The 141,268-nt window shown below is 38.7% G+C and overlaps 15 protein-coding genes across 17 annotated transcripts in view; 7 read left to right on the forward strand and 8 right to left on the reverse strand.

Annotated features, from left to right (window-relative positions):
• eps8l2 (EPS8 signaling adaptor L2) overlaps window positions 1-2,198 on the reverse strand; it is a gene marked incomplete at both ends in the record, with an annotated part of 20,794 nt that extends 18,596 nt beyond the window's left edge. Inside the window, 2 exons of the mRNA XM_079257402.1 lie at window positions 1,619-1,665; window positions 2,152-2,198. Of these exons, the coding sequence (XP_079113528.1) occupies window positions 1,619-1,665; window positions 2,152-2,198 (94 nt within the window). The remainder of the gene's footprint in view (window positions 1-1,618; window positions 1,666-2,151) is intronic.
• Window positions 2,199-8,794: 6,596 nt separating this feature from the next.
• On the reverse strand, window positions 8,795-15,809 carry LOC306768932 (transmembrane protein 80-like; the record flags this gene model as incomplete). The annotated part of the gene is made up of 7 exons (XM_079257411.1): window positions 8,795-8,902; window positions 9,922-10,123; window positions 11,815-11,907; window positions 11,996-12,093; window positions 12,203-12,219; window positions 15,535-15,604; window positions 15,805-15,809. 7 exons carry the CDS (start codon window positions 15,807-15,809, stop codon window positions 8,890-8,892), a joined length of 498 nt encoding a protein of 165 aa, XP_079113537.1. The 3' UTR covers window positions 8,795-8,889.
• Window positions 15,810-16,093: 284 nt separating this feature from the next.
• Window positions 16,094-34,026, forward strand: myrf (myelin regulatory factor; the record flags this gene model as incomplete). The annotated part of the gene is made up of 27 exons (XM_079246876.1): window positions 16,094-16,148; window positions 24,048-24,138; window positions 24,274-24,552; window positions 24,949-25,010; window positions 25,515-25,737; window positions 25,851-25,951; window positions 26,109-26,223; window positions 26,925-27,120; window positions 28,118-28,194; window positions 28,290-28,400; window positions 28,499-28,604; window positions 29,578-29,778; window positions 30,362-30,470; window positions 30,659-30,768; window positions 30,862-31,022; window positions 31,142-31,214; window positions 31,306-31,388; window positions 31,496-31,564; window positions 31,659-31,742; window positions 31,912-31,988; window positions 32,092-32,166; window positions 32,274-32,504; window positions 32,596-32,689; window positions 32,837-32,899; window positions 33,521-33,626; window positions 33,722-33,796; window positions 33,946-34,026. The coding sequence occupies exons 1-27, from the start codon at window positions 16,103-16,105 to the stop codon at window positions 34,024-34,026; spliced, it is 3,099 nt and encodes a 1,032-aa protein (XP_079103002.1). The 5' UTR covers window positions 16,094-16,102.
• A 2,212-nt stretch (window positions 34,027-36,238) lies between these two features.
• Window positions 36,239-39,240, forward strand: tmem258 (transmembrane protein 258). Its single transcript, XM_079248942.1, has 4 exons — window positions 36,239-36,312; window positions 36,644-36,753; window positions 38,859-38,987; window positions 39,086-39,240. Exons 1-3 carry the CDS (start codon window positions 36,310-36,312, stop codon window positions 38,983-38,985), a joined length of 240 nt encoding a protein of 79 aa, XP_079105068.1. The 5' UTR covers window positions 36,239-36,309; the 3' UTR covers window positions 38,986-38,987; window positions 39,086-39,240.
• Window positions 39,241-40,191: 951 nt separating this feature from the next.
• Window positions 40,192-41,788, reverse strand: tmem138 (transmembrane protein 138; the record flags this gene model as incomplete). Its single annotated transcript, XM_079254400.1, has 4 exons — window positions 40,192-40,304; window positions 40,405-40,480; window positions 40,619-40,790; window positions 41,661-41,788. The coding sequence occupies 4 exons, from the start codon at window positions 41,786-41,788 to the stop codon at window positions 40,192-40,194; spliced, it is 489 nt and encodes a 162-aa protein (XP_079110526.1).
• A 3,360-nt stretch (window positions 41,789-45,148) lies between these two features.
• cracr2b (calcium release activated channel regulator 2B) lies at window positions 45,149-53,241 on the forward strand (the record flags this gene model as incomplete). Its single annotated transcript, XM_079257425.1, has 16 exons — window positions 45,149-45,403; window positions 45,483-45,817; window positions 46,031-46,177; window positions 46,273-46,363; window positions 46,465-46,560; window positions 46,629-46,816; window positions 47,160-47,231; window positions 49,341-49,395; window positions 50,253-50,332; window positions 50,428-50,548; window positions 50,733-50,859; window positions 52,197-52,278; window positions 52,358-52,472; window positions 52,714-52,821; window positions 52,976-53,052; window positions 53,127-53,241. 16 exons carry the CDS (start codon window positions 45,149-45,151, stop codon window positions 53,239-53,241), a joined length of 2,064 nt encoding a protein of 687 aa, XP_079113551.1.
• Window positions 53,242-54,997: 1,756 nt separating this feature from the next.
• Window positions 54,998-62,137, forward strand: gatd1 (glutamine amidotransferase class 1 domain containing 1). 2 transcript variants are annotated; one of them, XM_079260915.1, is made up of 11 exons: window positions 54,998-55,161; window positions 56,089-56,173; window positions 56,691-56,882; window positions 58,481-58,555; window positions 58,872-58,892; window positions 59,208-59,312; window positions 59,481-59,636; window positions 59,708-59,794; window positions 59,924-60,516; window positions 60,677-60,753; window positions 61,148-61,205. In XM_079260915.1, the coding sequence occupies exons 2-9, from the start codon at window positions 56,090-56,092 to the stop codon at window positions 59,981-59,983; spliced, it is 780 nt and encodes a 259-aa protein (XP_079117041.1). In that variant the 5' UTR covers window positions 54,998-55,161; window position 56,089; the 3' UTR covers window positions 59,984-60,516; window positions 60,677-60,753; window positions 61,148-61,205. The 2 variants fall into 2 exon arrangements, with proteins under 2 accessions (XP_079117041.1, XP_079117040.1); XM_079260914.1 differs by lacking the exons at window positions 54,998-55,161; window positions 56,089-56,173; window positions 56,691-56,882; ... (3 more) ...; window positions 59,481-59,636; window positions 59,708-59,794 and adding exons at window positions 61,349-61,456; window positions 61,546-61,637; window positions 61,727-61,820; window positions 61,906-62,137 and having other exon boundaries at window positions 59,996-60,516; window positions 61,148-61,253.
• A 264-nt stretch (window positions 62,138-62,401) lies between these two features.
• On the reverse strand, window positions 62,402-67,042 carry chid1 (chitinase domain containing 1). 2 transcript variants are annotated; one of them, XM_079249507.1, is made up of 12 exons: window positions 66,700-67,042; window positions 66,447-66,590; window positions 64,888-65,020; window positions 64,769-64,813; window positions 64,580-64,686; window positions 64,433-64,494; window positions 64,250-64,339; window positions 64,031-64,132; window positions 63,736-63,885; window positions 62,909-62,989; window positions 62,784-62,826; window positions 62,402-62,689 (listed from the first exon to the last, which is right to left on the reverse strand). In XM_079249507.1, the coding sequence occupies exons 1-12, from the start codon at window positions 66,802-66,804 to the stop codon at window positions 62,591-62,593; spliced, it is 1,161 nt and encodes a 386-aa protein (XP_079105633.1). In that variant the 5' UTR covers window positions 66,805-67,042; the 3' UTR covers window positions 62,402-62,590. The 2 variants fall into 2 exon arrangements, with proteins under 2 accessions (XP_079105633.1, XP_079105634.1); XM_079249508.1 differs by lacking the exon at window positions 64,031-64,132.
• Window positions 67,043-67,227: 185 nt separating this feature from the next.
• Window positions 67,228-75,618, forward strand: ighmbp2 (immunoglobulin mu DNA binding protein 2; the record flags this gene model as incomplete). The annotated part of the gene is made up of 16 exons (XM_079249323.1): window positions 67,228-67,333; window positions 67,827-67,905; window positions 69,018-69,187; window positions 69,273-69,468; window positions 69,558-69,655; window positions 69,777-69,940; window positions 70,042-70,242; window positions 70,322-70,469; window positions 70,551-70,725; window positions 70,951-71,133; window positions 71,216-71,334; window positions 71,445-71,539; window positions 73,997-74,120; window positions 74,214-75,026; window positions 75,109-75,308; window positions 75,421-75,618. The coding sequence occupies exons 2-16, from the start codon at window positions 67,829-67,831 to the stop codon at window positions 75,616-75,618; spliced, it is 2,961 nt and encodes a 986-aa protein (XP_079105449.1). The 5' UTR covers window positions 67,228-67,333; window positions 67,827-67,828.
• A 188-nt stretch (window positions 75,619-75,806) lies between these two features.
• Window positions 75,807-78,992, reverse strand: LOC306768950 (zinc-binding protein A33-like; the record flags this gene model as incomplete). The annotated part of the gene is made up of 6 exons (XM_079257437.1): window positions 75,807-76,357; window positions 76,434-76,552; window positions 76,627-76,649; window positions 77,943-78,173; window positions 78,284-78,379; window positions 78,609-78,992. The coding sequence occupies 6 exons, from the start codon at window positions 78,990-78,992 to the stop codon at window positions 75,807-75,809; spliced, it is 1,404 nt and encodes a 467-aa protein (XP_079113563.1).
• A 204-nt stretch (window positions 78,993-79,196) lies between these two features.
• On the reverse strand, window positions 79,197-85,071 carry rapsn (receptor-associated protein of the synapse, 43kD). Its single transcript, XM_079259733.1, has 8 exons — window positions 84,458-85,071; window positions 83,449-83,787; window positions 82,729-82,887; window positions 82,020-82,118; window positions 81,739-81,861; window positions 81,565-81,618; window positions 81,248-81,447; window positions 79,197-81,098 (listed from the first exon to the last, which is right to left on the reverse strand). The coding sequence occupies exons 1-8, from the start codon at window positions 84,680-84,682 to the stop codon at window positions 81,026-81,028; spliced, it is 1,272 nt and encodes a 423-aa protein (XP_079115859.1). The 5' UTR covers window positions 84,683-85,071; the 3' UTR covers window positions 79,197-81,025.
• Window positions 85,072-86,057: 986 nt separating this feature from the next.
• On the reverse strand, window positions 86,058-89,461 carry kbtbd4 (kelch repeat and BTB (POZ) domain containing 4). Its single transcript, XM_079259931.1, has 5 exons — window positions 89,421-89,461; window positions 88,224-88,698; window positions 87,996-88,137; window positions 87,588-87,694; window positions 86,058-87,219 (listed from the first exon to the last, which is right to left on the reverse strand). The coding sequence occupies exons 2-5, from the start codon at window positions 88,683-88,685 to the stop codon at window positions 86,359-86,361; spliced, it is 1,572 nt and encodes a 523-aa protein (XP_079116057.1). The 5' UTR covers window positions 88,686-88,698; window positions 89,421-89,461; the 3' UTR covers window positions 86,058-86,358.
• A 793-nt stretch (window positions 89,462-90,254) lies between these two features.
• LOC306763136 (protein FAM180A) lies at window positions 90,255-91,344 on the forward strand. The gene is made up of 3 exons (XM_079249853.1): window positions 90,255-90,379; window positions 90,548-90,609; window positions 90,707-91,344. The coding sequence occupies exons 1-3, from the start codon at window positions 90,313-90,315 to the stop codon at window positions 91,052-91,054; spliced, it is 477 nt and encodes a 158-aa protein (XP_079105979.1). The 5' UTR covers window positions 90,255-90,312; the 3' UTR covers window positions 91,055-91,344.
• Window positions 91,345-91,668: 324 nt separating this feature from the next.
• On the reverse strand, window positions 91,669-96,413 carry ddb2 (damage-specific DNA binding protein 2; the record flags this gene model as incomplete). Its single annotated transcript, XM_079258676.1, is given in 12 exon segments — window positions 91,669-91,706; window positions 91,709-91,912; window positions 91,999-92,044; window positions 92,155-92,310; window positions 92,776-92,921; window positions 93,264-93,441; window positions 94,451-94,550; window positions 94,848-95,014; window positions 95,463-95,654; window positions 95,900-96,009; window positions 96,103-96,243; window positions 96,343-96,413. Coding segments are annotated over 11 exon segments (1,470 nt in total). The 5' UTR covers window positions 96,236-96,243; window positions 96,343-96,413.
• A 1,156-nt stretch (window positions 96,414-97,569) lies between these two features.
• Window positions 97,570-108,656, forward strand: kif23 (kinesin family member 23; the record flags this gene model as incomplete). Its single annotated transcript, XM_079257448.1, has 23 exons — window positions 97,570-97,583; window positions 97,825-97,891; window positions 98,078-98,206; window positions 98,561-98,666; window positions 98,858-98,994; window positions 99,089-99,201; window positions 99,663-99,833; window positions 100,032-100,076; window positions 100,951-101,063; window positions 102,663-102,784; window positions 102,896-102,998; window positions 103,077-103,156; window positions 103,240-103,359; window positions 103,445-103,604; window positions 103,922-104,083; window positions 104,182-104,348; window positions 104,444-104,617; window positions 104,826-105,065; window positions 105,408-105,806; window positions 105,978-106,211; window positions 107,524-107,612; window positions 107,754-107,832; window positions 108,582-108,656. 23 exons carry the CDS (start codon window positions 97,570-97,572, stop codon window positions 108,654-108,656), a joined length of 3,099 nt encoding a protein of 1,032 aa, XP_079113574.1.
• Between the last annotated feature and the right edge of the window lie 32,612 nt (window positions 108,657-141,268).

The following is a 141,268-nucleotide window of genomic DNA, read 5'->3' on the forward strand; positions in this document are numbered from 1 at the left end:
TATATCTGAGATGATATGTTGGAAAATGTTTCTGTAAGATGGCTGCATGGAAGGAGGAGCTGGCAGGAACCAGTGAGCTCATGTCTGAGGCAATGAGACCAGAAGTGAGTGAGCTCGTGGCAGAGCCTGCCCTTTCCTCTCCACTTTTCAATGTGTCTTTTATTCACCTGCAAGACCTGGGTATCCCCACCCTGTACCAACCACACTTTAAAAACAGGCACACCCTGCACTCCAGCAAAGTCTATTTCACTCACATACAAACACACACTATCTCTCTCTCTCTCTCTCTCTCTCTCTGAGACACACACACACACCCTCACTCAAGTATGCCAACAGCTAGAATAAAATGCCACATTATACCTCTACAAAATTATGCAGATATAAATAGAGCACTATGATAACACAAGCACATCCCTCAATTCAAAGTATTCACAAAAGAGCAAAAGTCAGATACTAATGCATCTGCTCACATGAGAATGCGAAACACACACGCAAAGGTTTTTCCATCTGACAGCTAATCCTAGCATGCAGCGCACACACGAAGAGCTGGAAAGTCAAGTTCCCATCAGGAGGCCTGTTTCCCTTTCATGACCCTCAGTGTGTGACAGAGGTGTCACCACACTGAGCATGATAAGGCCCCTCAATAGGACCTTGGCCTCTTCTTATCGCTGTCCCTGTGTGAGCGTGTGTGCTTATGTGTGTGTGAATGTTCACAGGAGAGGATTGTCCAATGAGGCCACAGAGGGAGCAGTGTTTCCCGATAATGTCATTTGCATAGCAAATTAAACTGTGTTATGATTTGATCCCATAACTGTGCTGATAGTGCTGCACCACACAACTTGACTATTAAAAGGTGTCAAATGATAAAACCAGGGTTATCGTTTCTGAACATGACAATTTTTTTATAGGAAGATGGAAAATTCCTGAAGAACTATCAGAAATATATTACTTCATTTCTAAAAAGCCAGTACAAGAAACTCATTTGAACTGAAATCAAATGGGGAATACTATCTGTCATGGGGTCTTCTTTCAGACACACATTCATGTATCAGGAAAGAGGACTTGTGTGTACCTATTAATACAGATCGGTATTAGAATGAATAACCCTGTCACTCAGAGTGACAGTAGAGTCGTATGTTTCTTATATAGTTCATGGCCAATAATTATATTTTACAGATGTTTGTTGTGCTACTTCTACTTTCACTTCAAGATAACAAGATTTGAAAGAAAAAAAAAAGAAAGATGTTATGGCCATCCATCCATCCATTTTCTTAACCACTTAGTCCAGTGAAGAGTCGTGGGGAAGCTAGAGTCAATCCCAGCATTTATTGGGCGAGAGGCTGTGTACACCCTGGCACCCAGGACAGGTCGCTAGTCCATCACAGGAAATAATGGTTAATTTAAAATAAAATAAAAACAGTAAGTTCATTTTTAGAAAACTATTCATTGAAAAAGATTATCTAAAACCTCCCAAGTTTTTAAGTTGTGAGCACTAAATAGGGTACAGTGACTCGAAATGAAAGTAAAGTTATTTTATAAATATGTGCAAAAGCTCCTTAAAAAAGAGCCAACAATAAGATGCTTCAAAACTTCTTTAAATGTCCAAGAAGCAGCTTACCATAGAGAGCCTTGGCGCTGATCTTGCTGTCCGATCTGGCCACTCCACTGCAATGACAAGAGGAGCAGGAGGAGGAGGAGGAGGAGACGGGGTTACGCTGGATGCCCTTCATCTTTTGCCCCACACCCTTAGATATTAGTGCCACAAACCCTCCCACACTGCCACTTCTCATGAATTCAAAATTCCCACAAAAATACAGGAGTAGTATACAGAGAGCAAACCGGCTAGCACTGGAGGAGATTAGCTTGAGATTCTGAGCATATGGATCAGGGAGAGAAAGAGAGGGAGAGTGTAAAACATAGAGAGGGAGGAGGGGAGAGTAGGGAAAGGGGGAGGCAGGAGCCAGACAGAACAAACAACTCTTAACAGAGCTGCTCTGTGCCCAAAGTCCCTGACCCACACCACCTTCCACATACTAGGTTAGTGATTGGTTAGTCATTCTCTTGTGCCTGTGCAAAAGTAACTCGAACTTATCCAACACACAGAAAGGTAAATATCTAGAAGGAAACCACAGGAATGTCTGTGAAACTCACTTGGCTGGCTTCGAAAGAGCTTCTGGGGCATTCATGATTTCAGGCATCCACCTGAATGAAGAAAGGAGAAGAATCAGAGACAGAAAATGTGTGTTGGAGGAGGAAAAGCCTTTTCTCAAGATGTCTTTTATTTGTTATTTTAAAGGAGTTTGGATAATTGATGCATGTACTTCTTGATTTTCTCTCATTTGACTTTGATAAGCACCAGTGTGTGCAAGTTTAAGTCCTTGGCAAATTTTCTTTCCTTTCAACTTAAAAACTTTCCAAATTCAGCCAGCAACAAATACACAACTGTATTAAAACAACTTTGTTAAGTATGGATAACCGATGCAGAAAAATTCTGGAATTCACCAAGTCTCTTTTATCACTGCCCCAAAGTGAAAAAATTCCAGCAAAATTTGCCATATTTGCCATAGTTATCTAATCGTAACTGTGGAGAACAAGTGGCTACTTAGAACAATGAGCCAGTGATACTGATGTTATTGAACCTGTTCAACAACTTTTCAGCTGCAGGTCTTTTAAATTCATTGCAACAGGGGTAAAACACAACAGTGATTTTTAGTCATGTCAACTCATGACTGAGTTGCTTTGGTCACTGTGACACTGTTGGAAACCTTTAAGGAATGGTGTTAGTTTCATTTTTAACAGTTTTTCATTTGCAACTAATAAGACAAACCCACAGTGTAAAGCTTTCCACTAAATGCTGGCACAAAAGGCACCCATATTTATTCCTATTGCTAATGCAGTCATAAGTATTTTGTAATTGTACATTAGTATACAGTATATGACAATATAACAACTGTGCATCATCTGCTCAGTATTATAACTGTTTATCAATAGAAAATGATAAAATCTGTTTCTTTGGAATCTTAATAATTGAAGAAAAAACACAGTTTTATATCAGATAGTAATCAAAGTAATTAAATGTTCACACTTAATAACACTGCTTCATCCTCTTAAGTGTATTAACGTGCTTCTTACATTGAAGCAGCCTTGTTCAGCAAAGCAGTTGCTGCTTTCCAACCTTGTTTCCCTCAGGCGCTACATCACCTTATATTTACTTATCTGTAATGATGTGAGGGTTATCAACAATTTGTCAGCTTATTGTATTCACGGTGTCAAAATTTCACAGATCTATAGTGAATGTTTGACAGAAAATAAAGAAGCTGTAGAGGCTTTGTGAAAGTTTGCAAAAGAGGATGCTAAGCTGAAGCGTTTCTATGTCACAGTCTGTCCCTCTACTATGCAGAGCCAGGTGTCGGGCCTGCTCTGTGGGCAGTAATGGGACCGGTCCAGGACAAAAGCAGACAGCAGGCTGATATGTGCTCTGAAATTAGATCCTCTCTGTTGATGACAATATATGCATACCTGAAACTACTTATTTAGTTGGGGTTTTTTCACACCCAGACACACTAACTTTCTGATAATAAGCGTGGCCTCCAAGAAGACAAAGCCATGTGTAACGGAGCACTGTATCTAAATCTGAGACATTAAAGGGAACAGAATATGCAAGAACAAAACCCTCCCACACCTTTCCCTCTGTGACTTGAGACTGACTTGTCTGTCAAGGCATGCGCTGACAAGTTATGCAATATATGTGAGGTCCACAGTTCTCACTGTGACTGCACACACCCTAATATCCCCCAAATGAGAATATTCGACACAACACATTGGTGTTTTTTTTTTTTAATTTGTTTTACAGCTATTTTATCATTGCATTTAATGCTGATGAGTGTTTATCTGTTAATGGTTAGAATTAGCTGCAAATAATGCTGGATAACAATCACCTTATGTAACGTTTAGACTCAAAGGAGCCACGTAAAACTGTAAAGTACTGACTCAGTTTGTATTATTAATTGGTGGTTAAAGGTGAGGATCTTGTTTCAACAGCAAACATTTGAAGTTTTCAGCAACACTACAAACTGCTGGAAACCAACCTTATGTCCCTTCATGACAATGTGTGTGCTTCATGCAACTGGTATAAATTATTCCTGTTTTGGCTTGACACACCCTTCGGCTCACATTATACTTCTTTCATACTCAACAACACATACTGACAAGATATATTGTGTGTGATAGTTACAGATGCATTCACACATGCTTAGCTCACTGCAGATCATAAAAATAACCAGCTTAAACAGATAATCTTTTCAAATCCTCTGAAACAAAGAAAGGGCAAATCACAACAGCTCTTACAGATTGAAGCACTGTAATGCTGACTACCAAGACAAAGTGTATTTACTTAAAGTCAAATCTGCACAAACGATAGTCTTCCTTTTTCTGCTCTTATCTCTCCGGTCATCTCCCCTCCATGCTATTGTTCACAGCTCAGACCGACTGCCAGGTTAGAGGAGGTAGATGAGGACAGGCTGGGTGTCATGTGTTGTTAACCTCACAGCACGAGGCCCTCTGCACACCTCCATTCAGCTCACTGCAGGGTGCTTATTGCTGAATAATGACGACTCCTTTTTTCTGAGGTAATTACACACTATGAGAACAGTCGCTCACACAAAAAAGAAGCAGAGGTTGCTTGTATTCAATTCTACCTGAATTAGTGACACTCGATTTCAGATTGATCCTAATTAGTTTAGATGCTTGCAGCAATCATAATGTAAAATGTGAAATCAGTCATCTGTTGCTGAAGTCATGTGTAGCTGTCAAACTGTCATGTTAAACACCCACAAGAAAAAGTCAAATCCTAAAACAGCTATTCATCTTTCTATCAGACATGTCTGATCTTTGATGTATTGCAAACACAACTTTGGAATCTGTCATCTTTTTAAAAGCCCAACCTTACACTAATGGATTCAAGGTGGATTGTATAAACACAGGCAATTAAAGCAAACATGAGCAATACAATAGGTAGACACACACACACTTTGTAGATTATAGGAAGGAAAAGGCTTCAGACTAACAATATATTTCGCATCAACTTAAAGCAACATAAGGTTGAAACATAATTCCCACTCCAATAGTTAGCTTAAAGGTGGAGTATGTAAGATTTTCAATATTTTCAAAATAAATTAACTAAAAGAATAACTACAATCATAAATAGATAGTTTTTTTTTAAAACATGTAGGTTCAATCTGTCCATAATTTGATGCGTTATTAAATTACAAGTTTAATTAATGACAAAGATCCTTCCTAAATGTTTGCCTACCAGTAAAAAAAGTGCTTTTTGTCATTTGTCATTAATTAAACTTGTAATTTAATAATGCATCAAATATGGACAGACTGGAACCTACATGTTCAAAAAACTATCTAATTATGATTGTAGTTATTTTATTAGTTAATTTATTTTTAAAATATTGAAAATCTTACATACTCCACCTTTAATGAAAAAAAAAAGATTATTGGTAGCTTTTACACAATATTCCCAAATTGCCAGTCATGGATCAGTGCTGATTGACTTACAGTATAGTGATAAAATAATCTCTATATTTAGAAAATGTGCTTATTTAGCCGCCTCTGCATGAACACTTGGCATACTACTGAACTAGAAAATACTGGCAGTGATAACTGGTCGAATATCTGTAAAAGTATCTGATGTTGGTCTTACATGAGCAATCTAGACTTTAACCTGTGCACTCTGATTAATCACTTAGTAAGAGATAACACATATCTGATTTTATGCTTTTCAAGCCATGAAGCCATTGGACTGGATCACTTTCCACAGCAGTGAAACCATATGCTCATGTTGTGGTGAAAGCCCACTATGATCCACACAGTAGCAGTCACTCTTTCTCATTTGGCTGGTAATGTGTAGCTTGTTTAGAGGTTACTCACACACACACACACACACACACACACTAAAACCAAATGACACTACATTCCTCGGACCACAGAGCTAAATATTGTAAACAAAGATGAGTGTGATGTGACAAGATGCTGTAGCAAAGCAAAAGACTGTGAGAACCTCAAACAATCTCTGCATCATACAGTTTTGATAAGTTTTGATCATTAAGATACCAATCAAATTTCTTTGGAAAACTTTTTTTTTTTACTTTTAAAAGATACCCAGTTTGTCCTGATAATCTTTTAATATTTTTCAGGCTTTATGTGGGTAAACTATGATGTATATGTGAACAGCCCTCATTGTCATGCTGCATTTTCTGTAACTACAAAGTCATTACCAATTATTGACATTGTTTATAGCTCAAACTATTAGTGTACAACAGAAAACTTGTCAGAAAGCTAGATATGCTGAGACCTTTTTCTGAATTGATTACATAGGCTACAGCATGATTCATGGTGCATCTGTTTCTACAATCAGATGCAGGTTACTTAATTATCTTTTTCTCCCCTTTGTGCAAACACAGATTGTCTCAACAAACAAATGTTGAGTCTAAAAGGTTCAGCACACAAAGTTATTAATAGTGTGTACAAATACTGTGACCATAACCTTTTTTAACCACATATACACTGCAGTGCCTGCTTTCTTTCTATCTAAACTACCCCATTTTCAGATTAGAGAGCCTAAATATGACTCATGTGTCATCCAACTCTGATGGATGTGAAATGCAAACTGATCAATATCTATTTTGCACATATTTACAAGGTAAGCTAATCACTTTATATGATCATATCAAGATAAACTTTAGTTTACCTGCGCATAATAGTTAAAAAAATAATAATTTAGAGAAGCACTGGGAACTTTTCATACTGATCTCTAGAAAGCTCCACACCTTATCCCCGGGTGGACGTGAAACCCAAGTTTTTCTTCACTCTGTAGCCACGTGATATACCCATTTATCTAACTTAAATAAAAGCAACTAAACTGCAAGTGTGATGGCTTACAAATCAACGCACAATCAGTGTCTTTTTTTCTCTGCCTGGAAACTTAGAGGCGTTTTCCGGACTGGATGCTCAGATGAAAAAACGTGTGTGAGACGATGCCTGAAACCTCAGCCTGCCATCTCTACCTGTCTGCAGTCTGTAAGAAGGAATAACTTCCTGGTCAAAATTCTCGGTGACCTTTGGTTGAGTAGAAGACATGTCCGAGACAGCAAACCACACACCTACCGTGCGTTGTCACTTCGCAGAAATCCAACAACTGAGGCGACGCTGGCGCAGGTGATGGTGACTGACTGTACAGGTAACTCAACCTGACAGAGGGGGAGGAGCTACCCTTCACTTCTTCAAGGGTCGTTGATTGTAAACTTTTCTCTAAATTTATAACAGTGTCTTAGAACATATAGAGATCACGTGACTCACTAATACCTCACTAAATCGTTGTTGCTTTTGTGGGTGGACGTGAGTTGAGGTTGGCACCATCCTGTTCCTTGCCCTCTAAGGTTCATTTCAGGGATTGCTTTTTATTGGATTAAGACGTTGCCTTCTTTATTTTTGCAGAAAATGTAGACAATTTATAAAGACGCATCAGTCTGAATATTTGTCTGAGAGAACTTATTCCTAAATCGTTCTGCATTATCTCCTGATCTTTTGATCAAAAGAAGGGAATCACTGCTTTAAACAACGTCAGGGCCACATATGATCAGCTCTGGATGAAATTCTCAACTTTTTTTTTTTTTTTTCAAAAAACAAAAATGTTGGGAAGCTGGCACCCTCAGCTTCCTCTTTGTGCAGCAAAACAGAGACTGGTCAGAACCAGTTGGATTCCTCAGACTGACTGACTGAAAGAGGAGCAACAGTGTGGAACACTGCCCAGGTTTCAGTGTTACTGCCTGGTAAGAATGACCACTCTTAGTTTGATTGTAGCTCCTGCAAAGAATGTCTGTAACCTAAAGCAGCTCTTACTTTAGGCAGAACACATACAGAAATAGAATCACCAGATTTGCAACAAAAAATGATGTGGGACAGAATTAAAAGGGCATAAATGGAAATGTTCATACACTGTGGCTGACCCACAGTCAGTGTTTGTGCTTGGCTATTGCTCAAGCACGGTCCTTCTGAAATGTGATTTGTTTTCAACATGGTTACTTTGGGAACCTTGTCAGTGGGTTTGATCATTAACTTAAGCTATCAGTACTGAGAAATCACCTGTTTGAGAAAAGTGGAGTCAGAAATGACCAGAAGACCAAAACAAAACCAAATTAAAAAACTGCTCGGCCTGCAGGTCAGTACCAACATTACATATCAAGTAAACACTAATGGATCTAAGATACTTGAATGAATTTCTGTTTTGTTAATAAATTACTTGTTTTGTGGTGTGGAAGTGCCAAATGGGGCTATAATGAGATTTTTTTTTTTATGGACAAAAATGTGACTATTCACTGGTTTTAAGTTAAAGCATTTTAACTCAAACAAACATGACACCTCATTATTTTCAAATGTGTATAAGCAAAACAAATACAGAAAAAAAAAGTTCCTGTTGTTTTGCTGTTGTTTTCAGTAAAACAAATCTGCCATCTACTGGACAAAAATGGTAAAAACAAAACAAAACAAAACAAAAAAAACTACCATAATAAAAAAAATATTCATATATTTTATTTGGATTTTATCTTTATTATATAAAAATCACAATGGATAAAAAATATTTGTTATTGTACACTTAACCACAGTCTCAGATTAATTTAGCCATGATGCAGTCATAATGAGAATCTCTACACTTAATCATATTTCTGTAACGACAACAACATAAAAGTTCATTCAACATTATTTTTATAATAAACAATAAAAGACACCAGTTGATAGGCAGACCTCTTGTACAGTTGCAGCAAAGTGTAGACCAGCTGTGACTTTAGATGCAGCATACAAAACAATGAAGATGACACTTCATCATGTATAAACACTGAAAGACACAAAGAAAATCACATAAAAATCCATTATTGCATTACAATATAACAAAAACAAAACGATTAAACAAACAAGCCAACATTCAGACATGCAAACAGCTTGACTGTCAGCTCATACATAATCCACTGTGATTTATATTTGGATCGCCTCTTCAGTAACAACAGAAGAAGAGTCAGGATAATTGTCTTGGAATCCATCTTGGAAAGAAAATTTGAGGATGTGACGACATTCTACAAGGTCTACAGTATCAGTCGAATGAATGCAATCCGTATCAATAATTTAGACAAGTCCTAAAGGGAACCAGGCCTCATTTACTTCATGAACAATAGCATGAACAAAAGAAAGCTAACAGCTGTCAGGGCATTCAAAACAAACATACAAGATGCGAACTGCATCAACATATCTTGTCAATCAAAATAAATGGAGCATAAACTGTGGGTCAGTTTCCTCATGTAATAAAGAAGTGTTTTGTCTATGTTTGACTTTAATGTTTCAGCCTGTCAATCATTTATGCTTATATGCATCCTATAGAAATAAAAGTATGACCTTGCACAGTGAAAAAAAAACCTTGATCTGTCAGGATTTTTAGGTTTAAATTGTAAAAAGCTGTGCTGTTTTTTTGGCATAGTGTGGGCAGGAAATAACATCTTGGTTCCATCTTTAAGAAGAAACAAAACAGATAAATAACTGCTGGATGATGAAAAATGCACCACAAACTATGTGTGTCTTACTGATGGGAACATTGGCGCTCATAATGTGTTAAATACAAAGATGTTCACTGCAGCAACTTTAAGATACGCTATTGGAGCTGAAGTCTGGGCTTCCCTGCTTAGGCTGCTGCCCTCGCGACCCGACCCCGGATAAGCGGCATGAAGATGAAGACAAAGGTGTTCAAATACTCAGTCATCTCTGTGTTTCCTCATTTTTATTACAGTAACCTACTAAGTGCCAACTTTCAGTCATTGAGATTTTATATGAAATATTTACTCTAAAATATATGGAAAGGTTACCAACCTGGCAAATCGGGCCAGTGTGCTAAAAGAAAGCACTGCATCTAAGCCATAGACAGTCAGTAATATACTGCTGATGATTACGTCTGCTCGCATTACGTAGGTCTGCCACACCAAGAAGTAAACCGTCAACAAAGCAGTTGTTGCTGTTATGATGAGGTGACCCAGAATATAACCTTCACTCTCCGTCAGGTTGCCCTTCACACCTGCAAACGTGAGCAGATGGTAGCTTCATTTAAACAGCTGAAAAAGTTATTTTAAAGATATTACGCAGTTTTTAATACATTTTTAAGAGAAAAATATATTTCTAACATTTCTAATATGTGATCCCAATATTTACGAAACAAAAGAAAAAAAAAAAAGGAACATTTTCCCCCAATGTAAGAGACAAAATTGCTACATATGTTGTACAGAAAATGCTTGTATTTTACTGGTGTCCTGACTCGACTCTGAATTCTGCTGCTTGTATTTTAACCATGTTCGTGTGCCTATGCACCTTGTTTTATGTTTGTACTTAGTGACACACCGAGAAATGGCGGCCGCTGGTTTTCTCATGCCGCTGGATAACCATGTTCGTGTGCCTATGCAGCTTGTTTTATGTTTATACTTAGTGACACACTGGGAAGAGTGAGCTGCTGGCTTTCTCATGCCGCTGAATTTCAGGTTTTTCACCGGCATGGGAAAGGAGCATGTTTTTCGAAACCGGCGTGGGAAGGGAGCGGCTGTTGCCTGAGAAGCTCTCTTTTCTCCCACGAACCGAGTTTAAAAAGGAGAAGTTTTCTCCCCCCAGCAGAGTCAGCTGCGGGTTATGTACGGACGCCCAGCCGAGTTGGAGCTGCTCTGACCTCGGACTGTCAGCTCTCCAGTCCAAGTGTCATCGGTAAGAGACTGCACTATTGTAACTGCATGCTTAAGCTCAACTCTGAACTGATGTATTTTGCTATGCGTGCGGGGAGCTCTGTGGGGAATAATAACAATAAAAGATACATTTATTCTAGCATCGTAGCAGTGTGTGTGTGTGTGTTTTCTGTGTGCCGACCTCCAGCGAACCTAAACCTTTCCACAAAACATATGTCAACAACTTCTCAGAGTGAAACCACAGAGTTTGGTGATTTCATCGTTGACACTTTATGATATCAGTAAAACATTTAGAAAATCTGGAAAAATGTCTTCATACAAGTGGCATGGTGGCCTAAATCCAATATTTATTGGTCGTATCTATGGGTTGGGTGGTCTTTCTGTGTGGAGTTTGCATGTTCTCTCGTGTATGCGTGGGTTCTCCCCGGGTACTCTGGCTTCCTCCCACTGTCCAAAAACATGTATGTTAGGTTAACTGGTTTATCTAAATTGCCCATAGGAGTAAGTGTGAGTGTGAGTGGTTGTTTGTCTGTTTGTGTCAGCCCTGCGATGGACTGGCAACCTATCCAGGGTGTACCCTGCCTCTCGCCCAAAGGCTGCTGGGATAGGCTCCAGCTCCCCCGCGACCTTTCCTCAGATTAAGCAGTTTCGAAAAATGACTGAGTGAATCTATGAGTTTTCTGGCAATAATGAATAAAATGAACAGAAGTTTGGGGTGAAAATCACAAGATGGACTTAAAAATTCTTCTGGAAACTGTCATCAGTGAAAATAGTCATCACTGCATCCATCTATGCAATAACTCTGCAGTGTTAAAATTAAAACACAGAAGATCCAGAAATGCTTTTAGTAGGCCTGAGGTCATGTAAATGGGATTTGGTCATATGAAAAACTGTGCTGTGGCCTACAAGGAAAAAGAAGTAGATGATGGAAAAGAAGAAAGCGTTTACTTTCATATCACATTCAAGATGCAATTAAGCTAATATCCTGAAAGCAAGTTTGAGGTCCATCATTATGCAGCACGTGTCTGTGTTTTCTTACCACAGAAGACATGGGGAAACTCCAGAGCAGCCAGGAGGAACAGTAGACCAACATCACAGACCAGAGCATCTGCAGGATATGACAGCTCCAGGCCTGACAACGGCAGGCACATTTACAGCCAACATTTACACCAAACACTTGGGATAAAACTTCTGAAAGGATCAAACATGGCATCACTCACTCTTTTTGACAATTAGGCCAAGAGTGAACAGGAAATAGAAGAGGAAGTAAACACCGGTGAGGTGGAGAAGCAGCTGCAGAGTAACAGATGACAGCTGGCTGCAGAGTTAAGCATCAGAACAATCGTCACACAGTTTTGTTAAAACTTAAGTTTTATAGCTTCTGCATAAAAATAAAAAAGTTTACTAGAATGAGATGAAAAGGATACCACACCCGCGGACCTTCCTGTAGACAAACAGCAACAAATAAATACACCACACTTAACCAGAACAATTATATATATGTCTTTAAAGTTTATGTAGTGCAAATAATCGATAATGGCTTTGAAAATTTTATTTGCATCTCTATAACCATAGCAACGCGTTCACCTACCTGGTCCGGGGATCGCCATTTTGATCTTGTTACTGAACATTTAAACGTGAACGTCTCCACCTGCTGGTTGGAAGATTAACCACATCCTAAAATGGTGTTCAGTTATGCTTACTGGTGCATTACTGGTTTTCTGACCTTGACACTGACTCTTTTCTGATGACATAGCCGCTCAAACACAGATGTGGGCCAAATCTTCCTTTTAATAAACATACATGCTCTGATTTTAGTCATTGGATTTTCTAAGCATTAAAGTTGCTTTAAAATTTCAGCAAACTTTTTTTTCTGTCACACACAAAAATACTATCAGGCATATATTTTGAGTTAGAAGCTCAAATTGGAAAAATAATCCCAGGCTTCCTGTAATGAAGAACTTTTAAAAACCAAAATAATCTGTGGATCCAAGCAATGATCCAGATCACCCACAGTTCCAATTCCACCCTTGATTCCCTTTCTGAGATTTTGTAATAATTTTATCAAAATCCATCTATAAACTGTTTGACTTATGTTGTAGCTGACAGACCGACAGACCGACAAACAAATCAGAACTGCCAAATACATGACCTCACCCTTGGTACAGTCGATTAACAAAATGTAAATCCATTATATTGCAAAATAAAAGAAAACAGTCCATTTAAACAGACTTCAGCCCAACTCAGGCCTGTACAGTGTTTCACTGCCTTTCTGACCCACAGCTTCATTTGTTTCCTGCTGCTGAGGGCTACAAAAAAGCTTTGATTAGCCAAGTTATTGTTACCTGTCCAGCACTAATTATTAGACAAAGTGTTCAACTAAGTAAGCTGGCAAGCACAGAGAAGGATATCACTAAAAAGCCAGATGTATTACATTCTCTAAAAGCTAATGAAGACAAAAGTAAACTTAAATAGAGCGTAAATATGTCTTCGACCGATTTGACAAGAGAATCCCCTTTACTGAACTCCAACCTTTAAAATAGCCAAAATCTAGACTATAGAAGATCTGTTTATTTAAGGAAAGTGTTCATATGATTTGATTAGTGCCGTTTACATCCACACAGCGTGCATGTCTCACTTATACATGCGTATATAGAAATACAGAATAGCAAAATGAACTGCTTTAACACAGCCAGCTGTTTCATTGTCCTCTGCAGCATCTATCTGTTTCTCTTTCTTGCTTGTCCTCTGAAACAATCTGCATAGTGTGGCTGAAAGAACGGAGGCGTTGTTTGGGTTGAATGGAGGAAAAGCAGAGGAGGTGGAGGGGTGGAGAGCGAGATGCTCCAGCTGTGGGGAAACAAGACAACACAACAGCATCTCACATGTGGGTGAAGGGTGGGGGGGGGTGGACATCCAGGCCGCAGGGGCTGCACACAGTGGCATTGTTTTAAAGGGGGGGTTGATGCAGCTGATAAGGTTGAGAGAAATGGATGATTCCCTCAAACCCTCCCTTTGGGAAGCCTGGACACATAGCACTTCTTTTGCCCTATGGGGCTCTAAGTTATAGGAATTCGAAATGTCACATTTATCTGTTTGTCACAGTTTCGTAAATGTTTTTATTAAATCATTCATGGGGGAGTTATATCTGGAAAGTTTGAATATAATTGACTTTGAAATCTAAACTTATAACTGGGGCTGATTAATAATTAGAAAGTTTTACTTTTTATTTAGGGAATTTACCAGCTAACATAAAGAAACAGGACAGATACGTTATATAAATTTTATTAGTCAGTTTAAAAAAAGCAATAACCAGAAAATGGTTCAGTAAAGAGCCTCCATCTATTTTAAAATGGGAAGAGATCATAGAGAAGATCTATGTGATGAAGAATCTGATCTACTCTCTGAGAAATGCAAGTAAGTTTGGGAGATATCTGGAACCCTGTCCAGCCTATATGAATTCAAAGTAGTGTGAGTGCTTATATCCCGGCCATGCAGATACAATTTGAGAAGTGAAATCTTCCTTCTGCTCCTGCCAAGAACCGTGCTAAATACAATGTACAAATTAGTGTCTCAATGGCTCAGCTTTTGATTTGTAACTGAAGAAAATTCATGACTTAATGTATACCAAACCTGGACTAACCCTGTCTGCTATTGTTGCTGTTATGTTTGTTTTACGCCTGTTCCATGTAAAAAAAAAATATATTAAAACAATAAAAATATTTTTTTCAAAAACGTTTGCCAGTTATTCCCTTTTTCAGTGTTGTGCTGATTTAATTATTTAAGAGTTGCCGTAAATAGTTTTTAATCCTAAAATTTGAATTGTATAGTTGTTTCAAAGAACATTTGAAGTTTTCCAAGAAAATGGTAGAAGAAAATGGGATCAAAGATCTGCAGACATAAAGACTCGCTATGTATTGTCATTTTGATGAATGAAACAGGCTGCAGTGTGGAGATGTGCAAAAGGCTCCAGCTCCCGCTCAAAGGTACAGAGCATTTTGACAGAAAGAGCCATAAAACAACCACAAAAGATGAAGATATAACTTTTGCTTTCTTTATAAAAAAAAAAAAAAACTCCTGTTTTTCATTTTGAAGACTTTTATTGTGCATTGTTCTAAGTTTCATTATGATCATACAGTGTATTGTGACCAGGTTTGATTCTTTTCTTTTTGTTTGTTTGTTTCATTTTCTGTAGGCATAACTAAATTGTTGTAATAATTGTAATTGTCATTATTATTATTGTCGATGTTATTAACAACAACAATGATAATAATAGTAATAATACATAGATTTTTATACTTTGCATGTGTTTTGTGTCAAAATGTGTTCATTTTTCGCTGCTGGTATAAGGATTGCTTTCATTCTGCAGTCATACTGTCTCTCCTGCTCTTTTCTGTTTCTATTGGAATTTATGTCTGATATTCTCTTTACACTCCTGCATCTCATTGTGTTTGTTATTTTCTCTTTCTGGAATTATTATTTCTGTAATAAGAAACCCCCCTCCCCTTGCTTTGTTGAATAGGGGGATAAACTGGCCAGTATCTTAGACTTTGATCAGTCAAAAGTCCAGTATATATTCTGTAATGGCTCATAAAATAAACACAACAGTAAGTAACACATGCACAAATGTCAAAATTTGGTGACATTTTATATTTGCTTGAGTAACACAAATGCACATTGCAAACATGCTAATGACAGATTATTTTAGAAGGTTAAAGGTGCTGCTAAATGATAAATCTCCATGTGCATTGCGTCCCACGAGGAACTTGAGCACATCCTTCACCTGCCTCTGCTCCTCTCCTCCGACTCTGCAGCTCCACACAGCATGTCTGGGAGGGAGAGGCAACACAGGGACATAATCCACTGGACGGACTCCCGAAATCGACCTATTCAATGCAGTTTTTTCGTTTGATTTAACCATTTCACCTGCCAGAAAACACGTTTTAATAAACAAAACTTAGTTTAAAGTTTGTTTCATGTTTGTGGGGTTTGAATTGAATCCGAAGCTGATTGGACATTTTGCTTATACCGCATTCTTATATGGACTTTTGTTAACATTAGTTTGAAAAAGAGAATTTGGTATTAAATTTGCAGCTTTAACCTACAGAGGAGTTTGTGGAGATACTTTAATTCGGAAGGTCAAACAAGTTGTTGTCGAACAAGAGAAACAACTTCATCGCCAGCGTTGGATTTATATGAAGGGTAACAAAACCAAACCGATTGCAAACTGGATTTCGTGATGTTTATGTGAAAGTTTCCCCCATCCGAATTGATTTCGTTCGGACAAGGGGAGACTTTAATGGATTTTTTATGTGGGACCCGCTAGGATGGACGTGGTAGATGAAACAGAAGCGTTACAGAGATTTTTTGAAGGTAAGAATGTGATGATGATTTCTGCCTTTTACCTGAGCTACAAACTTCCTGTGGTATATGTTTGTGTTTTTTTAACTAAACGCAGAGAGATCTCTTTATTTTGTTCCTTTACAGCCTTAAAATGATAAATACCTTGATTAAAAAAAAGGAAAATGTGATGTCAGCTTGTGCTGCTTGATGTTGTCAATTAAAAAACCTCATAAAATTGTAAAAGTTGAGACAGATGATTCATATAAGATTTTTTTCGTTTGTTTGTTTGTTTATGTTTTTATTTGTTTGTTTTTCCTCTTCTTTTTTTCCCAATTGTTTGTTTGTGTCACAATTTTATTGGATCTTGTGAAAAACTCTCCCAAACATAAATTTATTTTTTTTTAAAACAAACAAACAAAAAACCTTTCTTTTTTACTTTTTCCTTACGAACTAAATTGCAGGAATTTAGAGGTTAATGGGTGCGGGGAGCAAAAGTGCTGGTGATGGGTAACAGATCTGGTTAAAGTGGGAATCCTCAGGAAAAAAAAATGGAGGAGGGTGGGTCTGAAAGGGTGTAGGAATTCAGTTTGAGATAAATGGTGTGTTTTGCAAGTGTACTGTGGCACAAAGTGTAATATTTTTAAGCAGTGATGTTATGCTGATGATCATGCTAATAGTTTCATGCTTCTAATTTATCATGTATAATTGGAGCGAATGGATTTATATTTGGATTTTTTTAATCAGAGTGATTATATCTGGTTCATTAAATCAGTTTAGTTAATGTAATTTAGGTATATTACTTAAAAGCAAGTAGTCAGGTGCACATAAAAACAAACCAAAAAACAAACTACATAAGAAGCAATCTCAGAGGAGACTTGGTACTTTGTAATAGTATATACTGAGCGCTGACTAGAATATACAAAGCCATCCATGACTGTCAGGGGTTCCTCGCCATTCTGACAGGAATTTAGTGTGTTTACATTCTTGCTTTGGGAGTAAGAGAAATGTTCTTACTTTGGCTTTATTTCAGCCACTCTTGCTTGGAATAAAATGTCAACTTGTCCATGAAAGGTACACAGTAGGTGCTTATTATTACATTTCATTTTTACTTTATCTGATTTAACCCTCTAGTTACATCTTTTGTCCAGTAATGAACTCATTAGCGTTCACTTTAGGGCTCCTTAGAGACTTATGATTTCAGAGCTCTACCCTAAATCGTAAAAGGTGACAAAAACATCCCTATAAATGAGGTTATGAATAATAAGTGAGAAATGTGGCTGTTCATCTTCAACTCACAGCATTCAGCATCATAATGGATTTTAGCACAGGTAAACTGTGTTTTAATGGGATTAGTGAAATATGCATAAGTTCACATTAATGTACATTCCTGGCATAGCGTTGGTGGCTGTTAAAACACAATGAGGTGAGATTGGTGTTTCTCTTGCAGTCTTTGGCCCCTTACTTTGGCTCTCCTTGACTCCATTAGGGTGACAGTGAGCAGACACGGTGAGGAGGTGAGATAGTGCAGACTCAGGGTGAAGCGAGACCAGCCTGCAGAGAGAAGTGAACCACCAACCCCCTCAAAACTTGACCTTCTCCTCTCTGACTCACTTAGCAAACAGTCACTCATACAGAGACCAAGTGTTCACAGGACTGTAGCATCTGTCTTTGTGTTGCAAGCAATCATAAATCAACCAAACACTTAATGAAATTATTAGAAATGATTTTTTGCGTTACTTCTTCGAGCCTCATAAGATTTAGTCTAAACACTATGTAGATCCAGCAGTTTGCAGCTCTTAGTGACCCGTGATGCTGCACTAACTTATCAGAGTGTTGACTACAAGCATTTTCATTGTCGCTTAGTTTTTCAGTTATGTTTATGATTGATTGCCTGGTCTATCAAATGTAAAGAATAATCTAAAAGACATCTGGTTTACAGACACACAAGACAAAGGAAAATATAATCCACACAACTGAGAGGAGATGACAGTTTTTCTTTTTGTTTTGCCACAAAAACTGATTATTAAAGTTGTTGTGAACTTTTTTTTTAAATCTGTCATGCTGTTAACAATTTCACCAGTTTGGGAGACGTTTGGTGAGAAAACTATGAACTGTATATAAAAAGAATAAGTATAAAAAATATAAAAATCTTTCATACACGGTCTATGCAGAAAACCAAAGAATGCGAAGACTGAATGTCAGCGCAACAAAAACATTTGCAATATGAATTTATCAGCAAAGTCATTTGGATTGCTATCAGTTTTACTGCAGTCCATGTAATAGTTTAGAGTTTAAATCTGAGCTGAAAGCGATGAACAGTTGTAAATATGTTCCTGATGAATTATGGAACAGTGTGATTGTTATCACCTCAGTTGGTCACTATATTAAAATTCCTGCTACTGCACTCCCACAGTCGTTGCAAATAATGAATGGGAATTCCATTATGAAAAACCTATGTAAAAACAGATAAAGTTCGGCTGGCTGGTCTGATTTATAGTTTGAACAGAGAATTGCTCTCAGAGGAATGAATTGTTTTTGAGCAAGCAGGCTTGCTGTGCGAACAGGTGAGCATTGTTGTGCCTCATTCCTCTCTGGCAGCTGAGTAATCTTCTGCCAGTTAGTGATGATTGTGATTAAACTAAACTTCAAGAGACTGATTCATCTTTTGTTTTTAGTGTATTGTACTTCAAATATTGATTAAAGAAGAAAAACTCTAGGAAAAATGGAGAATAGAGAATCAGATAGGATGTTTATTTTGTGTCTTGAATATATATTTTAAGTAAGGAATTATCTGTGATAATCCAGCTATTTCATACTGCACTTTGTCTAAAATGTGTTTGCTAAAACAAAGTGTCCTTTACTTGCAGTGTGTAGTGCTGGCCCTAAAACTTTGCCTCACATTTGTGCCATTTCTCTTTGCGTCGCTGTCCCAGCCTTGTTTTGCCGGTAATCTCCCTGAGCCAGGTCCACCGGTGCGACCAGTGCTTGTATGCGACAAGGGCTGTGTGTGGCAGCCTGGTACAGCCCTTTCTCATGACTCGGGAATAATCCTCATTATAACACTCTCTTACACACTCACTCACATACGCAGTATCTTTAACACATAGGAATGCATGCAAAGACACACATACACACACTTCTTACCCTGATCTGTGACTTGGGTCTGCAGAACAAAGTCTTTGAGCCCGAGTTGGGAAACATGTGAAAAATAAGACAGGAATTGTTCATCTCATCTTCTGTTTCAGGTGTTGACATCACAAGAACTTCAACATGCTTTGGCTACGTGCAGGTACCCTGTGCCACTCTGTCTGCTCTGTTTCTGGTTAGCTGTGATTTCTTTGCGTCTAGTATGTGCTGATGGGCTTTCTGTTCATTTTATGTGTCAGTTTATGTGTCATAGTGATGAGCTCCATTCTTTCAGTTCAATTTCAATTCTCTCATGAAAACAAATAGAGAAGATCAGTAGCTCTCAGGCTTTGTCTAAAGGCTCTTTCTAACACTTAAGTGGTTGTGATGTGATAGAGTCTCCTTTCTTTACTTTTTTAAGGTATTGTGTACAACCAGCATGTTTTTAGACCAAGTTTTGTTTTCAAAATTTGTTGAAATCTTTGCTTGTAGTGATTGTCCGATTGTATTAATGTAACAGAGACCCAACAGTTCATTCTTAGGTGTTTTCGCCTGCATGGGAAGAATGTTAGAGGAGTAATCAAGCTTGTATAAAAAGTAAATCAAAATGCTTGGAGATAACATAGATTCCTTTCATTAGAGCTGTAAACTGTCTATATGCATCACACAATAATCAGCTCCACTGATTGCTGGTAGATTTTTTAAATGGATTCTGTTTATGTTATTTTATTTATTAATTTTTTCACAAAACTGTTTCTACTTTCTGTGTACAGTATGCATCTTTGAGGTTTTCTTCATATTAGATACTTTCTTCTCTCTCAGTTTACTCCCTTAAAAGAAGGAAAAAATAGAGTTTATAGCAAGAATACTTCTTACAGACTTTCTATTGGAATACAATTAGTTATAGTTTTAAAGAAGGTAATTTAGTTACTTCTGTTTATTTAGACCAAATTCAAAACTTGCATCAGCAGTCTGCAAAGTGTCCAACACATGACACTTCCTAGACTCGTAGCTTGGGTGTATAAAAAGACAAGAATAATAGGAAGATCTAACTGAGAAAGATGTTCTCCTTCAGAACAAGGAGGCGTTGAATCATCTCTGAACTGAAAAGCAACATGGTAGATTTACAGTAGGGACAAATCTTTGTATTGTATGGAGATTAACATCCAGACTCATTTGACCCAAACCACATGATGGAAAGAGACAAAAACATTATTATCAAAGGTAAAGCCGTGTATTTTCCTGTATAATATTAGTCAAATCATGTTGATGGGCATTCACACACTCGCTCCTCTATATCACAACCAAGCTATTGAAATGGTGGCATTACACACACAATCAAACAAGTGCATGTTGGCATGGGCACGCGTATACGCACACACACACACACAGACACACTCAAACTCCCCTCACAGCCCCTAATCTTTCCAAAGGCGAGTCTGTATCGAAGTCGGACTGACAATCATTTCACTGTTCCTCACCGAGCACAGCTGGACAGAGAAAAACATAGAGGACAGGGAAATTTACACATTCGGTTCACAGCGAGTTAAGATGATTCAGTGATTGGAAGGATACAGTTGCTTGATTTATGTTTGTGTTCATCTTCACGGGAACACAAATGACACTAGCACAACCTGCCTTCTGTTTTCAAGTTACACTAAACTACGGTGTAAAGTTACATGTGTGCTCAAGTTCCTGAAAAGTGAGCACAAAGATATATACTTTTTATAACATAAGTTAATAACTTAGAAGGGAAGCTGCACAATCTTTTATTGTGCTCATAGTCCTGATAGGATTTTAGACTAAAGTCTCAGTCTTGTGGCCATGGACTTGCAATTAAATAAAATCCTGATATAATTTCCTTATAGTTTCATCCCTACTTTTTTGTTTTAGGTTTACAATTAATACTTATAATCTAGTATTTACTTGCAGTACATCTAATATGTATTATATGTCGGTATGTTTTTACTCTTGCAATGGTCTCTGTTCAGTAATCAGTGTCCACAACTGTTGTTTTTTCATTTATGAATATTTAATCATATAACTTAAAAATACAATATGTAAGTTAGAAGCAGATCCACATGAAGTAAGATTATCTTCAACTGTTTGGGTAACATAGCCAACTTCCTTTGGCTGTGATAAAAAAAGATCCTTTTATAAAACATATTGACAGTATTGAAGCTACGGAAAGTCTGTTTATATTTCTGCTTCTCAGCTACAAAGTCATTTGGAAAAATTGTTATGGTGTTGTGGTGTCTCTAACGTTGTAAGTTTACCTTAAACTGGCTTTTCCTGTTTGGCACAAAATAGCGTACAGGCACACTCTGAAGATAAATGTTCAACACTGAAGCAGTTACAGATGAACAGCTAGATGTTTCCTTCACAGGTTTGACTAATTAAAATAAGACTAAAAACTAAGTAATTGTCAAGTGGCTGGAAAAAAATAATTGCTGATGTGTAAGCAGTTGTTTGCTGCAGGTTTGCTGCATGAATGGTAATGGTAATGATAATGATTACTATATATCTTTATGGGGTTTATAGGTTTCTGTCACCTACAAACGATCAAGAGCAGCAGTTGGGTTTAATGTCATCTCTGGTGAAATAGTTTTTACCATATTTTCCAGAATCCAAACCTTAGTTGCATACTTTATTTTATTAACATAATTAAGTTGCTTTGCTTTGTATGCAAACCAGATATGAAAAAAAGAAAATATAAATAATGTCAGCAACATGATTCACCACAAGTCAAAATGGTGATACTGAAGAGAAAACAAGAGAAGTAATATTTTTCTGCTGCACCTGGCAACATGTGGGATGCTGGAAGAGCATAATTGTCTTTAAATTTTGTACTGACTGTGTTTTCTTAGGTAGTTCTTTTAAATGTTGCTAATTTCCTCTTGCATACTGCAGTCTCAATATTCATAAGGCTTGCATTGCAAATTTGTCATAAAGGGCTCAGTTTATCAACAGGCACATCTCTATCAGAGCTGCTTTTTTTGCATTCACTGCTACAGTTTTATGCGTTATTCTCATAGTTAATCTTTTTTACAAAGTCTAGATCTTGAACTTGTTCCAGTCTTGACATGAACATAATTTAGGCGACTTCTTGCTTGCAGACAAAGGTTTTCTACTAAACTTGCTCTGTTTTGTATTTTATGCTCATTCATTGGTTGGTTTGTTCTTTTATCATTCTTTTCAAGGATCTCATGCTTCTATTCTGCTTTTTTTTGCCCCAGTTCTCCTCATTTCCCCATCTGTCTTCGCTCTCCTTTCCCCATATCTCTCTATTTTCTGTTATCAGGCCTGCCAGCTTAAATTTACTGCCTTATTGGGTGGGGTGCACATCTGGATTTTATTTAAGAGAAACCATCCTGCTTTTTTACCCTGTACTGGCATGCATCAGGAGACATTAACCAGCTGTTTCTGTCCAGTGAGGGATGACGGTTTTGCCATAAAAATGGTGGCACAAGGATTTATTATGTGTAACTGTAAATATAAATGAATTAGTTGAAGACAAGTGGTTTAGTTTGTGGGTTTGATGATTGAAAGTTACAAGATGTTAATGTTTACTCTGCTGTAGGCTATCAACTTTCTGTGACAAGGTATATATTGTTTGCTACGTAATATACTCTATTGGTGGCATTTCTGGTGAACAGTAGAAAATAAGGTAATGCAGCGCGATGTGAACATTTGTGTCAGGTTTCTGGTGGAACTTTGTGGCAGGTTTAAAAGAAAAGAAAGGGAAAAGGTGAAAGTTTTCTAATGCTAACACAAAAATTCCTCACATTCCCAACTGAGTAGCTGCTTAATCTGTCAGAGGAAGACTGAGTGTGTGCGAGAGAGAGCAAAAAGGAGAAAGACTGGGGTTGCCTGCCCACCCACTATATGGCCGGTCCTTGCCCTCTCTACTTTACCCCCCTTTGTCCATTTCCCCACTTCTCTGTCACAACACTTACTATATGCAGTGAGTGGCGTGACAGAGAAATCACAACCCTAATGTTAAAAATATAAGTAATGTTCTGTGTGCTGTGGTGATGTGTTCTTTCCAAATATATGTATAAACAGGTGCTGATTCTACATGTCTGTATTTTAAAGATTAAGTGGGGTCATGTGTTGGGGATTTGTGGGGCTTTGTCTGTCAAAGGCTAAAATGACCCAGGGGTGAAGAAAGAGGAGGATTTGGAAATTATTAAATGACTTCTTTATGAATGCCAAATCATCACACACAAGTCTTTTCCAACTCTGACACACATAAAGAAATGGAACAACTTCTAATAATGTTTATATTAAATAAAATGTAGTGAACCATGGAAACAGGGGAAACACAAATAAGTAATTATAATACTGTCTACTTTTTTCTTAAACAGGGATCTGTGATACAAACTAGTTACTATAATTTCTTCGGTTTATGCAGTTAGAGGCACTGAATCATCACCTCAAACAAATCCTTAAATTTAACATCACTCCTGAAAGCACCATCTTTAAATTCTCTTTAAGGCAATCACAGTTCTTCTCATTATATCATCTTCATTAGAATAGCAACAAAGAAAGTCACCTTACGGTGTATTGATACATTGGTATACTGTGATCAAATCCATTGAATACATTAATATACTGTTAAAAACAGCTGTGCTTTAATGGTAACATGTAAGAAAATAAGTCTTCTTGGGGATTGTTACGACACCGGCTTGTGTTGAAGTCAGAGCCGCTGTGGCATTGTGTGGATCTGCTGAAAGATTCCTGTTGCTAATCTCCAGATGCTCTCCATCTTCCATCGTGTTCCCAACCCTCCCTTTCCCACAGGTCATGATATTACCAGTTCTCTGGAACCAGCCAACATCGACACCAGTATCCTGGAAGAGTACATCAGCAAGGAGGACGATAGCACTGACATGTCAGTAGGGACTCGAAACGAAGCCAGCAACGTCAAAACAACACAAACTGACCCAACCAGATCATGTTGTTACAAAGGAATTTGTTTTTCCTGATAAGGGTAATCCTTTTTTCTTTTCCCTTTTTTCCCTCACAGCTGTTTTTCAGAGGTCCACAGCACCCCGGGACCAAACTATTCATCTCCTCAGGCAGGAGTATCCTCCTCTGGAGGATTGGTGTGTGGTGTAAGCCCCCCTATTCCACTACGCCAAGGAGCCCCTCCACCTGGGCCCCCTAGCTGTCAGAACCCCTACCCCCAAGGTCCATCTCTGGGCCTCCGACACAGCTACCCCTGCCTGGGACCGCAGCAGCAACATCAGCAGCAACAGCAACAGGGTCACGTCAAGCCTGAGCATAGGGGCCATTACGCTCCAGGGTGAGAACATTTAAAGTCCACAGACAGCTGTCTAAGAAGAAGAAAATATAAAATGTGATGTTACTTAAGACTGACATGAACAAGATGCTCAACTATTAGATCTTTTTACAGGTCTATTATGCAATCAAAATGCAGTCAAGCTTAATTTATTTAAGTTTGTGCTATCATGAGGGGGGTGGACACTGATAACAAGCAAAGACAAAGAGTCAAATTACATCCAGAAAAAACACTCTGACAAACACATTCTTGTGAAATGATCATCTGAACTCTTAATGGAGTCTCCTTAAAAATGATGTCATGTTAGAAAACAAGAACGTCATGTAAAAGAGTTTGAAGAATGGGATGAATTCAAAGATATTTACTTTTTAAAAAAAATGTTTTAATCACTCATTTTAGGACTCTACCCGAGTCGCCCCCAGACTCCAGCTCAGAACCATACTCTCCTCAGCAGGTGAATGGTAAGTAACCCATTCTTATAAAAGGAATGAAAAAAAGAAAGAATGTGAGTGTAAATACTAAACAAAGTGTGGTTTAATATGTGAAAAGTACTCAGACACTGAGTCAACGAAAGCCAGTGAAGTAGGATGTGAATCACAACATCACAACTTAGGATGTCTGACTAAAGTATAAAGACAAGAGACAAAGACAACAAAGAAACTCATTTTTCACTACATGATTCAAAACTTAATAATCTAAAAATGTATTTCCTGAAAAAATAAAATGCACATTTAGGATTTTTCAATAGACAAAATGCCCCATACACACATGCGCTTGTGTTGGTCTTGCCCAGTAGCACAAAAGTGTAGAACAATGTTATCTGATGGACATTTCTATTCTTTAGTTAAAATGTGTAATACTTTTGACCAGTGTTGAAGGAAAGAAGTGAAAACTGCAGCTTTAAACACAAAACTAAGATTCCTGCAAAAACAACCATGTGAAACCATGTCATCATCCTGTTGCAGATCCTCACATGATCAGGACCATGACACCAGAGAACATGTGTCACATGACTCCTACGCCACCTCTGCCACCACATGGCCACTATCCCAGCATGCATCGGGACATGTACCTGAAGCCCGAACCCATGATATCACAGTATCCTATTGGAGCAGCCGCAAGTGGAAGTGGGGACATGCAACAAACACAAATGCTGCATCAGTTACTGCAACATCCGCAGGGGCAAGAGTGAGTCATGAAGATGTGCTAGAAGGGAGGGGGGTGGGCTGTGTTGTCCACTTTGAATAATAACAACGTTAAGTACAATAGTAATCAATAGTAATGCCTTTCATCTCTCACAGTGGCATCCCTGTTCATCAGGCTAAGAAGAGGAAGCACTCTGACTCTCCCAACAGCACACTGAATTCCCAAATCCTCACAGGTATCATCAAACAAGAACCAGGTAGGCAGGCATCTTTCCTCTCTTCCTCACCTCCTCTACCTCACCCTCACCTGTTCTTACTAACCCTTAACACAGAAAAAGACTGTCAGAGAGCAGAACAATCTTTACGTTCAGTGGTCACACTGTAATAGCAGATATTTAAAACTGTTTGTCACAGGTTTAATGCAGGATGCAGACAACGCCTACCTGGACCCAAACTATCAGTGCATTAAGTGGCAACCGCACCAGCAGAACAAGTGGACACCACTGTTTGATGCCAACTGCAAAGAGCTGTGGGTGGAACTAATTTTGGCTTATCTGTACATGTTTTGGAACAAAACGAGCTGAAAGTGCTCCACAGAGAGACTAATATGAAAGGAGTTTTAATTGGTTAAATGTATAATTCAACAAAGCATACAGTGGGAGTGGATAAGAAATAGATGGGTTGCAGAGGTCTACAAATTCCTCAGCGGTGAGCTGTGCGGGGGAGTGTGAACGAGTGCAGGGTTTCGACTTAGAAAGACGACATGAGGAGGGGGTAAAGGGAAAAAAAAATCTGTGCACACTTATTTGTGCTTTTGCAGTGCCAAAATAGATAGGGAGGAAGGTTAAAGTGAACTCACAGGACCTTTCAGATATGTTATCAAAACCACCTGGTTGATCATCACAACCCTAAGAACACCACACCTAAGAAAGAGAGAGGGTTTTCATCATCATACCCTATCACAAGAGCTTCTAGCTCTAAGGTGCCCTTGTAGTTGAGTTAAAGTTAAGAATGTAGAAAAGCAGATGAAACAAAAGTCCTTCCATTTTAAAGCTAACTCCCAGTGAAACAGCATAGATTATTAGTCATTCCTCGGAGGCTGTTAACTTTTTTTAATAGATTTTAAAGACTCTTGCTGGGTAAACTTTTGTAAATAATTTGCTGAGAATAAATTTGAGGCAATTTATTTCCCTTCTCACATTACATCATAACCTCTCTCCCTGTCCTTAGTCCAATGCCAACCTACCGAGTTGATGCTGACAAAGGCTTCAATTTCTCCTTGGCTGATGATGCATTTGTTTGCCAGAAGAAGAACCATTTCCAGGTCACTGTGTACATCGGAATGCTTGGAGATCCCAAATACATCAAGACAAATGAAGGCCTGCAGCCCATTGACTGCTTCTACCTCAAACTCAATGGAGTAAAGGTGAGGGGATGGGAGTGGGCATGCACCGTTACCGTAACAACTTGAAAAACTGCATTTATTTATTCTACCCTTGAACAGACACAATAATCTCAGTCAGTTCTGAAAGAACCCGAAACACGAATAGTTTATGGTTTGATACAATATTTTATTAAAGATTTGGTTTCACTCTTGGTTTGTCTGTTTGCTTTGCTCTGACATTTTGTTGCTCTATCATGACACCCACTGGTTATCTAAAGTCATGCGTTCAACTTTTAATAAAGAGTTTTTGTTATTCTCAGGGAACTAAAGTGTCTGCATTATAGACAAATAATAATTTTCACAACATAAATAGATTCCAAAAATATTTTACAAGATCATTTTAGTCTGATGATCACTTTATTGTCATTTAGACCTTTGCTGACTGCTAAAAGTAGAACTACTTAGATGCATGCATTGAAGCCATGCTTAAAGATCTCATCACTCTGCAACACAGTAGGTTTTTTTCTATGCCAAAGTTTGTGGAAAGTTCATTTAAGAAACTGGCAATACTTTTGGGATCGATTTTCATTTAGTCTTTAACCTAAAAGTGTCCAATTAGCTTGTTTTAGTGGCAGAAATCCATACTACTATAACCTTCCTCCATCCTTCTGGCACTTGAATCAATATGTGCTCTGAGTCAATTAACAAGCCATCACAAGCCTTTCTGTGTGCCGCATCAGTGAGTGAATTTCACTTGAGCTGAAGGAGGTGCATAACAATTATACACCTCATATTGTGAGGTCTTTTAGTTTGATGGACAAACTGTCCATCATTACACAAACACAAATCACTTGAAAATGTTACACTCCACTCAACTTTATTTGTAAAGCACTTTAACGACAACAGCTGAGACAAAGTACTGAAAAAAAATGCATGATATGGTCAGATAACCATGCATATGTGTGACAGATGTGGTAGTGACTGGGTGTGGCGATCATTAGCTCTGTTGTCTATCTGTTTATTTCATACTTAATTGCAGGTGGAAGCTATGAATCAGTCCATCAGCGTGGAGCAGTCGCAATCTGATCGTAGCAAGAGACCCTTCAAGCCAGTGCTGTAAGTCTGAGCTCCTTAAATGCAACAGAAACCATATAAAGCTTTAGCTGAAAAACATCTTACATCGTATCATCATATTTTGTTACCCTTCTTAGCGTCACATTGCCCCCAGAGCAAGTAACAAAAGTCACAGTGGGGCGGCTCCACTTTAGTGAGACCACAGCAAATAATATGAGGAAAAAGGGAAAACCAAATCCCGATCAGAGGTCAGGAACATGCTCCAACATTTAAATTTATCACACTGCTGGGTCACTTTAATAAGATCCAATACTCACATCCTCTACTGATTCATCTGACTTTGCAGGTATTTCATGCTGGTTGTGGCGTTGCACGCGCAGTCCCACAGTCAGAGCTACACTGTGGCTGCTCATGTATCTGAGAGGATCATCGTCAGGGTAACGTCTGGCCATGTCTGTTTCCTTCCTACAGCAATCATATCCTGTGTGAATGGGACACCTCTTTGTCTAATGCACACCCCTTTCTAATATTTTCCTCTCAGCTCTCTAACCCTGTATGACTGGGAACATCATTACACTTTAAAGTATTTTGGTCAGGAGAGTTGAAATGAGAAAACAAAGAATGTTGTTGCTGTCCCATGAAAACTACATATCTTCTTTGTATCAGCATGTCAAATTTGAGAAAAAAGATGGTTTAAGCCCTAAAGCAATGTACTTTTCAGAAAATAATGCTAGTTTTAGATTTATTTTATTGTGTTGAAAATTAGCAAAATAGTCTTTATAAAGAAACCTTCAGTCTTTATAAGGACAGAAGAATATGTCAACAAAGACAACATTTGTCTTTTAATATGTGCAATTTGAAATATGGGATTTTGTTGGATGGTGAAAGATATGTAGTTGTAAAAGATGTGTAAAACATGGGATAACAACATTTTTAACTGTAAAAGCATGAGAAACATTACAAAAAAATTATACATACAAAATCAATTGTTTGTTTTTAATGACAGCTTACCTCACAATTTTGTTTTTTTGTTAGAAACTGACTAAACCAGATTCCTTTTCTGCAGAAAGTGAAATGAGAATAATGACAATGCAGCATTAAGACAACAAAAAAGCCACCTTTGTGCAGCTTGGCAGCAAGATAGTCTATAATCAAAATCTAAAATGGATATAAGCACCTTTAAAGAGCCACAATTGGAAAAAAGTCTTTTATATGATGTGTTATGTGACTATTTCAGAAATTAACTGTGTAGTTGTGTTGTGTACCATTGCTAATGGCACATTTCCTTAAATGGAAAAGCATATCAATATCCAGTACAATTGCCAAGCAAGAAAATAGTATGTTTCAAGTGTGACACTTTTATCTAAACATCTAATATCTAAATCAGATTCTCTGTGTACTTTTCTATTTGTATTTTTGTGACAGGCATCTAACCCAGGTCAATTTGAAAGTGACAACGAGGTGCTATGGCAACGTGGCCAGCTTCCAGACTCAGTGTACCACCATGGCAGAGTCGGTATCAATACTGACCGCCCGGATGAAGCACTTGTTGTCCATGGCAACCTAAAGGTCATGGGTTCCTTGGTCCATCCATCTGATATCAGAGCCAAAGAAAATGTCCAGGAGGTCAGGATGTGTGTGTGTGTGTGTGTGTGTGTGTGTGTGTGTGTGTGTGTGTGTGTGTGTGTATGTGTGGTTTTCCAAACTGTCAACGTGTGTGTGAATCATTTTCATTTTGAGTCATCATTCAATGCACACACACTGTTTTTGGGTGTCCACACACCTACATTACTTTTGTCAATGCTTCCTGAAAAGTTTCTATCTTAAATGTCAGAACTAATTAACAAGTCATTTAAAATGGAAAAGTACAACAAAATCATATCATGTCTTAAAAAAAAAAAAACACTTTTATGCATTGACAAAGGTTATAATTTTCAACTCATTGTTTAGCATATTACAAGTTTTCACAACCTCATCTTTTTAAAGGTATTTGTGGCATCAAATTCAAAGTGAAAGCCTCACTTTAAATCTTATATATGTTGTTTTGTTGTTTTTTCAATATTCACAATTCAACACAGAGTTTAGACTATTTGCAATTATTATTTACATAATTTTGGAAAAGTGGTTGTACTTTATGCAACATTTTCATCTCCATCATGCACTGTGATTTCATGCCATCTGCACAATGTCATTGTCATTCTGTTGATAGGTTGACACCACAGACAATTTAAAACGGATTTCTCAGATGAGACTGGTCCATTACCAATATAAGCCTGAGTTTGCTGCCACTGTGGGCATAGAGAACACTGCAGAGACTGGTAACAGCTTCAAATTCAGATTCAAACATCCCATTTCTTTATACTCTGTAATCATGGTATTGCATTAATATCTTAACAATCTGTGTTATTTGCTACATGTGTGTTGTTAAGCAAACTGTGTCTTTGCATTCATTGTTGCCGTCATTATTGTGAGACTCTATAATTTCTACACTTCTTTTGTCTTGCAGGAGTAATTGCCCAAGAGGTTCAGCAAATTTTGCCTGAAGCAGTGAAGGAGGGAGGTGATGTGGTTTGTGCCAATGGTGAAACTATTCCCAACCTGCTGGTTGTCAATAAGGTAATGAACCAGTCCACATATGGTATGTGCTGCACAGTGCGCACAGAACACAGTGTGCACTTATCATTTCTATCGCTTCTCATAACTTCAAAGGAGCGCATCTTCATGGAGAATGTTGGAGCTGTGAAGGAACTTTGCAAACTGACAGATAACTTGGAGACTCGTATAGATGAACTAGAACGATGGAGCCGCAAACTGGCCAAGCTGCGTCGCCTTGACAGCATGAAGAGTACCGTGAGCGGAGGTACAGTAAGGTAAGAGAAATAAGAAATCCCCCTTAATTTTAGCTCCAGATCACATGTAACGTGCCTGCAGCACTTTGCACAGAGAAAATAAATTTTATAAATTAGTTTTGTTTTTCTTGCCTCCTAAGCCAAGCTGGAAGTTATTTTAGCAGAACAGGAAGCGGCCCACTTAAGAAGAAGACAGTTAAATCTGACAGCAAGGTATGTGGGAATGCTATTTTTTTAGTTATTGTAATAAACTAGCCAGTTTTAGGATATACTAATGTCATTGAATGTAAATTTCCCATTACAGAACCCAGCTCCAGATCAGGGTTGCATCAGTCAGAAGTTCATGCAGGGGAGCATCCTGGCTCTGGTCATTGTCATGGCCTTCAGGTAGGTACATGTGTTTTAGGGGAGAGTGATGGCACAACAATAAACCTGCTATATCCGAGCACAATTGAGACATGATGATAATGTATTGGGTCTTTATGTGTCCACAGTGTGATTTCCATGTCAATCCTTTATGTGCTCACACTTCACCATAGAGGAGACATCACAGAGAAAGATGGGTATGGAGCAGACCCTGAAGCTTGAAGCAAAATTAATGGATTTCCACCTCTCCAATAATGTCTCTCTATAAAAAATCTGCCCTGCTTCTTGTAGCTATGTTCCCTCCTGTGTTCTCTACATCTCTTGGATGCCCATCTTCACTGCCACTGTAACTGTCTGTCCACCTATCTGCACATGGTACATTGTCAACTCCAGTCTTTTCTTGTGACTTATTCCGTTCCAATCTGCTCTTTCAGTCTTATCTTAGACAAATTAGTTATGTTTTTTCTCCGTTCCTTCCGAATGGGAATCACAGTCATATCTGAAAGTACAATGACTTCTGTGATGTGTCGTGTGATTGGTGTAGGTCAAAAGCTGCACTGGGAGACTCCCACAAGACTCCATACACTCCGCTGTCCCCCACACCTACTACGACTGCACCAGGCGAGTCAAGTTTTTAAGTGACTTGTAGAGTCTAACTTCTTTATTTGTTAGTCAGTCAGTCCATTGGAGGAAAAGTGAATATAAATATATGTAACTCTTCCAGCTTGCTGTTCAACCACAACTGCAAACAACCAATCATCGACCATTCTGACACAGAGTAACAACCAATCCACACCAGGTATGCAAAAACTGTTCATTTATATGTTTTTTTTTAAAGCGTTTTTTAAATATGTTTTTTTTTATAAATTATCCCTCTTTGAAGATTAAATTTTCTGTCTGCCCCAGGTTTAAGTAGCCTGATTCCAACACCAGGCACTATCAATAAGAAAGCCAAATCCAGGCAAATGGACAAGGATGGCCACAACAGAAACCGCCTGAGTCATACCTCAGCACCCATGTACTTTGCCAAGTCAAAGAGGCCCGTCTCCACAGATCTGGATGGAGGGGGAGCCACCAACCGTCTGCCTGGGGGGCAGCAGCCTGTGCCACGAAGACAACGTAGCCTACATTCAAAAGGTGCCACAAAGCTCACTTGTGGCACTTTGACCACACACATAACATGCAGATGCAAAATAAGCATTCATTCATTCATTTTTTCCTTTTGTAGATGAAAGAGAACCTCCCTCTTTTACCAGTGTCCATATTGTAGAGACAAACCAGGAAATCACTGCACACAGTTGTACAACAGCTGAGAGCTGCAGGTATAAATCAGAGTTACTCTAATTCTGAGTTAAGATTTATTTGCTTCAGAGCTTTTTGATCTTCCTTTTTATTAATTATTTGTGTTCATAGTCATTTGACGATTATAGTGTTCATGCTGATACATGTTTTCTCTGTGTGCTTCACAGCTACACAGTATCTCTTCGTGGACAGAGAAATTCCTCCATCTCACAAATTACTTTGCACATGATGTGAGTACAAATAGTCTATACTGTCAGCACAAATATTTTCTCTACTTTCAGTAACTTAGATGATACTTGCATAGTGGTGTGTTAGTATTTTTCACATAATAAGTTGGACAGTCATTGTGTCCATTTTGAGTCAGCCAATCTGCGGTGAATTTAGTGTTTTGCTACATATTTTTTTAATTTGATTTAGCCTTCTTTAACAAGTGTTAAATACAATAATTATAAATTTAGGTAATGTCCATATGTTTAGCAAACTATCATAAGTTCAATTGGTTCCTAGTTTTTAGACTACTGACCACACTATGTTTAACTAGGTTTGGAACAAACTACACTTAAAAAAAGACGGAAGTTGTAATAGTTCTGATTTAGTTTATTTCCAATTGACTACTATAGTTAACAGTTGGCACATATTTTTTATTTGGATTCAAACTAAGCTATTTTTAAAGGAAATAAAGACTACAAATTGTGAATTATTTTTTAGTAATTACTGTCCATATGCCAGTACTGTCATAGACATTTTTTTCATTTTCCATATAAAAAGTTACAAATCCCTCAACCAAAGCGTAAAGAAATTTTAGGAAACATTAAAGGAACACTCTGATAAAATAAAGCAATTTATTATAGGTCCACAAAGAGTGTGTGGGTACAACAGTGTGGAGCTACCAAAGGACGACTTTGTCTCAACCATACAGAGACAGAGCTCTTTAGAGGACAGAGTACCTCCACAAAGGTACAGATGAACAACATAGACAACAGTTTAATCATTTGATCCATATATGACTTACTTACCTTCTAAAATGTAATATTTTATACTTTCTTTATAAGGGGACTCATCATTTGTGGTCACTGCCGGTGTTGTCTTTCCAAGAGCTCACCTATCACTTCCGTGTCTCTCTTTCTGTAAGTAAACTTGTCCCCTTTAAGATTCTGTAGATGCTACTTGATAACTCAGTCTTATTTGATCCAGAGTCTGCAGTTTTTAGACAAATTAAATTACAGTACTGATGGTCAAATGTTTTTAAATCTTTTTATTTACTTTTCATTGACAGGGTGAGGTGAATTGTGGCACCGAAGAAAAAATGTTACCATACTCTGATTACCATTTTGTCATTCGAAGCAGCTGTGTGTGAGGAGGAAGACAATGTGTTCAATGTGCCTTCAATGTGCCTTTAAACTTCATGATATATGTCTCCTTTGTAGTTCCAGTTGTATGCTGTTGTGATTGGATAAGTTTTTGTCTCTACACTGTACATTATTTTAAAGATATTCATAAATAACAGATTATATACTGTGCCACAGTCCCCACTGTAACCCCTCCCATGTGTATATGCATTAAGGCATCTCTTCTTCCTGTGATTACTGGAGTATGACACACTGAAAATGTTTTTGATGACTATGATTGACACTGTTAAATGCCATTTTTAAAACAAAGCTCGTAGATTTATCATTAATTACTCTGTCTTCCATTCTTAATATAAGTCATGATTACTGTTTGGCAGGCCAGGATGCTGTAAGGACACTGTTCACGTTTTATTTTGATTTATATTCCATGGATCTGTGTGTACACTGAAACTAGTTTTTACAGCAGAACTTTTCATTTGTTTTATACACTGAAGAGATCTGTGGGTTCTGCTGAAAGCCTCATTTATTGAATATACCTCAGTAGTGCACACTGGCAAAGTCTGGGTTTTTCTACAGTAGAGCTTTGTGTTGAAGCTGCTGCAGGAAACTATAGTCTATTGTATTCTCATACAGAATCTGATTGAACACTGTACAGTTATGACACTGAATGAAACATGTGAAATGTCTATGCACATGTCTACATAGAGATAACTCATAATGTGATGGCATACAGTAAATTTGACGACCCCTGAATCAAACTCATTTTTGTAGAATCACTGGAAGACACATGTGACTGGATGATCAAACAAATCACAAGAAATGAACATGTTTTTACACTGACACCTATGAGCATCTGATAGTTGAAATACAAGTTCTACACTGAGAATATTAGAAGAAAAAAAAACACTGGAATAGCTTACATTGTATTTTGATAAGTGGACAATGCTGGTAAGGTAATAAATGATATCACTTCAGGTGCACACCCAATCATTTGAAAATGATGCACTGCCACCTTGAGGGAAGTGCATTGATCATACAGTTGACAGGGACCTTATTTACCCCATGAGCATAGATACACTGGATACTCTTTCATATTTCTGCAGATGTTGTTTTTTCCCCTTTGTATGTAAAACTAAGACTATGCAATGATAACATTTTAAAATAAGTGACTTATAATCTCTTTTTGTTTTACCTTTTGTTGGTTTTCCTTCATGTCACACACAATGCTTTGGTTTAAAGTTGCTATTAAATTTATATTATTCGTGTGTCTATGATCCGAAATAAAAATATGCAACAGCATAACTCAGATGTAACATAAACAATAAATAGGAAGAACAGCCATCAAACAGCCACAAGACAAAGATTATGAAGACCCACTACAATGCTTTCGCATGTACCTTTGTAGGTGATGTGTACTTTTAAAGCTTATTTATAATGCACAAGCTAGTATAATGAAGCCACTGTAGCATTTACACTGTATATATGAACTGCTTTTACTGTACCCAATGCACCAGACTGGTGTCACATACTCTGGTAAAAGTGTATTAACTGTATTGCTTCATTGTATTACTACCAATGCTCTTTTTTTCTTATATGTTTTATTGTATTTTGTTCTTTTTTTTTTTTTTATCAATAATATATTAATTTCTAGTTTTTTAAGCTGGAAAATGATTGATAAGCATGAAAACACAGACACATATTAGGAATTCTAGCATTATTTGTTAAAAAAAAAAACATTTGGTTAAAATTGATGACTACATTAATATCACTATTTTATTGCCCATTTATCGTTATATTTTGAGTTGTGGTTTGTTTTTTTGTTTTTTTTCAGAAAAATATGCTGTAATACTATGATTGCCTGCAGTAAATAAATTGGCGATTGCATTGTCGGACTTTTTTTTCCTGTACGATCCAATAGTAAAACAGTCATACCACCAGGTGGCAGTAAAGTGTTTATGAAGCTTTAAATGCTTTGTAGTAAACCCTGGCTTAGTTCTTCAGGTGGTAAGTCACTAAACAATGCGCTAAAGTATAATCCATAATAAACTTTTGATTGTGACGTGATGGAAAAAAACTGTCAAAGAATTATGTACATTATATAATTTAATATGATCTGCAATCCAAAAGAGCAAGGTTAAGAACGCACACCCGATGAAAAGATATGCCTGAAAGTCTATCCTGAGGGGGAAATCTCTCACTACGTCAACCGTACGTCAAAACCAGGAAGGAATAGTCAGTACGTGGCCTTTTCCTCCGAGACGATAGCTGCAGAAGCCTCACTTCATTACAGAATGGTAGAGAATTGCTTACTTTTACTGTGTTTATATATTCAGCTTTAATTTATATTGGTAGGCTTAACAATTACCTGTTTTTATTTAATGAATGAAGCAATACTGCATCTTTATAAAAACAGCGGTAGCAGGCAAAATAACGTAGCGTCTCGTGCCAGTTTTGCTAACCGCTGTATAAATGGGATGGAATTAAAACATACAAGCCATCTGCTACACAATAGTAAAACAAAAAATAATATAAATGACAAAACGGTGCACTCAGTGTGTGATGACTAGAGGATAAAATAAGGTATCTAAACGCTTTGTGTTTGGGCTTTGTTTGCTGTGGTTGCAGGAACTCGAGGCCATGACCAGATACACCAGCCCGGTGAACCCGGCTGTGTTTCCCCACCTCACTGTGGTTCTGCTGGCCATCGGCACATTTTTCACCGCCTGGTTCTTCGTGTATCCTTTCTCTACTTCTCCCGCATCCTGCGTTTATGTCCTTGTTGGCAAGAATGAGGGTGGCTTCAGAATAACCACTAAGTTGTCGCAGAATCAACCAACTATTAAACTACATAAGGTTAAGCATAATGTGATTATCTTTGCAGAAGTCATCCAATGTCCTATAAGTGAATCTATGATGACATAACCATGGTGTTGTATTGTATAAGTGTACAATATATACCAAACTGGTTGCTAAGATTAAAGAAACTGCTTGATTGTCAGTGCCACAAAGCTTCAGTCAGATACCTATACAGGTATGTCTCCAGAATTCCCCTTCTACTGTTGTTATACTACTGTTGTTATAGGGTTTATTGTTTCAGAATTTTAACAATACTTATAAACTTAAAAAAAAAAAAAAAAAAAAAAAAAAAAAAAAATGGGACACAAGGGTGCACATGATGGATAAACTAATTCATGGGAACAAAAGTAAATGTAGATATTTAAGTCAATGTGTTCATATATTTATTTGACCTTAAGGCAAAGTTTAAAATAAATGTGATTTAAAAAGAATGCAGACCATTTTAAAATAATTAATTGAAATATCATCACTTAAAACTTCTGTAGTAGGTCTGACAATTAGGGAAAAACACCCTCATGAACCCTCATACCTGGCATGTTTTCTCGTTTAACTATTTTACAGAAAAAATTCAGAATGCTGACTTGTGAGAAAAACAAGGTATAAATTTACTGCTTGTATAAAAATTAAGGTAAATTGCTGAAAAATGCTGATCAGATTTTGATTAATTTATCTTCACCCCATGTAAGTGTCTCCATGAAAACAGATATTTTGGGAATTTCCTGGTTCAAGTTTGTGTGTTAATACAATGCCAAGGAGGGAAGACATGAACAATATTTAAAAAGATACCAATTCTGGGATCAGTCTTGGAAAGGTTTTAAGGAGTGGTTGTTTTTGTTTTGTTTTTTTTATTATCATTTTCAGAGACAAAAAAAAACAACAATATGCTACTTCTCTGACTCTGTAGGCCTAAGACATTTAATTACAGCATAATTAGATTAAGATAACAAAGCTGCAACAGAATTGCTGAAAAGGGGATTGGGGTGTTTCAATGGTTCTGTCAGAGACCCAACTTCAAACTCAACACAACTTAAAATAAATTTCAGCAAAAGTCAAGGCACTGTACATAAAACAAACAAGGTTAAAATTACACCACAACAATGGGAGAGACTGAAAATATCAAAGAAAAGGATTTTCCCATTGATTATTATTGCTCCAAAAGGTGTTTCTACACACTGTAGGATCATTGAAGGTTCTTAGCTTTTCCACAGACATTTTGGGTTGTTTTTTTTCCCATAATGGTAAATTTTGGTAATAGTTTTATTCAAATGTGTCTCCTCCGATCCAGATTGTTTTAAGAGAGCACACTGTACTCATAACAATCTAGACACCCAGTGAAAGAAAAATTTACTTAAGAGAACTTAAACTAGACTACCCGATAGCCTCACAGAAATTATTTGGGGAAAACATAACAAAACACGAATAAACCTCTACGCAACTCTACCCAAAACCACAGTGGAAATGCTGCAAGTACTATGTAGTTCTGTGAAAAGAGGTTCTCAGGAACAAAAGCATGCAGAGAATTTGTTTGAAGATAGTCTGCTTCTCAGCCTGTGCACAAGCTCAGAAATTAAACAATACTATATTTCAAACTACTAATGGCTAATGAACCATTTCATCTCTTAACTTACAAATTGTTTTAAACCCTCTTGTAACCTAATATGAATTGGGACCATGAATTTGGACCAAAAATAAGTAAAGTTGAATTACAGCAACTTAAAGCACAAAGAAATAAATTGAGAACATGCAACATCATCTAGAATTATTCTGTGTCAATCAGGTCCTGGCAAGGCATCTGCATCACCATGCTGAAAATAATTTTATATTTAAGTCATTAAAAATAATTAAAGGAAGCCAGTGAGGACCAGTCTGACTCATTAATAGAGGGTAAGTTTAATACATGAACATCTAAGGGACCAATGAGACTCCAGAAATCTTGAGTACCGTATTTGTTTTTTTGCCTGAATTTCCCTCAACTTTTCATCAGTTATGAGGTGACGTCGACAAAATACACAAGAGACATCTACAAAGAGCTGCTGATATCCCTGGTGGCATCACTTTTCATGGGCTTTGGTGTGTTGTTCTTACTACTGTGGGTTGGCATCTATGTATGAAGGTACATTTAAAATCCTGTCTTCTAAAACTAACGTACATTTCACGTTGTTACCGAATCAGAGCTGAAGTTAACTGCGTTTCCTCTTTTTCCTGGATCAGGTGACTGGATTGAAAGAATCTGACACATTCCAGCAGAACACAGGACATCATCGACAACATGCAGGATTTTGGATTTAATTAGATGGCACTGGCAATGTTTTGGAATCATATGGACTCTGGATTTCATTTCACTAGTAAAGGGGATTTGTACAACTTTTGGTGTCTTTGGTTGTTTTCACTCTTTAGGTGCAGTAATCCACAGATTTCATAATATTCCAGATTAACAGTTTTGTAAAGTGTTGGCACTAGGCCATAAATGCACTGCCTCTTAAACTGTCTGAGAATAACCAGGTATTTTGTGACACTAAAAGCTATTTGTGGTGTGTTTCACTACTGGCCCCTAAAACCTCAATCCCTGTGTAATCTTTGTGATAAAAATAGAGCCGCCTGTTTCACCTTGTCTCCAGTGTAATACTGACTACCGTAGTGATGAAGGATTATGCCGGAATTAGAGAAGGATTATTTAATAAAAACAGTGAACACAATTTAAAGATTCTTGCTCGAAATCCAACTGAGTTTACAGAAAAATCAACATAACATGTAAGCAACAATACTAAAATGACATAAGGCAAACAAAAAAAAATGGTCTTTTCCTTTGAGAGGAAGAACAGAATTGTCTAACAGGACTATCGCAACACACCCTTTGCTCATGGGTACAGGACCAAAAGAAACGCACGCCAAGGCAAGTCAAACCCTGTTCAACAGTTTTCACTTAGAAGTCCTTGCTTATAAAAGTATTTGCATTCAGCTTGCAGTCCAAATAGTTTGATAAGGCCACATAGATTAATGGCTCATCCTGATTAATACGATACTACAGGTGCCATCCTTGGCTTACCCGTCAGTGTAAACCCTTTAACTGCCCGTCTGCATGTAGATAGTAAACAGTGTTTTGAGACTTAACGTCCTTTGCTATTTGGGTGCAAGTTCCATCAGTTCTCAATGTCAGGTTTTTTTGTTGGAGATATTTGTAACGATGCATTTGTTTCAGAGTGTAAAATCTCAGGAAATGATCCAAAGTTCAGAGTAGATGAAGATGCTGCCGAGTCTTGTAGTGTGAGACAGGCCTGTCTTCATCCCTTGACATTCATCTCAAAACTGTCCCATCTTCACTGACGAGCTCTGGCAAAAGCATCTCGAAGCCACAGAGAGTCTTCGTAAAGCCGGGGGTCCCCCATGTACTCCGCTGTGCGTTTGTACAAGTAGTAGTACAACACGGCCGCTGTGAACAGACCGAAGTAGTCATTGACAGGACTAACTGCAGTGGTGTGTATTATGGGCAGAGTACTTTTTAATTTAACCCATTCTCTGGAATAAATTACCTGTTCTCTGGAAAACAAAAAGAGCCTCAAGACCATCTGTCCAAACAAAACGGTTTGAGTCTAGCCATCTGAGGTTCTACAACAAAGGAAAGACATTTAAAATGGGAAGCAGTTTCACGTTAACACCTTGCAGCTCTACTGATTTCTTTCATTCTGACTAACACTGATATCCATTTGAGTTTGCACACAACTATAAAGATGTGACGGAGCATACCAGCACCCAACAGTGGAAACAGATGCTGAGGGTCAGGTAGACGGCAGAGAAGATGAGCAGGGCCCTGAATCTCTCCAGCAGCAGAGACACAAGGCCAACTTGGAACACATAGGTGTTGAACATCATCAAAAGGATGATGATGACGTTGAACAAGATGGCGATATCCTGGATGCTGCAAACACAATTTTAAGTAGTTTATTTGTGATACTAATTTCTGATGCATTGAGTGACGATGGTAAAAAGAATTAACGGGTTGCTTGTAGGACAGTAATATGGGAGCTTAGTTAAGAGAATAAAAACACTAACAAAGGTGAATGAGGCTGTTTGTAACAAGATCTTTTTCATCTTAGAAAATAAGTTGGTAACATGGTAAATAATGCTAAACTTCATAGAGAAAATGTGAAATGTTCCCTCTGATAAAGGCCAGATTATTTTAACTTTTGCCAAATAGGTGAATAGAGACACACTTGGCATTCTTTCATAATCTTCTTCATATAAAGAATATAAATGTCATCCATGTCTTTCTGTTTTTTGGATTTGCTGGTCTGGAGTTCTTTGGCTTAATATGCTTAGAAATATCAAAACTATATGTACAAGTTGAGACAAGAAGTACTATTTGATATACTACCTGCTACTATGTATTTAAATATTGATTTTCAGTTTGAATCAAAGTGTAATTAAAACAAATACTGGTGCCATGAATAAATTATTTCAGATACCCTTCAAAATTATAAAACAATATTGATTTAAAAAAAAAAAAAAAGTATAGAATTCAGCGATAAAGGTCCAAGTCCATCTTCTCACAAACTATCAGCAATTACATTTGCATGTAAGTCAAATGGTAGTTTTAAATAAAGTTAGAGAAGAAAATGTTAAGTCATTTATGTGTCAAACTAAAATCTAAAAGATTTCAACTAAATTTTTCATCCATACTCAACTGTGACATACATACTTGGTATTTTACACTTGACTAATATCTATCATTAAATGGAGCCATTAGATCAATCTTTGTCATGCTATATATATATTTTTTTAAACTCACATGAAAAGTACAAGCTGGATGACAGGTGCTCCCCTTAGAAGTTCACTGAAGGAGTTGACAAAAAGGTCATATGCCAACAGTGTCAGCTGGATCAGCAGCACCAGGGAGTAGTTCCCAGTCTGCAGCATCTTCTGGAGTTGATCCTGTGTCGCAGTCCTCTTTTCTTTATACTGGTTTTCTTTACAGATCCAGGTATTCAGTGGTGGCTACTTCATCAGCCTACAGTGCTTACATGATTAAGAACAAAAACATGAGCCTAGAAATAGTCAAAAAGTTTTTTGGCACAGTCAAACCTGCAGAACCTTTTCCATAAACCTTGTTACAGCTTTATGTAACCTTCTCTGCAGTTTGTTCCTCTGTCATAAAACATGTTGGCCGTCCAAGATGAAAAATATGTGATGACTGCAGCCTCTCCAAGTGATGAATTCAGATGAATAGCGTCTGAGCATATCAAATGCTGCATGTTGGCATATCTGAGGCTGCACCACCTCTGAAGAAGAACAGAAACAAGGACACTTAAGCAATCCAAAACGTCCACCTCCAAGTTACAACCACATACCATCCCTACTGCCGCTGTAGATCGTTGATCTGACTTGCTGTCTGCATAATACAGTTAAATTAGAAGCAAACCCATGCATGTAAGGTAAACATGCTGTAACACAGGGAGGCGTGTAAAGGTCAAGGCACGGATTATAGATTTGACCCAACTCAAACTAAAACGGACATCACAATCTCTTGTCTGGTTACTGTCTACCGCACTCCCTTTTCCTCCATCTGGTCGTAAATCATGTTTAGTCCGGATTGTGGTTAAACTTGGGGACTTAACCTTACAATTTCTATTGGCTTATTCCACAACAAATCGCGCTGCTGGCATCGAACTCCAGGGCACGTTTACAACCGCTACACAATTGTTCAACTCGATTTATACTCACCAGAAAAAACGTGTGAAAGAAAAAAAGCTAGTCCGAGCAAGGAACAGAAACAAACTCAATTTCCCAAATGTCTACATATTTTCTCTCTAAACACTGCTGCCCGCTCGGAGCGTCCACCGTTTTTCAGCAGTAACGTATGTATTTCCGTAATTCCATGGTAACGCTGCTCCCTACCGTAAGAACGGGCTTAAATCTCTCTGAATATTCCCAGATTTAGCTCGAGCACAGACAAGAGAGGCAAATTTGGTCCCGAAAAGACAAAGTCCTGTAAGGTTTTACACGTTTTCATGCTGTAACACATCCGGTTCAGCTTTTCAAGTTCTGCTCAGTATCTGATTTATTTGAATTAGGCGTGTTGAAAAAATACTGATGTATGGATATATTTAGGCTTTTATTTTTAGTTTATTAGTAGCAATATAGATATGTAGCTATATGTTTCTTTGTGCTCAAAGTAATTTGTCTTTTTTTTAATTATTATTATTTATCTTTTTTTCCCTTTTTGTTTCTAAACCGCCTTATGTCTGCTGTTCAAACCTTCAGGTGGTTTTGTTTAAAGTAATGTAAGCGTTTATCTTTTGTATTACTTCCGTTTTTATGCTGTATTTTGTTTATTTAAAAAAAAGTGTTGAAACAGGGATATCTCAAACTAGTAAGACTGTTGCTGTCAAAACCTGAACTTTCCCACCCCTACAGCTCTTGTGTGGATTTATTTATTTATTATTTTTTTTTTTTTTTTTTTTTAATAAAAATAAAAATTCAATTCTAAGAAATTGTATTCAAATGTTGTTTTTTATTACAATGAAGACATTTCGTGTGGGCAATTTCCGCTACAATCTATATTACGGTAACAGTAAAAAGAATTGATCGCCCCCTAGCGGTTAAAGTGCGTACTTGTTGGAATAACTATGAGGTGCGGTGATCAAAGGTAGCTGCTACCAGTACGCTGCAGATGAGTGGTCAAACTTTGTTCAACTCCACCGAACTAATATACAACAAGGTAAATCGGAGCAGTTTAGATGTACCTACGTTTACCTTATTTTTCCTATTACAATTTGCGGTGTTTGTGTAAGGTTAATTTTTTCCCCTTAATTATCAATATCAAACGTTGTGTTTTGGTGTGTTGCAATAAACACACCAAAAACGTTTAAACACTTTAAACGTTGCAATAAAATTGGGCATAATTTTTAATTGTATATGGCGAGGCTGCGTTTAAAATCAATGACTGGTACACCTGTAAACGCACATTTGCTCTTCACCACGATGCTCATGTTTAACTTGTTTTTATCTGTCATGGTATTTTCGAGCACCATATTGTGTTCACCCACGGAGTTATACAGCATGTTAAGATCCTTTCGAGTTTGATGGTTCATTTTGACCGCCGTCTTTGTGTTGCCCACGGTATCACTTTCACTTAATGCGTGGGCATCTTGCATTAGCCCCACACGTCAACCTGGTTAAATAGAGGAGCTAATTGTATTGAAGTTTATTTGACCTTTGGCGTGGCTGTTGGCTCACGGCGGATTTTGACAGATACACAAAATCCTATATGTACGCAAGTTTCTTATCTTAAGTTCTGCTCTGTCACTTAGTTTGGAAGTTTTCCCAGATGGATTATTTGCTATGATTACCTTTTTTTTTTTTTTTTTTAAAAAAAAAGCTTTTATGCAGTCATAGATTGCAGGATTAGAGAGACAATCGGAAAACCAGGCAATGAGTTCTCCTAACCCTAGTTCATTGTGTGCAATCACTTTGTTGATGACTTATATTAACAATTTATGATTTATAATATTATGGACCTACTAAAATGACAGCCACCGGTAAAACTAATTACTTAGATTGACCACAAATCACTGTTGTATAAATGTACATCTGAAAAGAGGAATGATTTCTCTGTAGCTCTAAGAGCACAATTTGTTTGCAATCGTGGCAGCTCTGACAATGCAAACAACAGCAAATGTTTAATTTGCATCTCCTCTCCCACAGCTATCCACCCTCCCTTTTAGGAACGTATAATTCCTCTCATATGACACCATCCTGTTTTTTACACTCTACACATCCTGGTGCACAATAATGGACTAATTATTTCCTCAACTAAGTAAACAATAGCTGCAGCTGGTTGTGCTGCATGAAGCCATATGTTACACCTTGTATTAATTACATAGTTGAAAATGATTTCCTTCATAACATCCGGTCATATTAGTTCGCTTAAGCAATTTTGCAGAGGGATCTAGCAGCTGATCATGACAGCTGTTGATAGTGTGTGTAGTCACAGTAGTTAGTTTGTTCTGCACATAATGTTTGAGAAGGGAGGAGCTGCACAGCCGGCTTCTCACAATTTAGTCTAGGATTTGGGAGAAAAGATCCAGAAAGATTTTATATTCATTCTGTCTTATCAGAAATGTAAATCAATTAAACGGATTTTCTTGTAACCAGTTAAATAATTAAACAAGTCATGTTTTCAAAACCAGATGTCAATCCAGAAGGTTAATATGTACATTAAGCCCATCCATAATGATTGACTAATTCATCCCATCTCATTTTTTTTTCTTTACAGGAATGTCTAAGTGGCTGACTGATGATGAAGTTTTGGTTGGTCAAGGCAGTGGTGAGGCTGTACCAGTGAGCCCCAGACTACGGAGCCTATCAGCTGGGAGTCCCAGGCTGGGCTGGGGACGTAGTCCCCTGGCCTCACCTCGCACCAAGGAGACAGCATCTTTAAGCCTGCAGGAGGAGACAATGGGCAAGGCTAAAGAGCTGTTTGTCTTGTGTGACAAAGAAGGGAAAGGATTCATCACAAAACAAGACATGCAGGTATGCTGCAAGTACAGGACAGCTACATTAAAAACATCTTTGTCCTGAATTCATTTTCTACTTGTTTTCTTTTTTTCAGAGGCTTCAGGAGGAGCTGCCGCTCTCCCCTGAACAGCTTGAGACAGTGTTTGAAAGTCTGGACCGAGAGAGCAATGGATTTCTCACTCCTGCTGAGTTCAACACAGGGCTTGGTGAGTGTGCTGTGTTGACAAATCACAATAATACAGATGATTACCAAACATGCCATCTATCTTTCTGTTGTACAGGTGACCTGATGGGGCTGGAGGAGATGACCGAGCGGAGTCTGGATGAAGAGGAGCAGGATGGAGACCAGATAGACTGGTCAAAGGACCCAACTGCAATCAGATTTTTCAACATACTAACAGAGCTTGGGGCTGACAAACTTTTCAAAGAGTAAGATTTTGCTGAGAATTTTACAACTGTTAACTTTTATCACAACCACTGACTTCTCCAAATATGTAGCTCAAAGCTCATCTACATAGTGATCCTTTAAAATTCACATATTTGTCTTAAGTTTGTCATTTATACCTTTCATGTAAAACCTAAGGTTGTATGATTATGGTTAGATTTGTTGAGTTAACAGTTGTGTGTTGCACTGTGTGACAGTCAGGAGGAGCTCTGCTCTCTGTGGTGTGAGCTTCAGACAGACAGACCAGAGCTGCTGAGTGCCCTGGAGGGCATCTTGAGCCACATCGTGTCCCATCTACAGGACACCCTCAGAGAAAGAGACAGCCTGGAACAAGCTCTTCGCAGGTCTCTGCTTTACCATATTACCTTAAATCTCTCCTCTTTAACTGAGAATTTTTGGACTGTGTGAATTTATTCCTCTGCTATTTGTTTTGTTTTAGACGGGAGAGTGAACACGACCAGATTGTCCGCTCCATTTATGAAGAAATGGAAAACCAAATGAGAGAGGAGAGGGAGAAACTGCTGGCTCAGGTACAGATGTGTACTTTATAGTTAAAGCCATTTAGTTATCTAATAAAAACAATTATTGTATTTATTAGAATTTATTGAATTTGTTTCCTTGTAAAATGAAGGAAAGTCTTAAAGAGAAGCAGAGAGGGCAGCAACTTGAAGAAGAGTTGAGGATGCGAGAGCAAGAGTTGGAGAATACGCTGATAAAACAGAAAGAGGTGGGTACGCCCCGAATACGGACATCATTTCTGAGAAGTGTTCAATATTGACAGGTCCTTGTTTTTAGCTGGAGACCAGAGTCAGACAGCTGAGCCGTGAGCGAGTGAACATGAACGAGCAGAACCAGCAGCTGCGGAGTCTCAACACACAGTTACAGGAGCAGGTGGAGAGCAGCAGAGAGCAGCTGCAGGCCGCTCTGAGCCAAGTCAGCATGCTGCACAACAACGCTGCTCAGGAACAAGTGGCCAGACAAAGGTGAGCGCCATTTTTTTTTTCTTTTTTTTTTTTTCTTCTTTTTTTTAAAAAATTTAATTAATATAAAGGCAAAAAAAATGGTTTAAGACCATTTCTCTTAAAACATATCCAGCTATATACTTTATTTGCAGCAATCCTCACCCTCATTGATTTCTCAAGACACTTAAAAGCACCTTGTTTTATATTTTACCTGTTTATTATGATAAAGGAACATGCTACATTAAAAAACCCTGACTTTACACACAGCTTAGGTACAAAAACAGCTTTTAGCTTATTAATTAAAATTTGGCAAATTCATACGTAGATGTGAATGGTCTTTTCTTTTTTTTTTTTTTTACTTTAGAAACGTGATGAAGGTGTCAAGAAACATGAAGAAAGAGAAGGACAGCCTGTTGAAACAACTGGAGATTTTAAGGTATTTTCTAACTGGTGCTGTTCGTCCATATAAGTCATGTTTTGTTTTCAAAGACAGTTTTTGGATTGAGTAGGAAGAAACTGTACATCTAAGTTAAAGTTTCTCCCACTTGAGCCACAGTACATCAGTGGCAGTGGTTTGTACAATAGACTGGATATTGGTAGTTTGTTTCTCACTTCCCCACTCACTATGTCTATATATTCTTGGGCAAGATACGTCACGCTACTTGCTTCACATGTTTACATTGCTGCTGTATGACTGTTTGGTGGTGGTCAGAGAGCCTGTTGGTATAGATTTACTGCCGTGTTTCCATCAGGGCAGCTGTGGCTACATGTGTGGCTTACGGAATGAATAATGTCCATTATTTTACATTGTTTTACAAAGTGCTTTACATTGAATCATGATTCAATGTAAAGCGCTTTGAGTGCCTTAAAAAGTACTATGTAAATAAAATCTGTATTTATATTCTAAAGAATGGACTGAAATAGAAACGGTGATTGTGACTGGTAACATTTTTATTGAATATAGCATTTTAATTAGTATTTAATAAGTCAAGATTTAGTTGCCAAGCAACACAAAAACAGGTTTTAAATCAAGTGTAAAAATGTCTGATTTAAATGAAATCTTTTTACCTATGACCAGTAAATGTAAATGGCTCTTCTGAAAATGTGAACATATTTAGGTTTTATGATAGTGGGAAGAAATAAGAAGAAGAAGAAAAAAATGATTAAATCACTTTTTTTTTTTTTTGTTTTTTTGGTAAAAATCAACCCTCAAATAGAAATGTCTGATTATGACAAGAAAATATCTCAATTGGTAAGGCATACAACTGAGGCCCAAGTTTGATTCCACAATGGTGCATAATACAATGGGGGCAAATATTAACACCTTATAGTGGGGCCCTTAGGCAAGACCCTCCTGTCTGCCCAGCGCAGAGGGAGCAGAATTATATGGTGAGAAATGGGCTACTGAAGAAATAGATGGCACTGGAGATGAGATGCTAACAAGGCACTGTTGGAATTATACGACACTTCGTAATCTTTGAGAGGGGGGCTACATGAAGAGGATGAGCGATATATGGATACTTCAGTATCCAGATTTGACAATGACATCAAAACAACTTGTAGCTCAGTGTTCCAAAATCCACAAATGGCAACTGTTATCACAGTTAGAGATTGAGGAGATCCAGCACTTTAAACATACTGACGGATTAGAAGAGACCCAAAGATTTGATACCAACAACTGACCGGTAAGACAGCTAAGATGAGAACCTGTCAACCTTGACACCAACGAGCAAGAATGAGTGACGTACCACCAGAAAGTCTTCTGGCTGATGTGAATGCATTCCCTGCTGCGACCATCACTGAAACCAATGAGCTGATATCCAGTACAGCAGCAGTGATCCTGGCGATGCCTGGTCAACAGATGAAGGTTGGAGGCCTACATGGAGGTTTCTGGTTAGTCAAATGTCAGAACTCCATAAACGTACAACCACAAAAGGGTTATCCAAGAGATACAGCCAGATGAACACACCTGAGGCTTTGGAATCTGCCAAAGGCTCCAAGCATTAGCTGTACGACTCAGGAGATACACAAAAGGCCAGGCTGTTCTAACCTAACCCTAAATCATAGTGGCAGGGTAATACCATACAACGCTGGAAACTGAACAATACAGGAAAAACATAGAGGAGAAGGAAGCATCACATATCAGTAAAGTACAGTGATTAAGATAAGACATGAACTTGAAATGAAAAGTCGCCCCCCACTTACGGCAGGTAGGAGGGTGAATGAGAGAAGATCATTTTATTTATTATTTTTATTTATTTATTTGTGTATCCATCCATAGACATACATGTTAGATTAACTGATCACTATAAGTTGTCCCTAGGAGTGAGTGTGAATAGTTGTTTGTCTTTGTGTTGGCCCTGCAATGGGCTGGCGACCTGTCCAGGGTGTACCCTCTGTCTCTCTCGCCTGATGATTGCTGGGATAGGCTCCAGCTTCCCTGTGACCCTGAATTGGGTTGAGCAGTTTAGAAAATGGATGAATGAATGAAATTGGATCTTGAATAAAAATGACAAAAAAAAAAAAAATGTTCATTTTGCAACAGGGATATGAACAGACTGCTGCGAGACGAGAGAGATGCCAAGCAATCACAGCAGAGGGTTAGTCACAGACACGCTGTTGTTCCACCTTCACCATTAACTCATTACTTCAGAGAGGACCTTCGTACCCTGTGGACACAGCAGGTCTACCCAACCTAAGCTAAGTTTCAGAAAGCTTTGAGCTTTCCTTCATCCTCTGGACGATTATTATTTATATGGACAGCTGCTGCTATTTAGTTCTTGATTTTTCTCAGTTGCACTGTTATTTTCCTGTGGATGTGGTCAGTAAAATGATGAATTGTGCTGAACAGACATTTATTGCCTCCTGTGTAAGCTTAAAAGTAAATGTGTAATTTATGTTTATTAGTTAAATTGAACAAGGCAGCATTTATCCCAGTGAACTAAAATGGGTCAATACTTAACAAACTAATGACTTCCTGCTAATTTTGCACCGTTCTGTTGTTTTTTTGCATGTCTTATCCACTTTCCTTGATAGAATTTATAAAAGAAAAATGTTGTTAAAATGTTTGCTGTAAATATTTTTCAGAATTTTTTGCCCTTTATTGATTTTTTTTCTACATAAAAACACCAATGACTGAATTCTGTTTTATTGAAAAATCTGTCTTTAGAACAACATTGAAAATACTAATTGGTTATATTTTGTTTTGCTTTTGTCTTCCATTCATAAACAAATAAATGTATTGTTGTAAAATAATGTGATGTTAAGCTTCTTTACATCAGAGTAAATCTCACATTTGGGTTTCAGTCCCACTTTGTAGATAGAAAAACTTCACTAATGCTCTGAAACGTAGCATCATTGTAGCCCAGTTAGTAAAACTAAAGGTTTATATACAGCTGAAAAATTGTAATTCTACTCATAAATATCTTTTGCTTCACTTTTCACACACATCTTGTAGAATCCAAACGTCATAAAGCCTTTGCTGAAGAAAGGTTCAATCATAGGTAACTACTTACTGCAGGACAAGCCAGTGAAGAGGTTTGTATGATCCAGTGCATTTGTCATATTTGCAGCGATGAGGCAGATGGCTGCAGGAAGCCATTAATTTTCTTTTGTATTCACTGATTCTAAAGACAGTTGAGCTCCTCCGATGAGTTGAAGCTGGAGAAAAAGAAAGCGGTGACATTTTCATCCAAGAGACATCAACCGTCATGTAGAGTCAGGGGTGAAAATGTTCACCAGAAACAAACTCAGGTAGGGGAAATATTTAATCTCAGTTTTACCATCAAACTATCAATTTAATGACACGCTGCACCAAAAGAAAGTATTCATTATAGCAGCTTACAGACTCACCCTTTTCTTGAATTTGTATAAATAATATTGAAATATAAGATTTTTATTGTTCTGTCCTGCTTGATCCCTTTTGCCTGAAATGTAGATTAGATTTCTCAGTCCTGAACAAGTGTTCAAGGTGGTATTTCTGGGTAACTCTGGAGTAGGTAAGAGCTCCTTCATCCAGCACTGCTGCACAGGACAATTCAACAATCAAATAAGTTCTACTATTGGTAAGTATTTCTCTTACTATGCTGTATACATTTGACTGACTTTGTGTGTATATATATATATATATATGTATGTATGTGTGTATATATATATATATATATATATATATATATATATACATACGCACACAAAGTGCCTTCCAAAAGTTTGAATACACTCAAAAATTTCAAAACTTTTCCAGTGTAGTTTGGTGTTATTTTATCTGCATACATCAGTGCTAATGAATACTAAAATACCAATTTGAACCATTTCAGGACAATGTGAGGTTCAGAAGCTTCGTCTATAACCCCATCTTCTGTAAGCGCCCTGGTTTTTGGGCTTCAAGCATCTTTTCAATTTTCAAACGGGTCAAAGTCAAGAGACAATGCTACTTGTAACCATATTTCTACAGTTTCCTTTAGAAAAAATGTCATGTAAAAGTATCCATGCCAGATTTTCACTCTTGAAAAATGAATAAAGAGGAAAAAAAGAAAACTTTTGCAACTATATTATAGTCTTGAGATAAGAAGAGGGTAGCCTGTAAAGCAATCCTCCAAAAACACGTAACATCAGTAAGTGGAGTTCAGAAGGTACTCACTCTGTGTCACCTCAGTGAGGCACATTCTGACCTGCCCCACAGCGGGAGGCCCCGGGTATACTTCCCCTGGGGAGGATAAGCTTCTCTATGTGTCTACTCTGTCTGACAGATGCTTAAAGTTACTGTTCCTCTACTGACGACTCAATTTAATGACACACGACCAACTGCAGTGTGTATTTATGGCCCAGACATGCGTGCAGGTTGCAAGCTTACGTGACCGCTAGAATGAAAGAAGAAGAAACTGAAGCGAACCAAAGAACATGCACATTGCACTGAGGTTAAACTAGAATGGAGATTTAGGAACGAATGTATCAAGGTTTAAGACCGTTTTTGGTTTAAAGTGTTATTTGTGTTTTTCAGCAGTTGGATGAAAGCATAATTTTTCAGCGTTTTATCCCCACTTTTAAGCACTGGGGAACATTGGCTATGATTTGGATGTGTTTTGTTGCAGGAAAGGTTGGTGATACAAGACTTATGGTTTTGTATTCTCAGATGAAATGAAATGAAAAATACTTTATTAATCCCCAAAGGGAAATTCAATATTACAGTATATAATAATAATTAATTTGAGGAGGTCTTGTTCCGGAGGCTGATGGCTGCTGGCAGGAATGATCTTCTGTATCTTTCAGTCTTGCATTGGACCTGAAGATAGTGTCATATGTACTAAAAACAAACTATGCTGCAAAACAAAACATTTCTTGGGTGTATTCTTACTTTCGGAGGGTGAGATTTATAAACTTTGAAGCTTTGTCATTTTTTTAGGGATAGATTTCCAGATGAAGACTTTAACACTAAGCTCCACCACTATCACCCTGCAGCTCTGGGACACTGCAGGGCAGGAGAGGTCAGATGTTTTTTTTTGCTCATAAAAATGTAAAATGTTGAATCAATTTAAAATCGTACTTCTCTTATTTCATTATCAGGTATCGCAGCATCACTGAGCAATACTATCGAAAGGCTGATGGCATCCTCACCATGTATGACATAACTGACTCCGCCTCCTTCACCGCAGTGAGAGGATGGATGGACTCTGTTAAGGTGAGCCAGTGGAGTTATTGTGGATGGTTGGATGTAAAAATATGCAAAACAGTCATTTGAATGCACATACGAGTTATCAAGGAAAAGGAGCTGTAAGAATCTCAGTACACAAGTGACATCTCTTAATGACGTTTTAAAGACTGTTTTGTTTCATTTTATGGTATTTGATAACATTTGTCCCTATCACTGTTTGTGATGTTAAGTGCTTACTGTAATACTGTATGTCGCATATCTGTTCCAGGACAAGATGTGTGAAGGTACTGTGCTGATGCTGCTAGGGAATAAACTGGATTTGGAAAACAGTCACAGCAGAAAAGTGACAACAACAGAGGGTCAGAAGCTGGCAGAGGTCAGACACAATAATACTTATCCAACCTTCTGCAATGATTCAGCCAAACCTTCTGCTCTTGGAAAAATATCATATGAAAATTGGCAAAATATGTGTTTGAGTGTGTAAAATACGCCAATTATGTGTTTCTATTTCCTCATTTTGATTCATACAGCAGTATCAGGCTTTGTTTCATGAGTGCAGTGCTAAGACTGGACATAACATGGATCAGCTGATGACTGACCTGGCTGGGTATGACGATGCATTTCTTCACTCTATATGTATTTTTATGTACTTTTTATGTACTTTTTTTCTTTTCTTTTAAGTTCCTCCAGACTGTTTGGATCTACCCTGTTTTGTCTCTCCACTTCCTCTGGACTCTGTGCTGTTCATCATGGCCATGCCCTGTTTAAATATAACCAAATGACAGTCCTGCAATAAATCCTGCTTTCACTAAAGTTATAATTGTTTTATGGCAACTTTAAAGAAATGTTGGCTTTAATATGTGGTGATTTTAGAAGCTACAGTTTGAGAATTTTTTTGAAAATATAGTTAATTATTTGTAATTGTCCATAATTTTAAATGCAATGATTGTTTCTAGCTTAATTCAATTAGGCTTTATTTAAATAGTACCAATTCACAACAGTGTCATCTTAGAGCCCTTTACAGACACATCTGTTCAAGTCAATTCATATTAAATAGCTAAGTTAAGAGAAACCAACAGGTTGCATCAAATCTTGACATCAATCCAGTCCCTCATCCTGCATGAGGCGGCAGCGGAAAGGAAATTCCCTTTTAACAGGAAGGCAAAACCTCCAGCAGAACCCGGCTCAGGGAGGGCACCCACCTGCCTTGATTGGCTGGGATGAAGAAAAGATCAAAAAAACAAAAAGGCAATAGAAAAGCACAATTCCACAGTTTCATACTATACTTTATACGTTGCATGATGAATTACTGTGGTCCATCACTAATAATGAAAATCATTCTGCGCGAGTTTACTGTCAGTTAACCAATAATCTTCTCTGATGATTTAAATTAAATAATAATTTAGAATTATTTTTCATATTTTTCCCTTTATTGGATGAAGAACCATAGCTGTACACTTCATTGGACATAAAAATGCATCTGCATGCCAGTACATGAAATCATAGAACCACACTGTGTTGTCCTCACTAATCATGAAAGATCAGACTCCATTCTAGCTACTTTCACCATAACAATTTGGGAAAACTGTAAGTACTGATCAGTTACAGCTGCATCACTTTTGTTTTTTCCAAAAAAAAGTATAGAAGTTTTAAAGCAGGGGTGTCCAAAGTTGGTCCTCGAGAGCTGCTGTTCTGCAGGTTTTTAGTGTTTCCCTGCTTCAACACACCTGACTCAAATGAAATGGATCCAACCGCCTATCTGCACAATGACTCATTAATGTAAATCAGGTGGGGATACATTGAAACACCTGCAACACTGTGACCTGAGGACTGGAGCTGGACACTCCTGTTTTCAAGTCTTATATCGTCCAATATTATAGGAATTCTTTCTGGAATAAATACGAGGAAAACAAAACATACATATTTGCTTAGATCCATACATATACTTAAATCCAGGTGGTGACTTCTTTTTTGTGTGGGACAGTGTATGTGTGTGTTCTGCAGGGGTTGTCAGGCATAGATACGAACTGAATGGGTATACTTAACATTATTTATTCATTTACATTCCTCCATTTTAGGATGTTGGTTACCAGACATAACCGACGACTTGAAGATGCTGTTTTATTGACTGAAGATGCTCCGCGACGAGGTTGCTGTGCCTACAATAAAAAGTAAAAAATAGGCTGTTGATGATGAAAGCTCCTAGTGGTCCAGTGACATCCCACTCAAACAATGACTTATCCTGTCCCAAAGTTACATGTTCTGACATTAAAATGAGACATTTATATCCGAACAAATTTACTGAATAACATCTGTAAAGTTTGTGTATTTTATATATTTTTGCATTTATAATATTTACAATAAAATATGGTATTGATGGATTCTTTTTTCCATGTCTTTTTTTTTTTTTTAGATTACTGGGTTAAAATATTGTAGAGAATTGTTTTGATGTCAGCTGAGTTCATGTGAATGTGAAACCAGAGGGGGGCAGGCAAGTCCTCCGGGTAGACCGTAAGGGGCGAGCTGCCTGTTGAGCCAAAAGAGGACAGACCTTCATACGCTTGTGTAGGAGGCTTGGGACGAACTTCAACTGAGAGCCTATGCTGTTGCAGTTCACCTTCAAAGATTGTTGCACTGTGGCACTGGGGTTAGTGGGATCTGTGAAGACATTACCCTGATAATCACCATCCATCTGAGGTCCACCATCTAAAATCAGGTAGGAGTATTTTGGGCTCAACAAGAGAGAGCAGTTTTTGCCATGACACAATAAGTTAAAAATAACTGAATATGAGGATGACGGTTGTTGTTTCTACTTGAGGTTATAGTTTGTCTGTCTTATATTTTAAAAGATTAATTGGAAACTTTAGTGGTATTATTTTTTTTTATTCCTTTGTCTTTGAGATATTCACTTGTGTCTCAAATTCATAACAGGAATCTTTCATGAGTCTCAGAATCCCAAGTTTTCTCAAAATAGAAGCAGAGAAAAGTTCACTTTAGGATAAAACCATACTGGCTAAATCAAGTTGTGTAAAAAGAAAAAAATCAACAGCGTATCATTGAAGAGTGAGAGTATCGGCTGAGGTTACAAAGGCAGGCGACATACATCTGTCTGCGTGACATATGACACAAGTCGTTAAGTATGTTTTTCTCAAAACATATTTGATTTCATCTGAGCTCTTTCCATTGCTCCAAGATGCGGTTTAAAATAAAACACTTTTACTTTTAGTTTGCTGTGAGATCAGAAATAATACAGCTTCAACAGAGCTGACAGTGAAAACAGCTCATTTATGCTGAATCTGAGTTTGAACTTCAACCAGGAAACATCTTTTCACAGCAAAGGTGGAACTAGACCACACTTGGAGAGGAAATCCTATTTGTAGATTGCAGCTAACCAGTTTCAGTCAGATACAACATTCACGCACTGGGCTTCATTCTAACTTCATGGAGTTATCAGAGCAGAAAACTGTGTGATAATCTTATCTTGTGGTGTGAAAGCAGTGTTTGGAGGTATTGCCAGTTTTCAGTCTCCTTACTACCAAATCCTCAGGATAAAAGACTTGAATATTTAATAGTGAATAATTTTCTTCCTTATTTATGATTTCTGTGATTGTGCACTACTGTATACAGTTATGTTGTTTTTCAGAATGGAAAGGCGAGGTGAAAAAACAAAGAACTGTGGGACAATTTGTCTGAAATATTTACTTTTTCTCTTCAACATTCTTTTCTGGGTAAGTTAAAGAAGAAAAGACTTTATCTTATAAATACACCCCAACAACTTAAAATAATGAACCTTAACAAATGCTGATATAAAGATTAAAAATGTAAAGTGTAACTAAGTTCAGAAATATGGATTATCATTGTCATCATATTATGATAATCATCTTAGCTGCCATTGGTAAGAAAAAAAGTGAATTTTTGAAATGTTACAATAGCTGAACAAAGTCTGTGCTTAAAACACAATCCAGTTTAAACATGTTTGTATTTTCTTAACTTTATTCATTTTAATTTCCTTTAGCGATTAAAACATAGAAAGATCTATGTTATTATAACAACAAAATATGCACCCAGAGATTTATGTCCTTTTGATAAGACAAACAAATTCGTCTCATGAGGTGAATGAAAAAAGGTTTTGCCTCTATTATAACTGAACTTCAGTAGCAAAGCTATAAATGTTTAGAAATATGTGAAGCATTCTTGATATGAGCATCTGGATTGAGTTGAACTGATCGTAGGACATTTTTTCAGCTGGCAGGTGGGGCTGTGCTGGCAGTGGGAGTGTGGACCCTAGTAGAAAAAAGCGACTACATCAGTTTATTGAATTCCAGCCTCTATTCTGCCTCAGCTTACATCCTGATAGCTGCTGGAGTCATTGTGATTGTGACTGGGATAATTGGATGCTGTGCAACTCTGAAAGAGATGAGGAGTCTTTTGATTGTGGTAAGGTGATCAGTCCAACAACACACTGGCTGTAACAGAAAAGATGGCTTCTGTTTACATTTGTCATTCTTCACACTAGGAACAAAGCTTATTTTGACATGTTGAATCAGAAGCCAAAACATATTTAAGTTCCTGTTTATACTCATGTTGCCCAGACCGAGTTGTGTATTGAAAGTTAATCCTTAGTGACCTTCTGTCTAGTCTGCCTGCATTCAGTGAAGCTCAATATGTCTGACGTGCCTGTCAGATATAACAGATAAAGTCATGCAGTGTATCTTTAAGAGTTTAGATTTAGAGTGCAGCTCATGCCAGAGGAATGGAGGGCATTGCAAGCGGCTGCTCTGACAGAAGAGAGTGAAAGAAAGACAGACTCTGAAATACATATCATTAGCGGAGTGGGGTTGGGGATGTGCACAAATCCTGAAGTACAGACGTTTTATTACCATATATGCAAGTATTCCCCCTATAACTTTTTCCAATTAATAACTTCATTTTATGCAGTTTAATTCCTTACTCACTGGGGAATCACTTATGCTTTGCTTTTGTAGTCATCTGCAAATTTAGTCATGCGGAAAAGAAAGCACATTCTCTGCCATATTTATGCTTTTACATATCAGATCATAAAAAATACCATCTAGCCTTTACTAGATGTAACAGTTACGCCAAAACACCATGAAACAACATCAGACACATCATGTCACAATTAATGTAACAAAAACCAAGTCAACACTGAGAAGCAGTTTGTGGAAGAAAAATAAATTCTCTGTTATTGCCATCACAGCATAAGTAGCAGCCGGGTGCTCCTAATCAAAGACAATTACCTGAACATCTCTGTAAAAGCAGAAATTGGGGCAGCTTGAGTTTGGAGTGTTTGTTAGTGTGTTAACATTTGGTCAAGGGGGAAAAATATTAGCAGTTATCTCAGAGAGGATGTTGCTTATCAAGCTGGAAAGAAATATGAAAACCACTATGAGTTCACAGTTTTACAATGAGAGAGACAACTCAGTAGGCAACATTCAAAATAGTTAATAATTTTCCCAGTACTGGATGTCTCAGCAGGCTCACTTCAAGATCAGGGAGTCCAATTCTAAGTGAATCTGCAAAAAGAACAAGAACTACATCTCAGATTATACATATTGAATACTCTATATAATGCATATATGATATACTTCAGTTTGCATTCTTATTAAAAAAGCATGACAGCATGGCTTAGGTTGGCAGAGCTTCATCTGAACAGACCACAAAACATCTAGAATGATGTCCTTTAAACAGACAAGACGAAAGCGGAGGTATTTAACTGTGATGCACAGCACTCTTATTTGTTGAAAACGAAACACGTTTTCACAAACACCTCATATAACCTGTCAAGCATAGAGGTTAGAGGTGATGATTTGGGATCACTTTGCATCTACAGCACATGTACACCTTGTACTTGTTAAGTCAACTGTACCTTACTTTGTATACTAAAGTATGGAGTCAAACCTGAGATCATTTGTCTGACAGCTGAGGTTTGACTGAACCTGAGCCATGCAAGAGGAAAATATGGGTATATCATATGAATAAAAGTATTAATAGGGTATTATTCCATTTCTTTATAGTATTTGGTTTTGTTGTTCTGCATTTTCCTTGTGGAAATCCTTGCTGGTATCCTGGCTTACATTAACTACCAAAAGGTGAGGAGCTTTTTCTTCTTCTGTGTTAATCACATTTAACCTAATGTATACATTAATAAACAGTTAATGTTTATTTAACAGTTATAAAAGCCTACTTACCCTTGTTTGTGTTTTGTATAGTCTTTTCACATTGTGCAATCATAAATACCATTCCATATTTTCTGTTATCCTTTTTCAAAGTTTAACCCTCTCATAGTTCTTTATTTACTAAATTCTTTTGTGAAACCTGCTCTGTTTGCCTTTCTGTGCACGCTCTTCATTTGTCCTTCTTTTCAGTCATTCTCACAGCTCTTTCTTTCCTCTTTTCTTGCTCCAGTGTTTCCCTTTCTGCCACCAGGTAATTTCCTGTGACATGTTTCTGTTTTATGTATATCTCTAACAGGTTCATATAAATTAGGCTTGTCTTTGCACTTTTCTATGATAGGAACCAAGGGTGTATGTATTAAACAAATCGATGTGAAGTGAACGTTTGGTTCAGAGACTGACAAAATATGTGCTCATATATTTTGAGTTATCTGGGGGCATTGCTCAGGTAGACTGGAATGTTACGGGTGAGGAAGGAAACTTGACCAGGGGCTATTTTTATGGACGGGAGGAGATGTGTCTGAGTCGGAATTTTTTCTCATACTAAAGTGCTTCTCTTGTCTTACAGCTGGATGAAGAGCTCAAACAGAACCTGCAGACGACCATGCAGCAGAAATACCAGCAGCTTGGAGAGGAAAGCATCACGCAGGCTGTGGACAAATTACAACAGGAGGTGTGGAACACTGATTTCTCTGCTTACTGGAGAAATGGGGGGGGGGGGGGGGGGGGGGGGATACTAACACCAGAAAATTCAATTTAAAAAGTTTCTTCCACTTTTTTTATTCTATTCTTATTATTCATTCTTTTTCTTTTGGAACTGCTTGAACTGCCCTCCTTACAGTTTAAGTGTTGTGGAAGTTACAATTTCTCAGACTGGAGAGACAGTGCGTGGGTCCAGACAGTGGGGAATCATGGGCTTGTTCCTGATAGCTGCTGTAAAACTCCTGGTGAACTCTGTGGTCACAGGAACCATCCCTCCAATATCTACAGGGTGGAGGTAGCACAAGTTCCCCATTTACTCTGCACAGCTTTTTATTGTAATACAGAAAGTTTCTCTTCCGCTCTCAGGGAGGATGCATCCAGAAACTCGAGGACTTCATTCTGAGTCAGTTATATATTCTTGGGGCAGTGGGTATTGGAACAGCTTTTCTCCAGGTAAGGCCATAACCAGTGGGCAAAACAGAATAACAACCATGTTTTTATTGTCTTGCAAAGCATGAGCAGCTGACCTGTGTTCACTGGATTTTTGTGTAAACTAACTAAGTTCCTTCTGTTTTATTTCAGCTTGTGGGGATGATATTCACTTGCTGCCTTTACCGTAACATCACAGATGACCCATATTAATCTTGGATTCTTTTTAACGTTTCAGTATTGAAAATCCAAATTAAATCAAAAATTGTTTTCTACAAAAAAACACCACAGACAATTTAATGCTGCTGGACAGCACTGCAAAATTACAGTGCATTCTTATGGATTGTGCACTTAATGAAAAAGAAATTACTTGAGAATTAATACATGGTGTATTTGTAGTTGGTGTTATCTTTGGTTTTTTTTTTTTTTTTTTTTTTTTGGTTTTTTTTTTTTTTTAACATACAAAGCATTTACTATGTAACTTAAAAATACATATCACAATTATATTTTGTTTGTTGAGCAAATAAAAGATACTTGAAAGTTCTCATTCACAATGAATTTCTCAGATATCCTTTTAGTCTCAACTTTTATCGTGAAAAGATCAAACCGGATGTTGTTGTCAGCTGACTCCACTTCCTCTCCAACATCGTTTTACACGCCAACATTTTGTTATCGACTCCAAGCAAATATTAATGAGATGTCGGCGAAACCAACCTGCTTAATAGTTGCGAGTGCGTCTCCTCAAGGTATGTCAATTTTGGTTTTCATAGTTTTGTTTGAAGCAAAACGAAGCTGTTCGCACTTAGCTGTGCTTTACGACATCATTTGCCACAGCTAGCTTAAAATAGCTCGGTTTTATATCATAACGTTTTTTACCACTCCCATGTTTGTGTTTTCTTTATTCAGGGGTATCAGCGAAATCTTTTCTTCAGTGCTTCAGTCTTTGTAGCACAGCGTTCAATCTGCAGACCGCCACACCTGGGGTAAGAAAAGTCTGACGTCAGCACGTTATTTCCATGACTCTGGCGTAGCAGTATCCCTGGCAGGTGCATCGTATGTAAAAAAAAAAAAAATAAACAAACAAAAAACTTTGTCTTCAGTGTTTTACGCCAAACGATTTATTTAAGTTTTCTCAGATTTAATTTTCTAAAATAGGATATTTTAAGATATATTTTCTTTTTTAAATTTACTTTGTAAACAAAGTAAACAGCTTCACTGATTTAATTTTTAACATCCATAATTAAAAATGCTTTATTATTTGTTAATCATGTCACTAGATAATTTTATATAAGTAATTTTCCCATGTTGTCATTGATGGGATCTCAGTTCTTCATTTGCGTATGTTGCCATGTTCCCATGTGTGCCTTTGACGTGCAGGGGAAGCCAATAGACTTTGTAGGAATCGATGAAAGCACAGCTAGATGGGTCCAGGACTTCAATTTGAAATCCTATGCAACACCAGCCAAACTGGAATCTATAGATGGTGAGATTATTTGTTTTGGTAACAGTTAGCTGTCTTTCTGTGAGCTATTGAGTTTGATTCTGCTGTAAATTACATGTCATGACAATCTTTCCAAGGTGCAAGATACCAGGCTCTGCTCATTCCCGACTGCCCTGGAGCACTGAATGACCTGGCTCACAGTGGATCACTGCACCGCATTCTCACACAATTTATCTCTCAACAAAGTGGGTGTGGGGCATGTTTTAAAACCTTTTGTCTTTTGTAGAAAACCTGTATGCATTCTGTTTTAAATATTTTTATCTTCTTTTTGCAGAACCTGTCTGTGCTGTGGGACATGGAGTTTCAGCTCTGTGTTGTGCCACTGAAGGGCAGATGTGGATTTTCTATGGTTACAGCTTAACAGGGGTTAGTATTCTTTAAAATCACTGGCCAGTTATGTTTTCCTACACTGTTTGCATATAATTACTGTAATCAGTAATTGTGTTTCTCAAAAGCCGTCAGTGTTTGAACTGGTGCGGAAGCCCGACTTTGCCAACCTGCCCCTGATTGTGGAGGATTTTGTAAAAGACAGCGGTGGATCATACACTGGTGAGCTGACATGCAGCACAGAAAAATACATTTTTAACAATTTTTTCACTGTATCTCAAACCAACTCATATTCTCTATTTTACAGCAAGTCAAGAAGATGCTGTGCACATGGTCGTAGACAGACACCTCATAACTGGACAGAATATGCAGTCAACATCCCTTGCAGTCAATAATCTTATTTTTCTATGTAATGCCAAATAAATGATGTTCCGTGTTTATATATATGTAATTACATCTTTGACAACCAGTAAAGATGCTGGTTCAGATATTTGGCTTATCTGCTTGTCTACAGTATTATAATAAATAAATACAAGTGACACTGTCTTGTGTTTTGATGGGTAAAAAAAAAAAGTAGTCTTGATGGATGAATCATCAGCTTGATCTGAGCTGAGATGATTCAGATTTAGAGAAAAAACAGTTCAAGAATTCGGAGCAAGAACAAACCCTTTCAGTTTATCTTCGCACATAATGATAATAATGTGCTTTTGGTGTTGAATGGAGATCAGTCGCTGTATTATTGAAACCATACAACTTAAGGAGAAAAGAAATAAAATATACTAAACTACACACCATTTGCTTCAAGTACCTTTTAAAATGAACAGACCCGTTTCATTCACACAGACAAGATTTCACAACAGTTTTATCCTCAAACAAGATGAGTATTAACTAAACCCTGTCAATACGTTGGTTCAGAGTTCATTTCACTTTGTAGACAAAAAACCCCCAAAACATTCCCACCGTTTTAAAATCTTTACCAAAAGGCCCAACATTCATAGGAGATCATAGAAATAATCCAGTCCTTGTCCAAGTTCCCATAAGGAAATTCCTGTTCCCAGTTCAGTGGCTAAGGAGACTCTTGAGTAGATTGACTATAAAATAAAATGAATATTGTTAATCATTTTGTTCTACTGCTAACAAAGTTTATGTTCCTTAAAATACAAATTTACAATTTCATAGTTTTACCTTTAATGATGGATAGTACACCACATGCTTCACTGCATTGTTCCTGATTTAAAAGGGAGATAAAAGATCTTTAGAGACACATCTGCTTGATTTTAAGTAACATTTCGCTGATATAATACTCGTACCTTTTGTAGCTGAAATAATGTTCAGCAGAATATTCATCCCAAATAATTTTTGGTCTTTGTTCTCGCAAAATCTCAATGTACCTGCAGGAAATCACAGAGACATGAAGTGTTAATAAGCACTTTTTTACAAGCACTTCTTTCCCCCTTTTTTACCATCTTTAATAACTTAACTGGCTGTGAGTGATTTTTTTTCTTTTACAGAAATACTTGATCTAAAAATATTTAATATAATAGTTTAAAAAGATTTTAAAAGGTGTAATTCACTGAAATATAAGAGGCACTGCGTATATTCAATAAAAGTGTTTCATGGTTGTGACATCTTCATACATCCCTGTGTAGTCTGCAGATCATCTGTGCTTGAGGTTACATAAGATGTAATAAGGATTAGCCCTATAGTCTGAAGTGTACCTCAGTCTGTGCCCATGGCGGGGCGTTGTGTGCATTGTGGGTAATGCTTGTACCATGTTTTGACCAAAACATGATTGTGTGTAGTAAAAATAAATTTAAAAAAAGATTGTCTCCGAAAGAAACTCTTCCAATGGTGCTTTACACTAAACAACTTCAGAATTCAGTTTGTTTATAGATGCAAATATTACTTATAAAAATCTCAAAATAAGGTACTGATAATACCAAATAATTAAAAACAGTCTGAAATCCTAATTTACTGCTCAGTAAAATGTAAACTTTAATCATATGGAGAAAAGATGAGTAAACAAAGAAGGGATTATGGGTTTCACCTCAGATCTTGTAAAGGACAGTAAAAAGTCTGAAATCACAATTTAAGATACTAAATGTGTAAATAGTATTCCACTAAAGTAACAGTTTACCTTCCTCCCAGGATTGGTTCTGTTCCCTGGCTTGAAAAATCAAGGCCATAAAAATTTAGTCCAAGCAAGATCTTTTGCCTCCACTGGGTGCTGGGCGCTAGCTGAAGAACACAGTCCCTGACCCACGGCAGAGGAGCGCTTGGCCCTGGCCTGTGAAAAAACGTTGAAGGCAGAACTCAGGACATGTTTGCATAAATCATGGGATGTTTTTTTTTTTTTTTTTTTTTTTTTTTTAGCAGTCTGTAAAATTCCTGCCTCTAAATAAAGAATAAGAAAGTAGTAGATATGCATTCACTTGGCACCACTGGAGTAATCGTATGTCATGAGGCTGAATCCATCAACAACGGGGGCCAACTGCTCAAACTCCTCCCTGCCAAACATCCCAGGCTGCCCCGTGCTGTTAGTTACAAAAGATTTAAAAACAAGCATGGATATCAAGGTTGACTGATTCATTCATTTATTTTCTTTTTATTTATAGTTTCTAAGAAAAAAAATGCTGAACAAAATTATTCACCTTGTCACAGCTGGTGGAATAACAAGAATACAGTCTAATTTCTTTACTTTGAAAGTCTCACAAATGTGTTTGACCAAATGGACCAGCTCCCTACAAGTGGAAAAATAATATTTGATGACAGTGAGAATTTCATTACTCATTTATCCAAAAAAAAAAAAAAAAATCTGTATTTCACAGACTCACTTTCTTTTGTTGCCTCCCAGCTGGCTCCAAAGCTCCAAAGTAAAGCCATCAAAGCCCTCGGTCTGAAAGACCACAGTGTTCACATCAGAGACACAGAAAAAATACAATGTTTTAAACGGGTTCAACATAAACACATAATTAAATTACCTTTGCTACATCCACCAGCTCACTTGCCAGTTCCTCAATTTCATCCTCACTGCCCAGCACACTCATGTAATCCTGGTAGGACCAGCCATCAAATAACAGACGAGGCACTGAGGTTAAAAGAGAGGAAGAAAATGAAGGAAATGTTAAATAATATGCAACTTGTCCTAACCCTTATTTATATGTACTCACCCATCTTGACTTTTTTGTTTGCCTTGCGTACTGCTTTCACCCAGCCTGCAAAGACAAACAGATCACTTCACCTTTTGTATAACAATGGAGGCTTAACATTTGACAAGTTGCCTTTCTACCAGGATCATGATCGTGGAGTCCCGTAACATCAAAGGTTTCAGGTCCTCGTCTGTGGAGCTGAAGCCACACTGGAGATACAGACGTCATTTTGGAGCCAAATGTCTTGGCAACGTCATAGCCATGGGAATTCCACTAAAACACAGATTTAACAATTGATGTGTGGGTTGTGCATGACTTTATGTTTCTGGAGCATTGCAGAAAACAACATCACGCTTACAAAGATACTGCTTGAGCTGTGAGCTACTGAATACAAATACCTTGTTTAGAAGTTTGCTGCCTGCTCAAGACATAAGAGGCTGGGCTGAGAGTCGCTTCTAGTCCAGTTACTCTGTAACTAATGTTTTGTAGTCTACTTACTTTTTAATAGAGGTCTTCAATGCTGGTTTGTAACAGAAGTCTTCTAGTCTAGCTACTTTTTAATAGAGGTATTCTATTCTAATTATTCTGTAACAGAGGCTGTCTATTATAGTTACTCTGTTACAGAAATCTTCTAGTTGCCTTTTAAAAGATGCCTTCTAATTACTCTGAAATAGATGTCATTTAGTCCTCATGTCTACCTACTCTGCAACAGAGACCTACTAGTCTAGTTACTCTGCAACAGAGGTTCTTCAGTTGTCTAGTCAAGTTACTCTGCAACAGAAGTCTTCCAGTCTCGTTACTCTGTCATAGAGATCAGGGCATCTGAACTGCACTGGATTTATTTGTGTACAATTTAATATTTTAATAAAACATCAAATCTGTATCACACTCAACACTTCCCTGACTCATAGTTTGCATAAAAGCAGAACAATGGGAATGCGTGTCTCCCGGTGTACCAAGATGACCAGGTACCTCCTCTCTGGAAGGTGTTTACTGAGACTACTGCTGGCAGATTATACAGTTAAAGACTAAAGCGACTTAATGGGTTTGATGTAAAATCTTGAGTCAGACCTCCTGGTACTTTAGGACAGTGTCACTCATGGTCTTTAGGACTCCCTGCATGTTTGAGATGTTTCCATGTTTTAACACACCTGACTGAAAGAAATGTCTTATTAGCTGGCTTGCAAAGACCTTGGCAAGCAGTTCAATTAATCTGAATAATTTGTTCCAGAGTTGGAAAATGAAAGGCAGGGGATTCCTGAGGACCAGGATTGAGAAACAGTTAAATGACTAAGGAAAGTGGGACCTAAGGCCCTGAAAGGGACCAGCAAATCATGACACATTAAAGTGCAGGATTATATTTTCAGAGCAAAATACAAGAAGACATTGGCTCCTGCAACCATGTGGAATAGTTTAGGATTGTAGCAACCTGATTATTATAGTCATGATAACTGTAAACTCATTGTATCCCCCGAAAATAAATTACTTTTATAATCTCTGTTTTATCACTTTATAACTTAGTATATAAAAATCCTTTAATGAAACAGAAAGAGACCCACTATTTACTGCCATGTCGAATTTATGAATACTAAAATGAAGTCTCAAATGCATCTTTAGATGCTGTATTAGCCATGTTATCACATTTTGAACAAGAAAAAGAGATGGTATCGACACATTAGTGACTGAATTTCAGGCTTACAGGCGTGACATATCCAAGCACTGGTCCTTGAAATGTCTTCTTGGTGTGGAGACAGTGTCTTTTTTCCTCCCTCACTACGTCTTTCCAGTGAAGATCTGACACAACAAGGCCTCTCTCCAACACAGACAGATCAGCTGGGGATGTCTAAATGGTGACACACAGGAGTAGTGAGTATTTAACAAGGAATATCTGTTTGAGCCGACAGCAATATCAGCTCATACAAATGCACAGGTACATAGCCGCAGGTACTCACCTCTGCTTCAGCTTTATGCGACTTCTTTGCATCCGTTTTGGACAGCGTGGCATTCACCATCCAGAAGCACGAGACTACATGCAGCAACAATAAAGTCGCTTTCATTTTCAGAAAAACTCAGCGAAAATGTGCAAACACAAACTGTCTGGCTCAAGACTAAAGGTTTGCAATGCGACTGTTCCTTGTTTCCTTCCTGACTCAGTTGGGAAAGATTACAACCCAGCATATCCTGAGGTTTGAATTCACACGGCACATCGATCCCAAATGACCCGGTTCATATTCACTTTGCAAAGATATTTAACCTGATTATATGATAAGCCACGTAGCTTTCTGTTACAGTGATAAAACGCTGTTGGACAACTTAGCTCAACGTGTTTGGGGGGCTGTCAACAGATTTGGGCAACTTCCGCTTACTGAGTTTTTTCAAATTAAAAGTGATTAAACGGGGAGAAGTCATCTCCGCCGGCAGGTGGCGGTAGAGCCAACATGGAAACCGGATGACCCAAAAGGATGACAAGAGAAGTTAAACAAACCTGCTGATGTCACGCATGGTGAGGTTACACAGGAGATATTAGGATATTAAAACAACTTTGTGATTATTCTTTATCCCCTGCAGGATCTTACAGATGTCAAGGTAAGCGATTCAGCTTTCAGCACACACTCAGCATGAGTGTAGTTTTTTCTAGCTACCTTGTCACCTTATTTATCGTTCATATAAATAAAAAGTTGCACTTATACATCTTGTTACCAGTCTATAGCTGTGCTGTTTCTTTTTCTAATACATAATACACAATAATGCATGTATGTAAAACATTGGAATCACGTTGTAGTACGTTATGTATTGTCTGTCAGCGCAGTTTGGGAATACGTTTTTAAAATTCGTTTATTTGATTCATTTATGTATTTTTACCACATGGATATGTTGTACCTTAAGAGGATGCATTTTCCTACTGAATTTTCTGTATTAATAATTTATTTCATATTCCGTATTTAGTAACAAAGACCCAGATATACGTTGAATTCAACCATGTGATTAATCACTAATCTAAGCTGCTGTGTATGGTATAAGAGGCACTAACTTGTTTTGGGGAATTGGTCGTAATGTTGTTTTGTTTTTTCATATTGAGTGATGGCTGTAGAGAAATTTGTGTCTAAGACCCTCGAGCTTCTACAGGAGGAGCGGGAGGCTGAAATAGAGGAAACCAGGTATGAACTGTACATCAACATCGTAACTGGCATATTTAACAAGACAGAGGCTTATCTTAGTCATTTTGTCCTGTATATTTTGTTAGACAGATGGAGAAAAATCTATTTGGAAAATTGAACATCAGTGGTATTGGTCACCTTTTACAAACATTTCCCACAATGTTTTGTGAATCAGGTTCTTCTTCTAAAGAAAGGATATACAGTTGTTTCTCAGGGACTTTGGTTATATGTTGATGTTTGTTTAATGCAGGGGTGTCCAGCTCCTGTCCTCGAGGGCCACAATCCTGCAGGTTTTCCATGTATCCCTTCCTCAAAACACCTTACTAAAATGAATCAGTCATTGTACAGAAAGTTACTGGCTGTTCATCCATCCATTCAATGGAAGCCAGGTGTGTTGGAACAGGAATACATTAAAATCCTGCAGGACAGTGGCCCTCGAGGAATGACTTTGGACACCCCTGGTTTAATATCTTATAGTTAAATGAAACATTTCACAGTAACCCAACTTTTTTTGAAGGACAAAATTTGTAGTCATGTATAATAAGTATTTTAAACAGGGTTCCCCAACTCCCAGTCATCGAGGCTACCATCCTGCAACACATCTGGCCCAAATCAATGGCTCATTAATAGGCAGGTGCAGAAGATTGATGGAGAACCTTTTCTTTTGAATCAAGTGTGTTGTACCAGAGAAACAGTTAAACCTGCAGGATGGTAGCCCTCGAGGACTGGAGTTGGGGATCCCTGTTGAAAATCATAATTGAGAGTATGGTGCTCGCTGAAGGCAAAATATTTAGTTTCTGTCCACGCTAAACTTTTGGCATCATTATGTGAACTCCCTATATATTGTCATTTGCTGACATTTCAATGAAAATTTATTAGAAATATAAAATGAAATAATTTTCACATACATAGATGTTACTGAGGGAAATCCTTTCATGAACTGTGTGTGTCGTGCTGGCTGAGTACTTTTTGTATTTATCTTTAGAAATGCTTGATAACTAAGGTGAGCTATTAGCATTAGTCCAAATGGTTTTAAAAACATTACTTTAAAAAGTAATCATTCCTGATACCTGATTATTCTATATAAAGACAATATACGGTTGTGCTCTCAGGATATGGCAGGAAAATATTTCCCTGAAAGACCTCCAAAACAAAGGAGTTTGCCTGTTAAAACTACAGATTGGAAGTCAGTCCACAGGCCTGTATGGTCGCACAGTTGTCATCCTCGAGCCAAGAAAGCATCTTGGTTTCTCATCTCTTCCAAGCAACAGCTTTGGACCAGGTGAGATGGAAAGTTAAACATCAGGGTTACTGGAAACTTGACTTCATGTTTTACTCACTGCGTGAATCATGGCTTTTTTTCCCAGGTGATATAGTTGGCCTGTATGACATCTCTGGATGCACTGCAACCTCACAGATCTGCACAGGGATTGTAACAAGAGTCAGCCAGACGTCCATAAGCGTGGCTTTTGATGATTTAAAGGATGGTGGCAGTTTTGATTCAGATGCTCTTTACAACCTCTTAAAACTAGCTAATGATGTCACCTATAAAAGAATGAAACAGTAAGTAATGTCTGAATGTTGCATGTCATGGATGAGTGTAAAATCTGGTATAGAATCATCTTAATTTGGCAATGTGTTTATGTTTGTAGTGCCTTGAATGCTTTAAATGGATACAGGAATGGACCAGCAGCCAATATGATTGATGTTTTCTTTGGAGACACACAACCGTCTTCTCATTCACAGCCAAGTAATAAACTTTGCTTAATTTATCTCATAAAAATTTTCCTATTAATGACTTCAACACTTAGAAATCAGTAATAATTTTTCTGTATTCATAGTATTTCTTTTGTTTGTTTTTGTTTTATTAGATGAAGTTAAATTTTTCAACCTAAACTTGGATGATTCCCAGAGAGAGGCTGTGTCTTTTGCTCTGTCACAAAGAGAACTGGCGGTGATTCATGGACCCCCAGGCACTGGGAAAACGACCACTGTGGTAGAAATCATCCTGCAAGCAGTCAAACAAGGCCAAAAAGTACAAAAACATTCGTTTTGTCACAGATTGCTGTATGTGTGACTTCACTGACTTATTCTGCACAGAAACATTTTGATAACTGGGCTCTTCTGACTCCGCAGGTCCTCTGCTGTGCTCCCTCAAATGTTGCTGTGGATAATTTAGTGGAAAGGTTAGCCCGGTGCAAGGCCAAAGTCCTGCGACTGGGTCACCCTGCCAGACTGCTGGAGTCCATCCAGAAACACTCACTGGATGCCATCCTCGCTCAGAGTGATAATGCAAACATCATTGCTGACATTCGTAAAGATATCGACAAAGCATTTGTGAGTACTGTATTGTCTTTGCTCAAAGCTGCAAAAAGGTGTGGTATTATAATGGTAATCTGGTTTTATCTTGTTTAAGATGGGGGCAAAGAAGGTGCCAGAAAGAGGAGAGCGGGTGAACTTTAGACGAGAAATAGGGGAACTGAGAAAAGAGCTGAAAACCAGGGAAGCAGCTGCCATCACTCAGATCCTGAAGGGTGCTGATGTTGTGTTGTCAACCAACACTGGTCAGTACAGGGACAAAAATGCCTTTCAGTTGTAGCAGAGATGATGAAAGGCAATCAGAAAGCACTTGTCTGTGTCTGCAGGTGCTTGTGATGATGGCCCTCTGAAGTTCCTGCCAGCAGAGCATTTTGATTGGGTGGTGATTGATGAGTGCGCTCAGGCCCTGGAGAGCAGCTGCTGGATCGCCCTGCTCAAAGCACGCAAGTGCATTCTGGCTGGAGACTACAAGCAGCTACCACCTACTATAAAATCACAAACGTAAAGCTACATTTTTTTTCTCTTTTTACAGTTTTCCTGTTTCCTCACTGACTTCCTGTAATTACTGCTTTTTGCACTGTTGCAAATGCATCTCTTCCCTAACGCACATATATTTATTAGACAAAAATAATTTCTGTATTCAAAGAAGGAAGTTAATTTTAAAGTGTTTGTTTGCATACCTTCATGCAGATTGGTTCATATTCTTCTCGTATATTACTGATCCAGGGCTGCGTCAAAAGGCCTGTCTCTGAGTCTCATGGAACGGGTTATTCAGATGTATGGCGACTCGGTGGTCCGTATGCTCACAGTCCAGTATCGCATGAACAGTGCCATCATGGAGTGGGCCTCCAAAGAGATGTACCAGGGAAGACTAACTGCTCACAGCTCAGTGGAGAGACATTTATTAAAGTGAGTATTTACAAAGAGAGAAGCCAGTGCAGGATCTGTTTTTTTTCTTTTAAAAAATTAACTCCTGATTTATTTCCAACAGGGATTTAGGAAGTGTTGCCTGTGTTGAAGAGACCAGCACTCCTCTTCTCCTGATTGACACAGCAGGGTGTGGTCTGAGTGAGATGGAGGTCACAGATGAGCAGTCCAAAGGCAACAAAGGTGAAGAGATTTTATTGGAAATAAAGAAATCGATAGATGGAAAAAATAAAGTGAATGCTTGTACTGATTAGGTGGTGTGACGTTAAACCAAGTGTTTCTTGCTTCTTCAGGTGAGGTAGACATTGTTGAACTGCACATAAAGGCCTTGACTGAAGCTGGAGTCAAAGCCAAAGACATTGCTGTTATTGCTCCATATAATTTACAAGTAAGTCCCAGATTTGCTGCAACTCAGTTAGTGTAAATATCTTATGTCAGTGATTAACTTTTGTTTTGTTTTAGCTTAAGACAAAAGAGAGAAAAAAAAACAAGCAATTGACCAAATGGAGAAATATACTTTTATATAAGCTCCACAATGAAAACTAAGACAATTTGCTAAAAGGCAAATTTATTTGTATAGCACAATTTGACAGGGGTTTTTCAGAGTGTTTACAGAGAGATTAAAACATTAGAAAATAAGAAGCATAAGTTAAAATAAAAAATGAGAGAAAGGAAAAAAAAATGGATGAAAACTGTGCAGATTTGGACTTTAAAATAAACTACTACAGTACTTTTCCTGCAATAAAATGTAACACAAAGTGCTGAGTTGAAATTGTTGAAATGCAGCTGATAGCAGGTGGGTCTTTAACATACATTTAAATATACTGAGTGTTTCAGCTGATCTGAAGCTGAGAAACAAACATGATGCATAATATAGAAAACATAGTAAGCATGTAGTGCAATAAAAATGTTGGGGGAAAAGTATAAAATATTACACAAAATAGATAATTATATTAACACATAAAAAGAACAACAGAAATCAATTATTTAATGAGCTTTAAATGTTAACGTAGAGTAAAACAAAGACCTAGTGATGAAGAAATCAGTAATAATTAATGATACTGCAGTGTGAAAAGCTGGAAAAATGTTGAAAGTATATTCAGTTTGGAAGGATTTCTCAGCAGTATCACTAAATCTGAGGAGCATCAGTTTTTAAAAAAGCTTTTCTGACAGGTAAAATAGTAAAAATACTGCGTTCTTATATGAAAATAGTACATTTTATGTGGAGCTTTTCAAGTTTTACTCAACATTCAGATCACTTTATGATCCAAGACATGATCCAACCACACACACACAGGACACAGGTTTTAACCTACACAGTGCTTTTTCCTATTTACATGCAGTTATATATTCATGCAGATAAATTAATTGTTTTCAATATGAAGTTCTCGACATGAGGACAGAGAATTTGACTGAACCATCCTCCTTTAAAAGGACAATTAAATCTGTGTCCATTTTTACTCCATACTTTCTTTCTTGTTGGTTTGAACAGTCCTACTCTATCTGGAGTTGGTTTTCTTATCTAGTCCTGTATACCAAACATCAGAACCTCTCATTTTCTTCGGGCCGAGCTGTAAAATAAACCCCACACTTCTTAGTGTTTATGATTTACAGCTGTCAGTCATTCACCTGTCATTGGAAGAGCTTATGATCCTTAGCACAGCTCTGGAAATCAGCACCATGCCTCCTGATAACACTGACCAGGAATAGGTGGAAAATGCCTCTTTCCAAAGAATAACACATTAACTCAGTGTCTGCAGTGTCTGGACAGTGATTATGTAAAGACACTATATTTTTTTCTACCCATAAAACTATTTGGTAAACCAGATTAAAGCAGTTCTGTACAGGCAGACATCTTGTAAGTAAACTGTTGTAGTTGTTCACAATATCAAGAATGGTGCCAGAACTGAAAGTTTGCTGCCCAGACTTAGTCATCTCCCTCATACAGTATATGTGTGTCTGAAACTAATGAATTAATACTGGAATATAAAATGCATTTAGTTTGGTCTTAAAATAAACTATATGTTAAAAAATCTAGCCTCGTGTCTTGAATTTATCATGAAACTGAAAATAGCAGCAAAAATTCTCAGCTTAAACTGTACAACATGTTTTTTTTACATAGCGGAAGACTCTCATTGTTATGTTCTTATGTTCAAGGCTATTCTTGGTCTGTTTCCTCCATAATTACTGACTAAAATATTTCAGACAGCTCAGGAAATTTTTGTCTACATATTCTAGATCTATCCCTGATCTGTTCTCAGAATCAATACTAACCAGGGAAGAAGGGCATTTACATATGCTCTTCCTGTTGCTTGGAATCCGCTTCTACACCGCTTGTAAAAAATAAAGCTGATTTTGATGAATGATTTTAAAGCAGTTTATCCAACTTATAAGAATAGATGCACCTTTTTTTTTTTTTTTTTTTTTTTTAAATCGTTTTTTATCATAGCAATTTCTGACAACAGTTAATGTTTTTTTCTATTTACTGATTTATTATTACTATTACTCATAAATGATGATATATTGTAATGCATTTGTTAAACGTCTGAATGTTTTGTGTGCAGCTGTGCTGTTGCTGCTGTCATGGTCAGGACGTTCTTGCTAAAGAGATCCTTGATCGCAATTAAACTTTTAATAATTAAACAGCCAACTGTGAATTTTTAGGTATTCATCATTCATCTGAACTAATATTGTAAAATTGTTTTGTATTTTAAAAATATATTAACTAAAACATTCACTTTGATAAAAGTCGACGACAGAGCTTTTAAAACAAAAATAAGAAAATTGCTAAAGTGCTTTTAAGGGGGGGAAAAAAAGCATCTCTGATGTTTTCATCCTTGTTAAGGTGGATCTTCTGCGTCAGAAACTTTCAGCACAACACCCCGAGCTGGAGATAAAGTCTGTGGATGGATTTCAGGGAAGAGAAAAGGAAGCTGTTGTGTTGTCGTTAGTTCGGTCCAATAGAAAAGGTGACTTCTGAATGTGATGAGCTTTTCATTGTTCCACATTATTAACCAAATCATATTGACTTATTTTTAAATACATTTATTTCTTTTCTATAGGTGAAGTTGGATTTCTGGCAGAGGACAGAAGGATAAACGTTGCTGTCACTCGTGCGAGACGCCATATAGCTGTGGTGTGTGACACGCAAACAGTTCAGAATCATCCTTTCTTAAAATCTCTGATCAGTCACATGACAGAATTTGGTGAAGTCAGGACTGCATTTGAATACCTTCAAGATATTGTGCCGCAGAACTACGCTCGTGATCACAAAGACACAATAGCCACATCTTCCAGCACTTCCACATCTACCAAACAAAAGACCAGAGATCAGCCTTCCAGAAAGGCAAAACAGGGACAGAAGAAACCTACTGGAGACATCAGTAAGGAAAATACTGCTGGTTCACAGAAACATACAAAATGCCACACAGCAGCTTTGACAGGGCAAGAGCAGAACAAAAGTAGATATGCTGACATCAGAGAGCAGGTGGAAAGCTTTATAAAGGACTTAAATCAGAGTGATTTACAGTTCCCATCAACATTTAACTCGCATGATCGGCTGCTAGTCCACCAGATCGCTGAGGAGCTGGGTCTTGTTCATGAGAGCAAAGGAGAGGGCAGCAACAGGTGGATCACCGTCTCCAGACCTGTTAAGTCTGCACCAGCTGAGGAGATAACACAAGAAGAAACAACCCAAAAGGCCGAAACGGCCTCAGATCTGCAAAATGAGTCGTCGTGTCAACCTCCATTAGACCTGAAAAGTTTACATTTGGAGAGAATGAAAAGAGAGGCAGAGAAAAGGGAAGAAATCGCTCAACAAAAAAAGCTACAAAACTTTCCTGCAGCTCAGGGACAGCAAACAAAGAAGGCCAAAGGTTTGTATCAGTATTATCTGAGAAAATGTTTTCTGATACGTCCAGTAAAAAAAAAATCCACCATGCATCTGTTTACTTTCAGGGAAAAACAAAACCAAGGCAGGTGCCTGTGACATCGCTGTTGCTGCTGCTCCGGATGATGACTTTGACTCTCTCATCAGTGCTGTCATGAAGGCTGACAGTGTTTGTAGTTTTATTAAGTGTAAAGCATCTGTATTAACACTCGGACAGCTTTGCTTGTTCTGCAACAGGCAATATTGTCTCAGTCATCATATACCAGAGGTAAGAGGCACACTTCAAGACAGAATTTTACTAAAATAAAACTTTATTAACTGCTGAAATATGAAAACAATTGAGATGGTTTGTACCGTTTTCCTTAAAATCTATATTTTAGGTTCATGGCTGTGGAGACCAGGCCAAGTCTCATGCCCGGATGAGAATAAGCAGGGAGGGTGTTCTGTATGCTGGGAGTGGGAAGAAAGACAAATCCATGGATCCCAATAAGAAAGCTCATTTGCAAAGAAAACTGGACTCTAAATTAAAAGATATGGCATCACAGAGGAAATCGAAGATCAAGGATAAGGATGGTTGAACAGCTCTGCAGTTTAACAGATGTGAGGATTTTCTTCTGTAAAATGTTATCAAATGTTTGATTAAAAATCCTCTTATGACTTCTACTGGGTATTTTGCACCTTGTTTTTGTCAGTCTTGATGATGGCACATGCCCTTTATGAAAGACCGTGTCCACGTCCCTTCCAAAGCTATGACTGCCACACAGGTTTATTCCACGTTCACTTTTATCATTAGTGGACAGACAGTAAGTGGACTAGAGTTTTTCCAATCCTCAAACAGTCCAGTGGAGAAGTAGGGGAACATCCTCTCAGTAAATCTGTCTTTGAACATGTATATCACTGTGGAATCTGCAGCATTGATGAAGACTACCTTTCCCTTGTTGTAGTCCAGCTCAGTGGTTATCATCTCAGGTATCTGCTTCATGATGAGCTTGGTGGGAGACGAGGTTTGAGCCCACAGTGTGTTTCCACTGCACAAGCCGATCACCCAAAATCCCTCCGTAGGATTGAGGAAGTTGGTGTTTTTCCTTTTGATGGACTCTCGTGCCACTCCGATGTACCACTCTTTTCCTTGGCCCACCTCAATGGTCCAGCTGTGCTTTCCAGATGTAAAGCCAGTAGCTCCCAACACACACAAGCGGCTGGTGAAACGCTCGGGGTTGTCAGGTAAGAGCTGCTTGCCGCTGTACCTCACACAGGTCAGCTCTTGTGAGAACATTAAGTTGGAATGGGCAGTGTTTGGATCCAGGGTGACAGGAGCTGGAAAAATGGGAAATTTGGTTAACTGACCCTGTTATACACCTGGCAGTAAACCTGCAAGTAGCTGTCTTCTCACCATACTCAACAATGTTTGCCATTTTCTTCCAGATGCCAAACTTGAGACATCCCAGATGCTTTGCAGAGTTTATCAGAATGTCTCTGACACACTCTGGGTCGTGGATGTTGCATTTGACCCTAAAATGTATTGAAACATTACTACGTATTCTCATGGGAACTACTGATTTTAGCAGATGACTGGCTGTGCATACCTTTTCTTTGTTTGCTTGTATTCCTGAAGTTTAAAAAAAATATATATATATGTTTTATTAATTAAATTTTTGCATGGAAAAAAGCAGAACATTCATTGTGAATACAGAGTTGCATTTGAATCAAATACCCAGACACAGATTGCAACGAATGTCAATAGATCCTAAGATTGAATTATCATCCATCCTCATAAGATAATATGCTAGAGTTTCAGTGTTGGTATATTTTTGATGATTTGTTCCCAGCAGCCTCAGTAATAATAATAAAAAAAACAAAAAAAACAAAAACAAAACACCAGTCCTGTTATTCAGGATCACATTATTTTTACTGTCACGTAACTGGCTGTTCCTTCCAGTGGTTGAAATTAATTTTCCTCTATGAGGGGAGTTGATTCATCCTGACAAGTCATCACTGGTTAGACCTGGAACACTTTCCAGTTACTGCTAAAGTAAACCTTAAAAAAATCTTATCAAATTTAATAAGTAAAAGTGTTATTTTGCAAGTATGTAACAACAGGAACAGTGCTGCATGACTGAAGTCTCATAATTTAGATGTGTTACAATAAAAATATTGAACCTATAATTGGAACATATTTCAAATGCTCACCTGTCAAGAATATGAATTTATAGTCATAAAGCTGGCAAAGTTCATGTAAACTGATCCCATTTTTAATGTCTCAATGCTCATCAAAAATGGCTTTTAAGTTGTCTTGCAGAGTTAGATTTAAACTCTTCTGTGCTGGAGACGTGGAGAGCCGCTGCGGCTCTGACTTTAAGTTGGTTGCTGATCATTCTGTATCCTTTCACCTTTCATGTTTGTGAACATTTTCAGTTCCACTGGTCATTATTTTCCACGTGGAACTGGAACTGTATGAAGGCATCCCGTATAAAGGAGGGTCAAGCTATCGCTGGTCATTTTAAAACTATCATGTAATCACACTCAGTTGAAATGACCATTTTTCTGTTGACTTTTTTTTTTTTTTTTTTTGGCTTTCACTTTTGTTTTTCAAATTTAGTACAAATTTACAAATTTCTGAAGTAATTGTTCTCCTTTTATAATAAATAAGACCATGTTAAAATCTGGTCATAAGTAATTTTAAGATGACTTTGTGATGCTGTTTTGTCAGTAAAACCAGTGTTTTCCAGTCCAGTTAATCAGTCAACCATGTTTACTGTCTACTTTTTAAATGTTTATGTGGCCACAGCAAGTATTTTGACCTTATGATACGACTCAGAGATTGAAAATGTCATTTTAAATGATAGCAGAGATCTTAAATACTGTGTTATAAACACAGTCTGAGAATGGCTTGCAAATGTACCTGTAAAAATGGTATTTTGGTGGCTCTGAGGGCAGTTTCAACATCTCTGATGGTTGAGGAGAGAGTTCTGATCTGCTCCTTTATGTGATCAATCTTCTTACACATGACCTGGACCTTGGTTTCTTCTTCCTGTTTCAGCGCCTTCAATCTGGTCTTTTCTTCCTCCCAGAGGAAGTGATGGAGTTTCTGAAATTCATCCTTTATTTCTGACTCGCATTTAGAGCTTTGGGTCTGTAACGTTGGGGAAATTGTTTGTTAAAGAAAACATATGTTTCACAGCCATTTCTATCTGAAACAAGAAGACAACTGAAGATATCACATGAATAAACAAAAACTTTTACCATTATATAAGTTTTTGTTTCCTCCCATTGCTGTTTTGTCTTGGACAGAGTTCCAAGTTTTTTCCTCAAGTTCTCCAACTTGCCAGAAATTTCAATCTGAAAGAAGAATTTGTTGAAACCTGAATTTTCAAGAGGAACTATTCTGATAATTGGTTGTTTACATCGCAGTTTCATGTATATGTTTGAAGCTTCTTGAAAATGTTGCAATTTTTCTGATGTATTACAAATATAATTATAGAGAAATCCAGCAGCATACTAACCCTTATTTTAAGCCTTTAAAAAATTCTTCTACTGAACCACAAAGACAAGTAACTTATTACTTTACCTTTTTCTCTGGGGCCGCCTCCTCTGCTGGGCAGCACGTGTGCATTTTGTGCTGTTTTGATATTTGGCAGACGAGGCAGATGGGCTCCTCGTCGTTTTTACAAAAAAGCTGCAATTTCTCATTGTGAAGTAAACAGACTTCCTCATTCCTGCCAGACTTTAGTACTTGATATTCGTCTGCAGCTATCTTTAGTGGCAGATTGATAGGAGGCCTTCCAGAGGTGGACTCGGTACCACACACAGGACATTCTCGACATCCTTTCCATTCCCAGAATTTCTGTAAACAAACTTTGCAAATATTGTGGCCACATATTAAAAGAACAGGAACGCAGTAAATACCAGAGCATTGAGGACAGAGTAAATCCTCTTCAGAGAGGGAGTTCATCGCTGCCGTCCGGTTGAAGAGTTTCACCAAAGTCACACTACAAGTAAATTCTCTTTGTGTAAATCAGGTGTGGCGGCTGTAGGAGGTGCAACCCAGAACACTCAACAGGTTACAGTAAATGTTGATCAACTAGAAAGACAAGTTAAATATACGAGCGTATGCACATATTTTTAGCATGTTGATGCCTCACAAAACACGAGCAAGTTCACTTTTGGTGCACTTTATTTTCCATAATTAAATATTTCATATTAGACACAATAACATGGTCTGACTAAATGCATAAATAAATAAACAATGCCTTTCAGTCAGACTAAATCAAATGAATCGTGTCTAGAAAAAAAAAATCATTCGAAATGTCTGTAGACCTTGTGGTGTTGCTTAATTTCTCCTCAAAGCTTGGAGGCAAAAACAGAGGTAGTTTCAACTCTTACAGATGCTGTCAGTACAGTCCTTTTCATACCCAAGAATAAGCTGTAAATAATATTTAGATGTGTGCAGGTAAATACACAGTGAATCATCCTCATTTTGGATGGAGAGGCCTCAAAGAATCACGTTCAGAGAGGAGGTCAAGTTTCTTAAAAAGAGAAGTGATAAGTGCTTGTGCAGTCAAAGTAATCATGTTGATGCTTCCTTCCTCACACTTCAGTCAGATTCTATTTGGATAAAAGTAGAGATACAAGGAATTAAAAAGCTACAACTTTGTTTCTGCTTTTCACTGAACTGTTGTAAGTAATAATTATTTTTAGGTGAAGCCACAAGAATGTATCCTGATTTTTTACTGTGTACGAACTAAAATAGTCTCCAAAACAACTTTTGTACATGGAGCTCTCAGATGAAAACCTGCTGTAAAATAAAAATGATGATTCTCTATCTCAAAGTACAATGAAACTAGAAATAAATAGTTCATATGGAATATAAATGGTAAAGCTCACTGACTGTTAAGAAGTAATCTAATAGGCAACTATGTGGGTTTATATATTATTCTAGTTTATACTGATGCCTGGCATTTTACATTAAACTTGCAGCCACTCACTGATAAAATAGCTTGTTTGTTTTGCGTTTTTTTTTCATCAAAATCACCCTGAAATTTCTGCTATAACAGGTAAAATGTATTATATATAACCTACATAAAAACATAGTGAATGTATGCATCTCACCTAAAACATTGTGTAACTGCATGTATTGGTCAAAGATCCTTTCCCTATAGACTTCCTTCTCTGTACCATCTGTTCTTAAACTCAAGAATATTTAGCTAATATCAGAGTTAAGAGTCCCAGAATCCCAGAACTGAAGTGAAAAGGAATTTCTATGAACACAATGTGTGTTGATCCTGCTCCTTAATCTCTGTGAATAAGGAAAAAAAAACAGCTGCATGTACCTGATTTATAAAGACATACTAGTTTTTGAATGGTTAAGAGATTTTAGTTAGGTTTTAGAAAAACATCTCAAATAAATCAAAGCTTTAAAAGAAATTAATATGAGAACAGTATGTACATGAATACAAGAATAAATATGTGTGAACTTGGCTAAATTCAGAAAGGGCTCAACTGTTCAACAAAAAGTTCGATGTAGCACAACAAGGAAGGTGACCGAGATTACTGCCATGTCACTGATCATTTCTTTTTTTTTTCTTTCTAAATATTCCTATACATAAAATATCCAACACACTAGTCTATAAATGTTGTTTTAGACGGTCCATATCCTATGTTAATGCTCCAACAGATGGCCAGTCATTAGAAACAGTGGAAGTTCTCTAGTTTATCTTGAAAATCAACACTGTTAGTAAAACCACGTCTCCTCTGTCGGTGTCAGACTGATGTCTAAATAAGACGGGTGCCTTGATCCGAGTCCTCTGAGCTGCACTCTGGGACATCCTGGGTTTAGTTAGGCATCCTCTGCACAGAGCAGTGAGATGTTGCTCCTTAAAGGTCTTCAGCACATCCTGAGGCTGCCTGCTTCTCTCAGATCAGTCAGGAGAACTGTGAGGCATCATGCTGTGTCTGCAGATCCAACGCACAAACACAGTCTCGCAATCAGACAAAGCCAGGCTTCATTGAGGACTTGAAACACTTCGGACAGCCCTTTGTGCCATTTGTCTGCAAACACCTGAAAATATGAATTCAAATTAAGATGACTAATAATCCATCCCATTAATCAGCACAGATTATGTTTAACATTAGAAATAAGATAACTGTAAGCCGCTTGTGTTGTCTCTAAAATGTTGTGTAACTAATAGCAGAAAAAAAGACACCTACTTGAGGTGGAAAATGTGGGAACAGGGCAATGCCTGCAGCTTTTGGTCCCTGTCCCCGATGGACTCGCCACACATGCCGCAGTAGAGCTCTAACTCCTCGACACACTGCAGAAACTTCACCACCTGCTCCCTGAGCTCGTCCTGCTGCTCACGGCTTCGGTAGATCCCCTCGCTCAGGCAGTGAACTTTCAGTGTGCACAGCTTACACACAGGAAAAAGACAATCATTAACTGGTTTGCATCATGTGTGGTAGTTACCGGTAATTGTCCGCCACAGCTCTAACTGTGTGATTTATCGTGTTAAACTAGGTTAATTTACCTTGTTTCCCATTCCATCCGCCAATTCCTGTGCTCGCTGCAAAGAATCCAGAGCCTGTAAAATAGACAGACAGCACTTTCTTATAATGATCACAGACGTTCTCACCATGAAATCTAATAAATTAATTATTCAAGTTTGATTTTTAAATGAATATTTATATTGTACACTATGGACCTTGTCATATTCTTTCTGCAGAAGCCAACACTTCGCTACTCCCAGATAGACATGCGCTTGTCCAAGACGGTTTCCAATCTCAGTCATAATACCCAATGCAGACTCATAACGTGGGAATGCTTTCTAAACAAGAAGGGATGTACATAAAAAAAAGGCAAATACATAAATATAATGTAATCCTTAACTTTCAAGAAGTACAAGTTTGAAAGGAAATCTAATCTTAGCATCACTAACTAGTTTTTAAAGAATGAAATTATTTGGATGTAACATTGCCACCTTACATCAACGTCATGCCTGCAACGGTGTATGTCTGCAAAGTTTAGTAAGCACAGAGCCTGCAGAGGCCGGTCGCCATGCTGCAGAGCGATCTTCATAGATTCCTGTTGGAACACAGACAGAGGTTAAGAGTCAAAACATGTCCTGCCAAATCTACACTACAGTCCCCTTGAAGGAAAGAGATGTGTTCAGCCATTTTTATTTGCAGTTTCCACATCAGAATATATATATATATATTCAAGTGAAAAGCAGTGGGAAATTTGAGCTGTCCCCTTTCAAACTCCTCTTGTACTCTGGTATTCCGAATATGACAGGATGTGTAATCTGTTTGGCTAAATGCGTTTGGCAAAAGTAATAAATCTGAAATACATCCTGCTCTCTTGTTACTATACTTTTGCACTCCAAGGCACTGACATCAAGTTATTTTTCACCCCCAGTACATAATTAGAACAGGGTGAGGACTTAAGCCACCCTCTTCATTATCACTTTAAACCGGTGCCTCTGTGAGCATATTTTTGTCGTGGTCTTCGGCCGAGTACAACAGGACAACTGGCATTTGCACCTGTCAGAAGCACAAAACCTACTGTATCTGCAACACCGGCATAAAAAAAAGACAAAGGCAATGTGGGACAGCTGGATGGTGAGGAAAGCAAAACTGTGAGGTTCAGCAAGTCCTGAAAGTTTGTCACTTTAGAAAAAAAATCAAAACAATACCTCACAGCACTCCATGGAGTCAGGCAGGCGCTCTAGTTTCCTGTAGGCCACTGACATGTGGTACTGGCTCATGGCTCGATATTTAAGGCTCCAGCTTTTGCCGTAGTCATTGACAAGCTCAGCTGCTTTGCAGGGAAAGAACAAGGCTTTCTCATAGTCCTATAAGTTGGGATGAACAATGAGAACAATTTGTGGTTATTTTCAACAAATGGCAGCATGCCCTTCTTACATCCCACTAACATCTACATTTAGCCTTATTGTTGTTTTCCCATGAGAGCAAAGGTTAATAACATTGAGAAATGGGCAACAACATGGGAGTGCTGCTTGACATGTGTGTTTCCATGTTACTTTTAAGCATGTAATATTCATTACAACGCCAATGAAAGCTATCCTCCCTGGGAAGCAGGGGGATTACAATTACAAATCTCCTATATCAAGGGGTACAGCATAAACCCCCGCAAGGCGACATTGTCCCTCTGCCCATTTCACATCACCCACAACTGCACAAACTAACTACAGAAGAAGTTTGCAGTTAAACGTTTTGGAAAATTATCACAGTCTCACTGTAAACACATACTAGAAAAAAATCAAAGCTGATTGTAAATGTTCTCACATTCGCACATTTTTAAAGAACTTAAGTGAGATTAAATACAATATGGACCACAAATCTTCTGATCAGCAGCTCAACCCAATGTTTCAATCAACAGTGCAGATATGTACCTTAAGCTGAACATAGATATTTCCCAGACTGCAGCAGACTCTGCACTCCAGCATCTTGTCATCATTGTTGTGGGCGTAGCGCAGAGCCTTCTCATAACTCGCCAGAGCTTTCTGGAAGACGCTGAGGCCCAGGTAGGCATTGCCCATGCTAAGACATACCTGGCCATTAAGCTGCAGGCTTACAGTGGTACCCTGCATGTTTAAGCAGGTCTTGCAGTAGGAGACTGTTTTCTGGAAGTCACACAGTTTCTCATTGCTGCGCGCCAAGTTCAGGTAGCCTTCAGTCAGGTAGTCTGGATCCTCCATTTCTCTGGCTGTGTCAATCTGATCAAGGGCGTACTGTTGAGAAATGTTGTGCATAAGAGGATGAAAAGCTGCAATCAGATGGATAAAAAACATATCCATTTTGTCCCCAAGAACAAAGTTATGTGATATAATCATCCAGTCATAAGGGCCTCCTCCATGAAGTCCTCATTAAAACTGTGTTACTGATGAGTACAGATGATCATGTCAACAAGACACCGCTCACTGATTCTTAGGTTGCACCTCACTTATTTACTCTGCATCGCATGGAAGCCACAAATTAACCCGTGCTTCTCAAGATCGCTCTAAATGGAAGATGGTAACCTTTGACCTCTTTTCATCCAATGATCGCTGGGATATTGTGGAAATATTAAAATGCTACTACAGCAGGAACTGTATTAGTCCTGAGAAGAAGTGATGACATATAAGATATTTAGTTACACACATCAACTAGATTAGCAAGCATACATACACACACACTCACTGTTGGTACCTTAATACAAGACACAGTGTAGATACAGACATAAATAGTTGATTCTGAGTAAATTGCCTGATTTAGAGAACAACAGTTAAGTTGACCAATCACATGTTTTCACAAAATTCCTTTGAAGGGATATTTGTAATCATTGACTCATGCTGACATAAAAGTAGCTGTAGTTAGCTGTATTTAGTTAAAATGTATTGCATTGTTGTTTTGGAGGCTTACCTTGAGCATATCTTTGTACTTTCCCATTTCTGAGTGAGCTGTGATCAAACATCCCAGCACCCGAAACTTCCCTCCAGGATCGGAGGTCTTTTCCAGGACTTTAGTCCAAACCTGCAGAGCTCTGTCTGTCTGGTTGGACTGATACAACCTCAGGCCTTTCTCGATCTGCTGCTTGGTTTGGTCCTGGCCCATCTCTGGTGCAAGGCGCCTCATAAAAATATTCATTCGTTTAGGACATGCAGTTTCAGTGAGGCAGCAAGAAAGTAGATCCTTGCCATGCACGGTACAACTCCAAAGAAGATCCCTTGAAGATGATCCTGTCAGAGGTCGGTGCCAGAAGGCCTACCAGGTCCCGCTCTATCAGCTCCGGCTGTGCTGAGACGGAGAGGAAACTGGATCTACCGAAGCAGAGCGGTGACACACCATGACCATTTTCACTAAACACTGTATGGAGAGCTGGACGACCAAGAAGATATCATTCCTGTTCAACCATTTGATTATCCTGTATCACCATCAATAGAACAAAAATTCTCCTTTGGATTTCCGTTTGGAAAGTGGAAAAGAAAACATGTATCCCAGCAGAGTGCTAGCAGTGATATACCAGAATATCTACTCCCTCCACACCCCAGTGAAAGGAATTCTTAGCACCCCTGCTTCCAACCCCCTCCACCTTCCTCCTACTGCTGGCACTACAGCAGATGGCCTTGTCACTCTAGACCATGTGTCCCTTCAGGAATTATGTTCTGCCCTCAGCAAACTGTTCCAAGGTCACTACAGCTCCTAGTAATCTACCTTCACATGCAACATTACAAACTGGTAAACACTCCAGTAGAAGTTTAAACGTCACAAACCTCTCAAACATTCAAAACCAAACATTGTCTAAAGGCTCAGAGGAGTCTGACAACTGAGGCTGTGAACTATCATATGGGAATATTGCCATCTTTATTCTCAAACATTAAGGAAGTTATGAGACAGTGCTCATAATGACTGTAAGTTCCTACTGGGAGTCCTTATGGAGACACATATGACCCCCAGAACCCCCACCCCTCATCTCAGCGTCAGCAACTGATGCTTAGAATAGTTCAAAAAGTCTGACATGTTCCTGAGCTTAGGTTTCAGCTGCGCTACCTCTTGCAGCACATCAATGGGATCAAAGTTTTGGTGTCCCTGTAGTAGATTTCTCTCCATTTACTTCCACTTTTTAAACTCGCACATTTAACGCCTTGCCTTTCACACTGACTATAATTTGATCAAAGACAAATATGTTGTCACAATTTTAGGTGCTTCTTTGTAAAAGTGCCAAAGTTAAAGATGCTAAATTCTGGTAATAAATATTGTCAGAACACAAAAGGCAAAAACAAAGCAAACTGACAGCTTGTAGATACAGTGATATATTTAACTTTTCTCGTAACAGTTCTCGTAACAACAACAGAGTACATAAAAGACAATCTTCAGAAAAAAGAAAAAACAAAAGTGAAAAATGTTGAAGTTAAAAAAACTTCTCTGATATGTTTATATACATTAATCTTGAATTTGAAATGAAGGATATTCTGCCCTTGTCAGCATTATAATGACATTATACTGAAGGTATGTTGTCTAGCTCTTCATGCATGTTAAACTAAAAGTGCACAGGAAACATCAGATTAGTTCAGCACTGGTCACAGCATCACCACAAATGTACTTCTTGCTAAGAAACCCACAACGATGCACTACAACAGCAGCAAGTGACACACATGACTAAATTGTCATAACTAGGAATGATTGACACAGTTGAGTGAATATATTTACTATGGATTTCCTCATCAGATGTCCGAACAGTGAAGTCCTATCAAGCTGTCCAAAAGTCTTCCCTGATTCACTGTGGTTAGTGCGTGGAGCAGTGCGAATGTCCAGAGGACATGTTAGGCCAAGACGAACTGCCAGTTTGTGAGGAGGATTTTTATACCTCTGATAACTGAGACCACAGATGTGGCTGGGTTAAATTTTAGTGTATTAGCATCACCTTTCTTACATTTGTCTCTGAAGACATATATACAGCCATTACAGCTGGCCACTTTCCACAGTGACGGGATGCAGCTCCACACTTCAGGGAAGCGCAGGCGTGTGAAGCTCTCCAACAGTGGATTGTAGCACACCAGGGAGTCTCCTTCTGCTACAATAAAGATCACATCCATGTGGACGGCAGCATGCATGCAGCCCGCAAATGGCAGCATGTACGGCTTGATCTGGCACTTTTGTGAGGAGGTGTCAAAACACTGAATGAGACGGGATGGCTTTGTGAAAAAGTCCATGTCATTCTCTTCCCCACCAAGCAGGTATATGGTGCCTCCCAGGTTAACGCCAGCAGCCCCAGACACGGCAGTGTCCAGCTGGCTGGTTTCTGTCCACTTGTTATCCTTTACTGTGTAGTAAATGACGGCATTAGAGAGTGTGTCCTGCAATGTCTTACCACCTAGTGAGTAGATAGCATCCTCTGTAGAGACGGAAACCATGGTGTGGTGGAGACGATCTCTGAGCAGAGGTGCACAGCGCTCCCAGTCCATAGTGTGCATGTTGCACTTCCACATGCGGCGGGGAATAGACCCTCCAACCACATACAGGTCACCACCGTGTTTACAGGCTGCTGTGATTTGATGGCATAAACTGTTCTGGCCGCTCACGCTGATCACATCGTCTTCGTCACAGTGCAGCGACACAGCAAGTGAGTGAGTCCTCGTCTCTTCTTTACCTATCAGGTAAATATGGACATTCTCACCAATTTCCTGAAAAAGAAGCAGACAGTTTCAAGGAAAAAAGTAATAAACCAAATTTAAATAACATGACCAAATATCAGATTGTTTTTTCCAGTATTAATAATTAAATAATTTATTTACACGTTCCAAACTAAATTAATTAATTTTCAAATGTGCTGCTTCAGCCTGGTAAAAAAAAAAATCTTCGTCATTACACATTTGCTGCAAATTAATAATCTTTATAATAATGTTTTATGCCATTTAAAGTTTTATAAAAATATGTTTTAATGTTCTGCAATGTATATTGCATAAAGGCATTATCAGTCCTGGCTTTGAAAAAACATCATAACAGCTGATTATTAACATAGCCTCCTCTTATCTGTGTGAAGCAATATTACCTTAAGATTCTCTTGGAGCATGCAAGAAAACTCCTCTCTCTCAACCTTGTTGTGGTTTATCCATGACTCAATGGCCACTGTTGGATTCTGGGAACTTGGAACGCCATCTAAACACAAAAAACTTCAAGTTAGAAGATGTGTTTCAATTGTCAAAGGAAATAACATTTTGCATTTTAACCACACAGAATGACTTTTTCTACAAATATCTGCTTGTTTAAAAAACTACAAAGATCTGGCACTAAGAACACAATTTTTTAGAATGAAAGACTATATGTCTATTTACAAGACACATCTTGTTATTTTGTATATCCTATGAAATAAATAAAAGACTATCAAGTAGTTGGTAAAAATAAAGCAACCACCATAGTAAAATCCTCTTATTTACAAATATGTGACAACAATATGTACCTTTAATAATGTCCAAAAGCAAACAGAGAGGCAGATTGAGAAATTCTTCAGTCTGATGCAGCTGAGCCAGGTGAATTTTAGCACAGTGCTTGGCGGCAGTATACAGCTCCTGGTCACTATGTCTGTCTGCGAGCCACATCACCTTGACACAAAGGAAAAGAAATGCTCATTCCACAAAATCATCATTTAACTGCATAGATTGCTACCTGTATGAAAACAATTGATTACCTGTAAACAGTTCTTGACCTCCACTGTGCGCGAGAGGAATCGAGAGCATTCCTCAAACAGAGCAGTCAACTGGTACATGTCTGCCATCTCATAGGTGTCCTGCAGCTCTTCCACCCTTAGTTTAATCGTGCCATGGTAGATGTAGTCTATCAGTAGCTGAAACACTGTGGCACTCACATCCTTCAGCTCGATCATGCGATTGTGGGACTCTTTGAGGTTGGAGGTGAACATTGAGCGGAAGAAACTGCTCTGTGCTGAAAGCACCAACCGGTGCAGGTGAAACTCTTTGCTGTCCACGGTGATGGTGACATCGGCAAACAATCCATCCTCCAAGCACAGGTCCATGATGCTCTTTACCACACGACTCGAGTGTGAGCGATCGGTGAATGTATATCCCAGAAAGTAGTTTTCCTCTCCAACAGAGCCCCCAACACCGACGCCACTTTCCTCATTGGGCTCCATCTTTGCCAGTTGCCTTTTTGAAACCCAACAAAAACACAAAACATGTTTAAAGTTAAATGATACTTTATTAGTTGCTTCTTGCAAAAACAGAAATCCTGCCTCCATTGAAGTTACAAATATTTAGTCTATTATAATAAATGCAGTTGAATACCTGGATCAGTTTTAAACATCTTCATTTACTTTATGACAATAGAGTATACTAAATATTGTTCAGATGGAAAAGGAATTTAACTGAACTCCGGTGGAAAATTATAAAAAAAAAATAGCTGATAAGATGATAAAACTTCTGGTGTAGCTTGAACACAGGTTATTTTCTGCTAAATAGTATAAATTACACAGATGCAGCGACTCAAATGATCACTAATGAAGCTTTTTTTATAAACTGATGACAACTACAGTCAATTATTGCTTGGTGAAAGATGTTAAGTGATGCAAATGCGTTTTAACTCGGGCTTTTTATTTTCTGAAACATACCACTGTACGTATGAAACAAAAAAAAAACAAACAAACAAAAAAACCCGAAAGATATTTCAGAGGCAGATCCAGTGTAGCTAAGTGGGTGGTGGTGCTAGCTGTTGTTATTAGCTACCATTCACGCCCACAGAAGCTAGCTGAGCACTGTTCACTCTGGAGCTCTATTAGACATGCCATTATTGATATAAGGTCAAAACTATGTTTGTTAATTAATGGGAGAGTAAATAATGGTGTAGGCGATAAGCAAGTATGTCTGGTTACCTTTATCCTCACTACTTAAACATTCAGAAGCTGCCGAACCGTTCACCGGAAGTAAATAAAGTTTTTCAATGAGCAGATATCAAGCTATCACCAACCACTTACTGCCATCGTGTGGTGAAATTTAGTCACTGCAGCACCTCGTTTCACTCCCACAAATACTCCTCTCCGTTACATTACCTTGTTTAAAACAGTTATTCATGCCTTTATTATGGTCTCAGGAACGCTTTTGAGAACGTGTCAGTAAATGTAGCTCATTTTATTGTGAATAGTTGTCTTGAAATTTTGTTTTTTGTTTCGGACAGTTTCTTAATCCCTTTTTAAATTTATTTATTTGTAAATTAGCATTGTTAAAACAAAACAAGACTAAATAAGTAAATAAATAAATAAGAAAAAAAAACTGATCCAGTAAAGGTGCAACATATTTGTGTCCTACAGTATTTGAAATATGTTGCCAGCACCAAAATACTTGCTTTTGTTTTATTTTCTGATCAATTTATAACTTAAATCATTTGCAGATCATTACATTCTGCTTTTCTTTAAAGATTCTAAATAAATATTAAGCTTTTTAGTTGAATAAATAATTATCCAAATGGTGTAGATGGTATTTAAGGTTAACACACCAATTTATATTTTATCTTTTGGGGTTTCTTTGCTGTAAGTGTGTGTGAGTATTTCACAGTAAAAAGGGAATATCGTTGCTTGTGCAAGTCCGGTTAGCTTCAGAATTTTCCTGCTCAGAGTCACAGCCATCTGGCTTTTGGTTGATTTTTCCAATCTGGAAAAATGTGAGGTATTTAGTCCACGTTTCCTCTGCTTTGGATTCATAAATCTTGAGAGAGTGTGGAGGTAAGACTAATGTGGTGGGATATTTCAGGGTACTGATAAACGAAGAATGAGATTACATCTCAAAATCTGCCTTCAGATCATTTTGTGGCTTTGCTTTGACCAAGTGCTGCGAGGTGAGTAAAAGACTGATGTCCATTTTGTCTTTGTTTCTGTGTTGCTGCATTATGATACAGTGTGCACTTCTTCTGGAAATTACAGGTGGTTAAACAAGCACTCACTTCAAAGACGACGAAGTACAGTTTATGTTTTGTTCATAATTTTTTTTCATTGTTCTTTTCCAGATGTTTCTGGAGGCAGACGTTCAACAACTGCCTCGTCTATTGACGTCAACCTAATGTTTGAGGTACTTTCTGCTCTTATGATTAAAATCAAGATATTTTACTAAAAAAGCTTTTGTTTCAATTGATGTGAAAGGTTTTTATTATTCCTTCCTTATGCAGTTCCTGCTGGGTGGAGTGGTGATAGACCAGGATAATAACATCCTCCTGCTGGACAAGGAGATGGCATCGATGAGGCAGGGGCGAGAATTTCTGTCTCAGATAAATGATGACATTCCAAAAAGTCAGAGCTCCATGTCACTCATGGTAAGCTCACTAGAGGCTGATCGAAAGACCCCTCTGACACAGTCCGAGTTCGACAATCTCGTCTTGAGCATGGTGTACTCAGCTCACCAGGCTCTGGTTCAGAAGAACAGACAGCAGCGGGAAGCCTGGGGGGGAATGCTGCTGCAGCTGGCAAATACCACAGTTAATGAACTACGTGGAAGTTTTCTCTTCAACTACACTTAATCCGCAAGTTTACACCGTGTGTCAAGTGAAGGTGTGTGCCACTAATAAGCTGCTTTGAATCTGTTTGTTTTAGTCAATGTTAATACAGATGTTTGATATTGGCTTTTTCACCAATATCCAATATGCCAGTTTTGTTTAACTCTTAATTTACAGAACTAATACTAACCAATACTGATATTTTGGAGCGAGATTGTGCCATAAAGATAGAAATATTGGGAAACTATACATGACAGCTTTTATATTTTGTCAATTTGAGTTAGAGAAAATTTAGCTGAAAAGTTTTATTTATATATACATACATACATACATATATATATACACACACATATATATGTATTATGTGCATGTTGTGTAAACATTGTCATTACAAAAAAATTAAAAACCGAATATTGCATTTTAATTTTAACATCTGCCGATAATATCTGACATCTCTACTAATTATGCATTTAATAAAAGATCTGCTAATATTCAGTCATATATGAATGAATATATTTATTGTTGTACAGTAGAAAAATAGCAGATAAAATATACATTCAAGCTTTGAACTGGTTCAAAAATGCAAACAATGAAACATATTTATACAAAAGGATTTTTAAGACTGGCAGTTTAACAATTCACTTCTTCCTCATCTGTGCTTGTTTTTCTTTGAACACCCAGTCTTGGTTTTGGTCTCAGTTTCTTCCAGAGAAGCTAGTTTTTTCTTGAGCTTTGCATCCGAACCCTTCCGGTCCCTGTTAGGGCGCTGCTGCATCCTCTGCTGTCCCCTTGAACCGCCTGCTGAAGTTGAGGTTCCCTCCTGCACCTTGTGCCGACTACTTCGCAAAGACTCGTCATGGTCCCAGACCAGCAGCGTTACACCTGAGAGGGAGCATGATGCTGCATAAGAAAGACTTGTCTCTTAAAGAGCCAAAACGTGAGTCAAGTTGAACTTCTGGAGAACTCACCCATGCCAGATCCAATCACATCACCCATCGGACTGAATTTGTTGATCTGCAGAAACAAAATTATTTGTCTTAATAGCATGAACATGCAAAAACACTGAAGTGTTTAGCCAACGCTTCAGTGTTTTGGCATGTTCATGCATAAAAGAATTTACTCACAGATTTGATTCCTGAGGCGGTGGAATCGTACAGCTGAAAAACGAGCTCTGCAGTGTTGGAGTCAAAGATGTCAATGGTCCTCTGGTCACCGGTGCAGATGCGGTCATCAGGGTAACGTCCCGCCACAATCAGGTCATACACAGGATGCCATGTGGCCTACACAGAACAATATCATTATACCAAAAATTGTATAAATGAAATTAAGACTACTGCTCTGTATGCAGTCGACTCTTATTGGTAGCTCATCCTCATAACAATTTTTATTGTTCCCTCTAATCTCAATTGTAGACTGACATCTTTCCCAGGGCAAAGAAATGGAGGTTTGCATGCTCATAAAATGGAAATAAAACTGTAAGTTTGAGTCTGTTGATTTAGGTGAGAAAGAAAATAAGGAAAGAAAAAAATATTGCATAATCCAGTCTATACATGGTCCCTTTTCAATAAACCCTTGGAATATGCAATGATTACCTGTTTCTTGCTCCGTTTCTGTATAAACTCTGAACATGTGCCTTAAAAAATGTAATATTTCTCCCCAGGTTGGTTCTTGTCATGAACCCTCGGGAGACATTTCTCCAACTGACTGGAAGGATGAACACACACACATATAGAGTAGAAACCAACCTTGATGGGTGTGAGGTGTTGAAACTGCCTGTGTGGATGTTGAATGATATGCTGAGGCTTCGACCAGTCAGAGGATGAGTAGACACGGATCTGGTCATGCTGGTCTGTGGTGAGCAACTTAGAGCAGTCCAAAGGATTGAAATAGGCTGCGAAGAAACAACAATCACAAGATTTGGAAAAGTAATTGAAGATAGTCTTAACCCTGTGTGAGCAAAGCAGGGTGGTTCACACAACGGCTGGTATTCTTTCAGGTTTTATACTGCAAAGTATGGTGAGCCTACATTTAAGTCCTTAATCTCTCAAAACAGGATTTAAGCTTTGAATGGAGATGTGTTGAAGTCACAATTCAGACACATGCAGGGTAGATTGAAAGCAATCAGTCTGAAATTATTTGAATAGACATAAATTTTACTGTGTATATTAAATGTTTAGTTTTATACATTTGGAAAGTTTTACACATAGTTAAAGGTTTTTAAAGAGCGGATTACCAGAGTTGACAGCCCTCTCATGAGGCATTTCATGGAGGAAGCTTTTCTTGTCCTTGATGTTCCTCAGGTCCCACAGCTTCACTGTGTGGTCAACAGAGGCCGTCACCAGCAACCAATCGCATCGGGTGTTAAACTCTGCATGGGTCACTTTAGCTTTGTGCAACTTGTCATTAAAAATCTGAAAATTTCAGCAAAAAAAGGGCATTGCAATTTTAACATTTTCATTCTTGCAAAAAAAACCAAAAAAACAAAACGAACCAAAAGAAAAAAAGAGTCAAGCCTAAAAATCAGTTAATAAATTCAACTTGTTAGATCACAGCAGTGGATTTTAGATGAAGAAGGAATAGTCTGGGATTTATGTACAGACTTTTAGCATTTACAGGAATCCACTTATCTATTTTCCCAGATTAATTAAGTAGCCGGAAAGGTTTATGTAATTATTGGGATTATTTAAAACATTTGAGAGAAATATCACTACACATCTCAGCTTTTTTCCCCCTTCTCTATCAGCAGTCGCATCATTAATAAAAACCAGTATGATATTTTTTCAGCACAGTCTAATCTATTTATTCTGTTCTCAGACATTTTAACTCCATATGGACTTAAAAAAGGCTTTTCTTGATTGCTGGCTTTAATAACCTGCCTTCCTCCATGAGTCAATTCTGCACTTGGTTACAACAAATTCAGTGATCTTCTACACTCTCATGGTTTTCATGGCATTGCTGAATGAATGAATACAACTAAGTGATTTAGCTGCTCCTTACATTTTGTCTTTGATTGGTTTGCTTAATTGTCTCAGTTTGTCTGTTTTCTTCTCACTTGAAATGTTTTGAAAACTCCGACAAAAACTCCTCCTTGCAGATAGCAAAGAAAAAGTCAACCTTCCGAACAAACTGCAGACTTTTTATCCAGAAATCTCTTAGCAGATAATGCATGAACAAGCCTTTGCTATCAATCAGCTGGTCAAGTCGTTTTTAATTCTGTAAGAATAGATAAATGGATTTATGGATTTGATTAAAAAAAAAGACAGCTGTCAAAACATTTTGGGTGAATTAAAACTAAGTCTTCATTTAAATACAGCGACACTGTTTGAATACTTATGGACCTGTATGTGACTGATGTTCTGATTACAGAAAAAAAAGACAACAATTAACTCCCTTCTTCATTTTTCTTTTTCAATAATCTACCTTTTGGCCATCCAATCCTAGAAGTAAGAGCTGTCCCACGTTGTCTCCAGTCACGAGCATCTGTCGGCTCACAGATACATCAACACAGCAGTACCAGTAGCTGTTACAGAAATAAAGAGGAAAATCAATTTACTGGGCATGTCTAATGATCCAAATGCAAAAGAAAAAAAAGACTAAAATTGGTGATTTAAATGTTCTTATTTAAGTATCTAAAATAATCTACAGGGACACTGAATTAGATTTGCTATGTGCTTCTCACAGCTTTGGTAATAAACATCTAAACAGAGAAAAAAAAGACATTTAAATCTTAGTGTCAGTGAAAACATTGTTCTAAAATAAACTAAACTATGAGAAAAAATTTCATTGCCAAGCATCAGTCTTCTTTCAGTTTTCTCACCAGACATTGTGGTGATCATGACCACAGTCTTGGGTTCTGGACAGTAGAGTGGGTGGGCGCCCCTCAAAGTTCTGCATGGTCAGTGTGCCTTCGCCAGACGCCACATAAATTCTGGAGAAGTCCGTGGGGCAAAACTTCATCCCTCCAATAAAGTCTCCTGCTCCATTCTGCGCATAATAAATACAAATGCAAGACTATTAAAAGGGGCGTTCCTAGCAGGTCATGATCAAACAAAAGTTAAAAGCTGCCCGGGCCACCTGACAAGAAGACTGATGCTCGGCTGAAAAGGGCTAAAATCTGCAACCCTGAGAGAAAAAAAAAGACTCTTAGTCTTACTTTAGTGTGTCTGTGTTGGCAAACACTGTTAGAGTTGTCCCACTGAAATCTCGAAGTGCTGTTGTACCTCCCATGGAAGAGGTGAACAACTGAGTGGGATTTAACTGGTTAAACTTCATGTCTGTAACTGAATCTCCGGCCCCCATCTAAGCAAAAAATCAATGTGCTGTCAAGGACATCTAAGTAAACGCTTCTGAAACCACCAGCATCCTCAGTATATTCATCCCAAAAGGGCTGCAGATTATGATGGTCAATTGTTTGAACATTTCACACACTCACCCCTTGAGTAAAGCTTTTCTTTGCAGTCTTCTCAAAGTCCCACAGAAAAATGTCTCCGCCTTTGGAGGCTGCAGCCAAGGTGGTGGGATGAGTGGGATGCCACTCGAGACAGGTGATTCTACGGTCAAAAGGGCTGCTGGCACCATGGAAATGATAAGATGACAGGGAGCGAATGAAAGGTTCCTGGAGACACTGAAAGAGACAAAACACAAATGCTTCAAATATTCTATTTAATATAGTCTCAACTTGTTCCATGAAGCCATATCCTGCAACAGCTGCAACAATCTTAATCATGCCTTAACATGTCTAACATTACCGTTCCCCTCTTCTAGATTTTCATTCACTTCTTTTTTTTAAATACACTTTATTAGAGATGAAACAGAGACAGGCAATATGCAAACTCAGGTAGCGTTCTCAACTCACTATCCCTTACTAACCTGTCTCATCTGAGAGTGCAAGCTTTGTCCCAGAGTGCTCCTGTAAATATAATGCAGAATGTTTCCATGAGTATTCTTCGTCTGGGCTTCTACTGACTTGTGAGGAAGACCTGGAAAATACACACATCCATTCAAATGTCATAAAAGCAACATATTGTGGTGGCATGTCGCCCCTTTGCATCGTTTCCATTAGGACTACACACCTGATTTGGAAGTTTCTCCATCCTTCTTCCCGCGTAGTTTTTTAGAAAGAGTTGGACCAGAATCCTCTGCAGCTCTTTTTTTCACTTTATTCTTTGATCCATTGCCATCGGACTTGGTGGGCTGGCTCTTCATTTCGCCACCTTTAGGTAAAACAAAACAATTAAACAGCACAACATACGTGATTTAACACAGTAAAGAATTGTCTGTCTGCCCGAATGAAGGTACTAGCCAGTGCTTACCTGTGACGGTCAACTCAGGAACTCCGTTTGCATAATATCAAAGTGGTACACGTGACTGCAATGGCTGCAAAATGCCTGTTTTGTAACATAGGTGCGTTATGGCTAGTGGACAGTAGGTGACACTGTTCATCAATAGAAAGCTTAGTTAAACGCCATGTTTGTTGTTCTGGAGAAACTACAAAGTGTCGCCATTTCTGCTTTCAGTTTGCGCGTGAGAAAAATGCAATAGTAGATGTAAGGGAAAACAAACAAACATAATAATAATCATTATTACCAGCCAAGGATCGAACCAGCGACCTTGTTGGTGTGAGGCCACAGTGCTAACCACTACGCCACTGTGCAGCCTGATCACCATCATTCCTAGGGGCAATTTAGAGTGACCAATTAACCTATCATGCATGTCTTTGGATGCAGGGAGGAAGCCGGAGTACCCGGAGAGAACCCACGCATACACGGGGAGAACATGCAAACTCCACACAGAAAGGCCACAGACCAAACCAGCCAAGGATCGAACCAGCGACCTTCTTGCTTATTATATTATTAGGGCTGCCCAGTGGCTCAGTGGTTAGCACTGTGGCCTCACAGCAAGAAGGTCGCTGGTTCGATCCTTGGCTGGTGAGCGTGCGTGGTTGTTCGTCTCTCTGTGTGGCCCTGCCTGTCGCCCAAAGCCAGCTGGGATAGGCTCCAGCTTCCCTGCGACCCTGAATTGGAATAATAAGGTTTGGAAAATGAATGAGAAAAAAAAAATCGGTTAATAAAGTTTTCGTTAATGAATATATTAGCCTACACCCTAGATTGAGCCGCGTGGTGCTTAAAACCGCAGTAGGTCCAACTTTACGGGTTTCATTTTTAGATATAATTATTTGATATAATTTTCCTCTGGAGTTAAAAAAGAAGCTATTTTTATTAATTCATTATTAAACAAATACATGCAAATACAAATACATACAAACACGGAGTCGCTATGAAATGTATAAATTCTCCCTGTTTCTGTTCACTTTTGGTTGCTTAGTTTCTGATTCCATCAACATATTTTACACAGCTTTTATGAGGCAGAGTGGAACTGTTGACATAAATGATTCGGAAGTAAAGGCGGAAGCACGTGATTGTAGCTGTGCGATCTGATTGGCTGCCACGGACGCTGCTTTGAAAAAAGTCCTCTGATTCGAGGCGGAGGGAAGATTCAAAATTAGAGCAACAGAAACGGAGCAGCCAGAAAAGGCGACAATGAACAAACAAGCGTAAGTACACCTTAGGTTTGGTTACTTTTACGTTCAAATCATATTACATTGCTTTGATATATGTCGGATAAATGCTACGTTAAGAGTTTACGAACTTATCGACGGTTTGTTAGCTTTGCCATGTCGTTAGCCGGAGGCTACGTGGCCTTGAGCCAGTGGCTTTGTTGACCATTTATCACAGTTTATGGTCACAAACAGATAAGGTTAACAGTGTGTTACAATGTGAACTATTTTCCTGCAGGAAATTTAAAAACCCCCGCAAGCCTCCCCCTAGAAAGTCTCCCAACAACCAGAAAGACCCGGTTGGGGTGAGTAAACAGGTTTTTACTGGGTCAAGCAGGACAACTTGTTTGCATTACTCATGCATCTCTATCTTTCTCCCTTCTATTTTGTGTTTCGTGATTTCATCAGCTTCTTCGGGGGAACCTTTGACAGTAGTAGAGATGTTGGTGTTTTAAACTGAATTTAATTAAATTAGGTTTTATGTTATTCAGGTTTACTGCCGTGTGCGGCCTCTGGGTGCGGAGGACGATGAATGCTGTATTGAGGTGATCAGCAGCACAACCATTCAGCTACACGCTCCTGAGGGCTTAAAGATAAACCGCAATGGAGAATACAAAGAGGTAAGGAACAAAAAGTTGTAGTACTTCTCTGGTTTAACTGATAATGTTATCCATTGTAATGCTGCCATGGGTTGTATGGTCGGACTGCGCAACTGTTAATCGTCTTCATAATACTCATGGCTTGTTTGGAGTCGATGCCACACACAAAAACTTTTTTTTTTTTTTTTTTAATGAAAGCACCCGTCGTCCAAAAAAGGTTTGATTTGTGGACGAATAAACAATTCAAATTAACATTTGTTTGTATAGGTCTTTGCACGTGATTTATTAGCTTTAAAATGCTCTTTTTTTATTATTTTAAAAACAAACGTACTATATTTGTGGGATAATTAAATTTATCCTTTTTTATCTTCTCAGACACAGTACTCTTTTAAAAAAGTATTTGGAGTTTCTGTATCTCAGCTGGAGCTCTTTGAGCATGTGGCCAAACCTCTTGTTGATGACCTCATTCATGGAAAAAATGGTAAGACCCCAGACCAACTCCAAAAATAAGAAAGTTTAACTACGCAATACAGGTTAAAGCACAACCAGCTAGCACATTAACCTTCCTGTATTCTCATCCTGTTTAGTATTTGTGCTCTTTATCAAGTGTGTAGAACAAGAGCAGAATGGTGGATTGTGATTCGTTCTTAACTTTGTCTCTGCCTATTGCAGGTCTACTGTTTACATACGGGGTGACGGGAAGTGGAAAAACATTTACCATGACTGGCTGTCCAGGTCAGGGTGGACTTCTTCCACGTTCCCTTGACATGATTTTCAACAGTATTGGTCCCTACCAGGCAAAAAGATATGTAAGAGACTGGCATTAAGAATAATGGAAGTGTTTAACCCAAATAAGCCTTTTGATTCTTGGTAAAATGTGTCATTATGTAACTCACTGTTCAGGTGTTTAAGACGGATGATAAAAATGGTATGGAGGTTCAGTGTGAAGTTGATGCTTTGTTGGAGCGCCAAAGGCGGGAAAACAACTTGTCTATTCCTAAAACACCTTCCTCCAGGTAAGGAGTCCTTCACAGTTTTTGGGTCTGGGTTGGCTTAAAGGTTACTTGTCAATGGGAAGTTTTGGGCCATAAATCTGTAATGGTTATTTATTTTCCATCTTAAAACATTGTCTTAAAACATCTTTTGTTGAAATTTGGTACTAAGTCTAATTGCAGAAAGGAGCTATTTCCACAATTCAACTGGTTCTTCACAGATGCACTTTAGACATTTAATCATAAGACACAAACTCTGCTCTGTTATTTAGTCATTTTATTTTCCTATCTACTTTGTGACACTTAATTCATAAGATAATTTGACAAATTTAGTGTAACAGATTGATATTCTACAGGCAATTTTGCAATGTCACGTGCATTAAAGTCAACAGTTAATGTCCCAGGTAAACTTAAGTCCGCTGACATTTAAGAGCTCTGAAGCACAAAATGTGGTATCAGTATAAAGTGTAAATTTCTATTTCTAGGCAAAAGATTGATCTTGAAATTGCTGACATGATTAAGCCAGAAGAGGCTTATAAGGCGGATGGTGTTGACGAGGACAGCAGCTACAGCATCTTTGTCTCCTACATTGAAATCTACAACAACTACATCTATGATCTCCTTGAGGAAACGCAAGAGGATGCCGTCAAACCAAAGTATGTTTGAAACGACAGGCATAAAATCCAAATGTATCCATATGCATAAAATGAATGTTTGCTGGAGTCAAGATTTTTGCCCTTTTAGTTCAGGAATTTAAAATATTATGTGTAGTTGACTGTAACACAAACTTTATAGTTTAAACTTTATAGTAGAGTAGGTGGAAGACAAAATTCTTGTCTTTTTGTTTTTACTAGGTGGAATGGTGGAGGCACACCTGTGCGCCAGAACACTGAGTTCGTGTATGTGAACAATGGATTCTCATCTGTCAGATATGAGAGTAGTTGAGCTGCCATCAAAATTTACCATTTGGAAAGTAAATAGAAACTCACCTCATCAATGTTGGAGACATTTTTAAAGTTAAAGTTGGGATTAAAGTTCTGGTGAAAAGGTATATTTTAAAACCAGTCAAATCACAGAAGTTACCTATATGTAGAACTAGTCACAGTCTAGGAGGGGGGCGGCTAACAGCTCACAATAAAATGATCGGAACTTTGCTATTTCTGCGTTTCAACATCCCAAAGTAAGTATTGACATGCACATTCCCATCTTAGGCCTCTTAAATGCGATTAATTTGTTTACTAGTGTTTTTTATGATAATAAACTTGTAGTTTATCACTCCAGCTTACAGTTTTAACATAAAGTGCTCTGTTGCGAGAGTTAATGAGTTGCTAAAGTGTAAGCCTGAACACATTAAAGGCAAAAGTTTACTACTTCTAGTTCTAAAATTTGTGCTTTAACATTTAATACTCCTACCTATATGAGGGCATGACCAACAAGACTGCAGATTGTGGCTAAACCATGTAATGTCTCCACTATTGATAAGGGTTTTTTGTGTTTTGTTTATTTTTTTGGGATGTGTGGAGATCCTGCCATCCTTCCCCTGTTGCCTGTAGCCTTTGTCATGGCCAAACTCTTGTGCATTCCTGTGTATGACATTCAAGATTAGAACCTGTCAGATCTCTTTCTTCATCCCAAGCATCCATATCCCTTCTCTTTCTTCATTCAGTGCTTGATGCTTTTTTTTAATTATTTTTTTTATTTTATTTAATCTGTTGCATGGAAAAAACTTGTTCCACTTTTTCAGTGAATAACATGTTTTTGTTGTTATTGTAGGCCACCTCAATCTAAAACCCTCCGAGAGGATCAGAATCACAACATGTATGTGGCTGGATGTATGGAGGTTGAGGTTAAGTCTGCAGAGGAAGCATTTCAAGTATTCTGGAGAGGTGAGTTGTTTATACATGGAGATCCATATTCACATGTAAGGGAATAATAATGTGTTTCCAAAAAAAACTGCTGTGATGATTTTAGTTGTAACTGACCTGGCATTGCTGGTCTCTGGGTTGATTCTGGCCAGGAAAAAGCATCAGTTAATCTTCTCTCTCAGCAGTCTGGTGAAATGGTGTTGAGGGAAAAAAAAAGTTCAGACTAAATTGAAAATGTGTAGAAGTTGTGTAGAGACCGCTTCATATAAAATTAATTTGTGATTTGAGTATTTTTTTAAGATGACAAAGCTTGTTTTTGTTTAATAACTTGGTCTAATTAAAAAAAAACAAAACAAAAAAACAACCTGTATTTTTACATTGTCAGATAATTTAAAGATAAAGTAGGATCAAAAGATAACTTGGGCTAGCATGAAAATGAATAAATCCTATTTTGATGCCTTTTATTTGTATGGTCATTATTATTATGATAGACTGGAAAGATTTATCACATAAAGAACATTAAGCAAATGTCTGCTTCTGAGCATAAACTGGTTATTGTGAGTATAGATGACAGCTGGACCAACGCCTTACTGCTATAGTCAGTAGCCACACTTCCAATTGTGTATATTAATAGGAACATAAACTTGACTTAGTCTTAATAACAAGATATATTTATTCTAAGAAAACATGTCTTTGTTTTTTTGTTGTTGTTTTTTAACTCAATTCCCGCAACCAAAAAGTTTCAATTTCTTGAGATAACTACTTGCTGTGTTGGGAAGACAACATTAAAGGGGTGCTATTATGGTATTTGGAGTTTTTTGAGCTTTCTACAGTGTTAGTGTTGAATCCTCATCAGACATGTGAATGGCACCGTTTTTATCACCTAAACGCATGTTTGAGTTTCAGTTTGAGTTCCAGCACGTTCTCCGTTCGGTTTCCATGGCGACGAAAAACGCATAGTTTTAGAGAGTTTTTTCTACTTCGAAATCCTTGTGACGTCCCGGGGGATAAGGTTCGGTGATTGGTTACCTTCTACTGGTTAACTAGGGCATGTACAAATACATCAGGCGGGTGGAAAACGTTGGATAAAGTTATTTCCAACGATGGCTGGTGAGTTTACCAAAGAGAGACATCCTGCTGCATTCATTGCTGTGGGTTGCTGTTTTCCACTTTGTTTTCAGGGTCTGATTCAGGTTCCAACATGTAGGGCTGTATGCTATGTGTTGACATTGTATTTTGTGTTTTTTTTATTGAGTTCATATTAGCCTAATCCTTCTGTTTATGAGATGTTACAATGACGGCGAAAGCAGTTGCGGTGCGCGCTCCCGATGTAGCGCGGTGGCGGGAAGCAGGGCTTAATGCGGAAGAGTCAATCCACTCGTTTTGCCGCAGGCTGATCTGACAGCCTATGGAGAGGGTCGGTCTGAAGTAAATAAAGTGATTTGTGACAATATCTCGATCAATCCCAGCCCTTCTGGGCTCAGAAATAAAAATAAATTATCCTGAAATGCACATAATAGTTCCACTTTAAACGTGCATAGTCTTGCTGTTGCCCAAAAATTACACATAAAAACGTTGTGGGACGATATTTTCCTTAAGTCACCTGTTCTGTTTCTCCAGGTCAAAAGAAGAGAAAGGTTGCAAACACTCGACTGAACAGGGAGTCTAGCCGCTCGCACAGTGTGTTCATTATCAAACTGGCTCAGGCTCCTCTTGATGCTGATGGTGACAACATTCTCCAGGTCAGCTGAAACCAAACTGCTGGTTCAAGACTAAAGCTCACTAATGTAACACCTGGGATGAAATGTAATTGATGCTTCTTTTTTTTGTCTGCTTCTGTTTTTAACTTTCAGGACAAGAACCAGGTGAGTGTTAGTCAGCTCTGCTTGGTGGACTTGGCAGGAAGTGAGCGCACAGGCAGGACTGGAGCAGAAGGCACTCGGATGCGTGAAGCAGGTTTGTTTGCAGACATCAGGATTTGATTTCGCCTTAAGCTGAGGTCCACTGGAGGTCTAACAACATTTAACCTTGCAGGTAACATTAATCAATCTTTGTTGAACCTGCGGACATGCATTGAGATTCTAAGAGAGAACCAAATGTGTGGGACGAACAAGGTTTGTGTTAGCAGCATGTTGTAAATCTGGACTTGAGTCACATTAAATAAAACATTGAGGTAATATTAGTTTTTTGTTTATAGATGGTCCCATACAGAGACTCCAAAGTCACCCATCTGTTTAAAAACTACTTTGATGGGGAGGGAAAAGTGCGAATGGTTGTTTGCGTGAATCCCAAGGCTGACGACTATGAAGAAACTTTGGTAACTTGATCCCACCACAATGTCTTGCAATGATCTCATATGTCCCCATAGTTTGTGGTACATGACTTGTGTTCTGTTTGTTCAGCTGGTGATGCGGTTTGCAGAGATGACCCAGGAGGTGGAAGTGGCCAGACCTGTGGACAGGCCCATTTGTGGCTTTACTCCAGGCCGTCGTCATAGAAACCAGGCATTTAAAGAGGAGCTCTCTCACAAGCTGGGGGAGCGTGGCGGTCCAACAGAAAAAGGTAATCAAATAAACCAGATCTGCATTTTGGAATTGTACAGGTACTACTTCATCATTTTTAACATGGGAGACCAAAGCAGATGTCATTAATACTTTATTAAATATGATAAATTGATTAAAACAAGTCAGATTTGAACATTTCGGTTGTAAATAAATCTGCCATATTTATATTTTCTTCACGCTTTGACTCAGATTTCTTCTTTATGTATTAGTATTTAGCTGCACAACTGTCGTTTTGTACACTATTCCGTTTTGCATTTATGCTCATCAGGCATTTACACAATGGTTTTAAAAGGTTTTATTATTCTGTTTTTGTAGATGTGTCATCAGCTACTAACTGCCTCGGACTCAGCCTCCCACCTTTACCATCCTCTGAGCTGACGGACCCTCATGATGACATTACTCTGCCCCGGCTGATTGAAGCTCTTCAGAACAGACACAGGATCAGACAAATGATGATTGAGGACTACAACAAAGCAGGTACCTGTTCACATTTTAGCTGAACAATTTGAGGCCAAAGGATGAGGTTACCAATAACCTGGCTTGACTGGTGTATCCTCTCCTTTGTATTATTTTAGCCAACATGATGAAATCTAAGCTTCACGAGCTGGACTCCATTCTCATTTCGAAAGAAAATGTTATTCATGGACAAAATGGCAAACTGGCAGAAAAAGACAAAGTAATCCAGAGCAACAAAGCAGAGATTGAACATTTAGAGAAAAAGACCAAGATGCAAGAACACAAGGTTGAGGGAGATAAAAAAAATTCTCCTACTTTTCCTTTAATGCTGGTTTGTAGAAAAATTCAGTTCCCTAAATGTCTCGCATTGCTCTGCTTTAGATTGACATCCTTCAAAAAACAACTAAAATCTATGAGGATGACAAGCGTTCACTACACCATGAGCTGGAAACCAGGGAGCAGCGGCTGCATAGGGAGCTGTCTGAAAAGAGACGTATGGAGCAGCGCCTGCAAGGCATGGTCTCAGACACTCAGCACAAGTGGGAGAAAGAATGTGTGAGTTATTAGAAATATTTTCTTCATCATTATATTATTTATTAGTATTCTTTCAAGACTAAAAGTATGTAAGTTGCCTGTTTGTTTTTTTTTGCAGACATTTTGCATCCTTGGATTTATTAACTTTAAAATTATTGACTTAAAACACATGCCAAAATCAGCAACTAAACATTAGTTGAACATTAAACGTAATGTTCTTGTTGTGCAGGAGAGACGTGTCAATGCAATGCAACTTGAGATGCAAAACAAGCTCTGGGTGAAAGACGAAAAGTTAAAGCAGCTTAAGGCTATCGTGTCAGATAGCAAAACTTCCGGTCGTCCGGATCCTCCACCCCGTCAGACCCAGCCTCAGTCTAAGCCTCAGCCACAGCCTCCTCCTAAGCCTCAGCGACCTTCAAGAGAAGAGCGTCTCCCAGCAAAGAGATCCGCATCACCATCACCTCTCCCTGTATGTTGTGTTCATAGTTCTTTGCTCTCTATTCATTTTATTTTTGTCTATGCACTCTTGTAGTTTATATTTAAGCATTTTAAGGGGGAAAAAAGTTCTAGTCTGTTACTGCAGTAACTGGCTGTAATTAAGTTATCTGTGACACCTTTAAATAATTCAGACATTATGTTTATTCAATTGTTCTTTGTCAGGGTTTTTTTGCCTTGTATTTGTTTTCTATTCAGTCTTGTAGGCAGTAAAGAACAAGTAAGTCTTCCGTCTCAAGGTGTATATGATCACAATCTCCTCAGTGTAGTTTACAGGATTGTTGGAATGTTTTACCTAAAACTGTTTCTGTTCCAGTCTCTACCAGATACTTTTTTTCTCTCTCCCTCTCTAATTGCACACTTCCCCTTTGCTCCCCAGAGCCCCATTGATTCTCCCCATGTCAGTCCAGGGTCACAGCAAGTCAGTGACACTAGAGTTGAAGAGGTTGAGATGAACCCAAGGCCCACCTGTCCCATCCCCAGCAGCAGTAGCAGCTCTCTGTCTGTGGCTTACTCTGTTGCTTCATGGGAACAGCGGGCAGCTCTGGACAACAGTCAGGGTTCCCAGTCCCCTAGTAAACCTAAAAGAATTCAGTCTCCAGCAGGCTCTTCAGCCAACCAGACCAAGAGGAGAAGAGAATTCTGTGGTGCAGGGGAAGGAGTCTACTGCCTCTCCCCTACCGTTGTCCTAGACATAAGTGAGAGAAGCTACAGGGTCAGTGAGTTAGTCGCAGTTAGTCATATAAACAAGTTCAAACTAACATTTGTGATAAAAAAATATAGGTTCCTGTGTGTAAAAGTGTCTTCAGCCGTGTGCCACTTGTGCCTTTTTTTTCTCCTCTTATTTTTGCAATCTTAAAATTTCTTTGTTTGATTGTCTGATCAGACAACAACACCAGTGCGTCCCCTGCACCGTCGTTCCCGTTCTGCTGGTGCGGAGAAGTGGGTGGACCACAAGCCATCCTCCAGTCTAGACTTGGGCACAGTCTTGCAGCCTGTCATTCCCAATGCCATCCAGGTGTCTGCACCAAATGAGAAGGCTTTGTCAAAGTGCGACAGATACGTCTTAACACACCAGGAAGTGGCTTCTGATGGCGAAATACAGACCAAACTTATTAAGGTAACGGATGCTGCAGATATAGATATGTAGTTATATAGTTTTGTTTCACATGAACATGGGTATTTATTCTTTGTCTATTTTCACAAAAAGTTGCATATTTTCAGTTAAAGCTGGTGTTGTGAAACAATATTATAGAAGTAATTAGAAGATTGCTGTTATTAATATAATTATTATTTTTATACTTTCCAGAAAAGTTGCTAGTTACTTTTCTTTGGATGATTGAATACAAATGTTTCTTACGTCCTGGTCTTTACCAGTCGTGTATATAGCCTAACAAGTTGCAAGAATATCACAATAATCATACAGGAAGAGGGCAATTCTATCATTGTTGTAAATGTCTCCTTTATCATATATCCTGCTAAACATTCATGGGTTTTCCTCTGAGCTGCAGCTTAAGCTGAACTGAGCACTTTTTGTGTTGCTTGAGGGGCTGTTCCTCCAGCAGAATCAACAGTGTTGTAGAGTTTTGCTTTGCCTGCAGGTTCTTCTTCAAAGCTAATTGCTGAAAAGCACTCATTCCCATCCTGCCACAATTTCCCCCCCCTTTTTTTTTTTTCTTTTCTTTTTTCTTTTTTTTTTTTTTCTCCCCAGAGGTTGCTAAGGTTTTTCCCCCCATCCACAAATTAAAAAAAAAAAAATGTGGGAACTTCCACAACATAAGCACTACTATGTCTACTAGGGCTGTAACAAAATGCTTTCGTGCCGATTTGACAACCTTTTTTTTTTTCTTTTCCCCCATTCAATTTAAGTTGTGATTCTTGGCTGCAGTCCGGTGATTGTTAGAGAAAGAAAGGTACAAAACTGACTAAATAAATGTTTATGTAAACAGCACTGTTAAGGATAAAAATAGCAAATGGCTTCACAGAAAAATACAGGAGACAAAAACAAATAAAACTAAGCAAAAGTGGGTTTAAAAAGTTTCATTTCTAGCTGCTTTTTAAAAGAGGTCCCTGAACATGCAGATCCCAGGCTGAGAGAAGGGCCCTTCCAGTGGGAAGGAGCCATTGTTGCAAAGGCTCAGTCACTCCAGAAGCTCCAGAGATTTCTTTAGTAAATGTGGATGAGGCAGTTTTTATTGGGGAAAAATTCCGTAAAATTTTAAAATAAGTTTGGGGACTTTATGAAAACACAGGATACACCATCAAACTTTTTCTCATTCATGTTTGCTCTTAGAAGGAATTCTAGTTTTACTAACTGGAGAAAGTTGCTTTTGTTTAACACTAATGGTAGTTTTTTTTTTTTTGTACATCTTTAAATTGCTATTGCTCATTCTTATTAAATCATTAGTAACCCCCTCTTTTTTTTTCCTTAGGGTGAGGTGCTTAAAACTAGAGGAGGAGGACAAGCTGTTCAGTTCACTGACATTGAGACGCTGAAACAGGAGCTCACCACAGTTCCAAGGTAACCCAATATTGTCTGTCATGAGCAAACTGTAAATTACGTGTTCATTTTTAAAGTGCAAAATATTTATGTAGCAATGATGGTTTAGATAAATTTGCTTTTTTTTAATTTATGTTTTTATTTATTTTTTTTGCCCTGAAGTCGGAAGCGGAAATCTTCTGAAGGTGTCCCAGCTAATGAAAATCAGTCAGATGGAGCTTGGACCGATGTAGAGACAAGGGTAAGATTATGAAAAAAAAAAAAAAAAAGTTTATTTATGTTATAATAGTAAATGAATCATATATGGGTTACTTTTATAAATGATAAAGTTGAGCTTGTGTCTGAGCATTAAGTGTCAAGAAGACCAAATGAAATTCTTCACATTTAAGGGCTGCTTTATTCTGAATGCATCTTCAGCCTTGAGCAAGTGGAAATCAACTTGACAGAAATGTGAATGAAGCATCAATTCTCACCAGCCCATTTGTTTGAATATTTGCTTATATGACATGTTGTTATACATTCTAATGTTATGATGGCTTTATTTTGGGGCTGGGTAGAAAATCTGCAAGAAGTTAGGTGATGAAGTGATGCAAACATTAAAGGTTCTATACGTGCTTCCATAGCCTGTGTATGAGACGCAAAAATGAGAAAATATTCTATGTGCAATGTGTGGCCCAGTGGGTGAGACTGAGATGTTTCCCTTTGTAACCTCAAGAAGGGAAATTACCTAGCAGTGGATTCTGCTATTGATCCCCACTCAAGCTCGAACTCAAGCTTTGGCAGCGTCCGAGGTGCTTTGTGTGTAAGACGGAAGAAATGGCACAAAACTTGGTTGTACATCATCCTGATTATTTTGTTGTTTTTATTAACATTTCAAGAATAGACAAGCTAACAAAATGGTGACTGAAATGCTTCCCAGCGCTCATTCATCTTTCAGTTGACATCTCCTTCATATGACTGAAGTTTTAAGTATATTTCACATCTCCCCAGTGCTCTGTGGCTGTGGAGATGAAGTCTGGATCAAACATGGGACCTGGGTATGAGCATCATGGGATCACGAAGTAAGATGTCAAATATAACCAACACATCATAGAATGGCATTTTGTTTACATGCACTGTGCATGACGGGAGTTTGATCGACATGTTTTGTATTACAGGCGCAGGAAACCCTGAATGCCCCTGATGGCTGCGATTGTGATCACTCCTCTCTTCTATCCTCACATGGCTGTTGTGCAATAGTCAGAACTGTTTTTATTTAGCTGTAGTCATGATATTTATACTTTTTTTTTTTCATGCTTTGCATATATGCAATACATGCGCATGCATAGGTCACCAAAGCTTTTGTGTAAAATGTTTTGATTTAAAAAAGAGTGTTACTGGATGGAAACGTGGTGGAAAAGTATGGCCCTTCACCGTCAAAGAAAAATAAGATGTTGGCACATAGGGTGTGAAGGAGCCACACTGTTGACACTAGTCCAGCGATTGTACTGTCTCTGTCTAATTGGTGCATTATATAAAGTTTCATGGAGTTTAAAATATCAAAACTCTTTTTCATTGTAAACTCAGGAATAAAATTCCTATTGAGGCATCACCTTGTTGACTAACATTCTATATGTATATAAGAAATATCCTTAGTGAACACTAGATGGCGGCACAGGACGGCAAGAAATAACTATAAGCACATATATATGATCATCCACCTCCCTTTACACAAGCTGTGGCCTAGGAATTGTGAACTTCATTATTGTTAACACACAATGCGCTTGATGGTGCTAATTTATTTTCAGTTGCAAATGGAAGTTTCATTACAGAGAGAGGGGAGGGATAGACCATCCTCTCACCCCACCCTCTTAAAACTGGTGCTTGAGAAGGGCTTTCATTTTGGTTGCATTTCCAGGAGTTCACAATCATGTGAACAAAGTCAGACTTTAAATGACTTCTTAAACTGCATTCATGTTCCCAAGCTTAATCTGATGTTATCAAACAGAATACCTTTTGTAGCTTCTTATAAATGAGACTGGAGACTGCTCTCATGGAAAGTCAGCTGCGTAGCAGGACTTTAGAATGTTTAAGCATCCTGCACTTTCACTTTTAAAATGACTTTTTCTTTTAGAAAGGATTCAACAGGTTAACAGATAAAAAGCATCCCATCATAAAAACCTAAAAATCTTGGATTTATAGTTCTAAAATGTCTTATGTTAACATACAGAACTACAATATAACTTGGATTTTTGATGCTGTGACCATGGTAACACTGCAAACCACTGCAGTTCAAATCAATAAACAGAATATTTACAAAAAAAATCTATACATGGGAAAAACTAAACTAAACATCCACTCTGTTTCTTATCAGCTGAGCGTTACCAGTGCAATAACCAGCTGAAGCGTGTGGTACAGTCATCTAGGTTTCGAGTAGACAGTTGAAATGTCATCTGCTAACAGTCTGGCTGGGTTTCAATTGAAAAGCACTGGAGAGTGACTAACATGGAGCCTCTTGGAGAGGGTCAAGAGCACAGAGCAACCAGTGGCCATTAAATTCACTCCTATGAGATATTGAGTGCTTTGCTTTTTGACCAGATTCTGTTTGATGTACACCATCACGTTATTATCCCCAGCTCCTCACTGCAAGCCCTCCAACAATAAGTGGCATGAGCTTTATAAAGATATTATAAAAACTCCTGTTGAGCTCCTGATCAGCAGTTTCAAAGAGACACTTGAGAGAAATAAATTAAATGGCACACGGAGGTCGGAAATTCATATAAACCAAATCTTACAGACAACACTGCTCATCCAACTGCATGTTTAAATGTGATCATTCTGCATTTCAGAGTTTTGAGCTCAGTATGATTATAAATCATGCTGTTATCAATGTTATTAAACTTGCTGGAGGGGATTCTGCTGTTCTACTTGAATACACAGTCAATTAGTCTGTCTGATTTTAAAAGAGCAGGCCTAATTGCGGTGTTTTATTGACTCTTTGCTTGAATAGCTGTGATAAAGAGGTCTTAAGCTGCCTTTGGCACCATCAAGATGAAATAATTTTCCCACCAATCTATAATGTAAATGAGAACTATCAATAATTCATTGATTCAGATTAATATAGTCCCTCTTTTGTCTTTCAAGCAATTATTTCCCCAAGTCCTTGATACTAAGTTTACACCTACCTATAAAATCCACCATATGATAAAGTGAACAATCCTCCAAACACAGTCAAAGATGTTTTGTTAGCAGTTGCTTTGGACAAATAACTTATTAAATGTGAGGGGAAATGAGCAGGTGTGAGCAGCTTTGATTAGAACTTCACTGGCTGATGCTCATGATCACAGCAGCAGTAAACACCTAGAGGCTGAGCCATGACGCTTCCAACATTAAACTTCCAGGACCTAAAGAATCGTCTGTTAATCTCAGCTCGGGTGCCAAAGGGCATCTTCCTTTGTCCGTGCCTGGCCAAGTCAGAGGTGTTTTGGTGGCACTTGTTGCATCCACTGGTCATACTGTTCTGGCTCTTCAGTTTTTTGTTTGTTTCATAACATGTTACTGCACTCACTGACATCTTCAGTCAGTTTGTAGTGTTCTGTAGCGCAAAAGAAAATGGAACATCATCCTCTTGGTTCATGAGAACTTTTTGGCTCATCCTGTTTACACATTCAGTTTGGTACAATCTGTCAAAATGACTCAAAAAGCCCTTTAATTTTGTTTCTGTTCTTGTCTAATATTAACATCAGAAGAGGGATATTTGCTTCTGTAGCTGCTAAACACTCAACTCTTCACTAGCTAGTCACTTGCACTTTTTAAGATTATTTGACCCATTACTAATATTTAAAACATTGATCATGGCTGCTTGAAAAGACGTTTTCCATTCTGTGTTGGTAAATTAGACTGGAGCTGCAGGTACATGACCTCTTTCTGCTTACACTATTAACACACTGTTCTGAATCAGGCAGTAAAAAGTGGGCACGAGTTTAAATAGGTGTGATGAAAGTGTAACTCTATCCTGTAGCACACTATACTTGGCTGTACAAGGCAGCTGAGGTATGGTGGTTTCCACTTGCCTCCAAATCTGTATCACATCAGCTGAATGAATGCAGATTTGAAGGGCAAGTTGAGGCAAGTGACTCAGTCCCAGCCATAGCTGTCCTCTGAACCACAACCTATTACATGCTTTTCTGCTCTCTGTTAGTGGTAAGCATAACAATCCCTGGCAATTAAAGTCAGTTAGTGGGGAAACAAGAGTAAATATTGCATGAGAGAGGGGCTTTTCAAAACCAAAGCTTTGACCATGGTCTCCACGCTTACATCTTTATATGACGAGGCTGTGGCTGGCTGCCAGCTACATGTGTCAGACCCAAAAGATACGTGAACGCAGATGAGTGTTGACAGCCTGTCAATTGTCATTCAGCCCATCTCCCAGCCACTTGGGGCTCATCTGGATTTTCTTTTTTTTTTCCCCACAGGTTACTTTTCAGTGCTTGTTCACCTCACTCTCATCTGTCCTCACGCATTCTAACATACACAGTAGAGACATAAGGCATCGCGTTCGGAGTTAATAAGAGGTAAAAACTCCCACGCTCTCTTTTCTGCTGGTGCGTCTGTGACGAACAGATGGGTCAAAGGGTCACAAACTCACAGAAACTCCCCGAGGTTAAGTTTGGTTTTTCAGCTGTTTGGCAGCACATTGGATAAGAATTGCTCTAACCCTTGAGTGCACGTAGTTAGTGGTCCAGAACACCTCATCCCATCTGCTGCTTTGTCTTCAGTTCCCTTTTTAGCCCTTTATTTCACAAAGCTGCTCCATTCAGACTTTTGCAGAGCATGCATCTTGTTGCTGGGATTTCCTACTTCTTGCTGTTGATTACAGTTACAACGATGAGTCAAACATCTGTCACTATCTATTTTATTCCCTAAAGTTATCACAGAGAACTGGAGCCCTGAGAGAAGTCCGTTTTTCCTCTTCCATGCTGTTGTGGTTACACATCAACATGGAAAGAACTGACCTCTGACAACTGCGATTCTAGACATGTCTGATTTCTTATTGAAAATATTGGAAGTCATTGTTGCGCAGTCTGATATTGCCAAATTGGGCTGAAGAGTTTTTCCTTCCAGTCTTTGTTCTTGGCGGCTGACTAAGTGCTTGCAGCTGTCACTTGAGTGTATTCTCCTTGCCCAGTATATGTGGCTTGGCTGCACTTTTAGCTGGCTGTGTCCTCACTGTGGTGACAGTATGCCACGACTGATTTCCGTTGACTCACATTCATCGCAACCACAATGTGTCCTTCACAGAAAAGTCTGAGTGCTTTTTTAGAAGTGCTTGATCTCATCTAGTTATCGCTGCAGCGGAATCATGCTTTGCGTGCAGTTGGCTGATTATTTAGGCAGCGTTGCGAGCAGTTTGCTGATGAAATGAAAGGAGAGGAGATGCCAAAAATTGCTATGCTGACAGTGGTACAATGCACGATGATGTATGAGTATAAAATAATGTTTGGATGCAGTTGAGACAGATTCAACTTTCTCTCTATAACATGAATCTTCCACCTTCAGTTCTGTCAGGACAAAAAAGTAAATACAAATGTATAATAACAATCCAAGTGGGGAAAAAAAAAAGATTAAGTCACTAAACCGATAGCGGAGTCCTTGTTTGCTGCCGAACAGTATTTCAAACCTTTGTCCTGCCAATACTTTCATGCAAAATTAGTCACACTGGAACTGACTTATCTGTGAACAATCATAGGTGGCATTTAGAGTTGGGTGACATAGCACCACATGATTTTCATATCTGCATAAAGCTCAGGCTAGGCCCTCCACACAAACTACCACACAAAAGCAAACACAAAAGTGTCTTTGAATACACACTTTCATTGTTTATCTTAAAGTAGTCTGGCACACGGCTGTAGTAGCTTGCACATTGCACTTTTCAAATGGTAGGTAATTACAGACAGACATGAAGCCATTGTTACCTTATTCAATCAATATGACTACGTTGCAAAGTTCATTCATTCATGAAAAGCTATAACTTTTATCAAACAGGGTGTAAAGGCTGATTATAGCAATTAGATTAGAGATCTTGTGAATGGAACAGATGTTCCATAAGATAAAAACATCTGATAAAAACAGCTTTATGTCATGAAGAGAGCACAGAGTTTATGCACATGATTAACGGCCATTCAGCCTAGCATTTGAACATTACCTAAGGAGTACATCTGCATCAGCCTTACTGGACTCTAATGATTCAATGCATGGCTAATAAACTGAAGTGAGAATTCAAATGAGGCTCAAACTGGCTGTGAGGCTAGCTAAAGCAAACACCAGGACAGCTGGCAGAGAAATCATTGTGACTAATGGTCTCAGTGTGAGACAGGAGCACGGCTGTGGGTGGTTGTTTCAGCATGCTAAGAAGAACAGACTTTGTTTGCCTTTCTATAGCATGCAGCCGTGACTGTGTGATTTTGGAAGTGTTAGCGTTGTTTGCTTTGCTTTCATTGCCATTGTAGTGTGACACCAAGACCTACTAAAAAAAAAAAAAAATGCTGTTGCACTGGTTTTCTTCCAGACAATGGAAAAACTGTTAAAATATGAAAATATTACTGCTTTTAAAAGTGGGTGGGTACATGGGGAACTATGTTGCCTCTCTGCACACTGACACTTTGAGTTTATTTGGATTCTGCTGTGACTCCTCCGTCGTGCGAGACCTAATGCTCTGTGACCTGCCCTCAGGGTGAATGATCTGATTTGCCCTTCCCTTGTCTTTTACTTCTGATCACATCCACCTCAGAGATAGAAAATGGTTGTGCAGCTGTCATAACTGAAGCATTGCACAGCGTGTTTTTGCTATTATCTATTCCATCTGAGCCGGAACAGAATACTAAACCTCAACTGCATCCCCTTTTTTCTCACAGACCGCTGCATGATCAATACCCACATCAAAGGCTCTGCGGAGATAGCAGGATTCTTTGAAGCATGTTTGTGGAGCTGGATTTGCTGAGCTAACACGGTCCACACAGAACCCCCTTGAATAAGCTTGTTTGGCTAGCATCCTCTCTGTTTGTAGAAGAACTGAGTGGATTCTAATGGAGAACAGACAAGGCCTCTGCCTTGTCTTTTCCTCCCTTTGAGCAGCTAAATGCATCAGTAGTGCCAGTGCTTTTTGCTCATCTGACATATGCTTCATTACATGCCAGCTCAAATATTTATCTAATATCAAACTGGCTGTGGTCTTTTGGAAGCACTGAAGTGCCAGAAAGATTTCTCATGGAAGACAGAAAATACCATGCATCATGTTTTGCAGTGCCAAGTGCAAATATGCCTGGTAATTAGTGACTGAAAAGAGATGGAATGCAGGCAAGCAGTTGTGTTGTCAATGAGATGCAAACCTTGTGCTGTACTCCAAAAAGCAGGAAAGAACTCCCTAAAATTGATTTCTCTGCACATATAACACAGCTTGTGTCCTCTGAAGGCTTTGAACTATTGGCAAAAATGCAAACAAACAAAAAGACTGCATTTGGTTTGTGGAGGTTTATATTCAATGCGCAGGACCCCTGCTCCTTGGCAAGCTCTTTAGATTACTGATTTTTAAATTCACAAATCATGACACCGTTTGTATGTACTTGCACTATGTTATATATGCAGCAGGAAGGTTTGACTTCCCAATCAGCTTTGGCTCATTTGAAAGTGAAATGCGGGAAAACGCTGACATCTTTTTCTCTTCCCTCCGAACACCAGGGGCACCACTAGATTTGCATCCCTGTCTCTCTCTCAATCTCTTTTTCTTTCTCATTTACATTATGGATGGTTCATTTAGTTTACACGACCGAGTGAATACATAACCCTGGGCCATTCAAAATACCGTGAGGGCCTGTAGGGATAGAATGAAACCACATAAGCAGAAAAGATTGCTGCACTGCCATCTGCAGCAGCCTGCAATTCAGCTCTTCCCCTTTCATGTGGTTGACAAACATGGCCTGCAGCTGACCCAGATGGCTGGGCTCAATGACCTGTATTAGTTATATACAGTGAGTAATGACTTACAGAAACGTGATTTAATGCAGAATTGACCATTTCTAAACATCCCTGAACAGCGGTTGTTTAAGCACGACTGGATCTGCCGATAAATGACCATTTCTTTTCTATAGAGTATGAGGAGTCATTGAATGTTTAGGTGAGTAAAATGATCATATGGCATTTTAGTTCACTAGACATTAATCTAAGTGAAAACTTCCTGGAGATTTTGCATCAACATGTTAGGTAGTATTCTCACTCAATATATTTATATATTTACAATATTTACAATACATTTATATATACAATATATACAATATATTTGTATCACCTTCCTGTTGTCTGTGGTCATTAAACTTGAGTCAGTTTCTGGATGCTCATCACCTGGATTATCAGACTTACAAATGAATTATTTGTCTAATTTTGGTGGTTTAAAAACACCTACCATTACCATCTAAAGAGCTTTAACTTTAGTGCTCTACACTTGATAGGGATCCTGGAGCTTTTACAATGGTTTCAGATGTTCACAAGCTTTAATCGGTTAGACTCGAAGCACCCTCTAAACATGATATAGATCCACAAGTATACTTATCCATCAAATTCTTTGTCCATAAAAGCAGTTCGTTGTGGGGTTGTGAGCTGCAAGGACACCACTTTTTCATGCTTGTTGAAAGTCTTCAGGGCACAATATAGTTAACAAATATGCACAGCAGAAATCAGGTACTCAAAGTAAATGGTGAATTATGAGTAAAGAAGATAGTTTAGTAAATAAATGAGATTTTGGACACAGCCTGTGAAATGCGTATGTGAGAGATAAAAAGCTAAAAGTCAGGCGAGGAGGCCTGCATGTGGTGAATAGTTTTCTTATCTGTATATTTTGTGTGTGTAGGTGTGTGTATGTGTGTTTTATGGTTGGGTAAAGCTGTTAACATCCTGGCTGCAATGTTTAACTGATGATAAGAATTTAATACCTGCATTCAGATTAAAAACGTGCTCTGGAGCATAATGCAAGTGCTTATTCCTGCTGCCAAGAAGTTTGACTTCACTTTGTTTTTCATCATAGAAACACAAACTACACAATGATCCCAGTGGCGAGGTGGTTATACAACCTTAAGTACTCAATGAGCTCAATCACAGAGATGGCACTTGCATATAAAACACAACATTGCCCACATGGAACAAGAACGCCGTGTGTGATTTCACAGAAAGATGTTTCACAAGCAGCTGTTATTGTGTCTTGGTGATAAAAAAGTCCCAGTGTGAGAAAACATTTGTTTAGAGACCAGGTTGCGAAGTCCACCTCTGCACCCTCATCTTTCACATCAGCTGTGGTTCTGTTGCTTTGCTTTACATTTAGCACCACAGCTCCAGCCTGGACAGGTCCACGTCTGTTATCTCAATGATGTTCTAATTCTAGTCAAACAGTTCTGTGTTTGACTCAATAGAGGCAGTGTTAGTCAGGAGAGTCAATATTAGCAGAGCACACAGAGCAGGGCTGGTGTTAGGAGAGACAGGAGTTGTGTGTGTGTGTGTGTGTGTGTGTGTGTGTGGGGTGGGTGTGTATGTGACAGGATACACGGTTAAGTGTGCTCTGTTAGTGAACCTTGACCGCCCACTGCAGTAATAATAATAAAGATAATAGGAAAAAGGAAGCAGGCAAACTTCTGCTTACTTTTGCCTCAGTTGCTTCCACGTTTGACAAGAATGACATTTCTTTTATCGCCTGTCTCTTATGTGGATGTTATTGTTAGACGTCAGCGTTCCAGCACTCAGGCTTTTTCATTCCTCAGCATGCAGCAGACCCTGCAGTCGAGCCTGAACCTGCTGACAGTCCTGTGAAGCAGATTTTGTTTCAGTTTATTCACTGTCAAACAGCTGCCAATATCAACGGCCTGATTATGAAATTGTCACGATCAGATTGCACAACAACCACAATAATCCTTCCATTCAGTAAATGTACTGTGGGAGTGTAAACTCAAAGTGAAGTCATGGCTAAAGGTGATTCACAATGATTTCACCACGTAAAACATGAGGTGGCCTGAAGAAAATTTATATTAGAATGAAGTTTTAATTACAGGCAGCAGCTCAATAATATTTCATTTGCAGTTATGAAGTCAGAAAAAAAATATATAAATCAATCAACCAACATTACCTTCTGTTTGTTCATGGTTCATCCTCCAGCACACATTAATCTACATGATGGAGTGAAAAAAAAACAATGTTAAACTTATGCATCTGTTTCCCACTTTAATTAGAGCATGCTGACTACTTCAGTCTTTTTCAATTGTAAGAAAGGTCCTACAGCCAAATTAATAACCAGCCTTACTCTGCATAACTGAAGATATTGTTATTTGAAGTGTAATAGAAGCAGGAGGAAGTGGGAAATAGACACAGGAGGTTACTATTTAAACAGGCTTTGGTTCTGCAAACTGCTTCACTGTCATGTCAGAATAACTTTGGGCCAATTTTCAAGTTTGACAGAAGTTTTCAATGTAGCATGTCATGCACAATAGAAAACTGTCTTGGAAAAAAAAATACAACAAAGCTCTTTCCTCTGGATGATATTTCCTATTATTTCTGTTCTGACAGATGTTTTTTCATGCCAACATCCATAGAGAGGTCCCATATGAAAAGTGCACCAATCTGTTTGGTCTGCCTCAGATACACATCAACATTTACAGTGTATTGTGCTTTAGATGCTGCACTTTTGGCTGTGTGATAATTAAAGCTTAGATGATCCCTCGGTTCTTTAGTCTGGAGGACAGTTTTCAAATTTTAATCCATAAGACCACAGGAAAGTTTTCCACTTTGCCTCAGAGCATCTTAAATAAACTCAAACTCAGAGAACGGTTTAAAGAGCTTAACTTTATGTTTTTGTTTTTTTGTTTATAGATTATAAAGCTCCATTTGTCCTGAGCTGAATTCACATACTGTGATTTACAGAAGTGATTTTGCTTCAGAATAATGGCCATTTAATCCTTGCTTTTCAAGCCTGCAAAATATCACTGCTATCACTTGGGTTGTTGAACTATTTCCACAAATCATGGATTTAAATAACTTGCAGTTCATTGCTTTCTGTTGTTATTCTTCCATTTCCCCCCCCCTGGAAATCTGGCAGGGGCTGCACGGTGGCGCAGTGGTTAGCACTGTGGCCTCACAGCAAGAAGGTTGCTGGTTCGATCCTTGGCTGGTTTGGTCAGTGGCCTTTCTGTGTGGAGTTTGCATGTTCTCCCCGTGTATGCGTGGGTTCTCTCTGGGTACTCCAGCTTCCTCCCACCATCCAAAGACATGCATGATAGGTTAATTGGTCACTCTAAATTGCCCCTAGGAGTGAGTGTGAGCGTGAGTGGTTGTTCATCTCTCTGTGTGTGGCCCTGCAATGGACTGGCGAGCTGTCCAGGGTGTACCCTGCCTGTCGCCCAAAGCCGGCTGGGATAGGCTCCAGCTTCCCTGCGACCCTGAATTGGAATAAGCAGTTCAGAAAATGAATGAATGAATGAAATCTGGCAGTTTGATTTCATGGAAGTATGTGAGTTTTGATATGTGAATGTTTCTGATTTTTACAGAAATACTCTAAATTATAGGGGAAGCTTTTATATCTGTCAAGCAGCTTTTTAAAACAGAAATATGAGAACAGCTGTGATGGCAGTAAACAGCCAGTCATATCTGACTGAGCTGGTGGCCTTGTTAGCGGTAATAACTAGTGTAAACAAACAGCAGCAGTGTATTTTAAGGTCATCACTAACATCAACCAAAACCTCCCAGTCAGCACAAAGCAGTAGCTCTGATGTGGCAGCACACTCCTCCTATTTAAATCTGCTGACATGTGAAAAAGCAACATTAGCTAATGCACTACTTAAAGACCATAATTGCTCTTTCCCCTACTGTTAATGAATGCTAATTAGAAGTCTGGAGCAGTTTGTGGTGTGTGCTGGCTGCTCTTCTAATGTGCCGTATTGTTCCTCTCCTCGCTCCAGCTCAGCACTAATGCTGCTGTGCCAGCTATTAAAGTCAGATAAGCTATCCATCTTTAGCATTGCCAGCCAAAAAGCCACTAATAGCTTAGCCACAAAATTGTTAATTTCCATGGTTTCCTTTCCCTGTTTGACTACTGGCTCTCGGTGTAAATCAGATACTCTGAGGATGATATTTCTGTTTGACTCCAGAGTGTTATTGTTGCACTTGTTTTTTCTACATGTTTACCAGCTTCATCATCACAAAACACTAGGGAAGCAGGCTACTATAGTTGCAGGTACCTTCTTAAAAAAAAAGGCCTGTTTCAACAAGACACTTCATCTTGAAAGCTGTTGTTAAAGCCTACTTATGGTGTAAAATTTCCCCTTACATGCTAAATCTGTCTATGACTCTTAAAACAGAAGTGCATTTACGGATCCGTCATGTTGGCTGTAATAATGTGATTTAATCCCTGAAACAACCCGACTGTAATAAGGGTAATCACTACCACACTTTTAATGAGTTTTGAGAGACATGTTAGCTTTGATATTATTCTCATTCCAGATTGCTGTTAATTTTACAACTGGTTTTAAGATCTGGCAATCATCCATTCGCCAGTTCAGGCTACAGGCCACTGAAGATTTGACTAGTAAAGTGGATACATAGTAGTGAACACAGGATGAATAAAGCACTTCTGTTAGGATACGCTCAGTTTTATGGCATCCTTAATATTTTCACTGAACAAATAAAAAAAAGTTTTGTTTTTTTTTAGAAGTAAGTTAACTCTCAGGGTAAAGCTAAGGATCGACACCTGTATTCATATATACATGTACAGTTGCCATGTGTGTGGACCCATGGCAAGTACACACACAGTAAATGGCTCATTCTTAGAGAATAAAAAACATGTGTTATTTAGGTAAGATGATTAGAAACCAGTTCCTTAGCTTTTTATGACTTGGCTTGTGTGAACACTGATTGGATAACAATGAACTGACTGGAATTGATTATTTTTTGCTAAGTGCTTTGAGTTGAATTGGACTATATGAAGAAAGCGGAATTGAACTAAATAGCACCAGAAACAGTTTTTCTGACATCCTCGTTAACGTTTGACAAAATAATAGATATTTGATCTTGTTACATGCTGCGCCTTTAGCTGTGTTGTGACAAAGCAAAAAATTAAAGAAATTTAATAAATTTAATAAATATTAGCTTACAGTACATTTAAATGTTTATATATATATATATATATATATATATATATATATATATGTATATATACAAATAAATATGTATATATATATATACATATGTATATATATATATACACACACATATATATATATACATATATATATATATATATATGTATATATATATATATATATATATATATATATATATATATATATATATATATATATATATATATATAGACACACGGCACTAACATGGGGACTGTTATAGTATGGGTCTTTTGATGAATTTGATGTTACTTTGATGATGTCCCACTATTCACCGCATGTGGAAACTGTGAACGATCCACTGAGCTGTCTGAATAATTGATGAAAATCAATCATCTGGGTTTGGTGATAGAACAACAGCTGAGTTTATGTATGCAGCACACTGCAGTGTTAACAGGATCAAATCAGGTCATAAGAAATTATTGGTATTTATAATAAGTTTAATTAATGAGATATGGGTCAGTTTGTGAGGTGCTGCTCCATGTTGAACCAAACAATGACGATGTATTTCAATGTACAGAAGAATGTAGTCCAGTGAGTGAGGGATCTTTGTGTGCTTTGTCTGTGTGAGTGTGTGAGAGATAGTGAATGATCAGCTGTGTTTTTAATTTGATTAGGTTATTTACTTGGGTATGTAAAGGCTCACTTTTAATTTGATGTTTAAAATAATTTTAATTTCATATTTAATCAGTGTTGTTATTGTACAAAACACTTTGTGTTGCTCTTTAGTATAAAGAGTGTTATGTATATACATTTTGATATTATATTATTTAATTTTATTTTAGTCTAACTGTAAGCAGAAAAGTCATTGCACTGAGTGCATATTTTAGAGCACCATAATTCTATTCTGGTAGAGATAAAAAGGTCTTGGCTGAGAAAAAGATGGCCTATGAGGTGACTGGTTTGTAGAGCTTGTAAGAAATATAGTCCTGTGGCTGTGCAACCGCGCCCCACTCTGCGGGTGTGCAGTGTGGGAAGAGTGATCATCATCTGACATGTACAAAAAGGAGGTTTACCACTTCCTTTGACAGTCTGGTGTTAAACTCAAAGGCTGATACATGTAGAAGACTCTCACTTACATTTACTTGGAAAGGATGATGTTACTTCAAGAATTACAGCATGGACCAGCTTTTTAGATTTCCCATTAAATGGTGATTAATGTTTTAAATGGAATAACAGGATTTTTTTTTTCAATAAAAAGACTGGTTTTAATCCCTGCTTACAGTTTCACGCTCTTTTTTTCATCATTGATCAACATATTGATTTTTTGTTTTGTATGAATTGTTACAAAATATTAAAAAGAAGTTTTTTCTTGCTTGAATTTAACACAACTTGTAATCCTTCACACAGCTAGTATAATAAGTTATTATTGTCCACAGTCATTTACTGCTAGTACCAAATGTTTTTCTGTTTTAGCGCCATGAATAAATACTAGTGAAAGCTGCTGTAATTGTGCATAAGAACTGAATATAGGACAGAAAAGTGGTGATAGTATATAACTATTTCAACACTTTATGCAACAACTATGTTTGATTGAAGTTTGAAACACCCACAACAAAATGGGAACCATGTGCTGATGTCATTTAGCTTTTTTTTTTAAAAATAAAAAACAAAAAACTTTAACACATCCTTGACTGTCACATAGATAATGAACTCCCCACATGTCCGGTTACTGGATGAGAAAGAGGAAGTTGAGACATGTTGGTTGGCATTGCCATTAGTCTAATGATGAGTTGCAAGATTGAAATCATACTGGCCAGATGAATTTAGATGTTACCGCAAAGTATCTTAGTCCCCAAATGCTGGAACTTCACAGAGCTGATGTGGTCACATTTCTTCTATCTGCATCATGCACATTCATTCAACTATTAATAGGATGTAATTATACACTCATGCTATTGAAGTGGTGAGGCTAGTTATCTACAAGTCTATTCTGAACACCAGCAACAGATAAATTAAAAAAAAAAAAAAAAAAAAAAGCAGACAAAGCAAAGATAGTTAAACATGTACATTGCTGTATTGCTGTGCACAAGTGCAAAATGTGACGCACGATCCTGACAGACTTGGGCTCTGTCTCACATGACTCTAATCTTTTATGTTCTAAGGCTTAAAGTCACAGTGCCAACTCATCCAGGGTGTATCGCTCTTCTCGCATCTGGGATAGATTCCAGCCCCCTATGATCCTGAATTGGATTAAGCAAGCATAGAAAATGAATGGATGAACTTGAGATTTCCACAAAGACCTCCAAAAAAGAAGGAACCAGCACCAGCTGAACTGATATGTGAAAGTAGAAATAACGGTGTTCCTTTACATACACTTTCAGGCTTCTCTACACTTTTGTTTGACTGACAACATCTTCTCAGGGCTGCTGAAAACTCCCAGCTGCCATAAGAATGCTTCAGACATAGACATGAGCTGTTCTGCCAGCCACTTCTTGTCCTCTCCAGAGGAACATGACCCCTCAGAGAAGCATCACCCTGAGACAACAGCAATTTAGATCATAAACCTGACAGAATACTTGAAGAAGTGTTTGCTCTTCCTCTCAGAGAAATTGTATCTACAGCATCCTGTAATTGTCAGCAGTTTCTCAGTGATGTGCCTGCAGGGTGAGGTGGTAACAGTGTGGATTGACAGGTGGCTGAGTGGTTAGCAATATGTCCTACGGCTCTTTCCTCAATCCAGGATCAGTGGAGCTGTTGACTTACACACATATCCATTTCTATACTCTTGACTGCACACCACAGCCTCTAACAAAAAGCTTAACAGACTGTGGAATGTAGCTTGACACTAAAGCAGGAGGGGGAGAGGGAAGTCTTAATGAACCGCAAGCCACAGGACTCCTGGGAACCAGCACCTCATGTAACATTGACTATTATAATTATTATCATTCCATCTTCTGCTTTATTATTTCTCTGAAGTCTGGCGGTTGGCAAAACAACATCTTGTTATCTGAAGAGTGATCAGCATGTGCAAGCAGAGGGTTTGTCCTGTTCAATTCCCACAACAGATGTCATAAGTGGGTGTCATGCTACAGGTGTGAGCATTCCTTTGCACACCAAGCAGGAATGGAAAGATTGCCCTGTGAATGAGGGCAGGCAACCAGTTTAAGATCCTTTAGATTAGCATTACCTGGAAACCAAAGGTCGCACAAAAAAAGTAAAAACAAAACAAAAGACAACCACAATCTATTTTCCATCTACTTTATCCTTCTGTAACAACTGGCACACAGCGGACAAGCTGTTCTCTTTACATGACCCGTGAAAAAGATAATCCGAGACCTTGTTACACCTCTTTAAAACTTAATTGCAACCTGTCAGAGGATTGGAATCTTCCTTTTTTTACAAGACACATAATGGCTGAGAGTGCATCAATCTTCTGTGTGGTGTAACACATCAACCTAAAGGGTGGATAAGTAATCGTGCAGATGGAAGATAAGAAAGAAACTGTGAGCAAATACAGCTTGTCTTAAAAATTTCTACTTTTTTCAGAGGGGCTATACCATACTGTTTTACCTTGAGATAAAGAGACAGGAATATGGTGAGCTTAAGCAACTTGGAACCTGATAAAAAGCTGCCATCAGTATTATTGGCTGTTTTCTTTCTAGACCAACGTGGTCTCCTGGATATGACCAAAACACAGTCTTTTCTAATTCCCAATTATGGTGTTGTGGAGATAGTTGTCCTCTTTATCTTTTATAATGTTTTCCATTTATTAAAGGTGTATGAAGTGTTTACTGTTTGAAAACACAGGATTTAAGTGTTGCTCTTCCCACAAAGCACTCTGAATAAAAGCTCTGTTTCGAATAAGGAAGACAGATCACAGCTCGTCACAAATCAATATTGGTTCAGAAAGAAAATCATAATTTACCAGATATTTCACAACTTTGGGTCTCCACAAACCTTTATCTGCAAAAGTCCACAAATGTTTCAAGCAGAAACAAAAAAAGAAATGAAGAAATGTGAAATTCCAGTAGCGGGGGGTGTCTCAAGAGAAATACACCACTACACGCTTGTATTAGTTCAAAAGAGATGACGGAGAATGATAACTTCAGTTAAAAAAGAAAATCTGTATTTTGTTGTTTCCCCCCCCCCCCCCCCTTGCTTTTAAGTAATTTTATTATTTGTATGCCTGGAGGGGATATTCCATTTTATTTATTTATTCATTTTGAGTGGGTTTGTGTAAAGTATTTATGAGAAGTTATGATGGCTCCAAACTGCAGGTAAGACACTTTCTGTTCAAAAACTTCAAACAACCTCATAAAAGATTCCTTTAAATGGTAGAAGACTTACAAGGATACATAACTGAGATGCTTTATATAACCATAAAACCCATTCACACTTGCACTTTACAGGAGGGAATTAATCAAGTAAGATGGTGTTTCTTAACAGAAAAGACTCTATGTTAGCGTGCACAGGAGGCACATATCCAAGTGCACTGTGGAAATCGCATTATTTTATTTACAACATGTAAAAAATGATGGACGAGTTCCCTACTATTCTGTAATGCCAACCATCCATATTAACCTCATCAAGCCAAATGTATCATATTTGATATGTGCAGTTTCTGAGACCTTTTGCATCACTTTATGATAAAAACTTTGCTCAAAATCCCATTGAACACAGTCTGATACTTGTTTTCTGCCCCTAATAGACACCAGAAAGCAGAATATCACACCATAATAATTTTAACATATCACATGGCAGTAAATACTCTCTTTTTTGTTTAGGTAAAGAGCCAAATAGAGATCTTATTATTAAGTAAAATGGACTTTACTTTCCCTTTTTTGGGTTGGACCTTAAAGTCGATGCATATAATGTGGATACTTGTCTTATATAGCATTTATCCACAATGTGTACAAATAAACGAAAAAACAAACAAACAGAAAAACCAACAAAACAAACATTAAAAAAGCAGAAAGGTTGGAAGCATTAAATTTCTCCACATGAAACTGCTCAGGCATCTTCAGGAGTCATCACAATCTAACGATAACAAACAACAGTCAAATGGGGACTCTGCTGTGAATGTTATTGATATTTGTATATTTACATACCTCTGAAAATGGTATAAATCTGGATATCAGATTTGGGTTGAAACTAATCATTTGACTAATATTCTGATATAACTAATATAGAAAAGTCATGATAACCATTGCAGTGTAATTGCATCATTTCTTGAAGGGAAAGTTTTCCAGGTAGTTTGAAGGTGATGTCTCGTCCCAGTTGTCAGTTATTCTGTGCTGAATTGCTCCTGTGTTCAATCACAGTGTGACGGTGAGGGGGAGGCTCATCGCAGCATTTCAAAGGTGAGTGATTTATATGGCAGCTGTTCCCCAGTGTGCCGTTCTGAATGCCCGTCCCCCATGTTTAACAGCTGACAAACACATGCTTTTTCTGTCACATCACATTTATGGCCTCACACACAATTCTATTAGTGCAACCTCAACCATACAAGGATATAAAGAAGTTTTTATGAGGCATTTATCTTAGTCAATCAAGCAGAGCGACTACCTGAGCACTGCACACACTGACATGGCAACACAGGCGTGGTTGTGATAACACTGATTTAAAGAGCAAACTTTCAACAGCTGAACCAGTTTCAAGGACAAAACCTTAAAACTGTTGTTTTAAAACATTACAAACCTCATATCTGTATGAGCCATGCACGCCTTAAATAAGAGAAGGTTCAGAGGTAGCTTCTATAGTTGTTTGATATTTGAGATCTCTCCATTAACCCTCAGCAGCACACTGGGAGGAGTGTAACCTTATTTCACGCTGGCTCTCAAATAGTGCAGAGAATTTGTGAGGCAGTTAGTGGCTATCATTAATAACAGCCTAGGCTGGTCTGACAGCTGCTGATTGGAATGAAGAGCTGCGCTACGGCAGACAGCTACAAATTTCACTGACAGCCAGGTCTCCATTACTGGGCGTCAGCTGCCAAAACAGAAGTAATCAGAGAAGGGGAGAAAAGAGAAAACCCACACTCTTGCCGCAGACACCTTCCTTTTCCGTCTACTGTTAGAAAACAAACACACAAACATGTATGTACACATGCAGACCGCATATAATGTTCTGACAAGTGCTGGACATCCCAGAAACCCCCGCTGTTTCTGGAAACTGTCAAGGAAGCAATTGCTTTGGCTTTTATTGCAAGCGTTAACAGCGAGGGTGGTACTGTTTTCACCTTCTCAGTTTGGTGTGTATATGTATGTCATCATCAAACACATATGCCTACTTTGGAAGCCAATATGACAGTTTTGACAGCTTCCTCTTTGTGGACAGATGTTAGGTGACTCAGAGGTGCCGCTTTGTAGCTTTCATCTGGAAGAAAAAAAAGGCAAAATATTTTAAACTGTTTTGATGATTGATGCACTACCAAAAAGGTAATGAAGCCTAAGCTGTAAAAGGAAACCGAGCCTTTAAAGTGACAGATGTGGATAGACACATGTAGCGCCAGCTTGAGGAATGCTACGTGTGCAGCAAATGTGTTACATGGGAATGCGAATAAATCAGATGACTATTTGCAAGTGCTATACAAAACCATAGGAAAGTGGTAATAGCTAATATTAGCTTTTGAACGGGAATCGTGTCCCATTAGAAAAATAATTTTCTGCTCAGTGAACTCAAATGGTTTTAGCTAGTTCTACTTTTTCATAATTTCAGCCTTTGGTTGCATCCTGTGGTGCCAATTGTTCATATCCTTGTACACTGACTTTACAGAGTAAAAAGTGTCAGAAGTAGGTGGCCAAGGCTTTCACAGTACCAACTGTGATAGCAGAACTGGCCTTAGCCCTTAAACCCATTGCTGCTGTGATCCCATCAAAAATAACCTCTGGTTGGTTAATTGGAGAAGGTAATGTGAAATATCTGAGTCAGGTAAGCTTCAACTTTTGTGATGAAGCATCTTGTGATGGGATCAAACCAGACATGACACCTGTGAATGTTTACTCTTCCCTTTTATGTTGTAATTACTGAATTATTGCATGAAACTCAGTATCTCTGGGTCTGTCAGACCACACCAGTCTTTAAACATGATGTTAAAATTCATTGCGGTCTGTTGAAACAAAAGACCACTGACAGAATCTTTTCAGACAGTAATGGAGATCTTCCAGACTATGAAAAGTCACCTGTGTGATTCTTGCTGATGTAGCAAATGTAAATTACAGACATTTCTCACTGGGATTATGGATGGTATCAAAGTTAGATTGATTTGATTGCAAAAAATTCTGAATAAAAGATAGATGATAAACAACTGACAGTGTGCAGTTCCAGTTTTATAATGGCTAGGGCTTTATTTGATGTATTTTTCTTTTTATGCTAATGTTGTATCACAATTAAATCAATTTCTTATATCAACAAACAATACTTAATACAAATATATTACAAACAGAAATTCTATTTAAAAGACAACTTTACTGGAAAGTACCCGGTGTATTGACTAGATTGTATAATGCTGAATACATCCATAAATCATTTGTTTTTCCCATAATATCGGCTTGCAGAAACTGCATAGCAACACACCAAATTATTATACTAGGTTTTCTTCTGTCTTGGTTATATTAGGGAAAAGCTTGTGGCCTGTGGTAAAAGATACTAAATTCAGCACTAAATTCAGCACTAACTGAATGCATAAGTAATGTTGTTTTACATTATACCAAACTTCTGGTCATGTGTGCATAACTGAGTGTCACTTTATAGACTAGATTTCAACCCCAGTCCACAGTGTCCTTTGAATGTAATCTAGATGGCAGTCATAGTGTTGGAGAAATTATTATAGGTTTTGGTTTGTATTAATTTATAATAAAATGTTCATTGTAAGAAGACAGTTGACTCTAAGATGTATTACAACTTCTCAAGACCAGAGTATTTTCCACCACAATATTTCCCCCTATGTGCATGTTTCGCAAAACAAATTAGGAGAATATAAACTTAATCTATATGACACAAGACTGTAAAATTATATGAAGTCTGTGCTGTTCAGTTCTCTCTAAATATTCATTTCCTAGCATAAAATAGAAGAGATTTAATATCCATATGCAAAACCACAGCAGGTTATTGCAGAGAAATACAGCTATTTCAATCTGCAAGATTTTCACAAGGGTAAAATCATCGATGCTGAGGTATTTTCAAATCCAGGTGTTTTCACATGAATAACAGTCAGACTGTGGTCTGCAAACATATGCAACCCATACTGGGACCATCAATGATAATGGGAAGATCTGAAACCAGTGTATAGGTCCTCAAACTGCTTAAACATAGGTGTGACAGTGGGAGTGAGGAGGGCAGGCACAGCATTTTTTCAGTGGGAGGGTAAAAGTGAGAGTCTGCGGCCTTGAACAGTTTGATCCCTGTAATGACAGGGGGCTTTGGTATGGGTCAGCTTGTCAGCGCTCCGCTTCCACTGATCCCTGCTACACCCTACTGTGAAGCATGTGAACATGGTCACTCATCCCTACACTGACACACACACATAACTTGCAATAATCTCTTTGGGTGTGTCCTACTGTCTACTAGTAAAGCTGCATCTTTTGACCCTGATGGTTTTTTTTTTTGGTTTTTTTTTTTTCAAATCACTGAGAGCTTCATAAACGGAAAAGCAAAAATGCGTCAATGATATACACCGCTGTTCAAACACTGCTTTATGGATGGGCCTATTGTGGTGTGTGGAAAAGTATTTGGGACGCTTAATTTTAGCCAAAACCCTGTCAACCCCAAAACAGATGTAGTGGCGCATTGAAATGAATCATTGGCCAAACCTCCTCCCGGCGTTGTTCTGCACATAAACTCTTGTGTGAATACACGGTTTGCAGTGACACATGAGTAATGTCTGATGTGTTATTTATTCCAAAAACTCAGCTTCCTAAACCAACTGCAAAGACAAACAAGCCCACAATGCACATCAATCCCCTCTATGCACCTGCAATACACATGAACATGCATAGAGCAGATCGCTCACAGGAGGTGGCAGAAAACTGAGAAAGGAAGACTTCGTTTTATAGCTGTCTCTTCTATGTCAGCTTACTACAGCAGCAATAAAACACTCCATAATAAAAGGCGCTATCCCAGAGAGGAAGCAGGACTGCAGCTACAGATAATCCACTCAGCTCATATAGTGTTTGCATTTCTTCCTCCAGAATTCATTTTGCAGGTTTGCTCCAAAATTGGCTGCTTGTGGATATAATGTAAAGCAGAGCTGTTGGATCAAGATGGGCAAATTAACATTGTAGTCTTAATTGAAACTGGGGGAGAATGCGAGTTAATTATGAACTACTGCATTTATTTAACAAAGTCTTTATTCACTCATTATCTGAACCACTTAGTCTGATTAAGGGTTGCGGGGAAGCTGGAGCCTATTCCAGCAATCTTTGGGTGTGAGGCAGGGCACACTGTGGACACGTCGCCAGTCCAACGCAGGGCCAACGCAATGAGACAAATAACCATTCTCGCTCACACTCACTTCTAGGGACAAGTTAGATTAACCAATTAACCTAACATGCATGTCTTTGGATGGTGGGAGGAATCTGGAGTACCCAGAGAGAATCCATGCATAAACAGGGAGAACATGCAAACCCCACACAGATAGGCCAGCCGAGGATCCAACCACAGTGCTAACCACTATATCACCGTGCAACCCCACCTTTAGAGAGCATTAGTGGCTAGGTTTCTAGCCCTACTGTGGACCTGGATGGGCCAGCGGCTGGAGTTGTCGTGGTGTCTGTGGGGGGGGGGGTAGTGCCGTGTGTGTAGGGGAGTGGGGTGATGCGTGTATGTGGGGAGTGGCGGTGGTGCATGTATACGGGTGTGTGTGTGGGGGGGGAGGAGGGGGGAGGGGGGGCGTGCTGTCTGTGTGTGTGTGTGTGTGGGGGGGGGGGGGGGGGGCAGGGGTGTATGTATGGGGGAGTGGGTGGTGCATGTGTGTGGTAGGTTGGTGGATAAGTGTAGATATGATGGATGGGAGTGGGGGAGATTTGGATGTGACGTGGGGGTCAGGAGGATGGTTTTAAGGGTGGGCTGAACGGGTGGCTGGGTGGACCTGAATGTGTCCGGAAGTGTGTGTGTGTGTGGCTGTAGGTGTGTGCTGAGACAGTGTGAAGTGCCGATGTGTGGACAAGGGGGGACTTCATGTCCCCAGGTGGGGGTGTCCTCTGTGAGTGAGGGGGCGGTGGACAATCGGTCTGGGATTCCCCTTCTGCCGCCCCGCCTCCTCTTTGTCCTCGTGCCCCCCTTCTGCATGTGGTGAGTTGGTCCCCTCTTGGGTCGGTGATGACTCTCTGGTTAGAGTCGCCGAAGGCTCTGGTTACGGGGATGGCTGTCCCCGGCTTGTCCTGGTCCTTGGGGGGCCCTGGGAGTAGGGGGCATGCCCAGTGCTGCGGGCGGCTCACCTTCTGGAGGAAAGCTCACTTTCCTCCAGACTTAAACCCCTCAACCCCTCTTCCTCCCCGCTCCCCATCACACACAGGCAGGGTATTGGGAGGTGTGCACGTGGCGCTGGGTGGTGAGAAAGGCCATCAAGGTGGTTTTGATCGCTGCACCCAGCCTCGGCTCACCTCCCAGTTTTAATTACACTTAGACACCAAACACCAAAACACTGACGACTCACATGATCAGGGGGAAGAGCATGCGGTGTATGGTGGGCGGGGCTGCTTAGGTGGTCCCTCTCCCAAAACCGCGTGGCACTTCCCTCAGTTTTAATTGAAACTAATACATACTTCACAATCAGTCATAAGCGGGGGGGAGGCAGGGACGATAGGGTCTTCTCATGCCCCTGCTCTCGGGGCTTTACTGGGGGGGGGGGGTACGGGTGGGGGAAGAGTGCCGTCCATTAGGCCTAAGTCTGGGCTGGCCTGGCTGTAGGAGGGTTGTCGCCGGCCCTGGGGGGGTGCTGGGTCGGCTGCATCTGTGGGGTGGTGGGGGGGACGCTGGGAGTGGTGGGCGGTAATTATGGGGGCCCTGATCGGGGCCATCCTGTCCTCTGCCCCCTCTGAGGTATCTCACATGGGACATGATGGAGGGGTGAGGTGAGGATGTGTGGGAGTGGGTGTATGGGGTTACAGATGGATGGTGGGATGGCTGGGGGGGGATTAGGGTTGGGGATATAGGTGGGTAGGGGATAGGGATGTGTGAGGATGAGTAGATGTGTGTGTGGAGGGGTATGTTGGCGCGTGGGTTGTATTGGGGTGTGCCTGTGTTGGAGGAGTGAGGGTGTGTGTGTGTGTGTGTGTGTGTGTGTGTGTGTGTGTGTGTGTGTGTGTAGGGGGGGTGTATATGCGGAATGGGATGTGTGAGTGAGGGTGAAGTTTGGAGGGGGGCTATGGGTGGTGGAGGGGTGTTTGGTGGGGCATGTGTGGTTGGGTAGAAGTAGAGGGATGGGGTGGCGGGGTGTGAGCGTGTGTGTGGGGGGGGTGAGCGTGTGTGGGGGCGGGGGCGATTGGGGTTCGTGTGACTTGGTATGGGTGAGTGAGTAGAGGTGGGGTGGGGTTGTATATGTGATGGATGATGTGCATGGATTGCAGAGGGTTGTGTGGATGGGGGTTGAGAGGGGAGTGCGTGTTTGGGGGGGGTATGCATGTATATGTGTGAGGGGAGTGCGTGTTGGGGGGGGGGGGGGGGGGGGGGGGGGTATGCATGTATATGTGTGTGTGGTTTGGTGGTGGGGGGGTGGTGTCCTGTACCCGGGGGCGCGGCTGGTGCGCTGGGGTGCGACCTGGCTGCCGCTGGGTGGCGGTCTGGGGATCCTGGTCCTCCATCCTCTGCCTGCGGGGGCGGGGGGCTGCTCACGGGCTCTTGGGGCCCTGGGGCCTGCGCTCTGTCTGCCCTAGGTGGCCGGTGCCCGGCGGGATCGGCCCTTGCCGGCCTGGGCCTGCTGGGGCCTGTTCCCCCTGACTGCGGGGGACTCTGGTTGGGCACCTCCTTCGCCACCTCCTGGGCAGATGCATGGCTGGCTCTGGAGTGGGGGGGTTGGGATCTGTACCTGGGGGTGACTGTCGGTTACCCGGGTCTCTGGGTTCTCCTGGCCTTCCTCTAGCTGTAGGCGGGCGGGGTCACATTGGCATGATCACTCTTCTCTAAACACGTTCCACTCTGAATGTTCTGCATGAATGTTCTGCATGTGTCACAGTCACTGAGTCATCCAGCAAGTTTATTCACTAACAGCAGGTGCCTCTCTTTCTGTCTTTTTGACTTAACTTGCTAGTTTCTGGTCCTCATGATTGTCAACGGTTTTGTTCTCCACGAATCTAGAGTTGGCTTGTGTGGGTGTATATATTTATGTGTGTGGGTGGGTATGTGTGTGTACTTATGTGTATGTGTATGTGTATGTATGTATGTGTATGGATATGTATATATGTATGCATATGTGTGAGTGTATGTGTATGTGTGTGTATGTGTATGTGTATATGTATGTGTATGTATGTGAGTATGTATATGTGTATATATGTATATATATATATATATATATATATATATATATATATATATATATATATATATATATATATATATATGTGTGTATGTATGTGTATATGTATGTATGTATATCTATCTTTATGTATGCATGTATGTGTACATGTGTGTGTATGCATGTGTATGTATGTGTATATGTATGTATGTATGTATATATGTATATATATAATGTATGTGCGAGTGTATATACATATATATGTAGGTGGGTATGTATGTGCATATACATGTATGCATTGATCTCTTTCTTTTTTTTTTTTTTTTTTTTTTTTTTAATGTTCTCTTTTCTGTTCTCTTTCTGCCCCTTTCCTGTCCTTTCCGGTCGGGTCCAGCAGCATAAACTCTGTAATACAAGCTATTATCCAAAACAAATTGAAAAATAAAATAAGAATCAAGAAATACAAGGGGATCATTACATCTACAAAAGTTCCCCTTGGCAAAATAAATTTGCTCAGCAGAACACAGCATCCAGAACATCAGTCTGCTTGCTTAAATGCTGGACAAGACAAAAAAAAAAAAAAAAAAAAAAAAGAGAGCATTAGTAATTACAATCTATGAATAAGAAGCTCCTTAAAAATATATTTTCAGCTGCTTAAATTAAAATGAGTATTTTTGTTTAATCTTCGCACTTATACAGTTGGTCTTGAATATAACATCAGATAAAAGCCGTTGCAGTACTGTACACTGACCATGTTGAAAGGTTGATTAAAAAGCAGTATATCATACACGGGGGCATAACTCTAAATATTTCTTACATATTTCACTGAACTGTCCCACAAGCCTCTAAATCATCCAAAGCAATTCATGGTCATACTTGTAAATCTAAAATCAAGGTCACTTGCATGCACAGCAGAAATTGGCATGTACATTTCACACAGTATTTATGACACAGGATGTCCCATCTGGAGCTGCTTCCTGTCTTCTGGCCCCCTGTGGACAAGCTGCCGGGAGCTAGTAACACTTCTTTAGGACATCTGCTCTTCTCCTCTGGGAGGAATGAAACGCAGTTGCCCACAACACAGAATCTCCAGCCCCGACAAAACAACTTGTCTTCAGTTATGTTGATACAACATTTAAGACTAAAATGATGCAATGCTTTTATAGCTGGCTGTTTAAGTCTGCTCATTCCACAGAGTGAAAATGTCTTTTTACACAGCCAGAAACCACTGACACTATTAACTCAACTTTACTCGACCAGATACGCAGTTAAACTTTCAGTCAGGCCTGTTATATTCAGGTTAACATACGACAGATTTGCTGCTTCTACAAACTCAAAATGACAATGAATTATTTTGTCACCAGATCGTCCATTCAATGACAAACAGAATCTGCTAATCAATGAAAAAATTATTTATTAATTATTTTTTTAAATGATTGAGCTCCTTGTTTGATCAGCTTGACATCATATTTTGACTATGGTAGTTTATTTACTTTTAATTTATGTATTTATTCTTTTATAATCTTATACAGTAAACAGTCACAACATAGCAATAAAGTAATATTGCATCATTTGTGTTGATTGAGGAAGAGTCCCAAATACACTGTTCAAACAGCAAATAGTGGCTAAGGAGAATGATAAAATAAAACAGCTGAATCACTGATGTTATTTAAAAAAAAGAAAAAAAAGACTAAGGCGAAAATTGCAATAGCTTCATTAATTATAAGCTGTTTGGATTTTCTTTTCATTTTTCAAATAACTAAACAATTAAATACAAACTTCTAAAGCATCTAAAAATAAAATAAGAAATTATTTGTCTGATCCTTATGTTTTTTTTTTTTATTTTATCCTTTGAAAAAAGTTCATAAGTGCCTTGTTGAATTACAGGAGGGAATCTTCAAGTGACATTGAGTAGATAACACAGAGGTAAAAATATCTAAACATTTGTCACCTTAAGATAACCATCTTTTCAAGTCCTAATTCATTGGATTTGGAGGGCTCTGTTTCAGGCTGTAGTGGTAGGTGTGGGCTGAGGGAGTAGACTTCAACAAGGCAGCAGCCCTTATTTAACACACCATGAAACTGCTGTTAGTCATAGCTCGCCATGACAGCAGCTCTCATTATCACTACCTGGATATGCATGGCATGGTTGTCAGAGCAAGGCAGACACTGGGGACAGTCACACATGATTGCCACAAATCAGCCAAGAAATGGGATGTCTGATCACACTCACCAAATCTGATAGAAGAACAGAAATCAAGCTCTGGCAGTTTGAGTGTATGGATGTTATGAATGGAAATGTAGGGGCCTCATTAAGGTGCAAATTGAGAACCAGAAATGTTCAGCTGGGTGTCTTTCCCTGTTTTTCCTGTTAAACATGAATAAAGATAAGATTATGCCTTGAGAGAACATGGTAGCCGACTATTTAAAGCAGGGAGCATTTGATGGACAATGTGCTTAGTTTTGGCACCTTTCAGCTCTCAGATCAGAGCAACCTCTCAGCCCTCTGTCCTTATGTCAAGTGTTGATGCGCTGCCAGGTCCTCTCTCCCCAACTGTTTTGTGCACTGAGTGTTGCAGGACTGCAGGTGCAAAGCCTGTTTGCCCACTACAGGTGGGCCCAAGAGATCACGCTTACATCTCACCCTCCTCTTGGCTCATTAAAACCTTCACCCCCCCCCCTTCCTACTCCTTCAGATTCATGGTGCTGACACCACACTGATCACACCCATCAAGCTTTGATTTACAGTATTTACACCATCCTCCTGTACACTCCGTGGCTCTGGGGATTCAGCAGAATGCCCATCCCCTCCCAGCCTTTAGTGCAGCCAGCATCCTCCTAAATGAGAGCCAATCAGTGGTGGTGGGTGGAGTGCCAAGCCACAGAGCACTTCTTCCCGTTGGCAGCCTTCCCTGTGGTGGCTCTGATCACCACACAGTGTTAACAACACGTGACCTGGCCTCGCAGCCCACAGTAATTGAGGTTACATCCCAGGCAATACCTTGATGAATAATTAAAAGGCCAGAAACAGAACTCTGAGTGACTTAGCCAGCGCCCTGGGGTCTAATAACGTGCTTGGACTGTATTAGGTAATCTATCCACTGGTGCCAGTTAGTGTCACGCACTTGCGCATAAGCACACAATTGGGCCCAGATAAAGGCAACACAACAGCATCAGTCATTGTCAGGACAGAGAGCTGGTTAAGGCTCTGCAGGAACAACACGAGGAATTATTTCAGGGTGACTGGTGGGCACTTATCTTGCCAGAAATGTGAGGCTAATTTGAAAATGCAGTAAAAATGCCACCTGGTATTAAACAGTGCAATTATGAAATGCTTTCAGATACAGAAATAAACCCTGAACTCCTGAATGATGCAACTTTCTGTGCACGAGTTTTTATACATGTAACAGGAACAGGTTTGTGACCTTGGCCACATTGAAACCTGAGCGTGGAAACACCAGACCCATTTATAAGTGGCCATTAGGGCTGCAAAGGTGATAAAGATGTACCACCATACCAAAGCTGGCCGTTAAAGCCACCAACGTCATTCAAAGGCTAACAGAGGTCATTCACGCCATGCTAAAACATGACTTGTTTTATGGTCTGCAACCCTGACTATAAGATTAGAAACTGCTCATTTGACTGAATTGTTTCTGTGGTGACATCTCTTGAGGCAAAACACGGTAACAAAGTAGGCTGGAGAATATTAAAACAATTAAATGATAAGTAATTTGATCAATTTTATTTAAAAAAAAACAGAAGGAGTAGGGCATTTGCACTTATAGCAATGCATGTTGGTAAAAATTGCACTGATAAAACAGATGTCAGTATGCAGCAAAGAGAGAAAGTACAAATTAATTGCAGGATAAATAGCTTCACAGCACAAAAGCATGTGCCGAAACACAATGGGGTAAAATAATTTCCATTCTGAATGATAGCCTTGTGAAGAAACCAAATCATATGCACACCAAACAAGACTACTGTTTACATGTTGAGTGAATGCCGCATTGATAATAGTGAGGCACTTTTCTCTGACAGGCCCCTTTATGTCACGGCTTCAGCAGTGAGCAGAGGTGAGCTGCTGGTGCAGTATAATTAAGACCTCTGTGGAAGTGACAGGGTCACCAGGAGGTATGCAGCATAGCAAAGCTCCTCTTCTCAGCTGTTTCCTCTGCGAGCTGTCACGGCCGCTGCGTATTTATAGCAGCATAGTGCAGAGCTCTACCCTCCCTTCCTTCTCCCAGACAGATGTCACCTTCAAGCCTCTATTTCTGGGGCTAAACACAAAGCTTTCAAAAGCCTAACAAGCCACATTCATGGACAATCAACAGAACAACAGATTCTGAAGACAACATCAGCAATGTCTCATTCATGCCAACTAAGCCAGGCGGGAATGTGGCTTTTCGCCTCTCAAACTGGACTGAGCTTCTTTACATAATGCTCAGTAATTCACAGTAATTCTGCAGCATGAGAACCTGAGGCTGTTAACAAAAACACGCTCAGTCTGGAAGAAAAGTTCCAAAGTCTTCCACTCTTGAACCATACTTCAGCTTTTACACACACACATACACACACACACACATAAACCCACACACACATACACACCTACACACAAAAATAAAACTGCTTAATAATTTAGTCAAGTGTTGGTGTTGTTGTGTAAAAGTATGAAACATTTAATTTGATTCCATCAATAAATAATGTCGTTCAGTGCTTGCTAATCTTTGTGAACTGTAAACAAGGCAAACAAGTCCTCACGGCAGACACCAGAAAGTATTCCGATCTCATTTAAATTTCAACATTAAAATATAGTCACAGAACAAACACAGGAAACAGTAGAATATCTTGTGTGTGTTTGTGTGTGTGTGTGTGTGTGTGTGTCATGCAGCTGACTGTATGTCTGTGCCTCAGATAAGAGACGACCAGGGGCCTCTGTAATGTAAGCCCGGATGACTGAATGTGTTGACATAGCTTTAATTCAGCTTGATACCAGACACCAGTAGTCTGTCTGAGCCTCTGTGCACAGGGGGTGTTAACCTCTCAAAGATTCTCAAAATACACAAACACCAAGCACGACTGGCCACAAGGGATTAAAATAACTTTTATGAGTACCATGATCATATACTGCCATTTCCACACTTGCCTTCAGTCAGCAATATAACTTATTCAAACATGGCAAACCACTGCTTTAATGATGAGTAAACATTCTGTTTAATGACCTGTTAGACGTGTTTTTGTAGATATGATTAGAATCACATTTAGCCTGCTACAGTCACTCTGCTCTGTGTATCAAAGAAGTAATAAAGTTCAATTACAGTGTACAAACACATAAACATCTTGTACGGGTAACAGATGCAATTTATGACTGAGGCTTCAATTTGATCCTTTAACCTTAAACAGATTGCTAATGTGTCAGACTATCTGCCCAGTAGTGTGTTCTCAAGGCTAGGGTAACACAGCCTGAGCCTCTGGATGAAGTGTTGGTTATTCAATATGACCATGTCTTGCTGGTCATAAGCCTGTCGTTGCCAAAGTGGGTTTCTTTTACTGCCACACTGGCGATAATCAGCTGATGCTGGCTGTCAGTCGACATGGCTTTTGGACAGACAGGGGACAGACTCAGAGGACACATGATCGCCTTGCTGACAAGTATCCCTAACCCCAGCTGCTCTGACGGTTCCTCTGTCATGTGGGAGGATGAGGGGAGGGGTACAGGCTGAGAAGAAGGTGGCAACAGGGCCCCGCTGAGAAAGGGACAGGGAGAGAGTCTTAAGAGAGCACGAGTTTCAGCACCCCAGCATTGCTGTATGCCACGTCTCCCCATCACCCGGCCCGTCCGCTGCCCAGTTACAGTGCTGTCCCAAAAGTTCCAAAACAGCAGAGCACATGCTGGGCGACAGGCCTCAGTCTCCACAGCTCCCATGTTAAGCCAACAATCAGGTGCTACATTGTTCAAGAGCATTAACTCAGATTAGACCTCTATTGTAAAATGTCACAGTATCCTTTTAGAAATTGTTCTGCTTTTCATGTATTGTATATATAGTGCTATGTCGCACCCTTGCATCCCCACTCACCTGCACAATGCCAGTGCATGACTCTTCTAGCGGCTTGTGTATAATTATCTTGCCATTCTAAATTCCACACTTGTGCAAGCAGCCTGCATGGTTGCTTTTACTGATTTCACTTATTAGAAATGTAAAATGATGATGTCAAAATTGCTGTCTCACCTTCTTGATGCAGCCCACAAGTAACGTCTGTGTGCATTTTCTAAACATAAAATGATGTATAGTTACTGTTTAAATTATGAGCCATGTTAGACATGAAAACCAAAAAAATATCAATGATTTTTTTTTTTAAATAAATAATATCCAGGCATTACTGAAACAACAGCTTAAAACAAATGTCAAAAGACTAGTATGTTACTGCTGTCTTATAATTGTGTCCTTCATAGCATGAAATGCAATGAATATATGACTATTATGATAAGAATTTTATTCAAACATTTATTTAATTTTAAACACAGAAAAAACACAATGATACAGACCAGAGTATGTCTAAAGTATTTTAATAGATTTACAAATGGAAAGAGCAAGAAAATTCTTGTGGACAGTCTTAAAAAAAGTATAAATGACTTCAAAGACATGCCTGAAATTTTCTTAACAGTTTCTTGTTACTCATTGGCAAACATGTGGCAACAGCAATATGTGTGTGATAGGGCAAATATTGACTAATACTCTTATGCAGCTGACAGGGTTTTTCTCTCAGTATTGTACTTGTAGCTTTGCAGCTTAAGATTTAAATACAAATATCTCTTCATTCTTTTTGTTATCCTGAGAAAGTTATTTTGCTTATTTGACAAATTCATTCACACGAATATGTATTACAAATAACACCATATAAGATTCTACTTATTATGGGCATATACACATAAAGAACGGCACAAGCATCCCTGAAGTCCCCCCGTGTCTGCACTCAGGTGGCAGTTTTCATTTGGATTCAGCAAAATGAGGTGTTGGGTAATGTTCCTGGCTGTAAATAACCCTGCTGCATCTAAGATTTAAATATAGAATTGGGTCCTGCTGCTTGGAAAGCTATGCACTGCCTCGAAAAGTTCAGCCCCATTAATTAGTTTAAACTTAACCGTGGTCCCTTATAGACATAGTGTTGTGTGCTTGCCTGCATGCTGACATGCTCAAATGATCCTACATCAACACGCATGCGACATGGTCCATCCGGGGAGCCATGGCGCATGACGAGCCAAAGCTGCGAGTGTATGCTATCCCCAGAGGGGGCTTGACCCCTCAGGCTTTGATTGGCAGGTAAATGGCTCAACCAGAATCTTCTTTCCATGGAATGTGCTCGTGTCTGTCAGAGCAAAGAGCAGCTGGCAGCAGCTATGACGGAAGATCAAGTCAGCTTTAGGTGTTAGAATAAGATCCTCACAGCTTTCTGTGCCATTTAACAGCACACCAGACTGTCTCATTTTAGACACTCATTAGCAAACCGTGCACTTGTTAGTGCACTGCAAAAGGTGGGCCTGCTTGTGATAATTTATTCTGTAATACCTAATGCTGTGATTACACTGATAGGCCTGCTTCAAGAAGCCTCTTATTTCACATAATTAAGACATAAAACCCCTTTTCTTTAAGAAAAGAAATTGCCATCTTGATTTTTTACATTAACTATTGACTTTCATTAACATCGAGGGCTGGGCTATTATTCTCATAGCTCCTTATTTAGATTAAATTTTGTAGTTCTGCTAAGCTTCAGAGAGACACATATACTTGCACATTCCCCCAGCCCCTGCAAATTGCAAGTGTTGACGTGTTGAGTGTTGATGTATGCATATCCTCTCTCTCACACAGCAGTTTAATAACCGGCAAAGAAGCCTGACAAGCACGGCTCTCTGGCTCTCACTGCCTTAATTTTCCATTAGAATGAATTAACACCTACATAACATATGATTAAAAAAACATTAAAAGAGGTCTAGAGTAATTTCCACAAATTAACACCTCAGTATTACCATCCATGTCATTTTACCCAGAAAGCAAAGTAACTTTAGTACATTCGTTTGGCATTATGTGACCCTGTATGTC

Source organism: Telmatherina bonti (genome assembly GCF_933228915.1).
Source record: "Telmatherina bonti genome assembly, chromosome: 2".
NCBI lineage: Eukaryota > Metazoa > Chordata > Actinopteri > Atheriniformes > Telmatherinidae > Telmatherina > Telmatherina bonti.

What these genes read in the sequence shown, in the direction of transcription:
- rapsn (XM_079259733.1), bottom strand. Translation starts at nt 84,682, where the DNA reads ATGAATATTTTTATGAGGCGCCTTGCACCAGAGATGGGCCAGGACCAA. An exon ending in ACTCCATGGAGTGCTGTGAG is followed by an intron (nt 82,119 to 82,728) that starts GTATTGTTTTGA and finishes GTGTTCCAACAG; the next exon opens with GAATCTATGAAGATCGCTCT. An exon ending in TCCCACATTTTCCACCTCAA is followed by an intron (nt 81,099 to 81,247) that starts GTAGGTGTCTTT and finishes TCATATTTTCAG; the next exon opens with GTGTTTGCAGACAAATGGCA.
- kbtbd4 (XM_079259931.1), bottom strand. Translation starts at nt 88,685, where the DNA reads ATGGAGCCCAATGAGGAAAGTGGCGTCGGTGTTGGGGGCTCTGTTGGA. An exon ending in GCTTTTGGACATTATTAAAG is followed by an intron (nt 87,695 to 87,995) that starts GTACATATTGTT and finishes TTTTGTGTTTAG; the next exon opens with ATGGCGTTCCAAGTTCCCAG. An exon ending in TGCTCCAAGAGAATCTTAAG is followed by an intron (nt 87,220 to 87,587) that starts GTAATATTGCTT and finishes CTTCTTTTTCAG; the next exon opens with GAAATTGGTGAGAATGTCCA.
- tmem258 (XM_079248942.1), top strand. An exon ending in TTCACCGCCTGGTTCTTCGT is followed by an intron (nt 36,754 to 38,858) that starts GTATCCTTTCTC and finishes ACTTTTCATCAG; the next exon opens with TTATGAGGTGACGTCGACAA.
- gatd1 (XM_079260914.1), top strand. Translation starts at nt 60,324, where the DNA reads ATGAATTTCTCAGATATCCTTTTAGTCTCAACTTTTATCGTGAAAAGA. An exon ending in TGCAGACCGCCACACCTGGG is followed by an intron (nt 60,754 to 61,147) that starts GTAAGAAAAGTC and finishes TTTGACGTGCAG; the next exon opens with GGGAAGCCAATAGACTTTGT. An exon ending in CAGCGGTGGATCATACACTG is followed by an intron (nt 61,821 to 61,905) that starts GTGAGCTGACAT and finishes TCTATTTTACAG; the next exon opens with CAAGTCAAGAAGATGCTGTG.
- LOC306763136 (XM_079249853.1), top strand. Translation starts at nt 90,313, where the DNA reads ATGAGATTACATCTCAAAATCTGCCTTCAGATCATTTTGTGGCTTTGC. An exon ending in CTTTGACCAAGTGCTGCGAG is followed by an intron (nt 90,380 to 90,547) that starts GTGAGTAAAAGA and finishes GTTCTTTTCCAG; the next exon opens with ATGTTTCTGGAGGCAGACGT. An exon ending in ACGTCAACCTAATGTTTGAG is followed by an intron (nt 90,610 to 90,706) that starts GTACTTTCTGCT and finishes TTCCTTATGCAG; the next exon opens with TTCCTGCTGGGTGGAGTGGT.
- chid1 (XM_079249507.1), bottom strand. Translation starts at nt 66,804, where the DNA reads ATGAAAGCGACTTTATTGTTGCTGCATGTAGTCTCGTGCTTCTGGATG. An exon ending in GAACCAATCCTGGGAGGAAG is followed by an intron (nt 62,990 to 63,735) that starts GTAAACTGTTAC and finishes GATTTCCTGCAG; the next exon opens with GTACATTGAGATTTTGCGAG. An exon ending in TGTACTATCCATCATTAAAG is followed by an intron (nt 62,690 to 62,783) that starts GTAAAACTATGA and finishes TTTATTTTATAG; the next exon opens with TCAATCTACTCAAGAGTCTC.